The 105,439-nt window shown below is 46.7% G+C and overlaps 4 protein-coding genes across 7 annotated transcripts in view; 3 read left to right on the forward strand and 1 right to left on the reverse strand.

Annotated features, from left to right (window-relative positions):
- LOC308129208 (homeobox-containing protein 1-like) overlaps positions 1-2,654 on the forward strand; it is a 19,982-nt gene extending 17,328 nt beyond the window's left edge. For all 4 annotated transcript variants that reach the window (XM_080495048.1, XM_080495047.1, XM_080495045.1 and 1 more), the window contains one exon: positions 1-2,654. This exon is cut by the window's left edge and continues 2,017 nt beyond it. The gene's annotated coding sequence lies outside the window, so the exon portion shown is untranslated.
- Positions 2,655-14,938: 12,284 nt separating this feature from the next.
- Positions 14,939-59,876, forward strand: eprs1 (glutamyl-prolyl-tRNA synthetase 1). The gene is given in 36 exon segments (XM_080495213.1): positions 14,939-15,090; positions 23,038-23,122; positions 23,231-23,330; positions 23,896-24,052; positions 24,128-24,270; positions 24,356-24,450; positions 24,531-24,657; positions 24,745-24,937; positions 28,380-28,551; positions 28,932-29,165; positions 29,240-29,324; positions 29,422-29,481; positions 39,968-40,078; positions 40,350-40,486; positions 40,562-40,769; positions 40,842-40,954; positions 41,027-41,144; positions 41,462-41,632; positions 45,182-45,346; positions 46,256-46,348; positions 46,350-46,469; positions 52,614-52,805; positions 52,884-53,078; positions 53,919-54,193; positions 55,496-55,547; positions 55,625-55,834; positions 56,095-56,167; positions 56,259-56,338; positions 56,413-56,514; positions 56,589-56,744; positions 56,815-57,012; positions 57,235-57,408; positions 57,490-57,650; positions 59,145-59,223; positions 59,305-59,369; positions 59,455-59,876. Coding segments are annotated over 36 exon segments (4,893 nt in total). The 5' UTR covers positions 14,939-15,047; the 3' UTR covers positions 59,606-59,876.
- A 7,547-nt stretch (positions 59,877-67,423) lies between these two features.
- LOC308130005 (lactoylglutathione lyase-like) lies at positions 67,424-86,619 on the reverse strand. The gene is made up of 6 exons (XM_080496173.1): positions 86,482-86,619; positions 72,045-72,127; positions 71,782-71,922; positions 71,649-71,716; positions 71,381-71,470; positions 67,424-67,624 (listed from the first exon to the last, which is right to left on the reverse strand). The coding sequence occupies exons 1-6, from the start codon at positions 86,548-86,550 to the stop codon at positions 67,530-67,532; spliced, it is 546 nt and encodes a 181-aa protein (XP_080352299.1). The 5' UTR covers positions 86,551-86,619; the 3' UTR covers positions 67,424-67,529.
- Positions 86,620-93,117: 6,498 nt separating this feature from the next.
- Positions 93,118-93,900, forward strand: LOC308147710 (high choriolytic enzyme 1-like; the record flags this gene model as incomplete). Its single annotated transcript, XM_080520023.1, has 1 exon — positions 93,118-93,900. One exon carries the CDS (start codon positions 93,118-93,120, stop codon positions 93,898-93,900), a length of 783 nt encoding a protein of 260 aa, XP_080376149.1.
- Between the last annotated feature and the right edge of the window lie 11,539 nt (positions 93,901-105,439).

Genomic DNA, 105,439 nt, shown 5'->3' on the forward strand with positions numbered 1-105,439 from the left:
TATTACATTTTCAAGTTTGTGTATTTTGGGTGTGGAAGGATCCATGTAGTACAGATATGCTAACCAAAGACACATCAGATGTGTCGAGTGATTGCGATTTTCATCGCCGTTTGTGCTGGCTTTCTCACGTGTTCTAAACACGGACATTAAGCTCCGGCTTTTGTTCTTTTGAAATGACACTTTATTGGATCGATACCGTGGTGCTTCAGGGCCCTGCTGGGTTCTGAACATCTCCTAGGTCACTGAGCTAGAAGTTGAGGAATCGTGGAGATTTTTGTCCGTACAGCCACTGTCGAAGTCCAACTGGCTCCTCACTTTGTCCTTTAACTCCGGGCGCCAGAGCGTCATAAATGCATCCTGTATTAGAATGTTCTGGGCAGACTTTAAGAAAATAGAAAACCTATCATGTTGGTTCAAAGCTGAGCCACGTCGTGGCGCCGAGACATGCAGTGCCATGGCATCAAGCCGTGCTGCAGCCCTGTGCGCTCCGGGACAGTGTGAACCTGCAGCAGACCCCCTCCCCTCTTCTGACCTTCGTTCTCTCTGCTTTTATGTTGAAGTGCCTTATTTGTTGCCGTGTGCTCGGACAGACGGACTTCTGCAAGGGCTGTACAGCCTGCCATGGTTACACTCAACCTGGTTCATGTTCCTCACCTGGCGCTTTTCAGTGCCAAGCTACTAGTGAACCATTCACAACTCAACATTAATACCTCAGCCCCCCCCCCCTCCCCGGCTATAAGCTAGACCCTCCACAGCTGCTTCAATATGAACCCAACTTGAGTTCCACATGTCGGGACACTGAATCAGACTAACAACAAACTGTGACCGGGGGAAAGATCTGTGTCTTGAAAAGGGAAATTCCTCCAGCGAGAGCCAATGAATATGACTTTGAACATAAAGGGAAAGTCCACTCCTGAAGGAATGAATTGAAAAGCTCCTGTGTTCACCAGGGTCCATGAACGACTGGAAGATAAACACAAGTCTTCAATATTTTGTGAGTCTGTGCTTTAAGCACAGCAGTTTGACAAAACATCACAAGTCTGTGAATTATTTACACCAAAACATCAAATCAATGGTTGAGATTGTATTTATATATCTTGTTCTTCTTTGGTCTGCCAAGCAGAAGCCTTCCAGACATGCTGTTTTGAGATTATTTCTGCTTTCAGTTGATGCCTTCAAAGTTTCTGTTTAGAAAAACATTTTGTAGAAAACAAAAACCAGTTACAACCAATAATGTGGTTGTAACTGGAGCTGTAAATGGCAGCAGGCGAACTGGAAACCGAAAAGAATGAGTAGAAGTAAGTGTACTGTGGGTTTTCTGGCTTTCATCACGTCACAGTGCAGAGGGTGACTATGTGAGAACCTACAGACTAAATGATCTGGACCTAAAGTTGTCATCAACACAGTTTGTAACCCTGACTGGATGTGGAGGAGCAGAGTGTCTGCAGGAGGAGGATGGATCAGTCCAACTGGAACACTGAAGGAGCTTATTGGAACATAACCTCTCCTGAAGCGGGACTGAAGTCCTGTTTAGTCGTCCCTGTTTCTTTGTTCAGGTCGATGCATACTGACAAGTTCCTTCTTCAGTGGATCATGACACTGCCGACAGAAAGTATGTGAACACTCGGGCATTTATCTCATTTCATTAATGAGTTGTAACATGTTTGCTGCACTGGAAGTGCGTGCTGTATTTAACATGCCACCACACAAACTGCTATGTTGTTACATGTTTGATTGGACGTGGCCAGGACCACATGCACGGCGCTGCTGGAAGAAGTGAATGAACCTAGGATACATCAGGCGGTTGAACTTCCTTCACGGCAATAAGTTGTGCTGGTCAGGCCTAAACAACTCTCTTTCAACGTCTCAGCTCATCCATATTGTCATTTCACAGCTTTCAGTTAGAGGCCGGTGCTTGTCCTGCTGCTGACGGACGTCATCCTACAGAACATCCTGGAAAACTGTGCACATCATTTCTGGATCAGCACCACACCCCGGAGCTCTTTCAGGCAGGTTAAAAAGCCTTCATAGCACAAAGTCAGCTTTATTAAAGGCCCATGTAATTCTGGTCCTTGCTTGACAAATTGCTGCTTTGGATACTGTGAACCACCACATTTCATGTTAACGGATCTTTTTCAGTACCTCATGGGCTTTTGTGGTTCTGCTCTGGACTCGTTCAGGTTCCATTTGTCAGAACCAGGAACATTTCTGATTCTGTGTTTTCCACTCCCTGTTGTAATGGAGTTCCACAGGGCTCAGTCTTTGGGCCCCTGCTTTTCTCTCTTCACTTGCTTCCCCTGGGCTCTGTTATAAAGTGTGGCGTCTCCTGTCGCTATACTGATGACAGTCAAATATACAGACCCTTTCCAAAAAATTAGAATACGATGGAAAGGTTTATTTATTTCCATAATTCCATTCAAAAAGTTAAACTTTCATAGATTATAGATTCAGGGCCCACAATTCAAACGATTTCAAGTATTTATTTGTTTATTTTTACATAATTTGGGCTTCCAGCTCATAAAACCCATGAAAACAGGAATTCAAAACATTAGAATACTGTGAAGAAATCACCATTTACTTCTCAGTTTTTGCAGAAACAACAAAGAGATTAGGATCACATCAAATCAATCAAAATATGGTACTTTCAAAACAATATGTCAATCTTCAATACTTGGTTGGGAATCCCTTTGCCTTAATCACTGCCTCGATGCACCGTGGCATTGAGGCAATCAGCCTGTGGCATTGCCTGGGAGTTATGGAAGCCCAGATTTCCTTGATGCTTGCTGTCAGCTCTTCTTTGTTGTTGGGTCTGGTGAGCCTCATTTTCCTCTTGATAATACCCCATAGATTCTCAATGGGGTTTAGGTCTGGCGAGTTGGCTGGCCAGTCAAGCACTGTGATGGCATGGCCATCAAACCAGGTTTTGGTGCTTCTTGCAGTCTGGGCAGGGGCCAGGTCCTGCTGGAAGATGAAATCTGCATCTCCATACAGATCCTCAGCAGAAGGAATCATGAAGTCCTCTAAAACATTCTGGTAGACTGTTGCGGTGACCTTGGATTTAAGAAAGCAGAGTTTAGCAACACCTGCACCGGACATTGCACCCCAAATCATGACTGACTGTGGATATTTCACACTTGACCTCAAGCAGCTTGGGTTCTGTTCCTCACCCGTCTTCCTCCAAACCCTTGGACCTTGATTCCCGAATGAAAGGCACACTTTACTTTCATCGGAAAAGAGGACCTTGGACCACTGGCCAACAGTCCCAGTCCTCCTTCTCTTTGGCCCAGTTGAGACGCTTCCTGTGTTGGCTCAGGCTCAGAAGTGGCTTGACCCGAGGAACCCGACAGTCGTAGCCCTAACCCTAACCCTAACCCTCTCCCGGATGCGTCTGAATGTGGTGCTTTTTGAAGCTGTGACTCCCGCCTCATTCCACTCTTTCTGAATCTCTGCCAGATTCTTGAATCTTCTCCGTTTGATGATCCGCTGAAGCCCACGGTCATCTCTTTTGCTGGTGCATCTTCTCCTGACACATTTTGCCCTTCCACTAGACTTGCCATTGATATGCTTGGACACAGCGCTCTGCGAACAGCCAGCCTCCTTCGCTATGAACGTTAGTGGTCTACCCATCCTATGGAGGGTATCAATGATGGTCTTCTGGCCAGTTGTCAAGTCTGCAGTCTTCCCCATATTGAACCGAACTGAGACAGTTGAACCAAACTGAAGCAATTTAATGACACCTGGGGAAACCTGTGCAGGTGCTCTGAGTTTAGTAGATGATTTGTGTGTGACACACACAATTTGGGCAGATTTTTTTTTACAGTATTCTGATGTTTTGAATTCCTGTTTTCATGGGTTTTATGAGCTGGAAGCCCAAATTATGTAAAAATAAACAAATAAATACTTGAAATCGTTTGAATTGTGGGCCCTGGATCTATAATCTATGAAAGTTTAACTTTTTGAATGGAATTATGGAAATAAATAAACTTTTCCATCGTATTCAAATTTTTTGGAAAGGGTCTGTATGTACCTCTGAAACAGAAGGATGTTACACCACTACTTGAAAGGCTAAAAGACATTACATCCTGGTTCTCGTCACTGCGCCTGAGGTCATCAGACTGGGCTTTAATCTGGACCGCCAATATAGTGCAGTCCAATCTTTTTCATCCAAAGCATTTGGCTCCAGTGAAGTGAAGCCTATTCTTTGAAGTGTGTATTTTGAAACCAGTAGTCACTGGGTTCTTTGGCGTTTCATTTCAAACTTTCACCCAACATTTCAGAGCTCCTGCTCAGATGATAAGCTGCTCTTGGTGCGCCGCAGAGCAGCAGCTTGAGTGTTTTCAGCTGGTTTTACACTGGTTTGAACGAGTTTTACACTGGCGGAAGTTCAGAGGAGAAGGTGATTTCCACTAGTTTTAAACTGGTGGAAGCACAGAGGAGACGGCCTTTTCAATTTTCTTGTTTTAAAGGTCCCATATTATACAGTTTTTTTTATCAAATGTATACAATAATTATAGTTCTACCGCCTGTTTATAGTACTATTTATAACCATATGTATATACTTATAGTTATAGTGTACATTTGTAATATATAATTGCTAAAAGCACTTCCGGATGGATGCTACTGCATTCCGTTGCCTTGTGCTGACGTGCGATGACAATAAAATTTAATTGAATTCAAATCAAATTTCACGTCGGTGTCAGAGTTCCAACAACATGGTGCTCAAAGTGTATTTTCCACAAATCCAGCCTTGCTCTTGAATTTCAGCCAGTTTATAAGTCCCTCGAGTGGCTCTACTGAGAACAGGCTGTTTCTTTGTCCGTACCTTTAAATGCTAACAAACTGTGTCTGTTTTCCAGTAGTTTGAGGGGAGAAAAAATGTCACCCAGCTTACTTTCAATTTTACAGTGCAGAGTTCCTCTACCTGTGGGAGCGTCAAAGTGATCATCACTACCAGAGAGAGGGTTTGTTTCCCCAAGTGAGGTCATGCAGGGAACATGTGATTGGCCTGTATGAGTCCACGTTCACTAAAAGGTGGCTCAAGCAAGTGGGAGAGGACAGACCACCTCCACTTGTGGGGTCTCCTGCAGGCTCTGACGGGATGGTGGCTCCTGGTCCTGCTGGTTTCATTGGGTTCTACTTCAACCCAGCTGGTTTGTTTCTCATCAGGCACTTTATTTCAGCCAGTGGTGTGAACGCGTGTTGTGACGCTGCTGTCCAGTAAATACATGAAATGGGTTGTGGTTTCTCCGTATAGATTGCATTATATTTTATGAAAGTCCAGAGGGTTCACATACTTTCTCTTTCCACTGGTAGTAAGTCAAACTGGAGCATCCTGTCCCTGCAGCATGAGACGTCCTCAGATATTGATGCTGTGTCTTTATCCCTCCTCTGCACTCTGCCAGACTCCTTCGTGTCTTAGGTGCTTTCAGAAACCAAGATGCACCACAGGATCTAAACTTCAAGTACTTTCATTTAGTCTACATTATTTGTAAAATGATAAATAGCTCCACAGTGCAAACAGACTGTTTCTAATGTCCAGGTTTCATCCCTGTATTTTCTTTGCATCTTGATAATCATCCTAAATTGTTTAGCTTTTTGTTTCCTGTGCCTGAAGGATTTTCAGTTGCCTGATAGCTCACTATGTTTCAGGCCTCAGATAAATGGTGAAGGAAATGTTACCTATACAGCTCCGTTCAACTGCTTGAGCATTCCCAGAGCGCGCCACATCATAACAGCAAGGCACCTCATCCCTCCCTTGGCAGCAATTTGAGGTTCGCTGTCTTGCTCAAGGAAACTTGGACAAGAGAACAGGCCAAGATGGGAATTGAACCTACAAACTCCCAATTGGGAGACGACTGCTCTACCAGGGTCGGGTCCACCATGAACCCCTGAACAACTTTGTAAAACAGTAAAAAAAGTGGCATCCATTTCATTCAGCCAATATGCTCATCTGTGTAAAACCTCAACAGGATCTTTAATATATCATTTGATTTTCTTTTAAATCCTCTTGTTTTTCTATTTGACAATTTAGTGCCTTTTTTGGACAGTAGACTGTTCTGTAATCTCAGTGTAGTGAAGCTACACCTGCCTTTTGTTACCTTTTCATCTGTTGGAGAAACCTTACTTGTTCTTTTTAAGGTGTGTTTATTGATATTTACAAGGGAATAAAACGTGATCTGAGTCCAGTGCTGTGTTTTCTTTCCTCCTCGGTCAGTCTCCAGAGTATTGAAGGCTTTTCTCCGCTCTCCCAAAAACAAATGCACTTTATTTTTCCGCCGCCGACTTGACCCCCCTCTATCCTCCAGCCCTGGATGGAGCAGTGCTAAAAATAAAAAAAAACAACTGTTTCTGCATTTTTTTTCAGGCACTGCTAAATATGTTTTACTGCTGTTGTACTTTTTAACAACTTTAAAAAAAAAACGTTTTATACAAGAACAGTAATAATATATTTTCAAACATACAAACCATCAACACCTAAACATCTAGGTGTCAGAGAGGTGAAGGACCACTGTCTGTGGCAGTGTGGTGAAGAGTGAAGGACCACTGTCTGTGGCAGTGTGGTGAAGAGTGAAGGACCACTGTCTGTGGCAGTGTGGTGAAGAGTGAAGGACCACTGTCTGTGGCAGTGTGGTGAATAGTGAAGGACCACTGTATGTAGAAGTGAGGTGAAATAGTGAAGGACCACTGTGTGTGGCAGTTCGCTGAATAAGTGAAGGACCACTGTCTGGCAGTGAGGTAAAGGAGTGAAGGATCACCGTCTGTGGCAGTGAGGTGAATAAATGAAAGACCACGGCCTGTGGCAGTGAGGTGAAGAAGTGAAGGACCACTGTCTATGGCAGTGAGGTTAAGGAGTGAATGGCCACTGTCTGTGGCAGTGAGGTGAAGAGTGAAGGACCACTGTTTGTGGCAGTGAGGTGAAGAGTGAAGGACCACTGTTTGTGGCAGTGAGGTGAAGAGTGAAGGACCACTGTCTGTGGCAGTGTGGTGAAGAGTGAAGGACCACTGTCTGTGGTAGTGTGGTGAAGAGTGAAGGACCACTGTCTGTGGCAGTGAGGTGAAGAGTGAAGGACCACTGTCTGTGGCAGTGAGGTGAAGAGTGAAGGACCACTGTCTGTGGCAGTGTGGTGAAGAGTGAAGGACCACTGTCTGTGGCAGTGAGGTGAATAAATGAAAGACCACGGCCTGTGGCAGTGAGGTGAAGAAGTGAAGGACCACTGTCTATGGCAGTGAGGTTAAGGAGTGAATGGCCACTGTCTGTGGCAGTGAGGTGAAGAGTGAAGGACCACTGTTTGTGGCAGTGAGGTGAAGAGTGAAGGACCACTGTCTGTGGCAGTGTGGTGAAGAGTGAAGGACCACTGTCTGTGGTAGTGTGGTGAAGAGTGAAGGACCACTGTCTGTGGCAGTGAGGTGAAGAGTGAAGGACCACTGTTTGTGGCAGTGAGGTGAAGAGTGAAGGACCACTGTCTGTGGCAGTGTGGTGAAGAGTGAAGGACCACTGTCTGTGGTAGTGTGGTGAAGAGTGAAGGACCACTGTCTGTGGCAGTGTGGTGAAGAGTGAAGGACCACTGTCTGTGGCAGTGAGGTGAAGAGTGAAGGACCACTGTCTGTGGCAGTGAGGTGAAGAGTGAAGGACCACTGTCTGTGGCAGTGTGGTGAAGAGTGAAGGACCACTGTCTGTGGCAGTGTGGTGAAGGGACGAAGGACCACTGTCTGTGGCAGTGAGGTGAGGAGTGAAGGACCACTGTCTGTGGCAGTGAGGTGAAGAGTGAAGGACCACTGTCTGTGGCAGTGTGGTGAAGAGTGAAGGACCACTGTCTGTGGCAGTGTGGTGAAGAGTGAAGGACCACTGTCTGTGGCAGTGAGGTGAAGAGTGAAGGACCACTGTCTGTGGCAGTGTGGTGAAGAGTGAAGGACCACTGTCTGTGGCAGTGAGGTGAAGAGTGAAGGACCACTGTCTGTGGCAGTGTGGTGAAGAGTGAAGGACCACTGTCTGTGGCAGTGTGGTGAAGAGTGAAGGACCACTGTCTGTGGCAGTGAGGTGAAGAGTGAAGGACCACTGTCTGTGGCAGTGAGGTGAAGAGTGAAGGACCACTGTCTGTGGCAGTGTGGTGAAGAGTGAAGGACCACTGTCTGTGGCAGTGAGGTGAAGAGTGAAGGACCACTGTCTGTGGCAGTGAGGTGAAGAGTGAAGGACCACTGTCTGTGGCAGTGTGGTGAAGAGTGAAGGACCACTGTCTGTGGCAGTGAGGTGAATAAGTGAAGGACCACTGTCTGTGGTAGTGAGGTGAATAAGTGAAGGACCACTGTCTGTGGCAGTGAGGTGAAGGACCACTGTCTGAGACAGTGAGGTGAATAAATGAAAGACCACGGCCTGTGGCAGTGAGGTGAAGAAGTGAAGGACCACTGTCTGTGGTAGTGAGGTGAATAAGTGAAGGACCACTGTCTGTGGCAGTGAGGTGAAGGACCACTGTCTGAGACAGTGAGGTGAATAAATGAAAGACCACGGCCTGTGGCAGTGAGGTGAAGAAGTGAAGGACCACTGTCTGTGGTAGTGAGGTGAATAAGTGAAGGACCACTGTCTGTGGCAGTGAGGTGAAGTGAAAGACCACTGTGTGGCAGTGAGGTAAAGGAGTGAAGGACCACTGTCTGTGGCAGTGAGGTGAAGTGAAAGACCACTGTGTGGCAGTGAGGTGAAGTGAAAGACCACTGTGTGGCAGTGAGGTGAAGTGAAAGACCACTGTGTGGCAGTGTGGTGAAGAAGTGAAAGACCACTGTGTGGCAGTGAGGTGAAGTGAAAGACCACTGTGTGGCAGTGTGGTGAAGAAGTGAAGGACCACTGTGTGGCAGTGAGGTGAAGAAGTGAAGGACCACTGTCTGTGGCAGTGTGGTGAAGAAGTGAAGGACCACTGTGTGGCAGTGTGGTGAAGAAGTGAAGGACCACTGTGTGGCAGTGTGGTGAAGAAGTGAAGGACCACTGTGTGGCAGTGTGGTGAAGAAGTGAAGGACCACTGTGTGGCAGTGAGGTGAAGAAGTGAAGGACCACTGTGTGGCAGTGAGGTGAAGAAGTGAAAGACCACTGTGTGGCAGTGTGGTGAAGAAGTGAAGGACCACTGTGTGGCAGTGTGGTGAAGAAGTGAAGGACCACTGTGTGGCAGTGTGGTGAAGAAGTGAAGGACCACTGTGTGGCAGTGTGGTGAAGAAGTGAAGGACCACTGTGTGGCAGTGAGGTGAAGAAGTGAAAGACCACTGTGTGGCAGTGAGGTGAAGAAGTGAAAGACCACTGTGTGGCAGTGTGGTGAAGAAGTGAAGGACCACTATGTGGCAGTGTGGTGAAGAAGTGAAGGACCACTGTGTGGCAGTGAGGTGAAGAAGTGAAGGACCACTGCCTATGGCAGTGAGGTTAAGGAGTGAAGAACCACTTTCTGTGGCAGTGAGGTGAAGTGAAAGACCACTGTGTGGCAGTGAGGTGAAGAAGTGAAGGACCACTGTGTGGCAGTGAGGTGAAGAAGTGAAGGACCACTGTGTGGCAGTGAGGTGAAGAAGTGAAGGACCACTGTGTGGCAGTGAGGTGAAGAAGTGAAGGACCACTGTCTGTGGCAGTGTGGTGAAGAAGTGAAGGACCACTGTGTGGCAGTGTGGTGAAGAAGTGAAGGACCACTGTGTGGCAGTGTGGTGAAGAAGTGAAGGACCACTGTGTGGCAGTGAGGTGAAGAAGTGAAGGACCACTGTGTGGCAGTGAGGTGAAGAAGTGAAAGACCACTGTGTGGCAGTGTGGTGAAGAAGTGAAGGACCACTGTGTGGCAGTGTGGTGAAGAAGTGAAGGACCACTGTGTGGCAGTGAGGTGAAGAAGTGAAGGACCACTGTGTGGCAGTGTGGTGAAGAAGTGAAGGACCACTGTGTGGCAGTGAGGTGAAGAAGTGAAGGACCACTGCCTATGGCAGTGAGGTTAAGGAGTGAAGAACCACTTTCTGTGGCAGTGAGGTGAAGTGAAAGACCACTGTGTGGCAGTGAGGTGAAGAAGTGAAGGACCACTGTGTGGCAGTGAGGTGAAGAAGTGAAGGACCACTGTGTGGCAGTGAGGTGAAGAAGTGAAGGACCACTGTGTGGCAGTGAGGTGAAGAGTGAAGGACCACTGTGTGGCAGTGAGGTGAAGAAGTGAAGGACCACTGCCTATGGCAGTGAGGTTAAGGAGTGAAGAACCACTTTCTGTGGCAGTGAGGTGAAGTGAAAGACCACTGTGTGGCAGTGAGGTGAAGTGAAAGACCACTGTGTGGCAGTGTGGTGAAGAAGTGAAAGACCACTGTGTGGCAGTGAGGTGAAGTGAAAGACCACTGTGTGGCAGTGTGGTGAAGAAGTGAAGGACCACTGTGTGGCAGTGAGGTGAAGAAGTGAAGGACCACTGTCTGTGGCAGTGTGGTGAAGAAGTGAAGGACCACTGTGTGGCAGTGTGGTGAAGAAGTGAAGGACCACTGTGTGGCAGTGTGGTGAAGAAGTGAAGGACCACTGTGTGGCAGTGTGGTGAAGAAGTGAAGGACCACTGTGTGGCAGTGAGGTGAAGAAGTGAAGGACCACTGTGTGGCAGTGAGGTGAAGAAGTGAAAGACCACTGTGTGGCAGTGTGGTGAAGAAGTGAAGGACCACTGTGTGGCAGTGTGGTGAAGAAGTGAAGGACCACTGTGTGGCAGTGTGGTGAAGAAGTGAAGGACCACTGTGTGGCAGTGTGGTGAAGAAGTGAAGGACCACTGTGTGGCAGTGAGGTGAAGAAGTGAAAGACCACTGTGTGGCAGTGAGGTGAAGAAGTGAAAGACCACTGTGTGGCAGTGTGGTGAAGAAGTGAAGGACCACTGTGTGGCAGTGTGGTGAAGAAGTGAAGGACCACTGTGTGGCAGTGAGGTGAAGAAGTGAAGGACCACTGCCTATGGCAGTGAGGTTAAGGAGTGAAGAACCACTTTCTGTGGCAGTGAGGTGAAGTGAAAGACCACTGTGTGGCAGTGAGGTGAAGAAGTGAAGGACCACTGTGTGGCAGTGAGGTGAAGAAGTGAAGGACCACTGTGTGGCAGTGAGGTGAAGAAGTGAAGGACCACTGTGTGGCAGTGAGGTGAAGAAGTGAAGGACCACTGTCTGTGGCAGTGTGGTGAAGAAGTGAAGGACCACTGTGTGGCAGTGTGGTGAAGAAGTGAAGGACCACTGTGTGGCAGTGTGGTGAAGAAGTGAAGGACCACTGTGTGGCAGTGAGGTGAAGAAGTGAAGGACCACTGTGTGGCAGTGAGGTGAAGAAGTGAAAGACCACTGTGTGGCAGTGTGGTGAAGAAGTGAAGGACCACTGTGTGGCAGTGTGGTGAAGAAGTGAAGGACCACTGTGTGGCAGTGAGGTGAAGAAGTGAAGGACCACTGTGTGGCAGTGTGGTGAAGAAGTGAAGGACCACTGTGTGGCAGTGAGGTGAAGAAGTGAAGGACCACTGCCTATGGCAGTGAGGTTAAGGAGTGAAGAACCACTTTCTGTGGCAGTGAGGTGAAGTGAAAGACCACTGTGTGGCAGTGAGGTGAAGAAGTGAAGGACCACTGTGTGGCAGTGAGGTGAAGAAGTGAAGGACCACTGTGTGGCAGTGAGGTGAAGAAGTGAAGGACCACTGTGTGGCAGTGAGGTGAAGAGTGAAGGACCACTGTGTGGCAGTGAGGTGAAGAAGTGAAGGACCACTGCCTATGGCAGTGAGGTTAAGGAGTGAAGAACCACTTTCTGTGGCAGTGAGGTGAAGTGAAAGACCACTGTGTGGCAGTGAGGTGAAGAAGTGAAGGACCACTGTGTGGCAGTGAGGTGAAGAAGTGAAGGACCACTGTGTGGCAGTGAGGTGAAGAGTGAAGGACCACTGTGTGGCAGTGAGGTGAAGAAGTGAAAGACCACTGTGTGGCAGTGAGGTGAAGAGTGAAGGACCACTGTGTGGCAGTGAGGTGAAGAAGTGAAAGACCACTGTGTGGCAGTGAGGTGAAGAAGTGAAGGACCACTGTGTGGCAGTGAGGTGAAGAGTGAAGGACCACTGTGTGGCAGTGAGGTGAAGAAGTGAAAGACCACTGTGTGGCAGTGAGGTGAAGAAGTGAAGGACCACTGTGTGGCAGTGAGGTGAAGAGTGAAGGACCACTGTGTGGCAGTGAGGTGAAGAAGTGAAGGACCACTGCCTATGGCAGTGAGGTTAAGGAGTGAAGAACCACTTTCTGTGGCAGTGAGGTGAAGAGTGAAGGACCACTGTCTGTGGCAGTGAGGTGAAGAGTGAAGAACCACTGTCTGTGGCAGTGAGGTGAAGAGTGAAGGACCACTGTCTGTGGCAGTGAGGTTAAGGAGTGAAGAACCACTTTCTGTGGCAGTGAGGTGAAGAGTGAAGGACCACTGTCTGTGGCAGTGAGGTGAAGAAGTGAAGGACCACTGTCTGTGGCAGTGAAGTGAAGACATGGCTCGGTTGGTAGAGCGGTCATCTCACAATCAGAAGGTTGCAGGTTCAGTTCCCATTTCTGCCTGCTCACATGCTGTGTCCTTGGGTGAGAGACCGAGCTGCCTGTGTGCATGCAGTGTGAGAGTGAATTGTGAATGGTGGTGGTTGGAGGGGCTGATGGTGCAAACTTGTCAGTCTGCCCCAGGGCAGCTGTGGCTACCTACGTAGAATGAATAATGTAATGTACAGCATCTTTGAGTGCCAAGAAAAGCACTACAGTGGCCCCTTGTTTATCACGGGGTTACGTTCTAAAAATAACCCACAATAAGCAAAGTAGTTACCTTTTTTATTTTTTACAAGTATTATATATGTTTTAAGGCTGCAAAACCCCTTACCACACAGTCTTTATACACTTTTCGCAGACAGGGATTAACATTTTCTCGCATTTCTCTCTTGTTTATACACTCCCAAACCTTTGTAGATTTTAAAACATAAATATACCTCTGCCTTTTGGCTGTGACCGCAGGTTCCTTTGTCAGTACAGAATGTTTTGTCGACATTGTGGGGTTTGTCAGGAACAACACTTGCAAACATACAGCACTTCAGAGTCACAATGCTATCGATCAGACATTGATGTATTTGCAAGATGCAAGTCGAATGCATTCACTTACACGAAACACGGCACGGAGATCGATTGACAAGGGTCTACAGTCCCTTAGCCAATCAGGACACAGAATACAATGTGCAGGTTCTCCCTTAGCCAATCAGCATGCAGAACACTGTGCACGTTCATATGCCTTTAAAAAAACAAAAAAGCATGCAAAATTGCACACAAAAAAATCTGCGAAACAGCGAGGCCGTGAAAGGTGAACCGCATTATAGTGAGGGACCACTGTATATAAAACCCATGTATTATTATTATTAATTCCTCGCAGAAACAACATTTAAAGGGACCTCAAGATGACTCCCTGCAGATCATGTTAAGTACCAGATGCAATAATCTACCTTGAACAACTTTAAATAATCTCAAACCCATATCTCAACCATTAATGCTATGCGGATGTTGTAAAATAAACACGGTAAAGTTTTTGTGCAACATATTCTCAGTTTGTATTGGTTATTTATTCACCTGGCAGCAGTTTCACTTTTGCTCCCTGTAGCCTGGAGCCTCTTTTCCTTTGATTTGCATTCCAACCTTGTGATATTTGAGATTATATCAGTGGTTAAAGGCACAGGGGAAAGTGGTAGAAATGTGCTTTTTGTCGTTCATTTTCGGAACTTTGTTGCTTTTTCACCACAGAAGACATCACTTACCTGAACCCCCTGTGGATTATTGCTACGTCACCTCGTGAAAGTGCGGTCTGACGGTCACAACTATGGTCACAACAACTTGATCGCCTTTCCCTTTAGGAAACCTCCTAATACCTTTCCTTACCCCCGTGGATACCTTTTCTTAACCCCGTGACGTCATCCACGGGGTTAAGGAAAATTAGATGGTAACGCAGCTGTCATGCCACCAATGTCCGCGCCGGTACGACAGTGCGCGCGTATTTTGTGACGTCAAAATCGTCATCCGCCCCCGGACGAGAATGTCCGCTCCGACCCAGCGGCGGTGGTCCGCTCACAGCCCAAATTTTGTTAGCGTGCAGGACCGACTGCGCATGCGCCGGAGCCGGAGCCTTAGCCTGTGGAGGAGCTCCTCCGTCTTCCCGTCTGAACAATCACAATTCAAACGCAAATAAAGATAGCCACACGGCTCAAAACTCCTGAAGTGAAAGATAAAGCACTTTAGGAAAGGTGGAGAACGCCGGGCAGCAGAAGTGGAGCTATTTTCGGGACCGTTACGTTACGTTATGGAACGCGTACGGACGTGAGCCCGAGTGGAGCATGACAACAAACTTGTGCGTCCCGCGGACACGAGCGTACTCGCGACACGCGCAGACATTGGTTGTATGACAGCGCCTTAAGAAGTTGATCCGTTGCTACTGCACGATGCGCGCACCCTTCGCCGCGCGGCCCTGGCTCGTCTACGCATGTACGCTTTTTCTAGATAAGATAAGATAAGATCGCCTTTATTAATCTCACAGTGGAGAAATGTACTTGTTCCATACAGCTCTTAGGACACATGAGGAAAGGAGAGGAATGCAAACTGTTAGTAGAAAGGGCAAGGAAAGTACACACAGTTAGTAGAATAGAGGTATCTAACATTATTTATTTAATATCTTCAAAATGAAGGCAGCACAAACGATAATTATTTCAGCACTAACACAACACAAACGATAGAGACTATTTTCATATGTTTTTGCCAGGGGGGGGGGGGGGCAGCTTCACGTAGTTAAACGTGTGCGTCCCGCGGACACAAAAGGACGGGCTAATCTGAAGCACCCCATGTTCACGTTATTCACCTATTTGTTGTCCTCCTGACCACGTGGCGGCGCTGTGGTTACTGAGCTGTTGCAGTCTGTTCCGATCACGCCGTGTGTGTGTGTGTGTGTGTGTGTGTGTGCGTGAGTGTGTGCGTGTGAATGAGAGAGAAGCGAGTGAGTGTCGGCTTCCTGTGCAGTGAGTGTGTGTCGGAGGAGCTCTGCTGTTCCGTCTATCAGTTTGAAGAAGACCGTCAGAATGTCTCTGAGCCTCACCTTCAGCTCCAGCAGCCCTCCTCTCGGTGAGTGATGACCGTGAGCAGCTTCCTGAGAAGCGGCGGCTTCTCCAGCAACACGGCTGTCAGTGGAGCAGCTAATGCTGAAGCTAACGCTAACGCTAACGAACTGTCGTCGTGGCACTCCGGAAAAACTCTTCAGCAGGACCAGGGTACATGGGGACCGGGTTGCAGGGGGACTGGGATCCAGGGGGACTAGGGGGTTCTGTTGGAAGTCGCCGTTGAGACACAGACATGAGTATTATTATCCAGATCGGAGGACACGCTAACGTTAGCTCTCATGAGCTCACAGGACGAGCGCTAAAGTTGGCTTTCCTGCTGCTCGTGCTTCGACTATAACATAGACCTTCACTCTGTGTGTGTTTGACTCTTTTCTCTGACGGGATCAGTGAAAGCATTCGACCCTTTTAACAAGTTTATACAAATGAGATCACATGAAAACCAGCATTGACAGAAGCTCGGTAGCGCCGCTCCTGTTCACACGCGGTACTGCAGGCTGACGCAAGGCGCTGCAACTGGAGAGGCGCCGAGGCATGCATACCTCAAATAACTTTAAAACATCAAATACCTTAATAAAAGCACTTCGTGAGGCATGCATACCTCAAATAACTTTAAAACATCAAATAACTTAATAAAAGCACTTCTTGAGGCATGCATACCTCAAATAACTTTAAAACATCAAATACCTTAATAAAACCACTTAGTAGCACATGCAAGTGTAAAATGACATGACTCATTAAGAGCCACCACAAGTGTTTGAAGAGTTTTTATAGTTTGATTTGTATAAATGTGTTGAACGGAGGCTTGATGGCATCTCATGATTATTTGCTGAATGTCGTTCCCATTGTGCTTCTAGCACAGGTGTGGCCAACCCGCATCTCGTGAGCAACAAACAGCTCTTTGCCTGTCAGTGTACCGCTCTTCCAAGTATTAATAGTTCTCTATTTCAGATTTTCTTAAGTCGTATTTAAATGCACCACATTACACAAATCCTTCTTATTCTTGTTGTCACAGTTTAACAGAAAATCTGCCGAACAAGACGATAAAGAGGAGAACAATGAAGGAATGATAACTGAGATTAAGTTAACAGAAATGCCAAACTATTGGCTTTAACTATGCTAAACATAGAAATAAAGCCCTGGGAAATAACCCCTCATCCTCTGCCCTGCCGCTGCTACACTAGATCTGGCAGGTGGGGCTAGTTGGCGCTACAATGGCATGTAAACCAAGACTCAGGTCCAGAGACTCTTCAGATCCGCCACACGGAGCACTGCCGTCAAGTGAGCCCGCACTAGTGATGATTGAATTTGAACGAATCGTTCAAAACCTGCACATCACTACTGAACGGTGACTCACGAGTTATCATATGCATTAACTCGTTCACTGAGTCATTCTTGCTACAGCCTCCAGCCGCAGAGAGGAAAATATAAATGTCACTGTTCTGCAGCTCGTCTAACTCCATTACTCACTTTAGTCGCCCTGTGAGAAAAGCAGCCGTAATGCTAAAAGAGCTGCTAAAAGCAGCTTGTAGCTGGGCCGCTAACGCTAGCTGCTAAGCATGGCAGCTTCCGGCTCCTTACATTCACATGAGGCTTTCAGCAGCTCGAGTCAGCTTGAAGGTGAAGTTCAGCACGAATGAGCGACTCACCTCGCTTCAATCGTTCAGCTCACATGCCCGAGTCACTTTGAAACTCGAAAGAGTCGTTCACTGAATCGGTCAGTAGCACTTCCCCTGTGTCGTTCATCTCATGAGCCACCGCCCCTCCCTCACCTGAAAATCTGCATCGGTACTCCGCTCAGAAAGTTTCTGAGTGACGGCGGAGAAAAAAAACAACACGTTTGTTTCGCAATACTTGTAGAGATAAATACACAGTTAACAATGTTAAAATACAACTGTAGCAGGTATTGTGTTACATTTAATATTGTCCCCCATACTTGGTTCTGCCTTATGAACGTCACATTATTTATTAATACTAAGAAAAAAGAAAATCAGAATGTTGGAAGGAAAATAAATTGTAAAATCATATGTATGTATTAATATATACTGTATATCTGCCATTCTGGATGCCAGGTATTTATGCAGTTTAATCACTTATTTAATTTATTTTCTGATTCAAATTAACCTAAAAAACAACACACATAATGGAGAATAAGGAGACCAGGATCACTAAAAACTAATGTGTACTTATTGTTTATTTTCCTCAGAAGTCTTTCAACATTTTACTATGAATACATGATTCTCCCCGTGGTTCATGTCGCAGTTCAGCTGCGCCTCCTGGTCCAGGAGCGGGTGGAAATGGTGCACATGCACAACTGAATCAAATGGCTCAGACAACCGGTTCACTTGGATGAACGACTCAAAAACCCGTGAGTCCGTTCAAGGAGTCGGGTTTCTCATCACTAGCCCGCACTCAATTTTAACTGCGCTTTTATTAGCGCCTTTACGGTAAAACACAAACCAGCTATGGCCCCAACGCTGGAAGGAAATCCTTCAAAATAAAAGCCCTGAAAGCAACGACAGACAGACAGTCTGTTTACAATTTGTTATGAAACAAAAGTAGTATTCATAGGTTTCCACCCAAATTCACTTCAGTGCAATACTCGGCATACTCCTTTGTTACTACACGAAATATGAAAGAATATTACTGTAGACATTTGGAGTAAAGTAATGTTAAACTTGGATCTGTTGATCAAAAATGATGGCCTTACGCCTGTTTTCAAATTGCAATAAAAAAGACTCCTTCATAGGCCCAATTCTACTTCAGTGCAATACTAGACATACTCCTTTATTACTACAAGCAATATTAAAGAATATTACTGTAGGAATTTGGAGAAAAGTACTCTTAAACTTGGAGCAAATTAACGAAAATGATCGTCTCGCCTGTTTTCAACTTGCAATAAAAAGGAATCCTTCATAGGTTTATGCCTAATTTCACTTCAGTGCAGTACTTGATATACTCCTTTATTGCGATTATTTTAATCGATTAATCAGTCGATTATTTTTTTGATGAATCGGTTTAAAACAAACATTTCAAATTGTAGGACCAGTTGATATTGAACGAACCAAACATCAAATATGTTATGATTATTTAAAAGCATATGAATGAACCAATACAAAGATGTATATAATATATATATATATATATATATATATATATATACACATGTATGTAAGATGTATACAAAATAATGATTAAATAAGATTTAATTTACTCCAGGCACCACATACAGTCCAGTTTCATCCTGAGTGGACCAGTCTGGTAAACTATGGTTGGTTTTGGCCCGTGGGCAGCCTACGTGAAGCTGGCCCCCCACCCCTTCCAAAAATCAGTGAAAATAGTCCCAGACATTTGTGCTGCTTTCGTGCTGGTTTTTGCTGAAAGAATTATCGTTTGTGTTGCCTTCGTTTTAAGCTATTAAACAAATAATATTAAAGGCGTGCATGCGCCTGGGCGTGGGGCGGAGGGTGTTCACACCGTGCAGTAGCAACAGAGCAAATTCTAACGTTCACACAGCTCCTCCACCTTCGTCAAAATTGAACAAAAATGTTGTTAATCGTTAGTGCTGAAAGACTGATCGTTTGTGCAGCTTTTGTTTTTAAGATATAGCATTTTATTATATAGTGATGATGTCACTGAGCTCCGCACAAAGTCCAACTTGAACAAAAATGGTGTTAATCGTTTGTGCTGCATTCGTGCTGGTTTGTGCTGAAAGAATGATCGTTTGTGCTGCTTTATTTTCTAAGATAGCAGTTTCCCTCCCCATGTGTCTGGACATGACTGTCAGTGTTCCATGCTTGAAGATGTAGATTCCCTGTATTGATCCCTTCTCTGTGCAGCGGTACCATTTACAGGTGAAATCGTGATGCATCAGTCACGGCATGCCTGCATCGGTAAAATCTACGGTTGCATCGATTTTTTTCACATAATTTTTTCAAAAATACATCGCACATTTCTCCTGCAAGCTAGTGCGTTGGCATGGAGGTCTGCCAGAGCAGCATGAAGCAGGTCGATGATATCTTTGACGCACCTAAATACTTAAAATCAGTCGTTTGGAAGTACTTTGGCTTTTACAAGAAAGATGGTAAACATGACAAGACGCAGGCGGTTTGTAAAGAATGCCATGCTGCTAAACTGTACACTGGTAACAAGTGTTTCTATGAATTAGTGTTCAGTGGTGGTATTGATGATATCACTATATTATTGTGACAGCAGAGACAGTCTGCTTCTTCATGAACATGTGGACCAACTTGTCTTCCTGGAAAAAAAAGCAGCATGAAATAAAGCACCAAGTTAGGTGTTAGCAGTGAGAGTGGCATTTACAGATAGATCTGTTTTCAGAAGTGTATTTTATTTTTTATTAATTTATTGTATTATTTACATTGAATACGACTCAGCGAGTCAGACACTCAGTCAGTCTGTTTACAGCAGCTGCTTCTGCCAAATAATAGTTAAATAACAGTTGTGAAAGACCTCCCGTAGTTGTAAAAGGTTATTATTTGTATCATTTAAATTTGAAATCTGGGTTTAGTATCAGTCTGGCAGTATCAGCCAGACTAACATTGCACTATTGAAAGTGTCTCTTTCAGTTCCTCATTGATGGTGATTATTGTTGTTGTCTTAAGCCCCGTCTCCACCGCACAGAAAGTACCGGCCTAGACGGGTTTAAACCGCTCCGGCTCGCGTCTCACGACATGTAATGCAGTCTAAACCGCTCTAGACCGCTCCAAAGGCGACCACTTTTCCGCTCCCCTTCCGTTGGGGTACCAGGACCATGGAACGGGTCTGAGGTTGAGCTGCTGTCTGCTGATTGGTCAGTGATTTACGACACGCCCTCAATATGTTAATGTGCCGGATGAATCCTCTGCTGTCAGTGTGGTCAGCTGTGCTCTGGTTGTTTTTATTTTCATTTTCTTTTCTTTGCTGCTCAACTTTAGTGTTTGTTGTGAAAGAGCGACTTGAGGCAGGGGGAGACCGGGGGGAGGGACTTTGCATCGCGTTGGAGTTTTCTGTTTGCAGCATAGCGCTCGCCGTGGCGCTGATGCGGTCCGGGACACGGGAGTCTGGAGCTTTCGTCTCCGGCGCTGACCGCGCTCCGGCAGCTCCGCTTCCCAGAGGCGGTCAGCGTTCTGTTCAGCCGCGGTCAGTGGCGCTTTATCGCGGGGACAGACCGCGGAAGCGATGAAAAGGAGCTCGGAGCTCGAAGCTCGGCGCCTCCGTGTTCCGGCGCTGGAGTGGAAAACCTCCTGGGTTTGAGCAGAAAGCTCAGACTCCCGTGTCTGTGCCTCAACCAACCGGGCGGAACGCTCCGGCCACTTGCCCCGCACCCGAGCGCTTGAGTGCGGGGCAAGTCGCTGGCCAAGCGGCCGAGCGACTCGCTCTCTCAAAACAAACACGGAAGTTGCGCTACAGCTCTCCACTGCAAAAAATGACTGCTGCAAAAAATAACTTTTTTTTTTTTTCCGCTGCAAAAAATAACTTTTTTTTTTTTTCCGCTGCAAAAAATAACAGTGCAAAGTGGAGAATTTAAACAACAGAGGATTCATAAGATCTACATCTGACGACGTTCTTTTCTGTTATAATGTCACATTTCTGCGGAGCTCATAAGCCCCGCCCACTTTTCATGCTCCTCTCTGCAGTGGGGACACGACCCAAAATTTCGGTCGGGGTTGTGCTTCCGAACTGCTCCGTACCGCTCCGCTCCGCCCCGGCACTTGTGTGCGGTGGAGACGGGGCTTTACTGTTTACTGTTTAAGTTGTGACAGTGTGATAAAACTAGTGATTTGAACCTCCAAATGTGAGGAACCGATTCCTGTTCCTTATGTTGAATCTGGTTCCAAATCCCAACGCTGTGAAAAGGCCTGTTTTGTGTCTTGTGCTTTTTAAGAGGACAAAAATAAGATGCATAAAGTGAAGCATAGTTCTATTAGATTAGAAGCAAAATGTTAAACATTTTTAAACGTGCTACCAATGATGATTGGAATAAAGAATATATACATCTGCCTCTCTAGTACCATACAGAATTGCAGCTTCTGATTTTCTTTTTCAATTTTTGGTATAATTTCTTTACTTCATGTTGAATCATATCATATTGCACCAAATCGCATTGTGTAGAATCGAATCGTTGTCAAATTAGTACTGAATTGAATCGGGAACAGGAGTGTATCGCATCGTATCCCCAGGAGATTCAGTGAATCAGTAATGTGTCGTATCGCTGGTAGTGTATTGAGTGTATCGAGATTCGTGTAGAATCGTTGTCAGTGATGGAGATTCACATGCCTACTGCTGAGAGTGGCTCCAGAAAGTTCCTCTGGAATGGAACGACATCAACACATAAACCACGCCTCTTTCCTCATTGGTGTGAGGGAGGCAATATGCTCCCAATTCATTTTGTCCGAAGTCTCTGTCTTTGCAGCAGCGGAAACAACATTGTTCTCTTTGAGACCAGAGTCTAGGGACCGCTTGCAAATTACAAACCACGGCTGCATAGAGTGAAGAAAGAAACCACAGAAATACCGTGACTGGTATTCACGATGTCACCAGAATCACTGCCGCTTCACTTGATCACACTACAACACTTGATCTGATAGTGATATATAGTTTCGCGTGTCTGTCTTGACGGTTGTAGTGGTCTTACAGTTTGCAGACAGTCCCTTGACATGAGTGTGGCAGAGGCTGGAATTATTCCTGTTAATGCTGTAAATCCTCGCCTTGTGACTGTTTAACTTTCGTTATTCCACATGGAGACGTATCAGACATTATGTGTGTCTTTCACTTTATGTCATTTGGCGTCTGTGAGTTTATTTATCAGGCCAGTTTATATGACGAGGCTCTTTGTAGGACCACGGATATTCTAGTGGCTCCTGGTCTCTGACTGGTTGGACACCCCTGGTCTGACTGGTAGGACACCCCTGGTCTGACTGGTTGGACACCCCTGGTCTGACTGGTTGGACACCCCTGGTCTGACTGGTTGGACACCCCTGGTCTGACTGGTTGGACACCCCAGGACCAGTAGATTATTGCAGTGCATGACGCTATAACTACTTCAAGCTGATGAGCCGCAGCCTCTTTCTTATTTTTGTGGTTTTTGACGTTGAAACAGGGCCCCGGGCTGAACCTTCCACCCCACCGAAACATGTGTGAGCAGCTGTTGAGGCCAGTCAGAGATAATTTCCCCAGGGCGAATGCCTGAGCGCTGGTTTAGGTTCTCCACGGTATCCCTGTTGGGGCGTAGAGCAGCTCAGGTTCATTCTTGTCCAACTATCCAGTGCTGCTGTGCTGTTGACAGCAGCCTTTGATGCTCCTCCACAAACCATCCAGCTGCTCTGTTACTTTCACCAACAAACATTGGGGGGAAAAGTTAGGTCTTGTGTGTGTATTTATTGGTTTTTATGCATGTATTTTACCAAATGTCTGCAAAAACTATTAACTTGAATTGCATCAAATCTTCAATCTCCGCTCTCAGCCAATCACAGGCCACAGCCAATCTGTGTTACTGGCTCATTCAAGTAACACAAAAGAATAGGAACCAACAGAACATCTTGATTTCACCTGAATATTGCAAGGTGACATTGGCAAAGGTGTGTGCTCTACCGTGTGCCACTCTAGTTTCTGGTTGGTTTACCTTTTTGGAGAAGAGCTTAATTATTCAATTCAACTGTTCAGTTCAATTCAACTTTATTCACACAACACGGTCAAACCCAGGCTTTTAATCAGAAAACCAACAAGTCACATGAGCAAGCAGAAGAGAAACCTGCAGAACCAGACTCGGAGGAGGAGAAACCTGCGGAATCAAACTCGGAGGAGGAGGACATGGGCTTCATTCATTTATGTTTATATTCTTACTGTGGCAGGAATTCAACATTATTGCATGTTGATCACACAACAACCAGATAACAGGAGGATACGGGAGCAGGTGTTGTGTTGAGGTCCTGTGACTTGTGTTTTTTTCCAGGAGCGCTGCTGGCTGCAGAGCATGTGAAGAGCAGTGTGCAGGTATTGGTGGAGGAAGGCAAGGACACGCGGCTCCACATCTCTGAGTGAGTATCACTTCCCAAGGCAGTGGGCCACCTTATTCCCTCAGATCAACGTGTCGCCATGTAGAATATGCAGTCTGCCGCATTTCCTTTTTGTTCTCCGTCTTTCAGCTCCATCCAGTTCAACGACGCCAACTCCATCTGTCGCTACCTGGCCAGGGTGGCTCCAGCTCTCAGCCTTTACGGTGCCAACATGATGGAGCAGACTGAGGTGTGTGTTCTATATCTTGACCCGTGGGTGAGGAGAGTTGGTGGTCACTGACCATCACTGAGGCGTCACTGACCACTCACTGACCCGTTGCTGAGATATCGCTGACCTGTCGCTGAGGCGTCACTGACCCGACGCTGAGGCGTCACTGATCTCTCACTGACCCATCACTGAGGCGTTGCTTACCCGTCGCTGAGGCGTCACTGATTTCTCACTGACCCCTCGCTGAGGCATCGCTGACCTCTCACTGACCCGTCGCTGAGGCATCGCTGACCTCTCACTGACCCCTCGCTGAGGCGTCGCTGACCTCTCACTGACCCCTCGCTGAGGCGTCGCTGACCTCTCACTGACCCCTCGCTGAGGTGTCGCTGACCTCTCACTGACCCCTCGCTGAGGCGTCGCTGACCTCTCACTGACCCCTCGCTGAGGCGTCGCTGACCTCTCACTGACCCGTCGCTGAGGTGTCGCTGACCTCTCACTGACCCCTCGCTGAGGCGTCGCTGACCTCTCACTGACCCCTCGCTGAGGCGTCGCTGACCTCTCCCTGACCCGTCCTCCCTGTGAGCAGGTTGACCACTGGCTGGAGTTCAGTGCCCACCGTCTGAGTGAGCAGCTGGCTGTGAAGGCTGCGCTGGCTGAACTGGACCAGGTGCTGTGTCTGAGGACCTTCCTGGTGGGACAGGGCCTCACCCTTGCCGACCTGTCTGTGTGGGCCACACTCAAGGGTCTGTATCATCCCGCCGGCTCTGTTCTACATGGTTTGAAGAGGGAGATCCACAGCATGGCTTGTCTCTCTGCAGTTAATGGTCTGTGGCCCAGCCAGGACCAGGACCAGTTCTTCCCCCACGTCAGCCGCTGGTTTTCCTTCCTTGGCTCTCAGGTTCCCTTCACAGCTGTGGGCAGCAGGTACATGTGCAAGAAAGCTCCACCCACCAAGTCCAGTGTGAGTACCAGCAGATAGCTCCACCAGCTGCAACACACCCCACAGTGCTGACTTGCGTCTGTCTGTCCATCCGGCCGTCCCACAGTCTGACGAGAAGAAGCAGGACGTGGGGAAGTTTGTGGATTTACCTGGAGCCGAGGTGGGCAAGGTGGTAGTCCGATTCCCTCCTGAGGCCAGTGGGTAAGGGCCAATATGGCTTCTTGAAGCTTCCCATGAGGAAAGTGAAGGGGTTATTTCTCACATGGTTCGCTGTCTGTCAGGTATCTGCACATTGGCCATGCGAAGGCTGCCCTGCTCAACCAGCACTACCAGCTCACCTTCAAAGGAAAGCTAATCATGCGCTTCGATGACACCAACCCCGAAAAGGAGAAGGAGGACTTTGAGAAGGTGAGCTGGCTGAGGCTGCCGCTCGGGGCTGTCGCCGCTCGAGGGCAGTCACGGCCCTCAGAAGCTGAAACATCGGTTTCTCCACAGGTGATCCTGGAGGACGTGTCCATGCTCCAGATCCACCCCGACCAGTTCACCTACACCAGCGATCATTTCCCAACCATCATGAGGTTTGCTGAGCAGCTGCTGTCCGAGGGCAAGGCTTACATCGACGACACTCCTCCTGACCAGATGAAGCAGGAGAGGGAGCAGCGCACCGAGTCCAGGTGCAGGAACAACAGTACGTCCACTGCTCCGTAGCTGCAATCGACATTTCAGTCACTTGACATCAGTCACCCGACATTACAGTCACCTGACATCACCCCTCAGCTCACTGATGTGTACATCCAGCAAAGGGTTGGCAGTAACACAAGGTTCCAGTTTGTCAAAGTCATGGAATCTGCCTGAAAACTGCTCCTCCAGCTTGGACAACAGGTCACAGTATCTCCTAAAACACTTGTCCCGCTCCTGAATGGACCTCTAGCATCTTTGCAACAGCAGGGAAGTGTTGAAATCTTTTGATTTCCATTTCCATTTGTAAAAAGACAGTTTTGCGCTGAATGCCTTTACAGCACCGATCATATCAGTTACATTTTTGTCTTTACCATGCAACTGCTGGTTCAAGTGGTTCATGTTTTTAGTCACATTTGCCAAGAAAGCCACATCCAACAACCACTCAACCACTTAACAAGGTGGTATTATATCATCTCCGTGAAAGCCTTGATGTCATCAAGTAAGGAAAGAAAGCACTGGAGTATTTTACCTCTGCTCAACCGTCTGACCTCAGTGTGAAGGAGGAGGTCACTGTATTCTGCATAACATTGCTCCAAGAGCAGCTTCAAGCTCTGGTTTTGCTTGGCCTTTGCACGAATGGAGTTGATGATTTGAAGAACAGGCCGTATAACATGATCAAATCCCAGGACTTTTGCGCAAATAACTCGTTGGTGGCTGCTGCAATGATAATTAAGGAATTTTGGAAAGTCCGCTTTACAGAGAGCGAGCAATCCAGAGTGACGTCCCATCATGGCTGGAGCTCCATCAGTCGTCACGGCCAACAACTTTTCAATGGGAACTTTTTTTTCTCACTGCGTTGCATATATCAACTCCCCTGGTGGTGGTTTTCAGTGGAAGAAGTGTCAAACTCCTCTTTTTTAGAGAAGTCGTTGAACACCGTCCATATGAAAACAGCCAGCTGTGTTGTATCATTGGCGTCGACAGACTCGTCACACTGCAGTGAAAACCAGCAGCACCTGTCCAGGTCCAACTCCACCTGTATCACTGCATCCGCAGACTCACCCTCTGTCCCGCAGTGTTCGCACCAAGCTGGATGTCGGGAATAGCAGAAAGAATTTCTGTCTTATACAGGTACTTCTCAAAAAATTAGCATATTGTGATAAAGTTCATTATTTTCCATAATGTAATGATAAAAATTAGACTTTCATATATTTTAGATTCATTACACACAACTGAAGTAGTTCAAGCTTTTTATTGATTTAATATAGATGATTTTGGCAAAAAAGTAAAGAAAAACCAAAAATCCCCATCTCAAAAAATTAGCATATTTCATCTGACCAATAAAAGAAAAGTGTTTTTAATACAAAAAAAAGTCAACCTTCAAATATTTATGTTCAGTTATGCATTCAATACTTGGTGGGGAATCGTTTTGCAGAAATGACTGCTTCACTGTGGCGTGGCATGGAGTCAATCAGCCGGTGGCACTGCTCAGGTGTTCTGGAGGCCCAGGATGCTTTGATAGCAGCCTTAAGCTCCTCCACAGTGTTGGGTCTGGTGTCTATCAACTTCCTCTTCACAATATCCCACATATTCTCAATGGGGTTCAGGTCAGGAGAGTTGGCGGGCCAATGGAGCACAGTAATACCATGGTCAGTAAACCATTGGCCAGTGGTTTTGGCACTGTGAGCAGGTGCCAGGTCATGCTGAAAAAGGAAATCTTCATCTCCATAAAGCTTTTCAGCAGATGGAAGCATGAAGTGCTCCAGAATCTCCTGATAGCTAGCTGCATTGACCCTGCCCTTGATAAAACCAAGTGGACCAACACCAGCAGCTGACATGGCCCCCCAGACCATCACTGACTGTGGGTACTTGACACTGGACTTCAGGCATTTTGGCATGTCCTTCTCCCCAGTCTTCCTCCAGACTCTGGAACCTTTATTTCCCAATGACGTGCAAAATTTGCTTTCATCTGAAAAAAGTACTTTGGACCACTGAGCAACAGTCCAGTGCTGCTTCTCTGTAGCCCAGGTCAGGCGCTTCTGCCGCTGTTTCTTGTTCAAAAGTGGCTTGACCTGGGGAATGCGGCACCTGTAGCCCATTTCCTGCACACGCCTGTGCACGGTGGCTCTGGATGTTTCCACTCCAGACTCAGTCCACTGCTTCCGCAGGTCCCCCAAGGTCTGGAATCGGTCCTTCTCCACAATCTTCCTCAGGGTCCGGTCACCTCTACTGGTTGTGCAGCGTTTTCTGCCACACTTTTCTCTTCCCACACACTTCCCACTGAGGTGCCTTGATACAGCACTCTGGGAACAGCCTCTTCGCTCAGAAATTTCTTTTTGTGTCTTACCCTCTTGCTTGAGGGTGTCAATGATGGCCTTCTGGACAGCAGTCAGGTCGGCAGTCTTACCTATGATTGCGGTTTTGAGTAATGAGCTGGGAGGTTTTAAAAGCCTCAGGAATCTTTTGCAGGTGTTTAGAGTCAATAAGTTGATTCAAGGGTGGGTGTGGTACTCCAGATGATTAGGTTAATATCTCATTCAGAGTACCTTTTCATGATATGCTAATTTTTTGAGATGGGGATTTTTGGTTTTTCTTTACTTTTTTGCCAAAATCATCTATATTAAATCAATAAAAGGCTTGAACTACTTCAGTTGTGTGTAATGAATCTAAAATATATGAAAGTCTAATTTTTATCATTACATTATGGAAAATAATGAACTTTATCACAATATGCTAATTTTTTGAGCAGTACCTGTATATGTGGTCCGCGAATGATGATTCTGCCACTGAAGACATCGCCTCTTTAACGATCCGCCATCAGTGAATGGATTTTTGTGCTTCGTCAGGATGTGCACCACTTTGAATGATGTCTCAATTGTTGCGTTGGCATTCTTCTTTGGTTTAGTCAACAGAGACTGTTGCTTTTGGAGTGTTTTTTAAGTCCTTTACCTTGTCTTTACGGAGGCTGCGTCCCAATGAACTGTCCCGTTGCTGTGAACTTTAATGAAATGGCTCTCAACATTGCATTTTTTTAAAGATTGCTAGGCTCACGCCACAGATCAGACACACACACACTCACACACCTGCCGTTCATATCGGTAAAGCAGAAGTCAGTTTCCCACTCCTCGTGGAAATATGTTTTTTGTTGTTTACTGGCGGGACCGCTATCCGCTGCTGCCATTGTTGCTACGGTAGCATGCTAACACTCGGTTAAAGGGGAAGCTCTCGTCCACCTGCCCCGCCCCTCTCCACTCAAATGACAGATAGCAGAACAGCACAAATGTGTGATTGACAGCTGATTGACAAATAATAGGTTTATCCAAGGCCGTGTGAGAAACCTGTGATTTTGATTGGCTGAAAATACTGAGCGCTTCACCAGTTTTACCTCGAGACCAAATAAATATTATTAATCCGTACACGAGCTACTTGTGTGTGTGTGTGTGTTGCAGCTGTGAAGCAGAACATGAAGATGTGGATGGAGATGAAAGCTGGGTCCGAGGTGGGTCAGAGCTGCTGTATGAGGGCTAAGATGGACATGAACTCCAACAATGGCTGCATGAGAGACCCCACCCTGTACCGCTGCAAGACCACCCCCCACCCTCGCACAGGAAGTGCATACCGGTACTGTGAGCAACGCCCCCTGGTCTATGTTCCATTCAGATTGCTACACGGAATGTGTCTGTGTTTCTCCTTGATCTCAGGTGTTCTGTTAGTTCCTGAATCAGTCTGGTAGACAGGATCTTTTCAGGGTCCTGCTATTTTTCTCTGGCGAGTCGGAGAGGGTAACGTTATGGCTGAAGGCATGGTGCATGTGGCCATGCTGCATCACAGTCGGTTGAGATTCTAGTTAAAGCTCAAACACTCACACAAAATTATCCAGTCACACGTGTAGAAATATTACAGACCTCGAGACCAAATAAATGTGTCACATTATTAGTCCTCTTAAAAGAGGAGGCGTCCATGTTTGTTCACATACTAACAACCTGTCACCTCTCTCTCAGGGTCTACCCCACATACGACTTTGCCTGTCCCATCGTGGACAGCCTAGAGGGGGTCACTCACGCCCTCAGGACCACAGAGTACCATGACCGTGACGAGCAGTTCTACTGGATCATTGAGGCTCTGCGCCTCAGGAGGCCCTACATCTGGGAGTACGCCAGGCTCAACCTCAACAACACCGTGCTGTCCAAGAGGAAGCTCACCTGGTTTGTGGATCAGGGATACGTTGATGGATGGTGAGTGCAGTTCTTCTTTTAAGCTCCAGGAAGTGTCTTAAGTCCTTACTAGCGACCTCCGTCTCCCCCTGAAGGGATGACCCCCGGTTCCCCACTGTCAGGGGCGTCCTGAGGAGAGGAATGACCGTGGAGGGTCTGAAGCAGTTCATAGCAGCTCAGGTAATGCAGAGGAGCCAGGGAAGGCCCTGAGCGCTTATAGTCGCCCACATTCCACCGCATGTCTGATCAACTTCCTGAATGTTGCTCCTGTTTGAAGGGAGGATCCCGGTCGGTGGTGAACATGGAGTGGGACAAGATCTGGGCCTTCAATAAGAAGGTAGGTTATTGAAGCTCATCTTGAAACTGAATCATGAGCTCATGTGAATGTGTTCAGTCTCCGACTGAATGTGTTCAGTCTCCGACCTGCCATGGTTCAGACTGTAATTAAAATGGAGAGGCCTTCATCGCTGGAATGGCTTTTCATGTGCCGTTTGCTTTTGTTCCCCGCCTACTCTGCATCTCATTAACCCTTCATCACCAGTGCAGCTGCTTGTTTGTTGGGTTTTTATCCGGCTGTGTGCTGGTAGCTTGCTTCCACCTCCTGCTTCTCTATGACACACACGCACACACACACACACACACACACACACACACACACACACACACACACACACACACACACACACACACACACACACACACACACACACACACACACACACACACACACACACACACACACACACACACACACACACACACACACACACACACACACACACACACACACACACACACACACACACACACACACACACACACACACACACACACACACAGCTCTGTTTCATGCTTCATGCATGTTTGACTAACCTCAGCTTCATGCTTCTTCTCATTAACCACTGTGTTTCAGCCTTATTTCACCACTTCTTCACACATTTCTTTTCACTGTCCCACATTTGAAGTCGGAGGAAGTTTCAGAAAGTACAGTGGAACCAAACCAACCGGTTTATGTGGCGCCTCAAGGCTTCTGAAGGACCCCGAGTTTCACGTATCTGAGCAGGTGAAATGAAAGTTACTACGGTTCTATGAATCCTGGATGACCGCCAGAGGCGGTGCTTTAGCACTGGATGACTGAATAGCGACGTCTCATGTATGCACTGGTCGAGCCCCTATACCAACAAAGTCACCCCCGAATGACCCCCCCCCCCCAGTCTATAAGTTCCTGTGTCACCAGTGTATCTTTTCCTCAGGAATCTTCTCATGAAACCACAGTGATTCCAAGTGACTGAATGCTCTGGCGGTCATCCGGGATTCATAGAACCATAGTTACATATATAACTTTCATTCTATTTCATCCATACTGACCGCCAGAGGCTGCGCATTAGCACTGGATGAACAGTGTCAACTGTGTCATGAAGAATCCGGGTACCCACCTCACACTGGATACTGATGGAGTGACGACTAAGACCGCTCCCAGAGGAGGTGGCGTAGCCACGCTCACTCTGTAGAATCTGGTAAAGGTGCTGGGTGAGGTCCACGAGGCTGCAGCACAGACTGCCTCAATGGGTACTCCCGTCAGAGAGGCCGGTGAGGGAGATACGCTCCTCGTTCAATCTCAACCTGGATGAAGAGGAAGAACACTGGCTGTGTAGGCATGCGTAATGGCGTCCAGCACTCAGTGGGATAGCCTTTGTTTTGACAGGGCCCTGCCCTGCCCTGCCTAGGGCCACCGTAGTAGACAAACAGTTGCTCGTATCGGCATATGCTTGATGTAGCGTTAATGCAAGTCTCCCGGGCCCGAATTGGGCATTGCAGTTCTGACACCCTTTCTTGCGATGGTTCGACGTGTGCCAACTGGATTGGCTAGTTAACATACAAGGGTGACATCAATTTTGAGAGAAAACCCACGTTTGGGCACAATGTGACCCTGCTACCACCAGGGTGCCTCCTCAGACATGTCTTCCACTGATTGGGCATGTAGTTCACCAACCCACTTAACAGCCGACCCAAACGGCTCTCCCGGGTCCACTGGGAGGGAGCGGAGCACTCTTTGGCATGCATCAGTGAGGGGTGACTGCCCCAGCCACATCTGCCTTCATGCCTGCACCAGCATCAACATAAGATGCTCCGTCTCCCTGGCCATGAGGGCGAAAGCCTGAAACGAAGCATTGCTGAGATCTATCACTGATGCTTGTGACAGAGAAGTTGAGAGGGCCAGCATAAAGTGGGACAGGGAGTTACCGATTCGCCCCATGCAGGCTCCGGCATTGCACGCCTTCGTCAGCAAGTCGTCCGTTATCCTGCATTGGGGTCGAGGACACCTAGCGTCTGGCCTTAAGGACTCGTCCAGAGACACTATCAGAGACGCCGTCTCTAGAGCTGATATTTGACCCGACCCATACTTGGCGGGTATGGGTCGTGTCAAATATCAGCTGGAGGCTAGGGCCCTGGCATCCCAATTGGAGTGGGAGGACGCCTTGGTGTGTCTTCAGCAGGTGTGAAGCTCCCTAACATAGTCCTCCGGTGAAGGGACTGAAAAGACACTTTGGCGCCTATTGTCCCCTAAAAAAAAGCACTGACAGGAGCAGGGTCCTTCTGTGGGACATCGAGCTGTATTTGAGCTAGGGCTCCACGGATTATGGCCCCCATAGGGGTGTCCTCAGTCCCCCGCAGTAGGCTCTGCCCCGAAGAACGGGAGAGCAACTCCGAGGCATGCGACAGGGAGTCCACCCCAAGATCTGTGAACTGAGTCGCTGATGCGACGGTGGACATTGCGTCTTCATCATCCAGAGTTCCTATCTCTGGAGATGCCAGTGCGGTGGCTTAAGGCTGGAGAGCCTTCAGAAGGTCTTTCATCTGACCCAGATCAGCTGACAGTCGGTCGACCTTGGGGGGGGGGGGGGAGGCGTCGGGTCGGGTTGGGTCAGCCCCTCCTGGGGCCTGCTCCACCTCTCTCAGCCTGGCCACGCGTACCGACCGTGGCATGTAGCCACAGTTCATGCATGACTCCTGTGATGATAGATTGCCAAACAGGGTGCGCAAAAATCGTGACCATCCTCCAGTCTAGAGGCAATGGCGTGGGACATGGCAACAGTAGCGCACCAGGGGCGGGAGTGAGGACGCTGCTTTCACCGGGAGATGCTGCGCTGATGCGCCGACAGCTTGAGTCGGAGCGCTGCTGCTGATCAACAGGCTAACCAGGTTTGAATCAGCTGATGCTGAGGAGAAGCCCCAATACAGCCACGGGGGGGCAGCGTGACCACTGCCACTAACGACGTGGTCCCCACACTGGCTAAGTGGGAAACAACAGCCTGAGCTGCGAAAAACTAGGTGGGCTCTGAGCACTTCGTTTAACGTGAGCGGTAGCACTGACGCTATCTACACACTACTGTATCGAAAGTAAACAACAGCTGAAGCTCAGAAATAATACTGATCACCTCGTTAGCTGAAGTGGAACACAATGCTGCTCACTGCGGCAACATAAAGTGACAGCTGAAGCTGTGAAAACTAACCTGGTCTGCAATTGCCTCCAAAGCACGAGTGAAACAAAACCCAACACTGCTGCTAACAGTGTACAGCAGCAACATACAGCAACAGCCGAAGCTCTGAAATCACTGACCTGTACTGCTGCAATCGCCTCGTTAGCTTCGATAGATAGATAGATAATTACTTTATTCATCCCCGAAGGGAAATTGTCTTGTTGCAGCAATCTGGTACATATGAATATTATAAAATACAATAGAATAGTAATAAAAGTAAGAAATAAAAATATCTGTGTATAAGACATAAAGTAAAGAACGGAACATGGGCACTTAGAAATAAGCACAAGATAAAAGCAAGATAAATAAATGGATAGTAAGGTGCAGAGCCATTAGAAGTAGGCATTATATAACAATAATAACAATAATACAGATAACAGTGTGAAATAGTGTATAATACTCGTGTATAGTACTACTAATAATGGTAGCAATAATATAACAATATATATATATATATATATCAGTAATAATAATAGTATACGTATAATAATAATAATACCAATAGTAATAGTGCACTTGCACATGTATAAATATATGTATATGTACATGCAATATGAAATATATGATATAATATAAGTATCAATGTAATTTAGTCCAGGTGGGTGATTATTGAGGCTTAGCATTGCTGCTAACTGTGGCGAACCCAGCGCTGCGGTCAAGGTAGCACACAGAAAACAAGCCGGTTGTACGATACCGTATTATGACGTCCTATCCAGCCCCTTGGAGGGCAAACACAGGCTTGCAGCTCCAACCTTGTAAGGTCGCGGGGCTGCCAACACTGCAGTCCATTCCGAAGGTTTTCTCTCCACGATTTTCACGGGACTAACGTCCACTTGACCATACATGCGCGAGAAGATTCCAAGAGAAAAATCTACTGGTGACCCCGGAACTCATAGACTCCGGGGGTTCGCTTGGGGATTACAGGTGACTTTGTTGGTTATAGGTGCCCGACCACTGCGTACATGAGACATACAGTGGGGAGAACAAGCATTTGATACACTGCTGATTTTTGACGTTTTCCCACTTACAAATCGTCCACTGTGATTTTCTGTATTTTTGTTTTAGATTGTGTCCCTCACAGTTGAAGAGTACCGTTGATGCAAATTACAGACCTCTACATGCTTTGTAAGTGGGAAAACTTCAAAAATCCGCAGTGTATCAAATACTTGTTGTCCCCACTGTAGATATCCAGTGCTAAAGCACCGCCTCTGGCGGTCAGAAGGGATGAAATGGGACCAGCAGGTGAAACCTACGGAGTGTCTCTGCCTTCAGTTTGAGCTGCTCTCAGTATCTATTGATTCACCATCAGAAAGGCATTTTCCACCTGAACAAAAAGATTTTGCACAGCATGACAGTGGTTAGAATGAAGGTGATATCCTCTCTGAGGCTCCTCAAGGACGAGGTTTTGCAGCAGTTCCTCAACTCTGTGGGGAAATAAATCTCTTTGCAGATACAAAACATAGTAATTTACAATCTTTTAGCTATGTTTGTAGGGAGTTGATTTTTCTCCACTTGTCAAACAATGAGAAAATTTTGCAAGCAAAAGCCTTATCTTTGCGAGAGGTTGTTAATCTGTACATATACCAGCTGCAGGAGGGCGCATGCAAGTAGAGGTTGAGTGGTGGAACAGATCGTACATAAACTGCTGGAGTTACCAGACGAGAGTTCATCTGACAGATTGTTCGCTGCAGATGCAGAAATAAAAAGGATTATTAAGGCCAATTCATACTACATAAGGACAAGGAGGAAGTCCGGCATTGTGGGGTCCTGCCAGCTCCCTCTGTCCAAAGAAATCTGGCTTGGCTGTACCAATCGTCCTGGCCGAACTATGTGGGTTCCGCACCGCCAAAACTTCAGCACTGCCTTATAATTCCCGCAGCTCTTTCACATGTCTGCGGCAGACTTGCGTGATGCACCTGAACATATCACTCAGAGTGGTCAGCTCCTGCAGTTAAAACCGGACCAACATTGTGGCTCAGACAAAAACTCTCTATTACCGAAACAGTTCAGAGAAATGTATTTCTGAAAGCATCGGAGGCAAGAAATAAGCTGTGGAGTTGAAAAGTGAACACGGCGCTTCACAGACGTGCTCTGAAGGGGTGTGGCCTGCGGGTTCGACAGCTTCTCCTCTGAATATGAACAGTCCTGCCGAAAACAAATGCTTTTTTCGGCAGCTGACTAACGTCACTGCCGAATTTTCTTGTGTTTATGGGTTGAAAAAGGGAGTATGCAGGGGCTTTTAATGCTGCTGGAGGATCTGTGAGGTTCAGTGAGCAGTGTTGGCTCCACACTGCACTTACTGAACGTGGCTCTTCTCATGGCTGATATCTGACCTCACTGTGGCTGTTTAGCCGAGCTGCTTGTTAAATGACACCAAAAACTGAACCGTTGCCAGGTACATCACTGCTTCTGCACATTCCCCAGGTTTGACTGCTGTTCTTTGAATGAAATCTTGAGCTGCTTTAGTTTATCAGTGACTCGCTGATCATCGAATTCAACCATTCATTTCACCGTTGGTCTGTTGATGCTGACGGACGAGCTGCTCTCAGGTTTCTGTTTGACACAACGCTTTGTGATTTCCTGTTTTAACAAGTTTTAAGTTCACCTGCTGCACTTTTCTCTCATTGGCCTGCCTGAGAAACCCCACGTGTACAGTGTGTGTAGTTTGACACCAGCCCTGTTGTCTTGATGGCTGTTGCAGTTCCTGAAACTAATGAATATATGAAGAAATGTGGAGCACATTGCCGTAAATCCACAGCCATGTTCTCGTGGAATTAAAACAGGACATACAATTGGGCCTTTTGTTTAAATGAGCTGCCATCATTTTCTCTTTTTTTTTTTCAATTTTCTTTATTTGGGGTCACACAGCCATAACGTATACAAAACTTTCATCTTTTTTTTAAAATAAAGTAGAATACAAGAAAAATGCAGAACATGCACAACATAGTGGTGTTTTTGAGCTGCCTCAATTTTCACAACTCCTTACCTCATGTAGGACCTCAGATCAAAATGATTGAAGTTGGCCGTTCGCCTTAGTTTGAATCAGAATCAGCCACTTTGAAACGAGGGCTGCCACAAATGATGATTTTGATAGTCAACTAATCACAGATTATTTTTTGGATCATTCGACTAATTGGACTATATGTAAATTGAATGTAAATCATACAGCTTGTCGCACCAGCATGAAGCTGCTCTTATATAACCATCATTAGTTTTCAGCTTGAAGTGTTTAAGGTATATGCTCACTAAAAATATACACAATTAAGATGATAGTTCATTAAACCTTTAATGAAATATGCTTGTAGCAACAAACACTTGTTTGATTGCGTAGAATAAAGTACAAACAGCTGAGTAAAATAAAGAAAAGGCACGTGTTCTAAGGGCAGCTAATGAATCAAGTCGCCATCGCTAAATGTTGACGTTTACAGGGATATGAGTAAATAGTAAGTTAGCTCTCTGTTTACGCTAATATTTGCAGCTAGCTAGCCACTTAGCTTGCCGAGACAACTCATCATGCACCTCAGTTGTGCTGCCATGGAAGGCAAGTTCTGTCTTGCAGATATTGCATTGCACGCGTTTTATTTTTTGTTTTCTTAAAATGCACCCACACTTTTGAGCTCCATTGCCGCCAGGTAGCCATGGTACCTGAGCCCATCCGGTGTAACTTCAGGTGACATCACGGCTGATCCCAATTACCACTACTGCGCATGTGTGTCAAGGGCAGAAAGGCAGACGCGGCAGCGGAAGGTGCCGCTGCAGTTTTGAGAGAAAAACAAAGCTTAAAAAAAAATGACGAAAAACAATGTTGGCTCATCTATAGCTGCCGTTGCTTCTGAAAAAGAAATGACTGCATGGGCATGGTAGTTAGGCCAAGCAATACCATTGAACTATGAATGATCCATTTCTCTGTTGTGGCCCTCTCTTCCTCCCTCCTCTCTGTCTGACATTAAGAGCATCTCACTCTCTGTTTCCAAGCTGCGAGTTAACTGTCTGAAGGTACTCTTCCTCCTCCTCCTCCTCCTCCTCCTCCTCCTCCTCCTCCTCCTCCTCCTCCTCCTCCTCCTCCATCATGCTTTGGTATCCATTGAAGTCCACTTGCTGCCTGCACCTCCTCTACCAAGCAGAGACGTGTTGAGAGACCAGTAAGACCTAATAGCGGGAGTCTGCAGCCTTTTAACAGTCTCACTGTGATATCGTCAAATCACCAGCAGGATCAAGTTCAAGTATATTAAACCTAAAAACAGGCTTCAAGATGTTCATTTCAGATAATTTCTGGGGTGGAACACATTTAATCCAACACAATACTTTATGTTTACTCAGGGAGTTTGCTCGATGCACCAGACAAAGTTTATTTCACTTCCTTAAAATGCGTGTATCCAACCAGACCTGCTATCAGACACTTCATGTGTCAATTACAGAGAGAATTAGACTTTCCCTTTAAAGTTACTGCCATCTCTGAAATATTTACTGAGAATCAGTGTTTTGTTGAAAGAGGTGGAGTCAATGCCTCTCTGAGCCAATGGCTGGTGAAGCAGCTTTAGCATGGAAGCCAAAATGTGCCAGTGAATTTGTGAACACAATCAGGAGCCATGAAACTAAAGACAACAGGCTTTTACCAACATCAGTCGGAAAAGAAACGCTGGCCAAGAGGATTTCATCATTTTGCTGTGATTTACCTTCACAAAAACTCAATTTTAAAACCATTTTCTATGCAGACGGCGTAGCAGTAAGGTGCTCGTGTACCACAGAAAGACTATGGTAATGATTAACATAACGCTGGTTCTCAGAGTAGCATGAGTGAGAGGACTCACTATGGGATACGCCCCCTGCCTATGCCTCAGAAGCATTTGTCTCATTGCGCCAATCCTGATTGGCTGGTGATCGCGACGCCCACATTAGGGTGGAGCCACCTACCCTTAAGTAGCTTGTGCTTACTATGCAGCATCACTTAAAATAAGAACCTCTTCTCGCTTCGCCCAGCAAGAAGTCTGGTGTGACACCTCACTCACGCTACACTAAGAACCGGGGCTTAGGTTAAGGAACCTATAATTCTCGTTTCGATGTCTCACTATGGGATATGGAAGCTCCCATGTTAGACAAGCTTATCTCAAGTCAACCACCAACACTCCGGGAATGGCCTTCTGCCTTAAGTGGGCCAAGCAGTCAGTACTGCATGAGCCAGGCTCAGAGCAGAGACCTCCAGCTTATAAAACCGGACAAAGATGAGAGGTGAAGACCAGCTTGCTGCTGCACAAATCTCCTGAATTGAGACCCATTTACATAGGGCCCAGAATGCAGCCAGGCCCCGTGCAGAATGAGCCCACCGCTGCCTGCTGGCCCTGAGATGTGTAGGCCAGAGCAATTGCTCCCACAATCCAGTGGGAGCCCCAGCTGGCGCCTGCGCTCGCGCCGCTGTCCGCATCATTCCCGCTCTTGGCCTCACTGGTGACTTGTGTGTCACCAGAGGACAAGAACAGGTCCTGGCCGGACAAGCAAGCTTGACGTGCTTGTCGTCATCGGAGACGTTTCATGGTGAACCGGGCACAGTGCACGCATGAGCCGGGGGGGTTTGCGATAGCCTGCCAGGCGTGTAGCAGCCCGAGGCAGAACAAGCAGACCTATCAACAAGAAGACATATCTTGTTTCCACAGGTACAGAGTCTCCACGGAGTCTCCATCCCCTCTGGTGTGTGGAGCGTGGGCCTCCATAATTGTTAGCTGTGGAGCTAAACAAGAGGTGCCGTGAATTAGCTGGTGTGCTAATTGCTCAGGGCGGTGTTAGCTGGCGTGCTAAACCGTGAAACCTTCCCGTGGTGTGGTCAGGCGCGCGACTCTCCAAGCTGTACTGAAGGATGGAGGGTCGCAGTGTGGCGACTCGCGCTCGGCAACCGAGCCGCGTTAGCTCCGGTCTGTGAACAGTTAAGCTAGCTAGTGCTTGTGAATTGAGCGATGCCACGGCACGAAGCGAGAAGAGGTGTTTGAGTGACGCTGCGTAGTAAGCGCCAGCTACTTAAGGGTAGGTGGCTCCACCCTAACGTGGGCGTCGCAATCACCAGCCAATCAGGATTGGCGTAATGAGATAAGGCTTCTAAGGCATACGCAGGGGGCGTATCCCATAGTGAGACATCGAAAAGAATGGTATGAATGAGAACATCCATTTCTACTCTGTTTGACTTTGAATGTCCTCAGCAGAACTTGTAGTAAAAGTAGGAGACGCCTACAAACAAACTTCACAGTGAGGGAGCAACTTGAAGGAGAAATTAAGAATGTTGTGGACCAACAGCTGATGAGCCTGGATTATCAACACTGTCTTGTGGACACGCAGAATGAGTGCTGTGACACTCCTTTGGTTTGACTGCCCTTCAACATGTGGATGCTCCTTGTCGCCGGTCATGTTTGGGACCACTGGGTTAATGCTACACATTTCACGTCCTTTGCCTTGTGTTCGTTTTTTCCTGAAACATGTTGGTGCATCGGATCAGAGAATGCAGACTTTCTAGAAATATTCCAAGACTTTCTGTTGGAGGGTTCTCTTCAAGGTTTCCTCTGGGCCTTGTTACTGGAACAGTCTCTTCATGTTTGCTTTACATGAAATGTGTTTTTTAATGGTAATTTTTTAGTGGTGTGACTTTAGTACGGTTTTACTGACAGGAATATGATGCCCTCACCTGATGTGTGTGACTATGGGTCACGCTGTGAAACACTGCAGGTTGTTTTCATGTCGGCCGGTGGTGCTTGGGCTCCATGTTACAAGTACAGATAGCACAATATTAATTTACTACACAAAATGATTATATGGAAAAAAACACTAATATTGTGGCAGGACAGAGCTGAATCTTGGAACACGTCTTTATTGTAGCGAACACAGAACAGGACTGGCACAGCCCACAAAAGCCCCCAGCGTGGGAGAGCCCAAAACCCCGCCCCTCTACCCAGAGTCCTTTGGGTGAGAGGCCTGGCTCCTAGCAACCGCCACAATATATGATTTCATTTAATTTTCAAGAGCAATATCAACACGCTGAGCTTTTTTTGCTTTTTTGTCTGGAGACGAGTTCAGAGAGTCTGTAGGTTGAAGCCACGGCACAGACGGTCCCTCCTCGAGCCCCCCCAAGTCTGCTTGCACTGATCTGGCTCATTTTCTCTACATTTGTGTTGCTTTGCTCTCGTACCACACTTTAAATCACTGAATTGGTTGCATCATTCTGTCTTTTCTTCTGTCTTCATTGAGAACTTTGTGAGTGAACTCGGCTGTCTCTCAGACTGACCTGTGTGTGTTTGGCAGGTTATTGACCCGGTGGCTCCCAGGTTCACGGCCCTGTCCAGCTTGTACATGGTTCCAGTTTTGGTCCCTGAAGCTGCCGAGGAGAAGAGGGAAGTAGCTAAACATCCAAAGGTGAGCTCCGGTTCACTTTCGGATTTTGAGCTTTTGTGATATTCAGATGTTGAAGAAGTTATTTTGCGGCTGAGCTATTGGGTGCATGGTGTATAACACTTGCCTTTCCGAATGAAGACAGCTGGCAAGGAGTGCTAAACAGCTTTGGGTAATATTTTCAGATTGAATTGACCGTTTCTGTAAATTGTTAATGAAATGACATCGTCAGTGGTTTGTTTACCCTGTGTGCTAATTGGAAAGCATCATGACGGAGGGGGTTGTGCTCCTGCAGAACACTGAGGTGGGGATGAAAGAGGTGTGGTATGGACCGAGAGTTCTGGTCGAAGGAGCTGATGCAGAGACTTTAGCAGAAGGAGAAGTGGTCACCTTCATCAACTGGGGCAACCTCATCATCACCAAGATCAATAGGTATGTGATGGTTGCTGGGCTTGCCAGCCTCTGAAGGACTGGGTGGAGGTCATTCCTTCTCTTCTGTCTCCTCAGAGGTGCTGAGGGTAAGGTCACGTCTATGGAGGCTCGTCTCAACCTGGACAACAAGGACTACAAGAAGACTGCTAAGATCACATGGCTGGCTGAAACCAGCAGCGCTCCCCTGCTGCCCACCATCTGCATCAATTACCAGCCGCTCATCTCCAAGGCCATCATAACCAAGGACGATGACTTCAAAGACTACATCAATAAAAACAGCAAGGTCAGGCACTTTCCTCTGCATGGCACATGTGAGACATGTCCTGTATGGCTTCTCATCGGGTCCTGTTTTCAGTTGGAGGAAAAGATGCTGGGAGACCCCTGTCTGAAGAACCTGAAGAAGGGAGACATCATCCAGCTGCAGAGACGAGGCTTCTACATCTGTGACCAGCCCTACGAGCCAATCAGGTGAGGAAGAGGAGCACCTGAAGCTGCTTCCTTCTGCCACGCCTTACCTGCTCTGACTGTGTTGATCTGCAGTCCTAACAGCTGTAAGGAAAGTCCTTGTATCCTGTTCTACATTCCTGATGGCCACACCAAGGAGATGCCTACTGCAGGGTCCAAGGACAAGAGCAAGCTTCAATCCTCAAACAGCACAGTGAGTGAACAGGACACCATGCAGGCCAACTCCATGTGCTCACATCAAATACTACTGTTCATAGGAGCATTTGGTCATGTTTTATTGATTCATTGGCTCCCAGTTAAATAGGGTTGCTATGATTTCAGGCTGTAGCCTGAAGAGCACTTTATGAATAAACTTGACTTGCACTCCAACACAGAACATTCCTCAGGCCACCTGACAAGCCTCCTTTCAGTAGTACTGTCCTGCAGTTGTCCAGCCTGGTTTAGGCTGAACACTTTGTGCTGCCACACATCTGGGATGAACTGTACCTTTTGATTTGTTTCTTTGCTCAGTCTGTCACCCAGACCAAGACTCCTTCAGCGGCCCCGGCCCCGGCCCCGGCCCCGGCGGCAGACCTCTTCTCCAGTGTTGCAGCTCAGGGTGAAGCAGTTCGCCAGCTGAAGGCAGCCAAGGCACCGAAGGATGAGGTGGACAAAGCAGTGCAGCTGCTGCTTTCTCTGAAGGTGAGTCAGCTGAAGGGGGTGGGGGGGAGACTGACTAACAAGAAATAGAACTCCATGGAAAAACTACCAGCACGTTCAGTTGAGATCCGTTCATCTATGGTGGCCATGACTCGGCTAATATATTGATTTTAAAGGGTTAACAGGGTTCATGCTGCGGATACATTTCCAGGCTTGATTCACTTTTCACAGAGCTCCGTCTGACCCGCCACCCTGCTGACCCACCACGGAAGCCATGTTTCAAATGACTTTTTCTCTTTAAAAAAAGATCAAACCCTCTGGCCATGTCTCGATTAAGTCTTGGTTTAGACCTGCATTCGCTCTCGTCTTCCCTCAAGAAAGAAGACTTGACTCAAGACTAGGCCAAGTCTGAGACTATGTTAATCCACATCTGAGAAAGGCATTTCAGTAGTCCTGGTTCAAAATGGGATTTTGTCAAGGACAGGGGTCGGCAACCCGCGGCTCCGGAGCCTCATGCGGCTCTTTCATCCTCATACTTGTGGCTTGGGAAAATAAATTACAAGTATTTTGTGTGTTAATAATTTTTTTTTAATTTTAGTTCTAAATTGGAAGATGATTGTGATCTTGAAATATTAAAATAGAATTATATTTTATTATTTTTCGTCCCTCAAAATAAACGTCACACTCGCGGAAGCCAGTCTACCCGCCAAAACGCCGTGCATTTGTCGAGCCTTTTGAACAGAACAGCACAACACATCCAAAACACGGGAGTGTCCCACGGCTAAACACCGGGAGTTAGCCAAGGATGCACGCACGGGCGGCGGGAGCTGGCGCAGGAAGACGTGAGGGAAAAGGAATCCACCCTCGTCGAGCCCAGCAGCAACAGCATATTGTCCATCAGGTCTACAGCCGAGCCGTCTCCCAAACCAGGCAGGGAAAGGAGTCTGTCCGTCCTCTCGGCGGCAGACAGGCTGTACCTCCGGAGCAGGAGCTGCTTGAGAGCGGCGTACTTCCCAAGACACGGGGGAGCGCACAACAGCTGCATGGCCCGCCGAGTGGACTGCTGGTCTAAGGCTGCAACGATCAAGTGATACCTGGACTCATCCTCGGTGATTCCGCACTGTGGGAAAAGCGCTTCTACATGATCCACGAAGCCGGGTCGTTCTGCTAAAAGTCAGGAAGCCTCAAAGCCGCGGTGAAACCTGCCGGCTGCTGAGGCTGAGGAGACGAGGACGAATCAACGTCACAGTCTTCTGCTTCCTCAAACATGTTGAAAACGGTCACCAATGTGGCAGAACGACCCTTCTGTGTCTTCTTCATCAATCACTGGGTTTGAAATGCCCGATGATGATGAAATGTCGTTAAATTCAGCCCTTTCTTCATCTCCACCATAATGTAAACACAACTCGGGCACAGCGTGTGTCCAACTCGTGACGTCACGCACATATCTGCGATTTCCGGACTGGTCAGAAGCGGTTCACCGAGCAACGAAACTGGAACCGTTTATCGGCTATTTTTTCACAGATTGCCGCGTCTTAACATTTTGCCCTTGGGCCAGTTAGCATAAAAATGTCCCTAGAAGTGGCTATAGAGCCAGAGTGATTTGGAGGTCGAATTTTCATTTCACTAGGCCTGGGCAGATTCATTTGCATTTACCTCTGACGAGAGTGGCCTACCACTCTCGTCACCACATCTGTGAGGCTGTGCTTGATTGTTTAAGAGCCAAAGAAATAAAAACAACCCACCTGGTGTCAGTGGCTGCCGATGGGGCAGCGAGTATGACGGGAGCGCACGGGGGCTTTGTGGCCTTGCTGCACAAGTCACTGGATAGAAAGCTGCTGACTTTTCACTGCATCCTGCACCAAGAGGCATTGTGAGCGCAAACTTTTCCTCCAGAATGCACAGAAGCATGAATGTTGTCATTTGACATCCTTTGACAATTGGCAAAAGGTTTAAATCACTGCCAGTTCCGTTGGTTACTGGATGAGGTGGAGAGCACGTACTCTGATCTCCTGCTGCAGAACACAGTCCGGTGGCTGTCCAGAGGAGAGGTGCTGAAACGTTTTGCTGCATGTCTGGGAGAGGGGAAACCTTCATGAGCAGCAACGGGCTCAGCTTTCCTGAGCTGGAACAGCCAGAGTGGCTGGAAAAGCTGCACTTCATGGTGGACATGACAGCGAACCTGAACACAACTCTTCAGGGGAGAGGAGGCACAGCGCTACACATGCTGGAGGAGGTGTTGGCGTTTGAGCGCAAACTGACAGTTTGGCACACTGTCTCACCTCCCCTCTTTAAGGGAGTTCAAACAAGCTCACAAGGTGATCAAGTCAGAGTATTTGCAGTCTGCAATCACCACAATGCAAGCATCGTTTGGGAAACGCTTCCGTGAGTTCAGAGAGGGAAAAACCACACTGTCCTTCCCCGTCACTCCCCTGACCATCGGTCCATCCCTGCTAAATGTGACGGCATTCGCAGGTGTAAGTCAACCTGACCTGGAGCTGGAGCTGGCTGACATCGCTGACAAAGACATGTGGGTGTCCCAATTCAAACGCTTGACAGAGGACCTTGAAGACGTTGCCCGTCAGAAGGCCACTCTTGTTGAGAATCGCAAATGGAGTGATATTGAGAACCTTCCAAGACCGGACAAACTCGTGTTTGAAACATGGAATGCCATCCCCGACACCGACATAAACATGAAGAAATAGGCCTTTGGAGTCCTGTCGATATTCGGATCCACATATGTCTGTGAGCAGCTATTCTCCTCCATGAACTCCATTAAAAACAAACGCCGCTCACGCCTCACAGACGACAGCTTCCAGTCCTGCGCAAAGATGAAAGTGACTTCGTACAGCCCCGGTTTGCAGACGCTGTGTGCAGAAGTCCCATTAACCAAGTAAAATAAATATTTATGCAGATATTTTGCAAATATTTATTTTTCATTGTTTAGTGACACAGTGCTTTTTTTCCCAATTTATTTTTTAAATTCAGGTCAAGGCTCCGCTACACGCTCTGAAAGCCCAAAGGCGATATAAGGATGACGGCTCACGGCATTTTTTTGCTTTTGTTTGCTACATGGATAATTTAAGTTCAGCTTTTTAATTCATTTGAAAGAGACAGTCAACTCGGCATGTTGCTTTTTTGTTATAAAAAAAACAAACGCATTTATTAAAAAGAAAGAAAAAAATATTTAAAAAAGAAACTTTCTTTTCATGCTTCGGTTTTAACCCCAGCCGTACACCTTGGTGCTTTGACTACCCTTAAGGATGGGCTACCCATTGTTATTTTTTTCAAGAATTCAAAATGTTCAAAATGTGTTCATTACATAAATAAAATGTAATTTTCTCTGTAGCATTTCGTGGATTTCATAAGCAACACACTATAGTTGTTTATACAAAGTGTAAAGGTAAGAAAAAGAAATATATACAGTGTTATCTTCATTTTAGATGTCAAAAAGTATTTGCGGCTCCCAGTGTTGTCTTTTCCGTGGAAATGGCTCTTTGGGTGTTAAAGGTTGCCAACCCCTGGTCTAGGACTTAATCCCTGAACGCCAAACCAGACCTCAGGGTTTTGTTGCAACCCCTTGTTTTGCAGGCGCAGTTTAAGCAGCAGACCGGTGTGGACTACAAACCTGGCATGGCCCCGCCCACCTCTGCTGCAGCCCTGCCTTCTGCCCCTGTGTCGGCCCCATGTCCGTATACCCGCGTGGCTGAGCAGGGAGAACTGGTCCGGAAACTGAAATCAGAGGCGGCACCCAAGGTATGGACATAGGTTTGCTCCGTACTGGTGTGTGACATTGGTCTTCCTGGTCCTGTTGGCTCTGGTCCTCCTCGTTTCAACGCAGCAAACAGACTCTCCAGGACCAGGATGAGACACCCTCCACCTTATGCTCTACGCTGGGTTCCTCCTTCACCTCATCCCGTTGTCTACTTTCCTCATCAGTCCTTACGCTCGTGTCCCGTCAGTTCTCACGCTATGCTCGTGTCCCATCAGTCCTTGCGCTACGCCCGTGTCCTTTCAGTCCTCATGCTCTTGTCCCATCAGTCCTCATGCTATGCTCGTGTCCCGTCAGTCCTTGCGCTACGCCCGTGTCCTTTCAGTCCTCATGCTCTTGTCCCGTCAGTCCTCACGCTACGCTCGTGTCCCATCAGTCCTCATGCTACGCTTGTGTCCCTTCAGTCCTTGCGCTACGCCCGTGTCCTTTCAGTCCTCATGCTCATGTCACGTCAATCCTAACGCTACGCTCGTGTCCCATCAGTCCTCACGCTACGCTCGTGTCCCATCAGTCCTCACGCTACGCTCGTGTCCCTTCAGTCCCTGCGCTACACCCGTGTCCTTTCAGTCCTCATGCTCGTGTCCCATCAATCCTTGCGCTACGCCCGTGTCCTTTCAGTTCTCATGCTCTTGTCCCATCAGTCGTCACGCTATGCTCGTGTCCCGTCAGTCCTCATGCTACGCTCGTGTCCCTTCAGTCCTTGCGCTACGCCCGTGTCCTTTCAGTCCTCATGCTCACGTCACGTCAATCCTAACGCTATGCTCGTGTCCCGTCAGTCCTCATGCTACGCTTGTGTCCCCTGTGAATCTGCCGGGTCATCATTTGTGTTTGCATGCTGCTTGCAAGACAAGTTGTGATTACAACACAAACTGCTGACGTCTCCATGGCAACAGGAGCAGATCGATGCTGCTGTGAAGCAGCTCCCCGCAATGAAGGCAGAGTTTAAAAAGCAGACGGGTCAGGATTACAAACCAGGCATGGCCACACCCAACTCCTTCTCTACTCCCCCCTTTGGCAGCTTGGTCCTCCTCAGGCCTGTATGAGCACGCTGCTCACCAGGGAGAGGTCGTAAGGAAGCTGAAGTCTGAAAAAGCTCCCAAGGGAAAAGTATTACAATTTCAACATAGTCCATTTTAATTCTGGTGCAAAATCCAATGAAATGTCAAAAAAAACCGTATATAAATCTTTTAAAATCTCCTTGCTTGGTGGGACCAGATTGCAGCCTCTTGCGGTTGGTTTTGTCCTCCTTATGTCCTCTGCCGTTAAGGGAAATTGAAACTAAAGTGTGCCTGCCGTCAAACTCAACATCCACACTGTGCACAAGGCTCTGACCCTCTTCACAGGGATTTTCGAGATTGTTATGGAATGAGCACGGAAGTTAGCCCGGAGTGTAGTATGGATACAATCATGTATCACCCGTGGCCTGAATATTCTAATAATCCGATCCAGCCCAAGTATTTTGGCCATTTCAGTGTTGCTCAGCTTGAATTTTTCAGGAAAACCTGTTTGTTGTCCTCCTTCTGCAGGTGTCTCCTCATCATGGTGTGTTAACAGTTAAATATATGAACAGTTAAATACGTGCTCTGTGTAGGGAATTCTTACCTCATAAGGAACCATTTATGTTGTGATTGGCTATCGATGATGATGAATAATTACAAAGATAGTTATTAATTATGTTATTGAAAATTGTATCTGATCTGTATCAGAACCTCGGAGCTCCACCTGTCTTAACAGGAAATGATAGCCAATTCAGTTCTATCAGTCTCATAAGATACACTAAACAGTTGATCAGGAATTTGAATTAATAGTTAAATTAATTAAAATTATCAGAATTAACAGTAAAGATTGAAGGATTTTGGAGTTCTTGACACAGAAGAGGTCGACATTTCATTCACCTTTGTGCACATTAATAAAACAGCAAGTATGATTCCAAAAATTATATATATTAACAATGAAAACAAATAAAACACAAATTCTAACTACCTATATACAGCTTGGTGTGTGTGTGTCAGTCCAACCTTGATATTTGAATTGACTCCACGCCCTGTCATCCATTGTTGGGTTAAGCGCAACTGAGGTTGGCAACTTCATCAGTGCAGTATATATCATGTTCCTGTCAAAGGCTGGGTTTGTATTGATACAACAGATCTGAAGCATCTGTTAGCATTGGTTGAAGGACCACACGGACACCTTATTATTGGCATGCGGATCATGTAAATGTGTGATGAAGGAATGAAGCTGGAGGTGCAACAACCACAAACTCACACTTTAATGAATACACAAGGGTAATGAATTTCAGGAGTCCAGGTGTAGGTGTTATTTAAATTAGGCAGATTTTTTTGACAGCACTCGGTGTGGAGAGTGAACAGTCATCTGTCTCATACAGGAATATAACAGCATGAAAAGCGGAATCTGCTTGCTTTCCTCACATTTCTTTCGGGAAGAATCAATGTAAAAAGCAGGAGGTGCATCTATGGCATAATTGAGCATTTTAAAGGACTCTGAGACTTTGGTAATTGCTTCAATACTGTTTGCAAAATACCTTTTGACTAAAGTTTCCCAATGCTTTAATTAGATGGACACTAAACTTCAAAGGCTATTGGCACTTGGCCTTCAAGCTGTTTAACTAAAGTCTACATTTTTGGCTATTATTCATACTGTTGATGAAAGCTGGATCGGTAGAGATGACAACGCCATTAGAAATAACTTAACAGGTTATTTAAAAGCATTTTGCTTCTTTATAAATCATAAATGCTCTCAATGAACAGAGAAAATGGAAGCGTTTTAGTTCTCTTCATGCGTATATGGCGCAATCTGTCCTCTATTTTTTCCCCCTACTAATATTATACTGTTTGTAGCATCAACATCTGGGGGAATTTGAGTTAAAAGCTTCACAGGATTTGGCAGTGAAAAAAAAACATGGATTGAAAATGGTTTTTCATGCAAATCAATAGAAAAAAAAATTATATTCAAAGGTTTGCTCTTAAAAAAAAAAAGCCAGACCAACAGAACGTCCCTATTGAGGATTTCTCCCAGTTTTTGCTGCTTTGAAATCCACCCCCTTAAAGATATAAGAAATACAGCAAAAACATGTACATTACTGTATGTCCATGTTTAGATGCGCCCACACAGAGATCAGTGGAATACCGTGTAGGTCCTTTCAAGAAGACACGTTTGGCTGCAAATAAGAGGCAGAACTGAAGCAAATAAAGGCATAGCTGGGTGAGAATTACAGTTCCCTTATCTAGTAGAAACTCCTGTAATTACGCAGTATACACAGATCATGTTTCGCTGAGCCTCATTGGTGTGTGTGCGTGTGTGTGTGTGCGTGTGTGTGTGTGTGTGTGTGTGTGTGTGTGTGTGTGTGTGTGTGTGTGTGTGTGTGTGTGTGTGTGTGTGTGTGTGTGTGTGTGTGTGTGTGTGTGTGTGTGTGTGTGTGTGTGTGTGTGTGTGTGTGTGTGTGTGAGACGTGTGATGGAACTACAAAACAAGATGGCGGATCACAAGAAACTACATTCCAATGGAGGTTATCAGAGAGCAGGAAGTCTGTCCTGGGTCTCCACCATGTGCTGGAGAACAATGGAACATGGAAGCTAGTCTTTAGCGTCTGCTTCCTGTGTGTCTCTGCTAAAGGACCATTTCTAGAATGACTTGATGTGAATGAGACTTGTCTTGTAAAACGTCAGGAGTCGTCAGATGGTGTTCAGTTACTGTGTGATGTTGTCTTTGATGTGATATGTGTAGGATTGTGAGTTAACTAGTTAGTAAAGCAAAGATTAGCATGCAGACCCTGTGTCTGTGGCCGAGCTAACGTTGGTTTACAGGTTGATAACTGCTCCTAATATCATTATCTATAGAACTCAATCACTGTAACAGAAGCAACACATCTTCATGAAGTTAAACAGTTCTATCATAGCATCAGGTTTAACTAATCTCAGGTAAAGCCCAGTTGTTGTTACCACTTCCTTGAAGGAGTTCAGTTGTTGTCCTGCTGGAGGGAAGCTGGTGTCTTCTCCTGTAGTTAGCAACTCCTGCTAACTGTGGTTGGCTGCTTTTGCAGGCCGAGGAGAGGAAGATGGAGTTGATGTTTCAGGAACCTGGTTGTTCCTTTGTCCAGACTGAGGAGCTGGTCGCTCAGGTCTGTGATGGTTTTCCTGCTCGTTGAGGAAAACACAAAAAGTTCTGTGAGGCGTCGTTTCGCCGTCCCCGTCCTGGAGGAACTGGTTGGTTTTCTTGGTTGATGGGAGATCAGACTCTGGGTGCTGGTCCCTGGATCTGGGGAAGGTCTGACCCTCGTGGTCGGGTCAACAGAGGAGTTGAGGAGTGAAGGCCCCTGGTTGCAGGCTTCTGGTGTTAGCTGTATGCTAACACTGGGTGAGCTGAGCTGCTGGAATGCAGCGCCTCCCGGGTGTTCACAGGAGAAGACTCTCTGCAAGACTGCTTTTTCAGGTTTGTGGATTCGAAGGTGTCAAATCCTGAGAACTTCAACCAATCAGGCACTGGATGAGTGCATGGGGGAAGCGTCTTTTGAGCGGAAAGCGGGGGAGGGTTTGCATGGGTCTGCTGTGGAAAAAGGTCCCCCCCCACTGGGTGTGATGGTCAATCATATTCCTGAGTCCGAATTCATATCTCATGACTGTGTATCATCACAACTGAAAATTGTCTTTCCCTCGAAATGAACAAACTTTCTGTGGTCTTGTGAGATCCCAACAACAGTGACGTGTTGCTCAGTTCAGGTTGTCCTCTCCTACCGGTCGCTCCTTAGAGGTTCTATTGTATATGCAGGTCCGTGCCGATGAAGATTTTTTTGTAAACGTAGAGGGGAAATATGTTTTTATAAAGACCCAGGTACGTGTAAACATGGCCTGAGTCACCAGAATAACACATAATCTTCACATTTCCAGTCCGATCGTCACTCTCACAATAACTCAGTGAAATGGGGATCAATCAGTCTACAGCAAGGGAACAACCAGTCAGAAACCCAGAGCCACTAAAGCCACGGTTCCACCGCACTATTTGTGTGGGGGTTTCCTGTGTTCCCACTGAAAAAGTTGTGGATGGTACATAAAAAAATCATGACCACCAGCTACAATTTTCCGTCACCCCTCTCTTGAGGTCCCGAGCACTGAGGGACGAGTCTGTGAGGAGGATCGACAACACAGTCATCGGCCGTAAACCTTCCCGTTGTTGTTTATATACCGTGTTTTGCACTCACTGGTTGTTTTGTTACCTGGATTTATTGAAACGTCGTCATGCAACACAACAATCTCGATCTTTCAATGAAGTGCAGACGCTCCTCTCAATAACTGGACAGGAGGAGGAGCTGGACTCTGCTGTTTACAATTAGAAAGTTTATGATTGTGTCATAGAGAACGAGTGGGACAGCAGCTGGTTTGATGCAGGAGGTCAAGTGTTCAACTTCCCGCCAAGAGGCTTTTTTGTTAGTTTTTTTTATCTGCTACACACTGACAAGCAATAAACCACGGGTTGGCCACCCCTGGTCTACAGATACAAAAGCCCCGTTTCCACCGCACACAAGTGCCGGGACGGAGCGGAGCGGTGCGGAATAGAGACCCCGACTGAAATTTTGGGTCGCGTTCCCACTGCAGAGAGGAGCGTTAAAAGTGGGCGGGGCTTATGAGTTCCGCAGAAATGTGACATAACAGAAAAGAAAGTCGTCAGATGTAGATCTTTTAAATCCTCTGTTGTTGTTTAAATTCTCCACTTTGCACTGTTATTTTTTGCAGCGGGGAAAAAAAGTTACTTTTTGCAGCAGTCATTTTTTGCAGCGGAGAGCTGCAGCGCAACTTCCGTGTTTGTTGTGAGAGAGCGAGCGCTCCGGCCACTTGCCGGCGACTTGGGGCGACTTGCCCCGCACTCGAGCGCTCGGGGCGGGGCAAGTGGCCGGAGCGTTCCCCCCGGTTGGCTGAGGCACAGACACGGGAGTCTGAGCTTTCTGCTCAAACACAGGAGGTTCTCCACTCCGGCGCTGATCGCGGTCCGGCAGCTCAGCGCCGGAACACGGAGGCGCCGAGCTCTGAGCTCCTTTTCATGGCTTCCGCGGTCCGTCCCCGCGATAAAGCGCCACTGAGCACGGCTGAACAGAACGCTGACCGCCTCTGGAAAGCAGAGCTGCCGGAGCGCGGTCAGCGCCGGAGACGAAAGCTCCAGACTCCGGTGTCCCGGACGCACATCCACGACACGGCGAGCGCTATGCTGCAAACAGAAAACTCCAACGCGATGCAAAGTCCCTCCCCCCGGTCTCCCCCTGCCTCAAGTCGCTCTTTCACCACAAACACTAAAGTTGAGCAGCAAAGAAAAGAAAATGAAAATCAAACCAACCAGAGCACAGCTGACCACACTGACAGCAGAGGATTCATCCGGCACATTAACATATTGAGGGCGTGTCGTAAATCACTGACCAATCAGCAGACAGCAGCTCAAACTCAGACCCGTTCCATGGTCCTGGTACCCCAACGGAAGGGGAGCGGAAAGCGGTGGCCTTTGGAGCGGTTTATACCGGTCTAGGCCGGTAGTTTTTGTGCGGTGGAAACGGGGCTAGAGTCTGATGTGACTTAAGAATATTGGTTTCTCTCAGACATGCACCGAGTTTGTAATAACTATCAAATCTCAGAGCAGGGATTGGATTGAATTGTCTGTAACCAGGTAAACACAACCTCTAAATTTGAGAAAGTTGAGTACATTTTCCAGAGTTACAGATATTGAATATTGCAGAAATCTCTGGATTGTGAAACGTCAACTCAAGCCCAGTTCACACGGCAGGATAATTAGGCTATTTTTGGCCCTGATTCTCCTCTTCCAACAATCTAAAGGATGCTCAGATTGTCATAAGATAATCTTATCAGACATTGTGGCGTGTTAAGACTGCTCCCGTCTGCTCGGAACGATGTCGGGACCGCACCGGTCCGAGATCAGGGATATTCAACATGTTGGAACACAAACAATCGCCATTGCATCCTCTTCGTCCACCAGGTTTGTTGACTCTGGAATCACGTTCGATCTTGCAAGGTTTTGTGAGATTTCTCGTCTGAACTGGGGATGTTCGCAAGTGAAATCGGTTTGTGTGTGGTGTGTTGATGTTGCACACCGCACATTGTGCGACCAAAGCTGTTAAACCTGTGGTTTTTTTATCACCATGTGTGTGGTCTCTTCGGTTTGGGAAATCTGCCGACAATTTATAATCCTGCCGTGTGAACCGGGCTTAACAGAGTTTTGCCATTTCAGGAGCAGGTGGACGCTGCTGTGAAGCAACTTCTGGCCCTGAAGGCCGAGTACAAGCAAGCCACAGGTCAGGAATACAAGCCTGGAGCGGCCCCCGCTCTTAAAGTCCCCCCACCAGTCGTTGCTCACGGTAACGTCTACGACTGCGTGGCTCAGCAGGGGGAGCTAGTCCGGAAGCTCAAAGTGGAGAAGGCTCCTAAAGTATGAAAATCCCTGCTGCGAGCGTCCGGTATTGGCGACTGCGGCGGTCTGACTGTGTGTGTCTCTGGCTGTTGGCAGGATCAGGTGGACGCTGCCGTCAAGCAGCTGCTCGCGCTGAAAGCGGAGTACAAGCAGCAGACTGGACAGGAGTACAAGCCAGGACTTCAGGCCCTCGACCCCGGCTCTGCCCCCGCATCTTCCGACCAGCTCTTCTCTCAGGTGGCCCAGCAGGGGGAGCTGGTGAGGAAGTTGAAATCGGAGAAGACCCCAAAGGTGAGAGGTCCTGAGAGACTGGGCGCTTCACACGACAAAGTTCCGAGTGGGAACGCGAAACGCAAATCTTGCGTTTTGAGTATCTGTTGACACAATGGTGGTTTGAGCAACTGGACATGGAGATGGCTCCCAAGGAAAACACTCCGACTCAGTGGTTGTGTGAATGGGGGGAAACAACACACTCTGACTCGCTGCTACTGAGCATGTGCACTACAGTTGTTGTAACCATAGATATAGAACACTAGATGCCTGTGACATGCCTGGAGTGCCACCATCTTGGCGTGGTCTCCCACCTGTGCTAAACCTAAATCCCAGGCTAGAAAATCCACAAAAACATCTGTTGCTTGCTTGCTAGTCCACGTAGCAACGCAAACAATAGTTCATTTTAAAGCTGAGGTCAAGCTCTTTCCCGTGGAAGATTTTTTTTCCTCTCCCGGTAATTCCTCCGTGAGGTTTCCATGGGATAGAGCTTTTCCTCAGCTTTAAAATGACCTCCCCCAAGATGGCGGCGCTGTCGGCACGTCGCGTCAGCAGGTGCTGATAGGCCGTGTGGCATTTAGGTTTTATTTCTATGGTTGTAGCTAGTTCCTCTGCACATGCTCAGTAAATGGCAATAACAACAATAATGGCCTCCACAGCTCTGCGTGTGCTGATCACAGCATCCAGAAGTACATGTAGGTTGAGGGAGTGGTCATAAATTAAAGAGTGGAGAATCAACTCCACTTTGTCTCTGTCCACACGAACTTCTGTGTACTTGCCATTTTTGAATATTTATAGTGGTTTGTTCTCTGCATGCATGTGTGTGTGGTTCTTGAGAAACTGCTGTTGTGCTGCTTTCAGGATCAGGTGGACCAGGCTGTGAAGACTCTCCTTGACCTGAAGAGCAAATACAAGATGCTCACCGGAGAGGACTACAAACCAATGAGCGCGGCTGGAGCCACCGGAGGAGAGGACAAGACTCGCAAGGAGAGGGAGAACACGTCTGAGAAGCAGGGAGCAGGAGGAGCAGGCGGAGCAGGAGGGAGGAAGGGAAAAGGAAACAAGGCTGCTCAGGGGAAGGACTCGGGAGGCGCAGGAGGCGCAGGAGACGGTCAGGGACCCAAGAAGCAAACACGGTGAGACGCTGGAAGCAAAACTAATGGCGAGAGAGGAATATCCTGTCTGCTCAGCTTCACCTGATGGAATATTTACATCTTGTCCTGCCCTGTAGTGTGGAAGTCAGAAGAATTGAGGAACAAAATGTTTGACGTTTTGCATCTGTCCTGTCACTGGAAGTGTACGTAGGCTATATACGTTTTATTAGAGGTCAAATAAATATCATGCACACAAAAGGATCCTGTGCAGAGTGGTCATGTTTACTGTCAGCTGTCCTGAGCGCTCCTTCAAATCAATGCCAAAAAACCATTCAGACAAGATTACCAGTCCTCAGACGGTCCAACAGAGAACATAGTCTGAGAGGAAATGTCTCTGCTGCGGGTCTCCACCTGAATACTCAGTCTGGCTCACACTCGCACATTTCACACGTATATCACCTTGTCACTGTACCTGATCAACTGCTCCCAGTGTTTAGAGATTCTCTCCACACATCTGCTGTATTGTATTCATGAAGACAAACACTGAACTGGTAACACGTCTGATCTTTCGCTCGCTCTCATGAGATGAGCTTCTCACAGCTTCGGGTGTTTAGTCTTTCCATACATGGTTGAAACACATCTGCAGTTCTAATTTCTGATGTGCACAGCTGTAACAGCAGCACAGCTGTAGCAGCAGCACAGCTGAACCCAGTGACGAGGGCTTTCATAACCACGTGGTGAGTCTTCGTGGTGGTTGCGGTGTCCAGTTGCATCATTAGTCCAGCTTGTAGTGTTTCGGCATCGTTTTCAAGACGGTTCAAAGTTGCATTCATTTGACATGTATCCTTTCAGTGTTTCCAGTGTAGCCTGTGGACTAACTACAACACGGTGTCATTTTCAAGTTGTAAACCATGAAAGCTGCGCTCTGGGTCACCAGTTAGGCTGCGGCTGCCTCCTGAGCGTGTTTGCATGTCGGCATGCTGCAGCACTGTATCCTGTCCTGTCGTCAGATCTCATTCCCCACAAGTTCTGCAAAATGCACCAAACCAAACCTTTTGTTCCTCACTTCAGTCGTATTCAGGATGAATATAGGCTGTGAACACGCTCTGTTCACTCTTCAGTGATGGTAAAGAGCAGATTCATTTAAAAAAAAAAAAAAAAAAGGTCCAGTTTTACAATGAAAATCTAAAATGTTGATTTGGTTATTTTGTGTATAACGGACACATTTTTGTGATGCACCTTTTCGGCTGAAGAGTGAACTCGCCATGCATGATGCCATTTTCAGCTGTGAAAGATATAAGAGTCACACTGGCTGCAGCTGAATCCCACTGTTTCTGTCCTCAGACTGGGTTTAGAAACTAAGAAAGAGGACAACCTGGCTGATTGGTACTCTCAGGTGAGTCTCCTTCAATCTCCCTTGTCTGTAATTTCTCCTGAATACTCCTCTTTAACCCCCAACCCCCCCACCACCAGGTCATTACTAAAGCAGAGATGATCGAGTACTATGACGTGAGTGGCTGCTACGTGCTGCGACCCTGGGCCTTCTCCATCTGGGAGGCCATCAAAGACTTCTTTGACAAAGAGATCAAGAAACTGGGGGTGGAGAACTGCTACTTCCCCATGTTCGTTTCTCAGGCTGCTCTTGAGAAGGAAAAGTCTCACATCGCAGATTTTGCCCCAGAGGTAAAACCATGTTTTGCATCAAGTCGTTGTGATCAATGAGAGGATGTGGATAGATGATGTAGCGTGTTCAACACACTCAACAATTCACTGTGTATGTTCGATCCATTGATGAGTGAAGCAAAACTGTTAATTTACTGACGACCAAACAACCGAGGCTGAACAATACAATGCTGGACGGTCGCTTGCCCAGCCCGTCGGTCAGTCGGTCAGCCGGTCGGTGTTCTCCTTGTTGCTGTTAATGTTGCTGTGCCCTGCTTCAGGTGGCCTGGGTCACCCGGTCGGGGAAGACGGAGCTGGCAGAGCCCATTGCTGTCAGACCCACCAGTGAGACAGGTACAAAGCTGTGGGTTTCTCTGGTGTTGTTGTTGTGTGTTGTCGTTGTTGTGTATATGGCTGGAATAGTTTCTCCTGCTGTCTCCTTCAGTGATGTATCCAGCCTATGCCAAGTGGGTGCAGTCCCACCGAGACCTTCCCATCAAGCTCAACCAGTGGTGTAACGTTGTGGTCAGTGTTCACTCACTCAGTTCTGGTGTGTTGAAGCTTCACGCCTGAGCAGAGTTCTCTGTCATCCCTTCCAGAGGTGGGAGTTCAAACACCCACAGCCCTTCCTGAGGACCAGAGAGTTCCTGTGGCAGGAAGGACACACCGCATTTGCCACCAAGGAGGAGGCGGCGGAGGAGGTGAGGCTTCCTGCCGCCGCCCAGCCAGGGGCGCTCTCCTGCAGCTCTCATCCAGGGCCGCTCTGTGTCTGCAGGTGCTGCAGATCCTGGATCTGTACGCCAGAGTGTACGAGGAGCTGATGGCCATCCCCGTGGTGAAGGGCAGGAAGACGGAGAAGGAGAAGTTTGCAGGGGGCGACTACACCACCACCGTGGAGGCCTTCATCTCTGCCAGTGGCCGAGCCATTCAGGTAACACTGGCTCCCTGGCAGACCACCGGGGGGGACCAGAACCGGTCCAGTAACCAGGGTCTCTCTGCAGGGCGCCACCTCCCATCACCTGGGCCAGAACTTCTCCCGGATGTTTGAGATCATGTTTGAGGATCCAAAGAAGCCTGGAGAGAAGCAGCTGGCCTTCCAGAACTCCTGGGGCATCACCACCAGGACCATCGGAGTCCTCACCATGGTCCACGGGGATAACATGGGCCTGGTGCTGCCTCCCAGGGTCGCCTGCCTGCAGGTAATGCTCTGTGGGGGGGGGGGGGGGTTAAAAGTTCCATCTCTGGAACTGTTCCCTAAATGTTGTCTCCAGCACCTCTGTTGGTATGCAAAGAGACACGAGCGCTGGATAGTTTAGTTTTCACTGGAAGCGGTTGTCGTGGCGATGGGCCCTTCAAGGCTGCAGTGGATGATTGTTCCTCGTGAAGCAGAGCGTGAACCCTGTCGGTGTCTCCTCCTGAAGGTTGTCGTCATCCCGTGTGGAATCACAGCCTCGCTTCCCGAGCAGGACAGAGACGCGCTGCTCACTCAGTGCAACAAATACCTGTGCAGGCTGCAGGACGCCGGCGTCAGGGCCAAGTGTGACCTTCGAGACAACTACTCCCCCGGCTGGAAGTTCAACCACTGGGAGCTCAAGGTCCGGGAACACAAGCTGCACTTGTGGTGAGGCCGGCCCGTGGCTGACCAGTTTGTGTGTGTGTGTGTGTGTGTGTCACAGGGGGTTCCTATCCGGGTGGAGGTGGGCCCTAAAGACATGCAGCAGAGTCAGTGTGTTGCAGTGAGGAGAGACTCGGGGGCCAAAATCACCATTCCAGAGGCTGAGGTGGAGAAGAAGCTTTCCGTCATGTTGGAGGACATCCAGACCTCGCTGTACAAGAAGTAAGTGGAGAGCCACACACACTACAGCTGATTTGACTTGACAAAGCCGGCGGTAAGCAGAACCCTAGGATGGTGACCGAATTCCATACTTTAACAGGAACCAACTGACTGGTTAGTACTGATTCACGTCAAATACATCGGTACCATGTTTTGTTACCTAAACGCATCCTTGTCACAGGATGAGTAGAAGATTTTACGAGCCGGCAATAGAGCCTCATGGCGGAGAGAGAGCTTGATATTTAGAATGTGAAGCACAAGGCCACCGGTGGGAAAACTTCGAATCTGAGGAAGCTCCTTCAACACCAACTTTTTCTCCAGGGTGAAGAGATGCTCATTTATCCACAGTTCTACCATCACAGTTTCACCGTCTCAGTTCTAACATAGTTTTTATTATTAACATTTAGTACCACATAAACGCAGAAAAGTACTGACAATTGGTTCCCGTTGAGCACCGGTATGGGTTCTAATGTGAAAGGGTCCATCTCTACTCCTCACCCTCTGTGTCCTGAGCTGGAAGATGGAGCAGAAACTTCCACAGCCAAGACAGTCAGTTCCACCACTTTCCACCAAATCAAATATGAAGCCACATAATAGGACTCAAACCAAAGCGGCTGCCAAGAGCAGGAGTGGTATGCAGCAGGAGCCTGCTTGTCCTGGAATCATTTCTCTGCTGAAGTGAAAGGCTGATAGAGAACGTCGGAAATGTCCCTCCTATCTCCTTATCTATCGACTTTCACTTAGCCCTGGAAGTGTTTAAGTGGCAGCCATGATAAGCACTGTCTGAATTCTCACTAAGCAAAGAAAAGGAGGCTGGTTGTGTCCTTTAGCGCCTCCTTTAGCCTAGGAAACACTGATGCGTCCTTCACCGAAGGAGACCAGATCATGCTGCCCCACAATTCCTCTTAGCGACAACATTTCAATGGACCCGCTCATCCAAGCTCATGATGGAATAATATGCCTTGAAAAACTTTCAATAATCTTAAACTCATGTCCCAACTATGAATATTATACGAATTTTGTCAAATAAACACAGTAAAGTAAAAAATTTTGTGCAGGCTATTCTAAGTTTGATTGGTTATTTATTCACCTGTTTTCCTTTCATTTCAAATTCAAACCTTGTGATATTTGACATATCAGCATTGAGAGGGACAGGGCAAAGTCTTATAAATGCAGTTTTTTTTAGTCCATTTTTGGAAATGTGTAATTTGTTTCACCACGGATGACTTCACTAACCATCACCGTTGGATTATTGTTATGTTACCTAGTGAAGGTGTGGCCCCACGGTCACAAAAATGTTATCGCCTTTCACTAACTCCTTTAGGAAGCCTCCTCACACCTGTATAGAGACATAGATAAGGGGATAGGAAGGACGATTGGGACGTACCCCAAAGCCTCCGCACACTTTACATGTTAGATTGAAAGTGAAGGGCCTCTGGCCTTGTGAATGTGTTTGTAAATGTATGAGAGGATTAATGGAGCTGTGCTGTTCATCAGAGCATCAGACGACCTGAACAGTCACATGGTGGCAGTGGACAGCATGGAGGAGTTCCAGGAGGAGCTAGACCGGGGGAAGGTCAGCAACCACACACACACACACACACACGCACACGCACACACACACACACAGATGATGAAGCCTGTGCTTTGCCTGCAGATGGTCCAAATCCCGTTCTGTGGAGGAATGGAGTGCGAGGACTGGATCAAGAAAACCACTGCAAGGTAAACTCCAGTGTGACAGTGAGCTGAGAGTCCCGCTGACTCCTGCTGAGCTAGTCGGTGTCTTATGAGCCTGTTTCTTCTGCAGGGACCAGGACCTGGAGCCAGGAGCTCCCTCCATGGGAGCCAAGAGCCTGTGCATCCCCTTCTCCCCCCTGAGGACCCTCCAGCCGGCCCAGCTGTGTGTCAGCGGCAAGGAGCCAGCACAGTACTACACTCTGTTTGGACGCAGTTACTGAAGCCCTGCTCTTCCTCCCGCTCCTTCTCCTCCTGCTCTGTCTTTCTGTTGTTTCCTCCATGTGGACTTTATCAGCCACACCTCTGAGCGAGCAGGATCACCGGCAGTGTGTCGCCGTGTGGAAAAAAAACTTCAGTTTTTTTTATTAAGCCCTTTTCATATTTCTGCCTCTTTGAAGAATTGAGTTGAGAAAAGCCAAAAGTCTGGTTGTGCAGAATCAAACCAGAGAAACTGGCTCTTCATCCACCTGGAATAAAGTCCTTTGAAAGCAGTGTCTGTCTCTGCTGTCATTCCTGTTCCTGTTGGGGGCTTTTCCACCAAATAGAACCAGGTGCCGGTTCAGCATCAGCTCTTTGTCTTTCAGCCGCCAAAGCCCCAGCCTGTCGGGGGCTGAACTGGTGCTAAGCCGGTCCCACATCGTTGCTGGACCAGAGCGGCGCCTGACGCACCTCAGGCGGGGACAGAGTTATCGCTACGACAAGGCGGAAAGAGACGCGAACCAGCTTTCTGAAATCTACAGCATACATGGAGCCCCGGAGTGGAAAAAAAATGTAAAATGTGTGAGAACGAGATGAGTCGCTCTCGGAAGTTAATAATAGGAGGGAATGAGATGATTTAAGCCGTGATCATGGCGAGAGCGTGCAGCTGCGCGAGATGTATAATTTAGAAACAGTTTCCCATGGTTTCATTCAAGCTTTTCATTGGGACATCATTGTAGCTAACGTCACTTCCAGGTGTTGTATGGCGTTATGACCGCAGGCTGAGGTCTGCATGAGGATACGAGACGCTCCACTATTTTTTTACCACAGAACTTCTTTATAATGAAGCGATACTTTCGATTCATCAGCAACTTAAAAAACAAACTACCGGTACATACTACTGTAAATGAAAGCTGGATTTTTTTTTAAGCACAAAATGGCTTCATGTGAAGGAGAACTTTAATCAGCTGGTGTTTACGTAGGTTTCCGTTATAAACGGCTCCATTCCTCTTGACGTTGAAGCATTTAATTCAGACGTCCAGAAATATAGTGAAAGGAGCAGAAATTCACTATGTAATTCCCAAATGTTGAAAAACAAGACCCAAGCTCAAACACGCATTATTGTTTTTTTCCTCTCTGGCCACTAAAGAATAAACAACAATACAGGTACGAGGAGACTCAATGTTTTCTGTCTCTTTGGTCTTCATCCGAGGTTCAGGCCAGACAAGATGGAGGCGACCCGGACCAAACTGATGAATGCAGTCCATCTCCTCCTCGTATGAATGCTGTCAGTGCTACAGTGGTGAGATCAGTGATATATCGTGTTTTGGAGTGACGCAATGACGTGGCTCTCACTTCGCTCTCTTAACTGTGGAAAAAGAACCGGTTCTTTGGCGGTGCTCATTTAAGAACCGGTCCTGAACTACAACCTGGTTCTTTCTGGAGGAAAAGCCCTAGTTGTCAAGACAGTCCTCTCGGATTCGTCCTGAGCCCAGTGGCTCTGAGCAGAAGGACTCTCCTTCCACTGTGAAAACAGCCTCCATTTTTATAACAATGGAGGCTGTTTTCACAGTGGAAGAAGCTCAGCTTGTTTCACGTGGAAATGTTCTATTCAGGTCCTGTTTAACATTAACTTAATGTTTTCCTCTGTGACTTGTTGAGAGCTGATGTAAGATGTTGTCGGAAGAATTATTTGGGTTATCATTGCTGCAAAAGGATAAAGAGAAATCTTCAAGGCCACCGCTGCCTACGCACTTGTGTTCCTAAAAGATATGCTGACTGCTCCACTCCCCCTTGCTTCCGCTTCTTCTCTCTATCAGTAAAGTTCCTTTCACATGTTGTCTCTCTCTGTGGCCCTCAGAAATAAATCTACACCGGCATAAGCCAGTTTGAATGTGCAACTCTGATTCATGAAATGTGACCGCCGACTCTGAGCTATCAATAAAAGTGGAAGACGAAGAGCTGAGACCTTGTAGATTCCTGAGCGAACTCTCAAGGTGAACTCATTTGTCTACCCTTGCTGCAAGAAAACTTTGACTTGTTCTCTCCCGACACTGGCGCTTATCTCTTTTCTAATTATTTCAGGAGTTTGAACCTGACATGTTTGTTTCTTTCTCTAGTCCAGATCATTTATGGAGACCAGGTGTCTAGTGACGTACGGTCAGAGGAGGCAGTGCCTCACCTGCCATCATGATAAAAAAAGAAGAAAAGGTACATAAAATAAATATTAATATTTTCCACTGATTTGTGTTACAGATGCATTTTCAGTATGACTACACTTTTTTTTTTTACAGTTATTAAGTAAAAATCACAGTTTGAGTATTAGTGGATGAAATCCCGGCGAGGCAGTGGAGAGCTGTGCCTCATGTCTGACTGTGATCCAAGACAAACTAGGTCACATGGCATTGCCTGTTGCTGTTCCTTAGCATATCACCAATATGAACTTTACGCTAATATTTGTTATTAGCAGGACTCTCTACAGCCTGTGTCGTCATTTAATGTATGTGTGAGAGAATTGTTCTCGCTGATTACACAATAAAGTGCAGAGAAAAGTCAGCAGTCCCTCAAGGGGGCGTACGTAAACTGACAGGTGCTTTCGAGCTGCATCAAGGCTTCAACACAGGAAATTGAAAGTTGGCGCCAAGCTAAAGCAAGAACAGTGTTTCTTTTTTTGAGGCTCTGCCTGATCCAACTCACTCTGGAGGATTGTATTTCAAGACTAAAACATTTCTCCAAACTGGACTTCCAGTCCAAACAGAAGGTGATAAGTGATTTTCACTGAAAAGGTTTGTACCGTGGTGGAGGAGTTTGAGCACCCGAATGATCCTAGGAGCTATGTTGCCGGGGGGCTTTACTGCCCCCCAGTAGGGTCTCCCAAGGCAAACAGGTCCTAGGTGATGGGTCAGACCAAAAGCAGTTCAACACACCCCTATGAACACGCATCAGAGGAGAGCAGTAACGTTGCCCGGTTTGGCGCAGCCGGGGCCTCACCCTGGAGCCAGGCCCGGGGTCGAGGCTCGCATGCCAGCACCTGGTGGCCGGGTTCTTGCCCGCGGGACCCGGCCGGGCTTAGCCCGAAGGGACGACGCGGGCCCCTCCTCCTCATCCTCCTGTGGACCCAACACCTACAGAGGCTGCCGTAGGGGTCGGGTGCAGTGTGGATTGGGGGGCAGTCGATGGCAGGGGCCTCGACGACCCGATCCCCGGACACAGACTCTGGCTTTTGGGACATGGAATGTGACCTCGCTGGGGGGGAAGGAGCCCGAGCTTGTGAGGGAGGCTGAGAGATACCGTCTAGATATAGTCGGGCTCACCTCCACTCACAGCTTGGACTCTGGAACCCAGCTCCTCGACAGGGGCTGGATACTCCACTTCTCTGGAGTTGCCCGCGGTGTAAGGCGGCGGGCTGGAGTGGGCTTGCTTATTGCCCCACAACTCAGCCACCATGTGTTGGAGTTCACCCTGGTGAACGAGAGGGTTGCGTCCCTACGTCTTCAAGTAGGGGACAGGTCTCTGACTGTTGTCTCGGCCTATGGACCGAACAGCAGCTCAGAGTACCCAACCTTCTTGGAGTCTCTGAGAGGGGTGCTGGATAGTGCTCCAACTGGGGACTCCATTGTTCTCTTGGGTGGACTTCAACGCCCACGTGGGCAATGACAGCGAGACTTGGAAGGGGGTGATTGGGAGGAACGGCCTCCCCGATCTGAACCCGAGCGGTGTTCTGTTATTGGACTTCTGTGCTAGTCACAGCTTGTCCATAACGAACACCATGTTCGAGCACAGGGGTGTCCATAAGTGCACGTGGCACCAGGACACCCTAGGCCGGAGGTCAATGATAGACTTTGTGGTCGTGTCATCTGATCTCCGGCCGCGTGTCTTGGACACTCGGGTAAAGAGAGGGGCGGAGCTGTCAACTGATCACCACCTGGTGGTTAGTTGGATGCGCTGGACCGGGAGGAGGCCAGATAGACTCGGCAGGCCCAAACGTGTTGTGAGGGTCTGCTTTGAACATCTGGCCGAGCCCTCCGTCCGTGCAGTCTTCAACTCCCACCTCCAGGAGAGCTTCTCACAGATCCCGAGGGAGGCTGGAGACATTGAGTCCGAGTGGACCATGTTCTCCACTTCCATTGTCGAAGCTGCTGCTCGGCGCTGTGGCCGCAGGGTCTCTGGCGCCTGTCGTGGCGGCAATCCCCGAATCCGGTGGTGGAAACCGGAAGTAAGGGATGCCATCAAGCTGAAGAAGGAGTCCTACCGGGCACTGTTAGCTCATAGGACTCCCGAGGCAATCGACAGGTACCAGCAGGCCAAGCGAGCCGCAGCCCGGGCTGTGGTGGAGGCAAAACCTCGGGTCTGGGAGGAGTTCGGAGAGGCCATGGAGGAGGACTTTCGGTCGGCCTCGAGGAAATTCTGGCAAACCGTCCGGCGCCTTAGGCGGGGGAAGCAGTTCCCCACCAACACTGTTTACAGTGGAGGTGGGGAGCTGTTGACCTCAACTGGGGATATCGTTGGGTGGTGGAAGGAATACTTCGAGGACCTCCTCAATCCCACCACCACGTCTTCCATTGAGGAAGCAGAGGCTGGGTTCTCAGAGGTGGACTCGTCCATTTCCCAAGCTGAAGTCACCGAGGTTGTTGTGAAGCTCCTCGGTGGCAAGGCACCGGGAGTGGATGAGATTCGCCCAGAGTTTTCCTTAAGTCTCTGGATGTGCAGGGACTGTCGTGGCTGACTCGTCTCTGCAACATCGCGTGGTGGGCGGGGACAGTACCTCTGGACTGGCAGACTGGGGTGGTGGTCCCTCTCTTCAAGAAGGGGGATCGGAGGGTGTGTTCCAACTACAGAGGGATCACACTCCTCAGCCTCCCCGGGAAAGTCTATTCCAGGGTACTGGAGAGGAGGGTCCGGCCGTTAGTCGAACCTCGGATCCAAGCGGAACAATGCGGTTTTCGTCCTGATGGTGGAACACTGGACCAGCTCTATACTCTCCACCAGGTTCTCCTGATGGTGGAACACTGGACCAGCTCTATACCCTCCACCAGGTTCTCCTGATGGTGGAACACTGGACCAGCTCTATACCCTCCACCAGGTTCTCCTGATGGTGGAACACTGGACCAGCTCTATACTCTCCACCAGGTGCTTGAGGGTTCATGGGAGTTCGCCCAACCAGTCCACATGTGTTTTGTGGATCTGGAGAAGGCGTTCGACCGCGTCCCCCGAGATGTCCTGTGGGGGGTGCTCCGGGAGTATGGAGTCCGGGACCCTTTGTTAAGGGCTGTTCGGTCCTTGTATTCCCGGAGCAGGAGTCTGGTTCGCATTGCCGGCAGTAAGTCGGACCTGTTCCCTGTGCACGTTGGCCTCCGGCAGGGGTGTCCTTTGTCACCGATTCTGTTCATCATATATATGGACAGAATTTCTAGGCACAGCCGGGGGCCGGAGGGGGTCCAGTTTGGGGACCACAGGATCTCATCTCTGCTATTTGCGGATGATGTGGTTCTGTTGGCTCCATCAAACCTGAACCTTCAGCGTGCACTGACGCGGTTCACAGCCGAGTGTGAAGCAGCTGGGATGAAGATCAGCACCTCTAAATCCGAGGCCATGGTTCTCGACCGGAAAAAGGTGGCTTGCCCCCTCCAGGTCGGTGGAGTGCCCTTGTCCCAGGTGGAGGAGTTCAAGTATCTTGGGGTCTTGTTCACGAGTGGGGGAAAGATGGAGCGTGAGATCGACAGGCGGATCGGTGCAGCGTCTGCAGTTATGCGGACGTTGTATCGGTCCGTCGTGGTGAAGAAGGAGCTGAGCCAAAAAGCGAAGCTCTCGATTTACCGGTCGATCTTTGTTCCTACCCTCACCTATGGTCATGAACTATGAGTCATGACCGAAAGAACGAGATCCCGGATACAAGCGGCTGAAATGAGCTTCCTTCGTAGGGTGGCTGGGCGTACCCTTAGAGATAGGGGGAGGAGCTCAGTCACCCTTAGAGATAGGGGGAGGAGCTCAGTCACCCTTAGAGATAGGGTGAGGAGCTCAGTCACCAGGGAGGAGCTCGGAGTAGAGCCGCTGCTCCTCCACATCGAGAGGAGCCAGCTGAGGTGGCTCGGGCATCTATTTCGGATGCCCCCCGGACGCCTCCCTAGGGAGGTGTTCTGGGCATGTCCCTCCGGTAGGAGGCCTCGGGGCAGACCCAGGACATGCTGGAGGGACTATGTCTCTCGGCTGGCCTGGGAACACCTTGGGGTGCCACCGGAAGAGTTGGAGGAAGAGTCTGGGGTGAGGGAAGTCTGGGCAACTCTGCTCAGACTGCTGCCTCCGCGACCCGGCCCCGGATAAGCGGCAGAAAATGGATGGATGGATGGTTTGTGTCAATTAAATTAGTGCTGCACACATCTCTATACTTTAATTAGTTTGCAGTAAATATGAATTGCCAGGACACAAGAACCCTTCTTGTGTCTCTATCCAGCTCTATAAAAGACACTTTCTTTGAAGCACAAACATGTTCCTGTGTTTATGTTTGTGTTTGTGTTGGTGTCAGTGTGACTGAAAGAGGAATGCTGATGATATGAAGCATTACCAGTTGATGCTGTTGGATGAAGAGTGAAATAAGAAGCTCTTTTCACTTCTTTCAATGTAAATCTGAGTCTAGAGGAGTCGTACTCACCAGCCAGGAAGCGCACCTCACTGGAGGAGTCGGTGCCTCACCAGTCATGAACCTCACCACATCACTGATTGTAATGTTTCTCCAAGTAGCTGGGTAGATGTAGCATGCTTCATGGTTAATAAAGCTCAAGAGTATCTTCCAATGTCTCAAACAAAATGGATTAAACTTCAGAGGCGTTTCCTACAACAGTCAAGCAGAGCTTCTGCTTGGAAAAACACACACCACTGTCCCATTAATGCAGAACAGCAGAGCCATTCCCCCCCAGAAAACATGATCTCAGGAATTCAGAAAAACAGAGCCATTTTTTTTAAAACAATTTAATCTCATAATTATACATTTTTTCTCATAATTGTGAGATAATTATGTCATTAATTCAGAAAAAGTCCAATTGTATTTTTTCATGTGAACGCAATACTCCAGTAGAGGGAGGCAGGGGGTTCAGCTGAAATGGAACATTGGGAAGAGCCACTGATGTCTGTATTGTGCAGGTCAAGCAGAATGTTTACAGATGAGTTTCCTGCAACTTGACTCCATTCAACCTTATTTCTATTGTACCAAATGACAGTCATTTCAAGGCTTTTTCTGTGAAAGGCAACCAGGATCCAGTTTAGACTATAAGCCACCTGCAGTCACTTAAGGCCGACCTCCTGACAACCTGCAGTGAAGCTAGAGTGGATTCACTGCAGGTAGACTAGTCTAATGCAATCTAGTCTAATGTAATCTATTCTGATGGCCTTCACAGATCAGTGCATGTGATCAGTGCATGTTGTCCCTCAAAGTGTTAATAGTTCGATGTGAGTGTACAATCAGTGGCTCTGTTATTGACTTATATCACTTACACACACAAACAGCTGTTAAATAAAGAAAATGCCAACTTCGAAATGTGTGTATGCATGTCTGTGCGTGGTCTGATCCTCAGACTTGCAGGGGTTCCACAAGGTTCCATCTTTGGTTTCTATTCTTTAGAGAGACAGAAGAAACGACTCCCGAGTCATAATGACCGTAAAAAACCTCGACGACTCCGTGAATGACTGAATGACTGAATGACAGCATTAGTCACTTTCGACATTGCTCTTGGTTTCAGCAGCAGCGAAGCAATGAAAAGATTCATGGGTTCACATTTTCACTGCTTCACTGCAGTAGCAGCGTTTCAGAGTGACTCGGCTTTAATCTTAAAAGTACAAGCACTTCATTTTTAATTCAATTGTTTTATTCCACAGTAATTCCAGCATCACATTCAAACTGATGAATACAGTTACTCGGATTAGTTACTGGAGTATCTAAAGCCCACGGCAGCTTCAGGTGGAGGTGATGGAAACCATATTGTTGGGACTCAGGATCTCAATCCAGTAACCGTCAGGATCCTGGATGAAGGCCAAGCCCTTCATTTTACCTGTAGCAAGCAGAGGAGACAGCAGTTAGCGGGGGGGGGGGGGGGGGGGGGGCGACACACACACAAACATTAATTTCCACCACAAGACCACAGTGGTCAGCAACTGAGTTTGGCTTCGGGCCCATGTTTTCTGACCAACTCAATGGCGGGCCAATATTCTATCTATACTATTTTATATTGCACAGCAATGTCATTTAATAAAGTTATTCATTTAAAAATAATGAATTTGCTAAAGGCTGTTATTATCCTGTTTGGCTCCACACTGTCTGCGTTATGAAACAAACAGACCTGGTTATGGTTGGTCTTTAATCACGTAGCCACTCACACACACACTGTCTCTTAGACTTAATGGTTAAATAACTACCATTTTAAGTAATAAACACTTATTTTCAGCCGAACTGACATATGAATCATTTCAAGAGCGACGCTTCGACGACGTCGACTACTCGGTTCTAAAAAAAAATCGTTGACGTCAAATCCGTAAGTGAACGCGTTGCCACGCACGCGAGTGACCAAAACAAACCAGCATGGAGGACAGAAGTCATCTCCAACCAGCTCTCGTGGGTGTCCCGGAGGGGTGGGAGGGCCCCCACGCTACTGAATTCGTCGCTCAGCTGCTGAAGGAGCTCCTTCGCCTGGATGAAAAGCCACTATTGGACCATGCTCATGGAGACCGGCCTAGAGAGAGAGCTTCACTCCAACCATTTGTGGTGAGAATCCACCACTTTCATGTTCAGAGTGACATTCTTGGCCGGGCCAGGTAACTCTCCCCGCTCCTCTGTCGGGGCAAGAAGGTTTCCATCTTCCCCGACGACACTTCCACGGTCGCCAAGAAGAGAGCTGCCTTTGGAAACATTAAACAGTGACTCCACTCCCGTTTGGACTGCTATTCCCGGGACTGCTCGGGATCACGCTCCCAAGCGGAGAAACACTTCGGTGTGAGGACCCAGACAAGGCAACTGACTATTTCAACAAGCACCTCAAGAAAACTGTCACCCCAGCTGATGTTTACACGGTTGGTTTGCCCTCATTCGTTTGTTTACATTGACTCGGACTACATTTCTCAGTTGTGCATTGCTGCACCAATCACAATTCAATGATCGGGTTCATTATGATCCAAACTTATGTTTGAAGGAAAGAGGAGTCTTTCCTTCAATTATTATTGTTAGTAGGTTTTCTATACAATCCTTTTTATGTGTGTAGGTATATATGTGTATATATATATACACCCTATATAGAGTATATATATATTAATATAGACAGTTTGTTCATCGTATACTTATTCATTCCTGACAATGTAGTTTTCCCCCCCAGGTAGCTGGGTGTTCTAACGTATAGCGAGAGCGACGATGGAGCGTTTGGCGTGTTTTATGAAGGTTAATAGGCGTGCCTCGTTTGGGGAGGCCCTTCTGCCAGGGCGGGGTGGGCTGATGTGGTCTTTTTTAACACAAGGGAATGTTCTGTTTATTTTTCTGTTCTTTGGTGGGTTTGTTTGGTCTGCATATGCAAAATATATACACCAAAAACTGGTATTTTATTTTCACATCGTTTGTTTTTTCCCGATCCTTGCTTCTGATGACACGACAATAGCGACATGTAAATGATCATGGCGGGATGGGAAGGAGATGAGGTTTCGCAGCTGGAACTGCAAGGGTTTGAATAACCCCATTAAGCACAGCATCTTCTACACCTGGGTGCCCAAGTACATTTTTTTTTTTTTTTTACAAGAAATGAATTTTAAAGTCTCAGATCATCCTCGGCTGAAAAGTAGCTGGATTAGTCAGGTTTACCACTCTTTACTTCCTGGTAAATCCAGAGGAGTCGTCATTATATTCCACAAATCAGTTACCTTTATTTGCTCTATGTCACTGGTGATGTTAATGGAAGATATGTAATTGTTAGTGGCAAAATTCATGGAAAAAAATGCTTTTTCTTAATCTTTACGGCCCCGATTGGGACGGTTAGTTTTTTTTTCTTTCAAATGTTTCTCCACTCTACCAGACATTTCTTCACATTTCCTTGTTATTGGTGGTGATTTCCTTTGTTGGCTTGATCTAAAAATGGATCGTTTGTCCACCTGAAGTTGCACCCCTTCACCCTAAACGGATTAAGACTAAAGATCATTTATCAGTGGTCTGACTCAGGCCAATGACTTTTCTCTGGCCATTGATGAGGACCGACAACACAGCTGTCAGCCAGATGTGTGTCTACATGCAATGTTTTGATGGAAAGGAGTTCAGGGAGGAGTTGCTGTCTCTAGTTCCATGAGAGGAGAAGACCACCAGGGACATTCGATTTACCAAACTGGAGAAATTGTTCAAGCTGCATTCATTGTCATTTGAGAAAATCCACCTAGTTGTAACAGACGCGGGCTCCTGCCTTATCATAAGTGGCCTCCTTTGACTTGTTGTTGTGAACCTGCTGCTTCACAACAACGTGTGCTGGTTAAGTAAAGGCAAAGTGCTGGAGCGCTTGTATACGCCACTTAAGACCTTTCTGAGATGAAGCAAGGTGAGAGCTGCAGACGACCACCTTGCCTTTCTACAACATGAAATGTCCAATGCAGCATTTTTAACGGATTTTTTTTTTTCCCACCTGAACCAGCTTCACCTGCAGCTACAAGGGAGGGGCAAAACCATGGTGGACCTGGTTGAAAAGCTGGAATCATTTACCAAGAAGCTGGAGTTGTTCCAGTCAGACCTGTCAAGTGGAAGGCTCTTGCACTGCACTGAAACTCACAGGGACGAGGAAAAGTGTCAGTGCTGATGGCTGATTTCATCAAACAGCTACGAGCCGACTTCAAGTCCAGGTTTGCGGAAAACTCCCTCCCTCGGGACATGGTTGGTTTTTGTCCATGACCCACTCACTGTCCCAAGTGCGGATTTGTCCTCCCCGGCTAAAAATGCCATCCCCTGGTTGGATGAAGCTGTATTTCAGCTGGAGTCCAATGATTTTCAAACAAGCTCCCAAGTCATCGATTCGTTCAGTGCGCAGTCCGTGGAGGATTTTTTGGATGGCATGCTCAGAGTACAGGTGGATCAAGAAACGTCTCTTTTCATGTGCTGACCATGTTGTCGCCAGACAACCAAAACATTGTGACTGAAGGGAGATGTCACTTTTCCCATTAAGTGAATCGCCTTTTAAGTCTTTAATAGTATTGTTGCTCTATATTATTGAAGTAGTAATATCCTTTTTGCTTTATTTTGCTCTGGAATTTCAGGAGTGCAGTGCATACGCACGACTTTCCCACCGCAAGTTGCGGAATGCATCAAGGTGAACTTGATTTTAGTTCACTTTCGTTTAATTTGATCTTTGAGCCAAGCTTGTTTTTTTGTTTTGATGATTTGGCGTTTTTCTGTTGTTGCGTTTTTCCACACCGTTTCCAGCACACAGTGTGGAAGTCAAGCAGATGGTTCTTTATTTTATTTTGTCAGACTTTTGAATAAATGTTCTGAAATCTGTGTGGAATTGTCGCTTTTGTGACAGCAAATATATATTTTTAATCCGTTTTTTTATAATTTCACCTGGTGGGCCAGTATTATTGGCGGCTGGCCAATCTATTTGCTAAGTTAGTTAGAATACCACTGCTCTGATTGTTCTCTAACTTTTTCAACAAGCAAAACATTGCTGCTTTAACCAGGAAACCAGCGAGGCCATGTGACTCCCCATGAAGTGTGTGTGTGTGTGTGGTGGGGGGAGGGGCAGATGGTGCTGCTCTTGCATTCGCTGTGACCAAAGACAAAGACAACTCCTCACCATCATCTGGCTTCTTCACAAATTTGACTTCCTGTTCTTCAAACAACTTGCAGGCTGCGTAAACATCAGGAACGGCGATCCCGATGTGACCTGTGGAGGGTCGGCAGGAGTTGGTTTGAGAATCAGATGACTGTCCAGAAAACTCTTCACTGCCCCTGCTTTCAACCCGAAACAAGTCTGCTCTGCTCAGACCGGAGGAAGAACCTCCTGCACATCGTCCCGCTCAGACAAAACAACAACAGGAACCCGGCGGCGAAGAAAACCTCACCGAAGCCTCGGGGATCAGAGTTCCCATTGTGATAAGACTGACTCTCGTCGGCCTCGGAGCCCCAGTTACTGAAACACAAGGCACGGGTTAGAGCGGCGGATCGACCCTCGGACCGACTCTCAGGTGTCCTCACTGGGTCAGCTCGATGGTTGCCCTCCGGCAGAACGTCCAAGCCGTTTGCTCCTTCACATCTGTGGGAATCTCCTTCTTGTCCTCGTAGCCCAAGAAGAACAGAGAGAACCGCATGGAGGGGAAGTCGAACTTCTGCAGAAGACTGACAGACATTTCAGAGAGGATGGAGTGAACACACCACCATCTTTCTGTTTCGAATGACAAGGAGAGAGTGCAATGACGGGAGAGAAGAACGACAGGAGAGGACAACGACATCCCACTCACGTCATGCCCAGAATCCTGGTGTAGAAATCCAGAGACTTTACTGGGTCTTTAACCCGGAGCATCGTCTGCTGCATCATGAAGTCCTGAGAGAGAGAGAGGAACAGACTTTTTTAATTATTTGAAATTTGCATTTCATATTCCATCACTACTTTTCAAAAACAACAAAAACAAAAGAAAAACAAACTGCGATTTTGACTCGTTTCATTAGTGTCCATCAATAATCTGGGTCAGGACCAGTCCAGAACAGAACAGTCCTCCACCCAGTTCAGGACCAGTCCAGAACAGAACAGTCCTCCACCCAGTTCAGGACCAGTCCAGAACAAAACAGTCCTCCACCCAGTTCAGGACCAGTCCAGAACAGCATGGTTACCCTTAAAGGGCCACATCTAACAGTAAGGGCCAATCCCAATTCTATTTTCACCCCTACCCCTTAGCCCTCCGCCTTGGGACACCCCTCTCCCTCTGCTCACCCCGCCCCTCTCTCTCCGTCTCACAGTTTTGACATCATAATACGGCGCCGTTATATCGGCAGAGCTGAGCCACGGATGTTAGTTGATTTTCTAGCAGGAGAGTCGTAATGCCGTCCCAAATTCAACGTGTTGCAGCAGCTTGGCTCATTTGTTTCATTTTCCCCCTTTCCACATCAAGGTGAAGAAATAGACGGAGACGTGGATTACTTCAGTTTTAGCGCTGTATTTGGACTTCAGAAATATTTCCTCATTCACCATGTGAAAGTGGATGAGCTTCCTTGTTTGCTCGGGGGATCCTGTTTTCAAAACACCCATATTAGAAGACTTTGGAACTATACAGTGTAATAATAAAATGTTATAAACACGGTCTCTATGAAACAAATACACACGGAAGCTACATACGGCAGACGGCAGTGCTACTGCTGTTCTTACTAGTATAAAACACAACAGGTTTATATAACTTTAGAAGCGTATATATGTGAAATGAGAGTCCTTCTGTTTCGAGGGGTGGATAGTCCTTCCCCTCACCCCTCCACCTCTGCGCAATAGTGACATGGGACACCCCTCAGACTCTCGTGAACACGCATTTCAAAGGGGTAGGGGTAAGATGAAGGGCTAAGGGGGAGAATTGAGACGCAGCCTAAGACTGTATAAATGTAATCAAATGGAATGTAAAATAAATGTTACTTTAAATAACTTTCGGTTCTGAGTTTGAGGAGCCGTCTGCTGATTGGTCAGTGATTTACTACACCCCCTCAATATTTTAATATGTCGGCTGGATGAATCCTCTGCTGTGAGCGTGGTCAGCTTTGCACTGGTTGTTTTATTTTCTTTGCTGCTCAACTTTTGTGTTGGTAGTGAAAGAGCGGACGTGAGGCAGGGGGAGACCGGTGCTCGGGACTTTGCATTGCGTTGGAGCGTTCCGTGTGCAGTCTTTGCAGAACAGAAACCTCAGACGCGAGTGTCTCTTCTTGCAAGAATAATCTAATAAACTTTCTCTTAAACTTTTCAATCGTTCTCAGTCTCTTTCCTGTGTATTCTGTCTCCCTGAGGTTTTATTTACTAGGAAAATTCTCCTGACAACTTGGTCCTTTGAGCCCCATTCCAACATCCCTCTCATCACCAGGGTCGGAGCTGAAACGTGCACAGGGGAAAGGCTGTTCAGGCTTTCCCTACAAAAAGTCCTCGAACTGAATTGTTGTCGGCCGGTTCCACTGGACGTGAGAGGGTGACGGAATTCAAACAACAGTTTACAAACAGACAGATCCAGGATCAGCTGGGGTGAGAAATAACGCTTTTGTGTGAAAGAAATAGAAGGGACGGTGTCAGATATCCGTCCATAGGCTTAGTAAGGTTGCAACAGTGTGGTAAAAGTGAACACAAGGTTATTCTCGGAATGATATCAGGTCAAACTTGTCCTCACTCGGTGTAGGTATTTAAGGTTACCCTGTTTAAGGGAGGTGAAACTGAATACGAGGCTATTCTGGACAAACAACATGGGGTCTACTTTCCTTCATACTGAACAGGCCAGAGTCACTGTAAAAAGACTACAGGAATAAAAATAAAAGAAAGTAGTCCCGGACGTTAAAGATGTCAAGAGTGTTGGTGAACGCCTGCATGAATGAGAACTGGGTGAATGTGTTTTCTCTTTCTTTTTGAAGTGGGTGCGTGATATTTCAGTGGTGCATCAGTGCGTTCCCATACGTCGTGTTGCAGTATTGCAAATTGCTGAATTGTCTGGTGGCTTGGGACATAATTGCCCTACAAACCTACAACTGGAAGGCATTCGCAACACACTGACTGGCCTGGTTGTCCGGGAAGCAATTCGCATACAACTGGTGGTGGCTGGAGGGCAGAAAATAAGTAAATAAAAAGGCAACTAACATGAGAAGTGATGTAAAGTACAATGCAGATAAACCTAAAAAGCTTTGACTTTCTTTTAAAATAATTCAAAAGTAAGAAGTAACTGTTGATTTGAGTCTTTTATTTTGCAGAACAATGTTGTGTTTAATTGTGTCTAAAACCTACAAACTGGACTGACGGACGGACTGGTGAGAGGAGAGGAGAGGAGAGGAGAGGAGAGGAGAGGAGAGGAGAGGAGAGGAGAGAGGGCACACCTCATGGTTCAGACGCAGAGTGAACAGGAGCGCACCTACACATACAGCCATTCCTCTTTCTGCGTCCAGGATACACTTTCACAAACACATCTGTGACATTTTAGAAAATCTGACTCCTCTGACTTTAGAAATATTCCTGGTGCTGTTGAGACATTTGAAATATTTTCTAACATTTATTTGACTTGTTGCCTTTTCAAATGTTTCTTTCAGTACAGCAACCCTAACCCAGCAATTTCTATTTGCTTGCTTGTTTATTTTTGGTGTTTTGGGTGATTTAGAGTCTTATTATTCAATAATTCCAGCCATTTTGTCTTCCTTCAGTACTTTTGCAGTACAGACATGAGACGCACAGTGACAGTTCTGTGTGTGTGTGTGTGTGTGTGTGTGTAGGAGACATCCTCACCACACTGAACAGCCTCAGACTAAATAACATGGGACTTGAAACAAAAACTAAACAGCAGCCTTCTAAAGCTGCTCCATAACTAAGTAATGTGTGAATGATAGATTCAAGAAGATGAATACTAAACTTTGTTCGAGACTATTTTAGTATAAACCATAGTGGCAATATACTGATACATTTTTTTAAAAATTTAAACCAAAAAAAACCCCTAAAATTGCTAAATTACTGAATAAAATAATTGTATGGAATAAATGTAGCAACAAGGGAATTATTTACAATATTTTGTGTGTGTGTATGTACAATGTGCATGAAGCGGAGAAGGTGAGTTAACTCCACCGCTCCTCCTTATCAAGCAGCTGTTGTAGGGCCGAGGACATTGAAAGAATAAAACCATGGAGGCATGCAGCCTGAAGAGGGCATGTGAGTGATTCATCTACTGCAGGGGGCGGCAACCTTTAATGCTCAAAGAACCATTTGGTCCCATTTCCCACTGAACACAACACCCAAAAGAGCCGCACACATTTTATTTTGACAGTCCCACCGGCAGACCATGCCAGGAGGACACGACACACAAAACCTTCTTCACTGCTGGTTGCCAACTTACAACTAATAAACTAAACTACATGAACTAAGCAACAAAAACACAATTATTACCAACACTACAAACCTAACATAACCCCTATAATTACATTTAAAACACCACAAACAGAAACTCCCACAATGCATTGCAGCTCTCAGCTCCTTTATTGCTCCACATTATTAAAATGGAAGATAAATGTGGGAGATGTGGATTGTTAGAACCATGAGTGTGATGGTGTGGCTTTAATATCCTGTAGTTGTTGTGTAATTCACTAGAATGTTCCGTCACTCTCAACAAGTCTGCAATGAACCTCCTGGAACTGTCGGCTTTTACTGTGAAAGGTACAGGAAGCTCCCAGCTTCAGACACCAGTTGAGCCGCTGTCATGACCTGCAGCCGCAATTCTACGTTCTTCATCCTTTATTGTTGTAATGACGTTTCATCACTGCGTCGTTCACGACCCTACATTTTACCACTCTTTGTAGCGGGACTGCGCTCTGGGTGGCTTTGCCTCCTTACGTCCCTCTCTGGGTGGCTTTGCCTCCTTATGTCCCTCTCTGGGTGGCTTTGCCTCCTTACGTCCCTCTCTGGGTGGCTTTGCCTCCTTACGTCCCTCTCTGGGTAGCCTTGCCTCCTTACGTCCCTCTCTGGGTGGCTTTGCCTCTCTACGTCCCTCTCTGGGTGGCTTTGCCTCCTTACGTCCCTCTCTGGGTGGCTTTGCCTCTCTACGTCCCTCTCTGGGTGGCCTTTCCTCCTTACGTCCCTCTCTGGGTGGCTTTGCCTCCTTACGTCCCTCTCTGGGTGGCCTTGCCTCCTTACGTCCCTCTCTGGGTGGCCTTGCCTCCTTACGTCCCTCTCTGGGTGGCTTTGCCTCCTTACGTCCCTCTCTGGGTGGCCTTGCCTCCTTACGTCCCTCTCTGGGTGGCTTTGCCTCCCTACGTCCCTCTCTGGGTGGCTTTGCCACCTTACGTCCCTCTCTGGGTGGCCTTGCCTCCTTACGTCCCTCTCTGGGTGGCCTTGCCTCCTTACGTCCCTCTCTGGGTGGCCTTGCCTCCTTACGTCCCTCTCTGGGTGGCTTTGCCTCCTTACGTCCCTCTCTGGGTGGCCTTGCCTCCCTACGTCCCTCTCTGGGTGGCCTTGCCTCCCTACGTCCCTCTCTGGGTGGCCTTGCCTCCTTACGTCCCTCTCTGGGTGGCCTTGCCTCCCTACGTCCCTCTCTGGGTGGCCTTGCCTCCCTACGTCCCTCTCTGGGTAGCCTTGCCTCCCTACGTCCCTCTCTGGGTGGCCTTGCCTCCCTACATCCCTCTCTGGGTGGCCTTGCCTCCCTACATCCCTCTCTGGGTGGCCTTGCCTCCCTACATCCCTCTCTGGGTGGCCTTGCCTCTCTACGTCCCTCTCTGGGTGGCCTTGCCTCCTTACGTCCCTCTCTGGGTGGCCTTGCCTCCTTACGTCCCTCTCTGGGTGGCCTTGCCTCCTTACGTCCCTCTCTGGGTGGCTTTGCCTCCTTACGTCCCTCTCTGGGTGGCTTTGCCTCCTTACGTCCCTCTCTGGGTAGCCTTGCCTCCTTACGTCCCTCTCTGGGTGGCTTTGCCTCCTTACGTCCCTCTCTGGGTGGCTTTGCCTCCTTACGTCCCTCTCTGGGTGGCCTTGCCTCCTTACGTCCCTCTCTGGGTGGCCTTGCCTCCCTACGTCCCTCTCTGGGTGGCCTTGCCTCCTTACGTCCCTCTCTGGGTGGCCTTGCCTCCCTACGTCCCTCTCTGGGTGGCTTTGCCTCCCTACGTCCCTCTCTGGGTGGCTTTGCCTCCTTACGTCCCTCTCTGGGTGGCTTTGCCTCCTTACGTCCCTCTCTGGGTGGCTTTGCCTCCTTACGTCCCTCTCTGGGTGGCTTTGCCTCCTTACGTCCCTCTCTGGGTGGCTTTGCCTCTCTACGTCCCTCTCTGGGTGGCCTTGCCTCCTTACGTCCCTCTCTGGGTGGCCTTGCCTCCTTACGTCCCTCTCTGGGTGGCCTTGCCTCCTTACGTCCCTCTCTGGGTGGCCTTGCCTCCTTACGTCCCTCTCTGGGTGGCCTTGCCTCCTTACGTCCCTCTCTGGGTGGCCTTGCCTCCTTACGTCCCTCTCTGGGTGGCCTTGCCTCCTTACGTCCCTCTCTGGGTGGCCTTGCCTCCTTACGTCCCTCCAGGATGAACTGCAGTGGGACGGAGGCTCCAGGAGCCACAGTGGAGGGACCAAAGAGCCACATGGCTCCGGAGCCGCGGGTTGCTGGTCTATTGCATTGTTCAATAGAGAAATACAAAAAAAGATTAATACAAATTTTTCTTTTCTTTTGCTTTGAGTTTTGTTCGTTAAAGTTCTGTGTAGGCAACGCTGCTCCGATCTCTGCTTCTACCATCTTCCATCAAACTCCAGGGGTGTGGACGTAACTGCAACGTTAAGAACAGGTGATACCCTGAGAAACTGACTGAGATTTTTTGGCATGTATGGTGATACTGTCTTTTCTGCTTTGTTGAGACTATTCGCAGAAAGGAAGTGTCGTGGCAGTGAAATGAAGAGTGAGAGAGCTGCACCCAGAATGAGGGGATGGTGGAAGGAGGGAGAGCCTGTGGAGGCCGTAGACTGAACTACAAATATGGAAACTTCTGACGTGATGACGACACGCCTCGACGTGACGTGAAATGCACTTCAGCGTGCCAAAGTACCATGAACACACACACACACACACACACACACACACACACACACACACACACACACACACACACACACACACACACACACACACACACACACACACACACACACACACACACACACACACACACTGGGAGAAAGAAGGGATGCAAATACACACAGTGGTAAGAACATTCCAGTGGGAACACATAAGCATGAGTTGTTTTTTTCTTTCTTCTTTTCTTTCTTTTGTTCTTCGTTTTGTATCCTTTTTGTTTTTGCTTTTGTTATCATTCTTGTGATTATTTTGGTTTTTGCTCTGTTGTTGCTCAGGCTGGTTTGATCTCATGGCAGTTGGAAAATATTTAGATCACTGTGATTACTGGATTTAGAAAAAAATGTATTAAAAAAAATGTAGCATTAACAAGGGTATTGTATATATCTCCCCACCAAGTCTCTGTCTTTCCTATCTTATCCTCTCCTCCATCCTTTCACCCCAACCGGTCCACAGAATTCCTCCACCTCTGACTCTGGTTTCTACAAGGTTTCTTCCTGTTGGGGGAGTTTTTACTTTCCACAGTCGCAAACAAACCTGCTTGCTCATGTGGATATGTTGGGCTTTTCTATTTTCTCTATAAAAGCACATTGGAATGACTAATGTATTTAAAAATGTATTTTTTTAATAAGAAAAGAAAAGAAAAGAAAAGAAAAGCAAAATGATTGGGTAAAACCACTCAGTCCAGTGGATTTTGACATTCCTTTAGACATTGGTGTACTACAAACACAAGATCCATCTTTCCATCAAGAAATGACCAAAAAATGACCAATCAAGGGGAAACCAGATGTTTTGATGAGGCCAAGTACCAGATCAAAAAGGGTATTTTGTATCAGATAACTGGCAAAACAGAAGCTCTTGCTTTACCGCACACGTTTCGGCATCAGGTTATGGAATTGGGGCACTCCATCCCCTGGGCTGGTCACATGACTTTTCAAAAAACACTGCGCCGAATTGGCAGCCGTTTTGTATGGCCAGGCATGTACACACAGATTTAGAAATTTTGCAAATCTTGTGAAAAATGTCAGTTAACAACAGGAAAAGGAGCTACTCAGGCCCAGTGACAACCTCTGCCAGTGCCCCATTTGAAAGGATTGGCATGGACATTGTTGGTCCACTTGAGAAAAGTTCAGCGGGAAATGGTTTCATTCTGGTAATTTGTGATTATGCCACCAGATACTCCGAAGCTTTCCCGCTCCGCTCAATAAAAGCAAACAAAGTAGCAAATTGTTTATTGCAGCTCTTTTCCAGAGTCGGGGTAGCAAAAGAAGTGTTAACGGATTGTGGTACCCACTTTGGACCTCAGTAAGGGGTACTGGCAGCTAGCGCTGGCCCCTGAAGCAAAGAAGCGGACTGCATTCAAGACACCATTTGGTATGTACCAGTTCCGTGTAATGCCATTTGGCCTGCAGGGGGCACCAGCGACCTTCCAGCGCCTGATGGACCACGTACTGTGGGAGGCGTCCGAGTTCTCAGCTGCCTACTTAGACGACGTGGTCGTGTACAGCAACTCATGGGAACAGAATCTACACCACCTCCAGGAGGTCTTGCAGAGGATCAGAGCAGCAGGTCTGACCATCAACCCCCAGAAGTGTTCAGTGGCCCATCGAGAAGTGCAGTACCTGGGTTTTACCATCGGCTTCCGGATGATCAAGCCACAGGTTGAGAAGATGGAGGCCATTCGTTCATTCCCAGTCCCAACCACAAAAAGGAAGGTGAGAGGATTCATTGGATTGGTTGGTTGGTACAGGAAATTTATAGAACAGCTTTAGCGAGTGCTAAGACCTACTTGTGTGTACTGGACCCGATAGACCCTAAAAAACTGAATTGCGACTCCTGGCAGTTAGTGTTGACTAATCCAGGACAGTCTGACTGGGGATACAGACCAGAAAGAGCAGTTCAATACAGGCTAAAAAAAACATTGTTAAAACTCCAGCCTCCAGCTAAATGCTCAGATCAAACGGGTTTCTACCCAATTACTGGTACTCTAAAATATATATATTTTTAACTTATGTAGATTTGATCCAACAAGTGAAACAAATGAAAGAAATATGGTTAATATAAATTGATTAAAATAAATTAGAGTCATCACTTTTTACCAGTAGGTTTAGTTAAAAGAACTAACAGAACAGGTTTTAGGTAATACTTAGTAAATGGGAGTAGAAGTCTCAGAAAGAGATCCTCTGCATCTCATAACAATTTCTATCAAAGGCCTGAACTTAAAAAGTCCAATAATAAACCATCAGATGCTATTGCAGACCAACTCTAACCAACTCCAGGACAATCATTTTAAAGTCCTAGTGAAATTAAAATTCGACCTCCAAAACACTCTGGCTGTCGCTTCTAGGGACATTTTTTATGCCAACTGGTCCAAGGGTATAATGTTAAAACACGACAATCTGTGAGAAAATAGCGGATAAACAGCGCTAGTTTCGCTGCTGGGCGGAGCTTCTGACAATAATAGAGTGACGTCACTGGTTGTGCACACGCCCAAGTTGTGTTTACATTATGGAGGATCAGAGTTTTGACGACAAAGAGGCTGAATTTAACAATATTTCATCATCATCGGGCATTTCAAACCCAGTGATTGATGAAGAAGACACAGAATAGGTCGTTCTGCCATCGGTGACCCCGTCTGGAACATGTTTGAGGACGCAGAAGACTGTTTGTCCGTCTCCTCAGCCTCAGCAGCCGGCAGGTTTCACCGCGGCTTTGAGACTTCCTGACTTTTGGAGGAACGACCCGGCTTCGTGGATCATGTAGAAGCGCTTTTCTGACTGCGCGGAATCGCGGAATCACTGAAGATGAGTCCAAGTATTGATTGTCTACGAGCTGCCCGAGCTAACGGCTAGCGGGAGCCGCAAGTTTACCTTCAGCTCCAGCGTGTACTTTATCCTGCCACATTGGATATTGTGTTTCCCTCCTCCTTTTCTCCTCTCTGGTCTCTTCCAGGCTCAATCTTTCATCAAGGCTCATAAAACGCCGACTATAACTTCAAAACACTGTAAAAACTTGGATATTTAAGAGGAAGCAAGCCGATATAAACACAACAGACCGAGATCTACACATCTCTTGACGTCACGCCCACGAAGAAGGATTCCCCCGACTTCCTCGGCTGGAGATTCAAAATTCAAATAACTTTGTTATGCGACAACAGTGGTGGGGCAATGTCGGAGAAACCTTAGAAGTAGTACCACAACTATCGTTTTTTGCAAAGTAGTGTTTTACATTTCACTCGGCCTTTAAACTCCAAATTTAGTGATTTACTTCAACTTTCTACAGGGAAAGAAAAGTGTGGGAACAAAGTTCATCAACCAATAAATGCACCAACCACAAAGAAGAAAATAACTAGTCTGACTGTTTTATACCCGTTAAAAGTCAAACTAATGCGAGGGACAAAGCCCAACCCTTTGAATTGACATGGTGATAATTAAAACTATAAATGCATCCTAAAAATGTCACCTCACCCTCTCCTCCTGCAGACTAGCATCCTCCCAGTCCCTCAACAGACTCAGATGTTGTTTGTGGTACAAAGTGAACGCCAGCTGCCTGATAAGAAGGTTCCAGACAGACCGTGGGTTCTCTGCAGAGATTGATGCATGAGGTGGAAACATGACCACCTCTCAAGACAATGTTTTTGTCCAGGACAGGTCTCATGGGAGACACTGACGCAGGAAAACAGGAGGTGCACAGTGATCCACCTAGAGATGCTTTAATGTGTTGATATAAAATAGAAGATAAATAGAAAATACTGAAAATTAAAAGTAATGCTAAATTAGATTTAAGATTATTTGGTTGTTTTTTACATTTCTTTTATGAAAAGGTGAATGGCAATAAATAGATACAACAGCAATGAGAAACATGAGTTAAAAGATAATCGGAAAAGGACACATTTGATAATAAGAAGCACATAGAATAAATTCCAATAACAATAATGAAGTATAAAGTCAGTATTTTTCTGGTGGTCAATCGTTAATAAAATTATTGAACTGTCGAATCTGAAGTGAGATGTTGCAGGTGGACCCTGAAGGACAAACTCATTTTGGCTGCACCACCACCAAGATCAATTTAAATAGTTTATTTTTTAATAATTCTGTTTCAATAACTGCTTAGAAAAAAATACTTCGGTTTTTTTTTTTTGCATCTTAATTTTTTTTAGGGATAGTAATTGTTCAGGCAGGAACAGAGGCCTTAGGTAGGAGGTACGACGGGTCAACTGGACATCCTCTTTGCGTCCTCACAACTCTGATGGCTGCTGGTTTTCAAATATTACTTTTGTTTTCCCCCCCCTAAATGATCTACTGTTCTTGGAATGAAGAAACGCTTGCTAACCTTATTTTTTTTATTTCATTTTCATTCATTCTCTATTAGTCAAAACAGGATGGAATGTTATGGCAATCGTGTTTTGTCTCATAAAGAATGATGCAGTTTGTGTTCAAGGATAACCTGAACACACTGTTGAAACCTCTGCACTGCTTTTGGTGTCAACGCAGACTCAAAACAAGCCAGCCTTTAAGAAGGCACCGTCTGACTCAAGAGTTGGGCAAACCCCTGGACAACCATGCAGAGGTTGTACTGTGACTTTGTCTCTTCTTGCAAGAATCATCTAATAAACTTTCTCTTAAACTTTTCAATCGCTCTCAGTCTCTTTCCTGTGTATTCTGTCTCCCTGGGTTTTATTTACTAGGAGGATTCTCCTGACAGTTCTTCATGGCGGTACTGGTTCTTCACAGTGTTCTCCAGTATTGGTTCGTCAAGGCAGTATTGGTTCTTCGTGGCGTTCTGCAGTATTGGTTCTTCACACTGTTCTTCAGTACTGGTTCTTCATGGCGTTCTTCACGGGAGTATTGCTTCTTCACAGTGTTCTGCAGTGTTTGTTCTTCAACCTGGTGTCTCATCAGTTGTCTCGAGGTCAAGGAAAGTTCTGGAGCTGCTCTGAGGATTGTGACGAGAACGTGTGAAATTTTCTCCGAAGCTGAGAAATCTGAATGTTTGAAGCTGAGTGGAGCTGGACCCTCCTGATAAACACGCCTTTATATGAAGCAAAGTAGGGCCAGGGAGATTCAGATGAAAGGAGAGAACCGACAGTATAGAGTATAAACTAGTCAATTACTGCAGTCACTTGTTAACACAGACAGACAGGAAGTCACTTAAAGTGTTTCACACTATGCGTTTCAGCTCTTCCCGACAGCTGAATCTGTGAACTAGCTCTCTACCTTCGACTGTGAAACAGCTCTGTGTGTGTGTGTGTGTGTGTGTGTGTGTGTTGTCTCCAACATCCTGACAACACTCTGAAGGTTTAAATTCATCGAAATGTTAAGTCAAATGTTCCCAACGAGTTAAAGAAACACTTCAAAATAAAGCAACAGTCATCATCACTTCTACATAAACCTTTGTAACCTGAATCTCCCGCAGCGTTGCACCCTGCTTCCTCTAGACCTGCACACATGAGAAGAGTGGTGAATTTGGACCTTTCCAGTTCTCACTCAGGAGTTCAAACATTCCTGTGTGTACTGCAGATCATTTCATTCACTCCCAGTTTAACTGGCAACAAGAGGAGCCGGCTGCTGTGAGCTGGTTCACTCACAAGCTTTCCGAGTGCAGGTAGATCTACAGGCACAGTTCCACCGCGGGAGCGTCGCAGGACGGGTTTTTGCGCGATCTGGCTTCAAAGTTGTAGATGGTACGGAAAGAACCCGAGACCACCTGGTAGAACTTTCCGCTACCCCTCTGCTGAGGTACCTAGCACGGTGGAACGGGTCTGTGAGGAGGAGCGACGCACTGCCGTCTGCTGATTGGTAGTGACGACCGTCACTCTCGACTTGCCTGCAATATTTAATTGTTTCATCGGCCGTAACCCTCCTGTTGCTGTTTACATGTGCCGCTTCACTCACTGGTTGATTTGCTGACTGGGTTTATTGAAACGTCGGCGCGTGACACATCACCGCTGTCGTTTAACGAGGCGTACCTTGTTAAAAGACCGTGATGTCGCGTCGCTCCTCTCAGGAACATGAGGAAATTCAACAGGAGCTTGACGCTGCTGTTCCCAATGAGAAGGTTTAACCCGAGTCACAAGAGAACGACTTGCTGGCCGCCGGCCGCTTCCGTGTTGTTTGCTGGACGTCTCAGAGTCGTTCACAACCCCACCGACTTTAGCCCCGTTTCCACCGCACAAAAAGTGCGGGGATAGACCGGTATAGTCCGTTACGATTTTCCGGAAACAAGCGCTCCAAAGGCAGTCACTTTTCCGCCCCCCCCTTCCGTCGGGGTACCAGGACCATGGAACGGGTCTGAGTTTGAGGAGCCGTCTGCTGATTGGTCAGTGATTTATTACACCCTCAATATTTTAATATGTCAGCTGGATGAATCCTCTGCTGTTAGCGTGGTCAGCTTTGCTCTGGTGGTTTTTTTTTTCTTTGCTGCTCAACTTTCGTGTTGGTCGTGAAAGAGTGGATGTGAGGCAGGGGGAGGCCGGGGCTGGGGACTTTGCACAGTGTCAATGTACCGGGGGTGCGCCAGGTCTGTCTTTGCATCGCGTCTGTGGTTTCTGTTCAAACGCAATGCAGAGGCGGTCAGCGCCACTGCATCGTCGCGCCTTCGGGGGGATGGACCGCGGACGCGATGCAAAGAGACGCTCAGAGCTCGGAGCCTCCGTGTTCCGGCACAGAGCTGCAGGAGCACGATCAGCGCTGGAGTGGCTGCTCCTGCGTTTGAGCAGAAAGCTAAAGGCTCCCGTGTCCCGGAGCAGCGCACCGGCGCGGCTCTGGGCCGCAGCCAGCCGGGGTGCACTCGGGTGTGGGGCAAGTCACCGGACCGTGGAACAGTGGTGTATGACGGTATTATTGTAGCCAGAAAGAAGGTGCCTGTGATCCTGAGCTCAGGGCAGAAAAACCCAGGCTTTACGAGTTCAAATCCTTCCGATGGCAGAAATGTAGCAAAAGCCAGGTCTAAAAAAAACCAAAACAACCAATCGTGAAACTGCTTCACTTCTAACTGGTGAGTTGTCTGTATTTTTCAGGATTTCAAGCTAAAAACAGACTTTTCAATTCAAGATATCTTTCTAAGCATTGAGAAATCTTATTACATGTACAAATTCTAACACAGATGAGAAGATTCTTCACACATGTAAATACCTGATTACAGACAGGCACATTACGAGACAATTTTTGCAGGTTCAAGTTCACGTTGATAAATTCTTTTACAAATTGACAACTGACTTTGGACAGATGGATTGAAATACAGACAACTCTCTATACACATTGAGGAATGGTTCTGCTACAATAATACCGCCATATAGATCACCCTTCTTTTTTATAAGATGGTTTCACTTCCAGTTGTTTTGGAGCTTCTGAGTTGTTCCATAAAGAAACAATTCATTAGACACATTTGACTCAGCAGAAGTGAGAATAATTACATGTCACACACACACACACACACACACACACACACACACACACATACATACACACACACGAGTAGTGTATTTATGTTTAAATTGTATTTGTCATGAAAAGAATGAAACACTGTTCAGTAATTTCTTCACTAACTGATGTGAAACTTCAAATTTTGTCGATTTTGATTAATATTTCACTTTTCCTGCTTGAGACACATGGTGAACAAGCCAGAGTAATCTCACCATTAATGAGTTTGCTCTTATTTTGCATGATGAATTTCATTACGTGAGAGTTTTGAGACAGAAAACTAAATGAATCCCTCAGTTTCTCGGTGTTAAACTTCATTGTTTCTCTGTCTCCAAGCCTGTTTCAAGTAGTATGCGATGAACACTTGTGGGGTTTGGAGCATTTCTGACTCGGGGTGAAGGTTCGACTCTCTTCACTGAGTCAATCACGAAGCTCGACTCAGTGATCACAGCAGAACCATACAACAAACCGCCAGGACTTGTACCGAGTCTGACGATGGAGCTTCTATTCTTCTAAGTTCCTCTCCACAGCCCAGCAGCGACAGTGGTTTCTGTTCAAACGCGACGCAGAGCGTCTCGCCCCGGGGTGGCCGGGCCGGTCGAACCATGGCGCCAAAGTGCAGCGGGACGGCCAGGCTCCAAAGACCCGAGGGAGCGAAGTTCGCAGCCTGTATAAAGTCCGATAGTGGACGCGAGCCGGGCCAGCTGTGTGTGTGTGTGTTGGGTTACCTTGGTGACGGGAGCTCCGTCGCTGCAGGCCGCGGCCGCCGCTTCGTCTGACAAGCCCGAGTCGCTCATGATCTCTCAGGCCGACAAACTGTCACTGATGCGCCGCAAACAACCGGGAGACACGCCGAGCCACAAGGCCGGAAGCGGGGGGGCTGTCACAATAAAAGTCGAACACACCGGAAGCTCGAGAAACATCCGGTGAGCGCCGTCAGAATAAATGTCTTCTTTTTTTTTTTTTATGGCGTTTGGCAAGCAACGAATTGGTGCATTACCGCCACTTACTGGTTTGGAATGTGGATCATAATGGTTTCGACTTCCCTCTCAAAAAATACACAACAACAATAATAACAACAACAACAATGATGCAAGTAGATAAATAAGTAAAATTATATCCCCACTAATTTGCTCTCCTGAAGAAAGTCAAACATAAACGGATACCTCTTACTCCCTGAGTGCTGCTGTAGTATATCTTTGATAATTAAAGACTCCTTATTCTTTCCCAACTTCCGAATCCACCAGTGTCTTGATGTTTCGTATCCTTGACAATGTACCATGACACGTTCCATTGTTTCCACATTTCCCCGTATTATGCTCCCCTGTCCTGGCTCGTATGGACTTCAGTGCATTGTGTCCAAACCTGAGTTTTATTATTGTTTCTTCTCTTCTGTTCCATCCTTTGCTTCACATTTCCCCACGTTCCTTTGTACTGTATAGTTGTATAGTATCACCATCCCAACTTCTCATCTTCCCGTTGCTTTTGTCTCTTACTCCTCAATCTCTGTTTGATTGTGCTCTTGATTTCCGATTGACTAATGTTGCCGTTAGTGGCAGACTTGACTGCTTTTCCACCCTGGGCAAACATGGTCTTTGCACTAATGTCTCCCCATGTGTGACATGAAATTAGGGAACAGTCGAATCTACCCCTAACTTGGTTAAGTTCTTTGATGTGTCAGTATATATCTGGACGTAACTGTTGTATTCATCGATGTATGGCTGAACTACAGACAAATTCTTTATCCTTCCACTTTTTTGCCAACAGTGTGAGGTTGACTGTGGCACTTGGCAGGATCCAAGGTGGAATAATTGGCAGTGGCACTGTTGGACTGATATGAGCATGTGCTATTTCAATTTATTTATATGATTCTGAGTATGCCCCTGTAGATTGACCCAATATACCAATGATAAATGCAACCTCCTGTGCCCACATTCACGAAGCATCCTAAGGCTAAAAGTAGCTCTTAGTGACATCGCTCTTAAGAAAACCCTTAGAATTCCTTGAAATTTAAGATTTTTCTTAGAATGTTTCCTTACTAAGAAAAGGAAGCATCTTATGCCCTAAGAGGACTCCTAAGGTGGTTAACCACTAAAAGTAGTGAGGAGGACTTAGCGAAGTCTACGTACATTTCTTAAACAGACAAGATGGCAGAAAGAAGGAAAGACGTTCTCTGTTTGTTTAACGACCGTGATTTAATTACACACTATTACAAAACCGGCGGCCATACGACTGTATAACAAACATCTGTAATGTACATTTTGTATCTCTACTAAGAGTAGCTTTTTAACTTTTTGTACTTCTTTCTTTTATTTTTTTCTTTTATATCTGTACTGATGTGAGAGTCTTTTAGTTATATACATATACAGGGCCGCCCCTGGCCAAGTGGGGGCCCTAAGCAGGATTTTATTTTGGGGCCCCCCTTCCAATAACATAATAATAATAATAATAATAATAATAATAATAATAATAATAATAATAATAATAATAATAATAATAATAATAATAATAATAATAATAATAATAAATTACAATTACTAACGAATCAAATGAACAGCCTCTATCAACAGTGGAACAAGAACTTTATAGATCAAAAGTGGAACAATCTCTCCAGTCCACATCTAGACACAATTATCATCTCTTCTGTCTCATGATTAGCACGAGCAGACATGCTAGCAGTTTATGCCACAAAGTTTTTTCTTTTTTATTTCAACAACATCCCCCCTTCAAGTGAAGCACGAGCCTCTGACTGTTTGGACTTTTTCTTTCTTTTGCTAGCTCCTGAATCGTATTGATGTTTGGAAGCCCTCTCTCTCTCTCTCTCTCTCTCTCTCTCTCTCTCTCTCTCTCTCTCTCTCTCTCTCTCTCTCTCGACCTGGAAACAACTGCCTGCCGGCCCGTCTGACCGCTGATTGGTCAGATGGTGATGCTTCACGCTTTCAATCATTGCGTCTCTTTTTTTCTCTCTCTCTCTCTCTCTCTCTCTCTCTCTCTCCTGCCTCTCCTGACTTGGTGGAGGTGCTTTACGCGCCTCTCGGCAAAATGCAGGCGCATCCTTTGCGCGTTTGCAGAGAATGATGATACTTTATTGATCCCGAGGGATATTCAATTCAATTCACTTGCGCAAAATGGGGCCCCCCATGGATAGCGGGGCCCTACGCACAGCGCGTGTTCTGCGTGTAGGGAGGGGCGGGCCTGTACATATAGCTAGTGGCATGTGGTGGTGTTTCAGTCAGGGCCAGCAGGCCAGCACACCCCGTCCCTCCTCCCCCACCCCCACCCACCTTGCAGCCACACATTATGTCCTACAGTAAATACACAACCCAGGTCCAATGTAAGGCCACGACTATGCATCAGTACTTAATCCACGCCAACATAACAGTTGATCAACAATCACAACACATCAAGACACCACTGTGCAGCTTCGCCATCAGATCATTTTCCAGTGTTTCAAACAGGTTTGCATGGGGGGGGTCTCACGCATGACTCTCATGCCTGCGTGCTTGTTTGTCTGTGTGCAAGATTGTATGGGAAACACCACTTTACAATCAAAGAACAGCACCAAATGCCAAAGCAGCATCATTCTAATCCAGAGAAAGTAAAAAAAAAAAAAAAAAAACTAGCACTCACCCATCACTTGTAGACTAAACCCATCCTGCTGTAAAATGCTGCTTAAAGCCTTTATTGGTCTGAATTAGCTCATCCATTTCTGGTGGCTGTCTTCGTCACCTCACAATGGAAAAAGGCCCCCGAAGCAGTTCCGCTATCGTATCATCTATTTTTGCTGTTAGATTAGGCACCATCACTCCAGAATAGCAGATACCCCCAGCAGAGGAAAGGAGTTGTAATGTGTTTAGAGGACATAGAAGATTTGAGCTCCACAAAATATAACCAGTCGTCTTCTGGATAAAGTTGTCAGGGTTTGTGAACTCAATGGCACGACAGACAAGAAGCGTGGTTCAACAGTGTTTTATTCTCAAAAACCACAGCAGAAGCAAAGTCAGGCAGTCCAAGATCAAAAACCAGAGCAGGCAATGGAGGAGGAAATCCAGGAGGCGAGGTCGGGCAGGCAGAAGGTCGAAAACACACGAAGGCAACATGAGGGGAAAATGTCGGGTACGAATGGTGTGAGAACGCAGACGAACTGGCAACTGGAGCTGCAAGAGAGGGGAAGTAAATACAAACACTAACAACAATGACAAACAGCTGTGATCAGGAGGAAGCAGGAGAGCACAGGGGCGGAGCTAAGGGGAACACAGGAGGGGAGGAGAGAAAGCAGGATCATGACAGTACCCCACCCCACACCCCCTGACGGCCCAGGCAGGTCCGGGCGGGCGTCGTAAAACTCTTGGATGAGGGAGGGGTCATGAATGTTACTTGCCGGGACCCATGAGCGCTCCTCTGGCCCATATCCCTCCCAGCCCACAAGGAATTGGTGACCCCTCCCCCGACGCCGGACCGCCAGGAGCTTGCGGACAGTATAAACCAGGGGTCTCAAACTCCGGTCCTCGAGGGCCGCAGCCCTGGATGTTTTCCACGTCTCCCTCCCCTCAATGTCCTGATGCTTCATCACCACGTTCAGCACAAAGCCAGATAACGAGCTGCTCATTGCAACCAGCTGTGTGGAAGCAGGGAGACATGGAAATCGTGCAGGGCTGCGGCCCTCGAGGACCGGAGTTTGAGGCCCCTGGTATAAACAGTCTCTCCGCTGTCCAGTATCCGGGGGGGTGGAGGGGGTTTTGAAGCGGGGACCAGGGGGCTTTCGGCAGTGGGTTTGATGTGGGAAACATGGAAAGAGGGATGGATCTGGATGTTCCTGGGGAGATGGAGATGAACAGGAGAGAAAGCAGGATCATGACAAAAGTTGGTAAAGTCACTCATTGAATCCAAACACAGATTTCAGAATCACTTTTTAATTATTAAAAAAAAAAAAGAAAAAGAAAAATCATGTTTGATAAGGCCAGCAGTGCGAGCCCTGCTGGCCCTGACTGCACACCACTGCATATAGCACACACTGGATGATGCTGGACACCGAAATTTCCCCACTTGGGGATGAATAGAGTACTTATACTCTACTCTACTCTGATAAACGTGCAGGCCTCAGAGAGCAGGACAACATATAGACAGGAAGCTCTCCACATATGTTCTGTAGTCATGTGTAAATATATGTAGATAGATGGATAAAGACAGAGATCAACATCGAGATAAATGGAAATATGTTAGTCATCTTTTGCAATATTGCTCTCCTTGCTTTGACACGGATGAATACCCGCGATTGTAAATAATTGTATTTGACTATAAAATATAGTACTTAACATTGTTTTATTTCCAAATGCAATGTGTACACTCAAGGAATAACAATCTTTTGGTTCCATTGGAACATTTAACCCTGTCTGACAAATTTTAACAGTCAGTTGAAACCTGAGCCACAGTACCAAAAGTTGGGTTTCTGTTGTGCTGGTGAGTGAAAGTTTTGTGATTAGCAGTCAGGTCGATGATATCCATCTGTTTAAAATGAAAACCTCCTGGAGGGCTGATCTCAGGACACAGGAAATGCACCGGCACCTTAGTCATGTTGTAAGAGGTTGTTTTAGGCTTTTCTTTGAAAGTGTTAAATGGTTTCTTCTTTAAACATTACTGGACTGCTCACACTTTCTCACTTCTGGTCTGAATAGTCAGGCATGAGGACCAGCGGACTGACGGGGCAGTGGGATTCAAGCTGTGTGCTCTGGGCGCTCACCCTGCAGTCTTTGGCTCACAATATTCCTCAGACAATTCCGGCGCTCTATCAGGACCAATTCAATAGCATCTGAAGCACCATAATCGATCAGGCAAACTGAGGACTCAGCAGGGAGAGCATCATTTCTCACCGAGTCACTCAGACTTCGGTTTGTGATTTAGGATCCAGTCTGGTGCCTGCTGATGCAGTGCAAGCCCATTGAAGTGAGTGAAATGCTGAAATAATGCATGTATGCTTTTCCCCTGTCAGAAAGAAAGAAATCATCTGGAGGGGCAGATGTCTCACCTGACTCATAATGCCATAAACCATTGTTCCCTTCGTATGTTTGTGCTCATTCAGACTTAATCTTGGGGGCATTTTTTCAGATTTTCTACAAATGACATTTTCTGCATATGCGTGTAGGGTTATTCTCTACTGTAACTGATACATCCATCCCCTTTGAAGCGGGTGTGACCACTAAACCTGAGGTCCAGTTGGTTTAGTTGAACCCAACCCAGCAAAGTCAGGTAATCCAGTTAATGACCAGAGCTAACAAAGCATGTGGACGAAGCAGGTTTGTCAGAGGAGTCCTCCTTTAACACGTAGATTCAGGAATGGAAGAGATATTTTCTTCTGCCACAGAGGTTATAATATTGTCTGCATTTATTGTTCTGTCTGTGTGTTAACAAGTTACCTCAGAATGTAATGAGCAGATCTTCAGAAAAATTGGTCCACCGGAGCATTTTGGAAGGAATAATCCATTAAATGTTGGTGGTGATCCAGACCGAAATAATGGTTACAATAGAACATTTTCATTTTGCAATATATTGTCTTATCTTGTGTTCTTTCAAATTATTAATTATAATCATGGGATCAACAAACTGAGTTATGAATAAAGGCAGTTGATCCAGATGTTGATTATGTGTCATTTCCTGTGTCCATGTCAACCCTTTGTGGAGTTCAGAACTACCGGATTGCTGTTATTATTATTATTATTATTATTATTATGCTTTCACGTGCACTTCATATCCACCATGTAAACTTTAGTTCTTTAGTTCAAAAGGCACATCTGAACTATGATGTGTCGGGTCTGACAGACACCGGTCCTGCAGTGAGCTACAGGCCCACAGTGTCCTGATGAGGAATCTGACACAAGGCCATTTACATGGGGGAGGGGACAGCGGATCAGAAATATGACATTGTTTGGCATTTTCAAGTCATATTGTTTGTTCACATTTCTATCACACTCTGACTTGCACTAATTCTTAACATGCACCAATTAAGAACATGCATGGGTATGCGAGCACCTGTTCAACACTGCTCGCAGCTTTAATTGTATCTTGTACGTCTCATAAATCTACTTTTCAGGAACTGAAACATCAGAAGTAGACAACTACAATGACATTGAAAATGTTCACTAGTTTTCTCAATCACCAGCATGAGAGAAAATGTCCAGAGGCCAAATGATCCACCATAACAAAGAGTATGGATAAAGTGGGTTTGTCTGTGGAGTCCTCCCTTAAGTAGTGTATTTAGGATTGACAATGAGGACTCCAACCCATAATCCCCCAGCAGAGGAAAGTATAAGACCCAGACTTGGAGGAGTCTCTCCACAGAAAGTCTCCACAACAGATCCACTCTGACAATGACAGTCTCTGCCAGCCTCCTACTGCTGCTGCTTGGCCTCTCTCAGGCCATTCCTCTGCAGGAGGAAGAGGAGCCAGAAGACAACCCAGAGTTTGTGGACATTGGCTCCAGGATTCTCACCGCTAACAATGGCACTGACGAGTTCCTGCTGGAGGGAGACTTGATGGCTCCCACAACGAGAAACGCCATGAACTGCTGGAATGGCAACTGCTTGTGGCCGAAAGGCCGCGACGGCTTGGTGACGATCCCCTACACGATGAGCAGGCAGTTTGGCCACGGGGAGAGGCAGACCATCGAGGCTGGTTTGAGGTCCTTCCATGGAGTGAGCTGCATCCGCTTTGTCTCCAGGACAAACCAGAGGGACTACCTGCGCATCGAGAGCAAGAGTGGATGCTTCTCTTCAGTAGGCCAAGAGCAAGGAGGACAGGTGCTCTCTCTCAACAGGCAGGGCTGCATTTACCGTGGCATTGTCCAGCATGAAGTCCTCCATGCGCTGGGCTTCAGGCACGAGCACAACAGGAGTGACCGCGACTCACACGTCAGGATCAACTGGAGTAACATCGTACAACAGAGTGCCTACAACTTCAAAAAGCAGAACACCAACAACCTGGGCATTCCGTACGATTACTCCTCCATCATGCACTACGGAAAAACCGCATTCTCCATTGATGGAAGGAAGCAAACCATCATACCCATCCCAAACCCCAATATCTCCATCGGTCAGAGAAACAGACTGTCCAACCTGGACATCCTGAAGCTCAACAAGCTCTATAAGTGTTAACAAGGATGCTGATGCTGATCACTCTCTTCTTATTTTAATCCTTTATGATTCCTTTGGTTTCCTGTGCCTAATGAAGAACACCTCCTTACTCAGTAGAAATTATATTATCCAAACACCTGTTCCTGCTCAGTTGTTCAGAAAACTGAAAGTGTCATTTCTTCACCTTCTGAATCTCCTTTCCAATATTTAATAAAGCATTTTAAAATGGACACATTCTTTCTACTTGCTGTCATCATTTTACTTTCACACGCATTGGCACAAACAGGTCACTCTTACTATTTGGTGCTATTTCAGTGACTATTTGCTACAAGGGGCCTCTTCTAACCCCATGTTACATGGTTAATGCTATGTTGCAATGCTGCCCTCCTGTGATGAGTGGGAAAACATGCAACTGTGGTGTGTTCTGTGAAAAACTATGTGTGTAGCTCTACGTTACTAGTTCTGTGTCTATAGCTCTATGTAGGCACTTGGACATTTTTTTCAACATGGTTTAAAGGCGTTGATATGGGTATGGCTGAATAAAGCGTTCTGAAATGAAAAAAATGACACCTCATTTGTTGAAATCGGACAATCCAAACCAGAGTTGTGGTATTTTCAAGGACGCAATTCTCGCTAATTAGTGGTCACTAAAACAAAAGGAAAATGCATTAGAAAACTGTGATCGGAGCAAAAAAAAAAAAAGAAGTCATTTCCAGTTTGAGCCCTTCATTTTACAAAATTTTTATTCATTTTATTAATATTTTATTCATATCTGCCCGAAAAACATGAGCTACTGCCCGAAAACAACTTGGCGATTGCTGTTGAACGGAAATTCCATGAAAACTTTCAGCTGGCGGAGGTTGCTGTACATTTGTACGCATCGTGTACACGTACTGCCGCAGCTTGAATGGGGATGAAAACTTCAGAGAATGAAGTTTATTCACCATATAACGTGCCGAAACATAACTTGAGGTTGCACTTTGATGAGCAGATGCAGTATTTTCAACCTGAAACTCACCTATATTTTCGAAAATCCCAAACTTTGGCAGTCGGCGGCGTATTTACATAAAGTAAACACCGGGAGATTCGGTATCGAGTGGCGAATCAAGCATGGCGGAAAGTGATGAAGATAATGTAGAGCTATCCGCTGCAGCCGCATTTTCGTAGACCGAATCGAGCGCAGCTTTCACAAAATGATGACGTCATCGTGACGCTGGAAAATGACACGACGTTACGCGAAGATTTCCAAGTGCCTACTCTATGTCAATAAATGTGTGTGTGTGTGTAGTCGTTAGCAACCCGGTCAGGGCTTGTCTATTCACGGTGACCCATACCCCGCGATTGTAGTGTGAACTTCAAATAAAGCCCGAGTTCAGCTTTGGAAGCTACACCCTCCCTGTTAAGTCCTTCGGCGTGTCAACCCGGACCACTGGAAGCAAGTTTCCTGCTAGGAGCCAGAATTAATTAGCTCGCTCCCAACTGCGGTTCGGAGCTGGAAAGCTAAAAAGGTAACACTGGGGGCTTACTTATGTTTGGGGGCTCGCAAGAACCCATTTTTGATGGTTGCAAGAGACACTAATATGGACACAGTCAACCACAAGAGTGGCTGCTATGCTGACAGCATTAACCCTTTCACGGCTAGCATGGGGCTAATGGTAGCCGGAGATGTAGCAACAACGCATGAATGGACGCTGCCATTCAATCTGGGTTTTCTCCTCATCCCACCACCATCAAGGTTGACTAACGCCAGTGGAACAACAATATAATGCTGAGGGTGAGTCGCATTTCCATCAGCAGATAATTAAAAAATACGGCACCCAGCCCCGATGCAGCTTGACCTTACTGGTTAATAAATCGCCCCGTTCCACTGCTTGCCCAGCTTGCCTTTAACCAGTCAGTTGACCTGTCCATCCCTGTACACCACATGGCTCCGAATCCTTTTGCCTGGTCCCACGCATTGCCCCCCCCATTCGTGGCATCACAATTTGCTCCCTGCCTGCCTCAAACCGAGGAATGTTGTGGAATTATAAGCTATGACGAGGACTATGGCCCAAGCCGTGACTCCTACCAGTATGGCCAGTCAGCAGTGAGAAGACACAAGCCAGCGTCATCCCAGGCAGTAGATGCGGAATTAATGGACACTCGCGATGATGAACATTATGATTATAAAGAGAGGATTCGTATTCTAAAGCCAGGCCATTTTGATGGGACAGGTTCCTGGAAGGACTTTATCCATCTATTTGAAAGCTGTGCAAAGGCGGACCACTGGTCAGAACAACAACAGTTGAACTTAGATTCAGCCTGACTGGTGCAGCCAGAGCTATCATCAATAAAAACCCAAGATCTGACCGTTGGAGATACCGCCAGATAGTGGCTGAAATAGGAACCACCTATGGGCCATGCTCTGAGCATGCTGCAGCCATCGACATCGAACTGAGACAGAGGGTACGGGGGGAGAGCGAAGTCCTGCATTTTACGAGAGATGACATCAATGAGAAAGTCTCCATTGTATATGCCGACCACACAGCCCAGATAGCAAACAGTTATTGAATCAACATTGAAATTTCGTCAGGCTTAAGTTGATGTCAGAACATTGAAGTAACATTGAGTTTGCTCGCTGTGATCAACATTGAAATAATGTTGAATTTTCAATGAACCCAGACGATGAATCAACCTTGTTTCAACCATGTTATCAACATTGAAAGAATGTTGAATTTTCAATAAATTTCAACACTTTTAACATTCCTCTATTTTTTAATGTGTCAAATAAAGCCAAAATAATCACTTTAATCTCTATTTAGCGAAGTTCCACAGGGATCATGCCAAAGTCATCCAGTAGTGACGTCACTGCACTGAAGGGAAGCGACGTCACTGCTGGAAAACCAAGTTTGGAGCAACTGCAGAACTTTAAAACCAAATAGAATCACGTGATTATTTCTTACAATCATAAAATACAGGGGAAGGGTGAAACATTCTGAAGTGGTTCATTAAGTATGCGTACAGCAGTGGTTCTCAAACCGTTTATACAGACTTCAATTTATATACTCCAAAATTGATTATAATTGTGGCATTAAAAGGTAAATATTCGAAAAGAAGTAGAGCGCTTGCGGATGGCATTTTTTTTTTTTTTTAAGGAAACCAAGGTTGAGAACAGTTGCTTTACTTGCTGTCAGGCTGGGACTGGAAGCAGGACTCAGGTACAGAGGACATCAGTAAAATTTGAGCTTTATTAAAACCAAAAATCCAGTGGCATCTTTGATAATTATTAATCATCATCGTTAGCCAAACACAACATAAATGGTTCCCCGCGTAAGGAGAGACCGCACCAACTAAATGGTACCCAGTGATCCTTATGAGGTAAGAAATCCCTACACTGAGGTGGTGCAAAAACTACTGGAGCAACAGCCCTGGCCAAAGAATATGACATCGCTTTGAGATCACAAGAAGGGCCGCAAGAGTTGCACAATTCATGCAGCCTGCCCTGGTCTTGCTCAACAGAGCGCCAGGGCCACCACCATACGTGATAATAACAGGATGCCATCTTACGTGGAGCCAGTGGGGCTAACTATTAGAGCTATCGACTCAGCTGAGAGGGCTCCAAGATATAATCAGCCGTGGCGTTAGAAGAAAGACACAAATGTCAAAATGCCTGTGGGAGATATTCATTGTCACAACTGGTTTGGTGTAGGGCATATACAGAGAAACTACCCTCTTCCCCGTTGCCCCAGGCAGCAAGCTCGGACAGTCAATAAGCATGCAGCAACTGAGACAAGTACAGTGGTCACCCGTACGCCGTGCCAGGAAGATCATTTACTTGTTAAAATATTGACATTTGGACAAGAAATGTGTGCCTGTGATCATTTCTTTTAATTATTAATTCAGTTGTCATTTTAGTTTGCTACATGTGTGTTTCTGAGTGAGTCTGCTACCGGGAGGGCCAGGCCCGCCCCTCCCTACATGCAGAACACGCGCTGTGCGTAGGGCCCCGCGATCCATGGGGGGCCCCATTTTGCGCAAGTGAATTGAATTTCCCTCGGGATCAATAAAGTGTCATCATAATCTGTAAATGCGCAAAGGATGCGCCTGCATTTTGCCGAGAGGCGCGTAGAGCATCGCCACCAAGTCAGCCCGAGGCAGGAGAGAGAGAGAGAGAGAGAGAGAGAAAAAAAAGAGACGAAAGCGCGAAACATCACCATCTGACCAATCAGCGGTCAGATGGGCCGGCAGGCAGTTGTTTACAGGTAGAGAGTAGAGAGAGAGAGAGAGATGGCTTCCAAACGTCAACACAATAATAATAGTAATAATTATTATTATTATTAGGTTATTGGAAGGGGGCCCCCAAAATAAAATCCTGCTTAGGGCCCCCACTTGGCCAGGGGCAGCCCTGGGGAGGGCTCATGTTCATTCTGTCTGTGGACTTGGCTGTGAGACCGGTGATGAACGTGTTTATCTGTGTTTTTCATCAGTGGTCAGTAAAGATCGTCAATTCAAGCCTGACTACCTGCCATCAATAAACACAATGCATGAGAGAGTACAAAAGAAAACCGCTACATGTAACTCTATGTTAGTAGTTTTGTGTCTATAGCTCTATGCGGTGTTGGGGAATAACGGACTACACGTTATGTAATTAGGATACAAAAAGATGTAACTGTAATCCGGTAGAGTACATAAAAAAAGATGTAATCTCGTTATAGGTATATTCGATAAAAACTGGGATTACTGAGTGGGATTACAATAGAAAATAGATGGAATAAACAAGAAATGCAGCCGTCACATGTGCCATCCACTGGCATTGCAACACTTCCTGACACTTTTAGGTAACAACATGCTTGTTTCCTGGCCGGCACTGACACATTGGATACTGCAGCCAGCTGCTCTCGTCACGGCTGCTCCAGGGAAAGAAATGCTTTTTCTGGCTGGAAACTCCGACATCACTTTGTTTTCGAGTAGAAGTCTATTAACCTCTCTGAACAATGCTAATGACGCCTCCCAGCCGTGAAAGTGCTGTGAACGTCCAGGAACTCCACGTTTAACCTGAAGAAACATTCACTGACACACACCTGGACTCTGTCAACTAATTTTATAATCTCACTAACCTGCCAGTAACCTGCCAATACCAGAACTTTTTAAAGTTGGCTCATTGACTCAGCAGCGGATCCAACGGGTTGTTCAGTTATTATAAATCAGTGATTTATCATCAAACATTCATATTTAGTCTGGGAAATTAAACAACATTAAAACCAACGAGGAAACAGGAAGAGAGAGAGAGTTTTGAAAGTGTTAGGAAAAAGATGAGAACATTTTCTTGAATAGAAATTGTTTTGAGGACTAACACTTGAATAATTAAAAGCTTTATTTGTATTGTGGTTTTGATTCTTTAAAAAAAATCAGTGTTAGACACCTGATTGGTTAATGAGTTTTGATTTAGTTCAAAACTTTGTTCTGTTATCTGATGTGTATAAGATGCGTCAATACACTGAGCAGATGGCACATTCTATTCTTTCTTGTCTTTATTTTTTTATGTTTATTGGTGTTGGGATCTCACGGGACCACAGAAAGTTGGTTCATTTCTAGGAAAAGACAATTGTCACATGTCATGATACACAGTCATGACATATGAATTCTGACCCAGGAATGTGATTGTCTTTCACACGGAGTGAGGGGGGGACCTTCTGCAGGACCTTCCTCCCCCCCTTTCTGCTCAAGACTCTCCCCCATGCATTTAGCATGTCACTGATTGGTTGAAGCTCTCAGGCTTTGACACCTCTGAATTCACATGCTTCAGCCAGCCTCCATTCACTCTCTTGCAAAGCAAACTCCAAGAAGGTGGGTTGCTGGAGAGCAGCTCACCCAGTGTTAGCATACAGCTAACACCAGAGGCCTGCAACCAGGGTCTTCACTCCTCAACTCCTCTGTTGACCCGACCACGAGGGTCAGACCTTCCTCTGATCCAGAGACCAGCACCCAGAGTCTGATCTCCCATCAACCAGGAAAACCAACCAGTTCCTCCAGGACGGACCAGGGAAACGACGCCTCACAGAACTTCTTTGTGTTTTCCTCAACCAGCAGGAAAACCATCACAGACCTGAGCGACCAGCTCCTCAGTCTGGACAAAAGGAACAACCAGGAGCTGTAATGAAGGACTCCTGAAACATCAACAACTTCATCTTCAATCAAAACAAGTCTCATTCACATCAACTCATTCTAGAAATGGTCCTTTAGCAGAGACACACAGGAAGCAGACGCTAAAGACTAGCTTCCATGTTCCATTGTTCTCCAGCACATGGTGGAGACCCAGGACAGACTTCCTGCTCTCTGATAACCTCCATTTGAATGGAGTTTCTTGTGATCCGCCATCTTGTTTTGTAGTTCCATCACACATCTCTCACACACAATTCTTCCACCCCTCTCTCTCTCTCTCTCTCTCTCTCTCTCTCTCTCTCTCTCTCTCTCTCTCTCTCTCTCTCTCTCTCTCATTCTCTCTCTCCTCACACATACACCCTCTACCTCTTTCTGTCTTTCACTCTCCACACACACACACACACACACACACACACACACACACACACACACACACACACACACACACACACACACACACACACACACACACACACACACACACACACACACACACACACACACACACCAAGCTGTATATAGGTAGTTAGAATCTGTGTTTTATTTGTTTTCATTGTAAATAAATATAATGTTTGGAATCATACTTGCTGTTTTATTAATGAGCACAAAGATGAATGAAATGTCGACCTCTTCTGTGTCAAGAACTCCAAAATCCTTCAATCTTTACTGTTAATTCTGGTCATTGTAATTAATTTAACTATTAATTCAAATTCCTGATTAACTGTTTAGTATATCTTATGAGACTGATAGAACTGAATTGTCTATCATTTCCTGTTAAGACAGGTGGAGCTCCGAGGTTCTGATACAGATCAGATAAAATTTCAACAACATTATTAATAAATATCTTTGATAATTATTAATCATTATCGATAGCCAACCACAACATAAATAGTGATCCATATGAGGTACTAAATCCCTACATTGGTGAAGTAATCCAAAAGTAACTAAAAGTATTCTGGTGCATTATTTTTATTTTAGTACTTAGAGTAAGTTACTAATTCCATTTTTTGACAGTTAACCTGTAATTGTAACGGATTACAGTTTTCAAGTAACCTTCCCAACCCTGGCTCTATGTGAAAACGTCCGTGTGTGCGTGTATAGTCGTGAGCAACCCGGTCAGAGCTAGTCTCTTCACTGTGACTGTTACAAATTCCCTGTGAAGTGTATTATATGTTCTGTTGAAATAGGGTTTTTTTTCTTCAGGCATTATTTTTGGACAGCCCAGTCAGGTTATGGAGTCCTAGTGTTATGTCTGGGTGTATGGAGTTTTTCTGATAATAATAAGACGGTAGTGAACCCCTCGTTACATGTTGAATGCGTTAGTGAAGAATTAAGTCATTAATAGGTCATCAAGCATGCCTACAAGTGTTTATATTCAGTTTATATGTTAGACGGTGTGTCTTTGGTAACAGCTCTGTGTCATTTAGCTCGGATGTAAATGAAGCTAATGCTAATCGGCTAGCTCTGTCTGCATGAGTGTGACACTATAGGGGATTTAGTTCCTGTTTATGGAGCATTATTACCACCGATTACTGATTTGTATATTCTTTATGTGCTACAGAAAACCATTCTGCATTACTCTTCATTTGTTTATTCATCGATCATTCTACATTTATTTGTCATTCATTTATTCATTATTCGTCGGAAATCCACACGCTGTACTGCCAACTGCCAACTGACTCTATTAAAGAGGATAAAGTCAACACGCGGTGTCCGTTTCTACTCTCTGACCGGAGTAGTCGTAGTGGAGAAAGTGGGCCCAGCATCTTCATCAGTCACAAAGGCATAATCGGCAATAGTGACTGTAAGGAAGAAGACTGGCTTCCTTGATTTGACTATGTTGGATCGTTATGTAGAGCCCACAGCGGGTGATCGGTCAGAGTCACGCTAGAGTCCCTCGGTGGATGGATGATGGTTTATTGTCATTCAACTGTAGGATGGGGTGTTCTCATTACAGGAGTTACAGGAGGATGACGTTGTTGCGTGAGTGGATACGCGTATGTACGTGTGTGTGTGTGCGTGTGTGTGGTTTTGTAAGACGCACACAAAACACCGAACAGTAAGAATGCCGTATCACATCCGTCTCACGTCTGTACACCACGGGTAAACAGTCTCGGACTGAATGCTATCCGGTACGGCAAGCCCGAGCCAACTTGTGATTGGCTGAGAGTCCAGGTGAAGCGAGGCGTATTCCAAAGGGGAGAGAGAGTGTCACAGAAAGTGTCTTACGGTTAGCGGCCACAAGGGGGCCTTTTTTACAGTGACTCATACCCCACGATTGTAGTGTGAAAGTAAAATAAAGCCAGAGTTCAGCTTTGGAAGCTACTGCCTCGCTGTGAAGTGCTTCGGCGTGTTAACCTGGATCACTGGAAGCAAGTTAGCTATTATGAGCCAGAATTCATTAGCTCACTCCCAACTACGGTTTTGGGGCTGGAAAGCTGAAAGGTAACAGCAAAAGGTAACAGCGACACCTCTACTGTCAAAGATAATGTATACTGGCTGTCGCCATTTAAAATAATCCATCTGACCATGAATGAAACTCGATTGTGAAGCAATGTTTATTCAATTCAATTCAATTTTATAAATTTTTTTAACTTATTTTTTATTAAAAAAGATGGTAAAAGAAAACCTTAATAAGATAAGAGATCTTATCTTATCTTATCTCTTATCTTATCAAGGTTTTCTTTTACCAATTATGGTATGGAATGTGTACTGTGCTTAACCAAACATAATGTCCAGTTTATCGGAGTGCATGTTATTCACTACAGCATGGAATGTATAAATCTTGCAAAAATAAATCCAAAAAAGAATGGTGAACAACCCATATACAACTAAAAACAAGGAAAAAACACCTACCAACCCCACCCCTGAAGCTGAAGCATCACCCCGAGCAAGACATGCACATTTCTCAAGGTACAGAAAACATCCCAACATGCTCTGTAGAAATACTAAAGTCTACTGCCTCATACAGGCTGCGACGATCACAAAATAACATGAAACAAAAACAGTAATGAACTTCTGTAAAGTGAAAGCAATTCAAAAAATGGAGACATGTGAAATAAACAGCTTACCAGCTGAATAGAGAACAACTTCATTGAGTGGTGGATGTCCTTCAGCACCTCATCCCCCTCTGGCCCCCAACCAGCCTGGAGCTTTTCCTCCTTGCTCTCCCTTCCAGGTCCTCGTGTTCCTCCGTCAGCCGCTTCATTTGGCCTCTAATCTTGGCGACTGTACAGTCCAATGTGGTTCATTGACTTCTGTGGTCCATGCAGATGCCCTGAATCACTGATTGCTAGGTCATGAAGCTGAGCTTCTGTTGGATAGGTTCAACTTCATACTTAAACTCTTGCTGGACTGAGGAGGTCTCAGCCACAAGTTGCAGGACAGCAGGACTGCCTTGTTGCACATTTCCCCTATTAGTGATAGGATCTCACTTTCTAGGGAAAGACAATTTTCATTTGTCATGATGCACAGTCATGACATGAATTTGGACCCAGGAATGTGATTGACCATCACGCCCAATGGGGGGGACCTTTTGCCACAGCAGACTCGTGCAAATCCTCCCCCGCTTTCTGCTCACAAGACACTTCCCCCATGCACTCAGCCAGTCACTGATTGGTTGAAGCTCTCAGGATTTGACACCTTCAAATCCACAAACCTTCAACAAAAAGCCTGCAAAAGCAGTCTTGCAGAGTCTTGCTCCGAGTCTTCCCCTGTGAACACCCGGGAAGAGCTGCTTCCCAGCAGCTCAACTCACACAACGTTAGCATACAGCTAACACCAGAGGACTGCAACCAGGGGCCTTCACTCCTCAACTCCTCTGCTGACCCGACCACGAGGGTCAGACCTTCCCCTGAGCCTGAGACCAGCACCCAGAGTCTGATCTCCCATCAACCAGGGAAAACCAACCAGTTTCTCCAGGACGGGACCAGGGAAATTACACTAATCTTTGCTTTACTAACATGTTAACTCATAATCCTGCACATATCACATCAAAGACAACATCACACAGTAACTGAACACCATCTGACGACTCCTGACGTTTTACAAACGTTTTTCACATAAACTCATTCTAGAAATTGTCCTTTAGCAGAGACACACAGGAAGCAGACGCTAAAGACTAGCTTCCATGTTCCATTGTTCTCCAGCACATGGTGGAGACCCCGGACAGACTTCCTGCTCTGTGATAACCTCCATTTGAATGGAGTTTCTTGTGATCCGCCATCTTGTTTTGTAGTTCCATCACACGTCTCACACACACACACTCCCTCCACCTCTCTCTCTCTTTCTCCCACACACACACACACACACGCACGCACGCACGCACGCACGCACACGCACACACACACACACACACACACACACACACACACACACACACACACACACCAAGCTGTATATAAGTAGTTAGAATTTGTGTTTTGTTTGTTTTCATTGTAAATAAATATAATGTTTGGAATCATACTTGCTGTTTTATTAATGTGAACAAAGGTGAATGAAATGTTGACCTCTTCTGTGTCAAGAACTCCAAAATCCTTCAATCTTTACTGTTAATTCTGATAATTGTAAATAATTCAACTATTAATTCAAATTCCTGATTAACTGTTTAGTATATCTTATGAGACTGATAGAACTGAATTGGCTATCATTTCCTGTTAAGACAGGTGGAGCTCCGAGGTAATTTGATGCAGATCAGATTACATTTTCAATAACATAATTAATAACTATCTTCAATGATTATTAATCATTATTGATAGCCTAACACAACATAGTGATCCTTACGGGGTAAGGAATCCCTACAGTGAGTTCAGCAAAGCTAAAGCAAAAGGTCTGCATTTACAGCCACCGGAAGGTTCTTGCCATGGCGGAACCTCAACTGAGTGTGAGAGCTTGGTGCAGCTACTCATGATGAGTGCTTTCATCTGTGAAGTTTCCATCAGTGGTCAACACGTCCCAACAAGCTCACCTAGTGAGTCTGAATATGTAACGTCATCGAGCCCCGGTCAAAGTAAATGGAATAACTGCGTTGAAAAGTTAGATTTATCACAAAGTGCTGGAGGGAGAGAGAGACTCCTACATGCTCGCCCCTTCACATGTCTAATAACGCCTGGGTGGAGTGTTTTTATATTTGGTACAGAAAGAGGGCTCCTGTTGAACTACCTGATAGGAGAATCATTTCAGCAGGATGTTCAGCAGGATCTTTTCCTGGTGCAGCAGGTTGCCTGGACTTGAACCTTCACTGAGAAACAAAGTATGTTGAGCATTTTTATGATAACTGATGTCACAATGACATCATTTGCTGTTTTAGTTGGTTATTGACCAGGAATAGATGATGACATAACCTGCTATATAAGCATGTTGTTGAACAAGAAGCAGATGATGACATTATCTGCTCAGTGGTGGCTGCAGATCTGTCTTT

This window comes from Blennius ocellaris, assembly GCF_963422515.1.
Source record: "Blennius ocellaris genome assembly, chromosome: 1".
Lineage (NCBI taxonomy): Eukaryota > Metazoa > Chordata > Actinopteri > Blenniiformes > Blenniidae > Blennius > Blennius ocellaris.

Coding starts and splice junctions, on each gene's coding strand:
- LOC308130005 (XM_080496173.1), bottom strand. CDS start 86,550: ATGAGCGACTCGGGCTTGTCAGACGAAGCGGCGGCCGCGGCCTGCAGC. Junction 71,923..72,044: donor ACCAGGATTCTGGGCATGAC/GTGAGTGGGATG, acceptor AATGTCTGTCAG/TCTTCTGCAGAAGTTCGACT. Junction 71,717..71,781: donor GCAACCATCGAGCTGACCCA/GTGAGGACACCT, acceptor CTTGTGTTTCAG/TAACTGGGGCTCCGAGGCCG.